This window comes from Neovison vison, chromosome 8 (genome assembly GCF_020171115.1).
Source record: "Neovison vison isolate M4711 chromosome 8, ASM_NN_V1, whole genome shotgun sequence".
Lineage (NCBI taxonomy): Eukaryota > Metazoa > Chordata > Mammalia > Carnivora > Mustelidae > Neogale > Neogale vison.
In genome coordinates, this window is record NC_058098.1 from 92,025,208 (window position 1) to 92,158,555 (window position 133,348).

The 133,348-nt window shown below is 50.6% G+C and overlaps 6 protein-coding genes across 8 annotated transcripts in view; 4 read left to right on the top strand and 2 right to left on the bottom strand.

Moving 5' to 3' along the window:
- CD207 (CD207 molecule) overlaps positions 1-384 on the bottom strand; it is a 25,379-nt gene extending 24,995 nt beyond the window's left edge. Inside the window, exon 1 of one of the 2 annotated variants that reach the window (XM_044262465.1) lies at positions 341-384. The gene's annotated coding sequence lies outside the window, so the exon portion shown is untranslated. Of the gene's footprint in view, positions 30-340 lie in introns of those variants that run through there. The other variant, XM_044262466.1, reaches the window with a different exon arrangement.
- A 20,821-nt stretch (positions 385-21,205) lies between these two features.
- VAX2 (ventral anterior homeobox 2) lies at positions 21,206-48,149 on the top strand. The gene is made up of 3 exons (XM_044262467.1): positions 21,206-21,443; positions 38,180-38,367; positions 47,706-48,149. Exons 1-3 carry the CDS (start codon positions 21,206-21,208, stop codon positions 48,147-48,149), a joined length of 870 nt encoding a protein of 289 aa, XP_044118402.1.
- A 2,002-nt stretch (positions 48,150-50,151) lies between these two features.
- On the top strand, positions 50,152-79,450 carry ATP6V1B1 (ATPase H+ transporting V1 subunit B1). Its single transcript, XM_044261332.1, has 14 exons — positions 50,152-50,393; positions 56,327-56,382; positions 70,582-70,680; positions 70,888-70,981; positions 71,549-71,626; positions 72,500-72,639; positions 73,042-73,143; positions 73,725-73,822; positions 75,239-75,362; positions 75,530-75,680; positions 75,923-76,005; positions 76,877-76,981; positions 77,176-77,305; positions 77,396-79,450. The coding sequence occupies exons 1-14, from the start codon at positions 50,276-50,278 to the stop codon at positions 77,557-77,559; spliced, it is 1,542 nt and encodes a 513-aa protein (XP_044117267.1). The 5' UTR covers positions 50,152-50,275; the 3' UTR covers positions 77,560-79,450.
- Positions 79,451-79,721: 271 nt separating this feature from the next.
- ANKRD53 (ankyrin repeat domain 53) lies at positions 79,722-86,471 on the top strand. Its single transcript, XM_044261333.1, is given in 6 exon segments — positions 79,722-79,848; positions 79,851-80,230; positions 80,450-80,649; positions 82,153-82,317; positions 82,759-82,879; positions 85,300-86,471. Coding segments are annotated over 6 exon segments (1,707 nt in total). The 3' UTR covers positions 86,014-86,471.
- Positions 86,472-88,620: 2,149 nt separating this feature from the next.
- On the bottom strand, positions 88,621-95,514 carry TEX261 (testis expressed 261). Of its 2 annotated transcripts, none has more exons than XM_044261335.1 (6): positions 95,330-95,514; positions 93,641-93,720; positions 92,361-92,514; positions 90,269-90,336; positions 89,436-89,538; positions 88,621-89,264 (listed from the first exon to the last, which is right to left on the bottom strand). In XM_044261335.1, exons 1-6 carry the CDS (start codon positions 95,346-95,348, stop codon positions 89,149-89,151), a joined length of 540 nt encoding a protein of 179 aa, XP_044117270.1. In that variant the 5' UTR covers positions 95,349-95,514; the 3' UTR covers positions 88,621-89,148. The 2 variants fall into 2 exon arrangements, with proteins under 2 accessions (XP_044117270.1, XP_044117269.1); XM_044261334.1 differs by lacking the exon at positions 95,330-95,514 and adding an exon at positions 94,647-94,785.
- Positions 95,515-118,353: 22,839 nt separating this feature from the next.
- On the top strand, positions 118,354-127,151 carry NAGK (N-acetylglucosamine kinase). Its single transcript, XM_044261336.1, has 10 exons — positions 118,354-118,447; positions 120,214-120,298; positions 120,459-120,557; positions 121,362-121,503; positions 122,265-122,375; positions 123,057-123,169; positions 124,526-124,613; positions 125,571-125,668; positions 126,149-126,227; positions 126,841-127,151. Exons 1-10 carry the CDS (start codon positions 118,419-118,421, stop codon positions 127,026-127,028), a joined length of 1,032 nt encoding a protein of 343 aa, XP_044117271.1. The 5' UTR covers positions 118,354-118,418; the 3' UTR covers positions 127,029-127,151.
- Positions 127,152-133,348: the final 6,197 nt, after the last annotated feature.

The following is a 133,348-nucleotide window of genomic DNA, read 5'->3' on the forward strand; positions in this document are numbered from 1 at the left end:
AGTCTGTGCTATTTGCTCCTGTATCTCTTTCCTCTACCAGACACTGAAAATGACGACACTGAAGGGAGAAGGATGGTGATGTCAGGCCACAGGGCGGCCTGGGGTGGGGGTTGTCATTGTTCACTACCACAAGGTGGGTGTTTTCATCATCCTGGTACCCTCAGAACTCAGGAAGGGCTTCAGAAACCAATACAGGATGCCCTTGGGCCCCGCAGCCACAGCTCTCTGGGCTCCGGGTGGTAAGGTCCCGCCCCCTTGCCACCCCCCTGCCGAGGTGCCGGGGTTTAGGGAGAGCGGACTCCAGCACTTAGCCCAGACAGATAAACCAGAGAAATGAGACCCGCTCCTGGCCTCTGTTCCAGGCGTTCCCGCCGACTTCACCGGGTTCAGCATCCGGCTCGGGGAGGCTGGGAGAACCAGGAGGGCCGGCGCCCTCGCCCAGCGCGCATGCGCAGGGTCGTCGGCGCGGGGCGAAACCCCCTCGTCTCTTAAGCTCGCAACCAGCAGGGGGCGACACGAGGACGCCTCCCTGCTTGTGGCCGGGAGCTAAAGATGTCGTGGCTGGAGGGTGGGCTGGCACCTCACTGGGGACGGCGAGGAAGAGAAGAGAAGCGCCCAGCTTCTCCGGGTAAAATTAGCGGAAGGATAGGACGTGGCAGTAAAGAGCATGTTTACTCTTTAAACGACCCCCGCCGTCCCCGCCACCCCGGACTGAGCGCTTACATGCTCCCCACCACCGTCAGCGTGGTGTGGCAAGGGGCTGAGGAAACAGGCTTCGGCCTGAGACTGAAAGACTTTCAGCCTCACCGTTTTCTCTGATTTTAGGCACCTTATCTGGCCTGAGCCCTGGCTTTCCTACCTATTAAGTGGGGGTAGTAGACCCCACTTCACTGGGTCATTATGGAGCTCGCAAGCACACAAGTAAGTGCGTAATAAATGTTAACCCTTATCAGCGCTTTTCTTCGTACAACATTGTTGCCTGTCTGTGCATCTCTGTCCTTCCCCAGGAGCCCCCCCACCCACCCACCACATGGCCTGACTCGGTGAGCTCCCCTGGGTACATAGTGTGGGTCAGTCAACTTGGTATTACCATGCACAGCACCAGCCCTGATTAAAAAACAAACAAACAAACAAACAAACAAAACCTGCTCAGGGAGCCAGGGAGAAGCCAAGGTGCTGAGTTGAGATGAGATCCCAAAGGGTCCACACGGGGTCCTACAGAGCCCCTGCTCAGATCTCAGTCCAAATCATTTGCTCAGATCCGCAGACTCCAGCCCCATGGAACCCAAGGGCTTTGCTGTGTCCTAGCAGCCTAACCTCTCTGCTGTGTGGAAGGATGGGCTGCTCCCTCCCTGAACCCCCCTGGTCCACCTAGCCCTCAGGGGGTGTTTAGTCCTCCCCAGAGTGCTTTGTCTGAGTCTCCACCCACCTCTGTGTCTCAGACTCTGCCCGACTCTTGTTTGTGCTTGTGTCTATCACTGAGTCTGTAGATCGGAAAAGAAGAGGAGGGAACACCACCTCTTTCTAGCTCCTGCCTGATGTTGGTATATATGATTAGCCCTACTCAACTCTCTCCCCAAAACACAGCTGGAATCTCAGCCCTTACCTCAACCTGCAGCCTGTGAAAATTCTACTCTTCTGTTCACTGCACAGCCCCACTTAGTCTCAGCCCAAAGGGACATGGAGTAGGATCTCCCTAGAGGGGCTGCAGAGCCCTGAGGGACTACTGGCAAGGAAAACATGTCCTATGCAGGAAGAGATGGCTGGCGAGAGAAGGGTCCTGGGGACCCTCCACTGGACAGTTTCCTTAGTGAGCCTAAGGCCAGGGAGCCCTGGGCACTCTCTTCTCCCTTGTGGCTCAAAGGCTGGTCCACCTCTAACCCACGCAGCACCCTTGTGAAAATTAGCTCAGGCTGGTTTTCAGTCCCCATTTGCCTTCTAGGCCAGGTGACCTTGTATAATGCCCAACCTACTCAAGCTATACATGGCAGAAAACTGCATCCTGCTAGTCCCCATGGAGTGTAGAAACTCAGACTGTGAATCAGGCAGATGTCCGCTTGTCCACCTCTACACTCCAGGACAGTGATGGGGGCAGTGACTGTTCCTATAAGAACATAACACTTCTGGGGCACCTGGGTGGCTCTGTGCGTTAAAACCTCTGCCTTCAGTTCAGGTCATGATCTGAGGGTCCTGGGATCAAGCCCCTCGTCAGGGCTCTCTGCTTATCAGGGAGCCTGTTTCCTTCCTCTCTCTGCCTGCCTCTCTGCCTACTTGTGATCTCTGTTTGTCAAATAAATAAATAAAATCTTTAAAAAAAGAAGAAGAAGAAAAAGAAGAACACTTCTTACTCCCATCAGGGGACCCACAGCTCCCTGTGCCTCCCTCCAAAGCCTCTGACTCTGAAACTGATGGAATCTATAGGGCAGTTTCTGGAAGCTTGTGGCCTCTTCCCCCACTGTTTGTCATGTCTTGGCCAGGATGGTCAACTACTCCTCTGTGCTCAGCTCTGCTCCCAGGCACAGTCCTCACTGCCTAACTAGACCTGCAATGCTTTTTCATATTTCTAAAACCAAGAGCCCCTCTCAGTGATGCCTTCTTTCTTCCCAAACCCTTGTCTCTGATTCCCTGGTCTTCATGATCTTTGATTTGGCAATGGTTTCTTAGATATAATGCCAAAAATATAAGCAACCAAAGACATAGATAACTGGACTTCATCAGAAGTAAATATTTTTGTACTTTGAAGAACACTCTCAGGAAAGTGACAAGACAATCCACAAATAGGAGATTTATTTGCAAATCATATATCTGATAAGAGACTTGTACCTAGAATATACAAACAATCCTTCCAACTCAATATATAATGACAAGTAACCCAATTAAAAATGGTCAAAGAATCTGAGTAGACATTTCTCAAAAGATATACAGATGGCCAACAGACACATAAAGACAGTCAACATCATTAATCATCAGAGAAATGCAAGTCAAAGCCATAATAAGATACCACATCACACCTACTAGGATGGCTGTGATCAAAAAGACAGGTAATAACATGTAACAACAAAAATGTAGGGGATGGGGCGCCTGGGTGGCTCAGTGGGTTAAGCCGCTGCCTTTGGCTCAGGTCATGATCTCAGGGTCCTGGGATCGAGTCCCACATGGGGCTCTCTGCTCAGCGGGGAGCCTGTTTCCCTCTCTCTCTCTCTCTGCCTGCCTCTCTACCTACCTGTGATCTCTCTCTCTCTCTCTCTGTCAAATAAATAAATAAATAATCTTTTTAAAAAAAATGTAGGGAAAACTGGAGCCCTCTCATGTTGCTGGTAGGAACGTAAAATGGTGCAGCCATTTTGGAAAACAGTGTGGCAGTTTCTCAGATAGTTAAACACAGAGTTAACTCTTCAACCCAGCAATTCCACTCCTAGGTATTTAGCCAAGAGAAAAGAAAACGTGATCACACAGGAACTTTTACGAGAACATTCACAACAGCATTATTAATAATAGTAAAACAGTGGAAACAACCCAAATGTCCATCGACTGATGAGTGGATAAAATGTGACAACCATATAGTGGAGCATTATTTGGCATTAGTAAGGAATAAAGGACGGTACACTACACGCTAAAAGGTGGATGAATCTTGAAAACATGATGAGAAATGCAAAAAGCTGGTCACAAAAGACCACACATTATACAATTCCACTTGTATGAAATGTCCAGGAGAGATAGGTAAAGCTACAGACACAGAAAGTAGATTAATAATTGCCCAGGGCTTGGGGTGCCTGGGTGGCTCAGTGGGTTAAGCCTCTGCCTTTGGCTCAGTTCATGATCTCAGGGTCCTAGGAATGAGCCCCACGTCAGGCTCTCTGCTCAGCAGGGAGCCTGCTTCCCCCTCTCTCTGCCAGCCTCTCTGTCTACTTGTGATCTCTGTCTGCCAAATAAATAAATAAATAAGATTTTTTAAATTTAGGGGTGCCTGGGTGGCTCGGTGGGTTAAGCCGCTGCCTTCGGCTCGGGTCATGATCTCGGGGTCCCAGCATCGAGTCCCGCATCGGGCTCTCTGCTCAGCAGGGATCCTGCTTCCTCCTCTCTCTCTGCCTCTCTGCCTTCTTGTGATCTCTGTCTGTCAAATAAATAAATAAATAAATAAAAGATTTCCTTTAAAAAAAAAAAAGATTTTTTAAATTTAAAAAATAATTATAATTGTCCAGGGCCTGGAAGCATGGGAGGATTGAGTAGAATAGCTAAAAGCTTCTCACTGTAATGATGAAAATGTTCTAAATTTGATTGTGGGCATGGTTGCACAACTCTGTGAGCATCCTAAAAACTGTTAAATTATATACTTTATGAGACTGACACGCTACCTACTGCACTAACGAGGCACCTAAATTATATACTTCAAATAGGTGAACTGTATGGTATGTGAATTATATCTCAATAAAGCTGTCACAAAACAAAACAAAACAAAAAACCAGAAGCCAGCTGAAGGGAATCCCATTGACTACATTTGGAATAATTTGCAAATTAAATAATGATAGTAACATGTTATAACCCATTGAATAAAATATGAGTTCATTGTACTTATTTTTATAAACAATGCTTAGAAAATTTGATGAGTAAAAGGATAGATATCTCTGTAGTCTCCGAGTTCCTCCCTGAAAAATATTTATTAATTACAAAGGAAAAAAATACTAACTAAAGTTAGTTAAAAAAATAAAAAGGAAAAAATACTAACTAAAGTTAGTTAGAGAAAGAAACTTGGCAGACACAACCTCACAGAAATGATCAAAATTAACATCACCCATAATCGGATAAATAAAAATCATGTCCCCTCTGATAGGATAGAGTAAGAGAATTCAGCACCAGTTCAGTGGTATTCCCACCAAAGATGCATAATCTAAATTGCATCACAAGAAAATATCAGACAAACCCATACTGACAGAAGTTACATATAATAACTGGCCATGGAAGTCAAGGAAAGACTGGGACTGTTAAAGATTGAAGATGAATAAGGAGACAATGACAATCGAATACAGCATGTAATCTTGGTTGGATCTTTTTGCTATAGAGAGATTGTCAGGAAAACTGGCAAACCTTAATGAGGTCTAACTTGTCCATGGCAATAATGTTGATTTTATTATTTTGATGATTCCATTATGATTATGAGGGACATGCAAAATAAAGCATATGCCAGCAATCGATGCTCAGATGGGGCCAGGGCAGGGTGAATTCTTTATACCTGACAACTTTTCCATAAGTTTCAGATTGCTTAAAATAAAACAAGAAACCATAATACATTTAAAAAAAATACCTGGCCCGTGTTCTTCAAAAAAATATCTGTTAAAAAAAGGCAAAGAAAAGTTGATGAACTGTTTTCAGCTAATGGAGACTAATAAGAACTCGAAAACTAAATGCAATGAGTGATACTGGATTAGATCCTGGATCAGAAAAAAATAATAAAGGACATTATTGGCACAAGTGGCAAATTTTGAATAAAATCTGAAGATTATATTATAGTATGTTAAATGTCCTGATTTTGATCATTGCCCTATGGCCACGTAGGTGAAAGACTTCCTTCTTTGGAAATATAAGGAGACATGGGGTTGCCACTTATTCTCCAATGTGTCAGTAACAATAATTTTCTAAATATATACGGAAAGAGAACAATAAAGCAAATGCAGCTAAGAAATGGGTTTATTGCAGTTCTCTGTACTAGTCTTGTAACTTTTCCATAAATCTAAAAGTATTTAAAACTAAAGTTTTTCAGAATAATATTTAAAAAACAAAATGAAATATAAAAGCCAACGCACATGAATGAAAAGCACACGCACAAAAAACAATGCATATTTTGTGAGAAAGTATAAAACAAAACATACATTCTAAACACACCTCAATGGTTCCTTATTGAATGGGAGAGTGGGGTGGAGAGGAAAGTGGGAGCTTGTGGCTAAAGAGAACAAATAAAAACAATTTAAACAATTTTTTAAAGACTGGAGTGGGGGTATTTAGAGGAACAAAAGTCAAATTTCTGACTTCAAACTCCTGAAGAATAAGGTGGGATGAGTGGAGGCAAAGATGAAGAGGAGAAACATCATACAAACACAGGCTGTTTGTGTTTCATCTTTATGTTTTGGCATTGTTTGAATTGTTTTGTGATATAAAATATATTCATGTATTATTTATGTAATTTTCAAAATAGAGGAAAAATGGAACATCCATATAATGTAATCTAGAGGAGCTATTGAAACTGAGATAGAGAGTGGGGTGTCCCTGTCACTCCGTTAAACATCTGCCTCCCACGGGGAAGGCATGATCCTGGGGTCTGGGTCCTGGGATAGAACCGCATGGGGATCCCCACTCCACAGGGAGTCAGCTTCTCCCTTTCTTTCCTTCTTCTCCCTCCTACCCCCCCTTGCTCGCGCGCGCTCTCTCTCTCTTTCTCTCTCTCTCTCAATAAAATATTTTTTTAAAACACTGAGAGAGAGCTACATCCACTGATATATAAGAATGTCATGGTCTACAGTTAAACTTTTTTTCCAATAGCGATTTGCTGAGTAGCAGGAATAATATAAGCGGTTGATGAAAAACACATAGTTTGCACATGCAACATTGTAACTATCAGCTATGTTACTTAAGGAGGGAGGATTAAGGAGAAGGGACTTATGTACATTTCAGCCTGGTTATTTTACAATGAGCTTGTGTTAGCATAATTTTTAACCACAAAATGCATGAATATATTCTCATTTTGGAACAAAATCAAGAAATATATGTATGGTTTTAAGATACATATCACTGTAGCTAAGGTAAGAAATTGTTTCTTAAAGGACAATTGGAATTTATTTTAAAGGGAATGTAAATTTTTAACAAAATACTACTTAAAACAATAATTATGTAATTTCGTCTCTGTTCCTATAGCGAACAGTTTAAACAGTGCATACGCCCAATGAGGAGGTCGTTGGTTTCCAACTCCGTTGAATGAAAGGTGAGAGTCTTACCTTGCCAGAGTTTCCCAACCACCCTCAAAGCTCCCGCAAAGTATAAGTCTCTTCAAAGTTTGCCCCTCCAAACCCAGAAAGCCCTCCAGCTACCCAGCCTGTGCACAGGAAGGTCCCCATGTCGCTCCCTTGGTTTCTACTTGACAACTCCTACCTGAGGCTGTCAGGACATCACCTCCACTGGAAAGTCTTCCTTTCTCCAGACAGGAGACGGAATCTCCAGTCCTTCTCTCCTCCAGCCTCACCATTCTACCCCACCAACCCCATACCCTCCCCATCTTCACCACCCTTCCGTTGTGACATCTTCCCTCCACCTAGAGGGTTCATCACTTGGCGCACTGACTCTGGCTTTGGGGACCTGTCTCAGCAGAGGCATAGGTTGTGGGGAAAATGCTTTAAAGCAGTTTGGCACTGTATTAACAAGAGCAATGCAAAGGTCCCTATCCTGTGGACCTAGTAAGGATCCTAATGAAATACTCCTCCCCAAAGGAGCAAACTACCTATTTGAAGATTTTGGTATGAGCATCATTTTAATGCTGAAAAACTGGAAATGCGGAACATTTAACAACGGAATGGTTAAAGTAAATTACCACGAACAGTGTATCTTTTTGCCATTGAAAAGTACAGACGAGGACAATAGCACATGTCAAATATTTAGTTGAGACCTCAACTAGAAAATGCAGAATATAAAACTGCGTGTTCACCATGATTAAAACGATGCAAATTAAGTGTGCAGTGAAAAGAAGAGTGGGTTGTTTTTTGTTTTTGTTTTTGTTTTCCTTCTTTCCCAAGAAAGAAGGTGATGAATTTAGTTTTGGGCAATGGGATTTTTTTTCCCTTCTCTCAAGTCTATTATTATTGTTATAACTGTGTGACTAGTGTGCAGAGGCTGGAAGGGGCGTTAAAAGGAGTCTCAACCTTGTTTACAAAAGGACTGCATTTCTTTTCTTTTTTCTTTCTTTCTTTTTTTTTTTTTTTTTAAGGACTGCATTTCTAATCGAGGGATTCCGGCACCTTGACCGGCCAATGGGGGCTGGGGGCCGGGAACAGAATTCCCAAGGTCTTTAGAACAAAACCAAGACCACCAAGTGCACCTGGAAGAATTGGTACGAAAAGGACGCCTTGCCCACTAGCCAGCCACTCCACACCTGCGACTCAGGTCAGGCTGAGCAGAGCCGACTGCCGGTTGGTTGAGTGCATGTATTTCTCCAGCGATCCGTCCCTTTAAACTACCTTCCCCATTAACAACCTGCCAGTTCCCACTAAGACCAGCCGGCCTGCGAACCAAACCGAAGAAATCGGAAGAAACTGCGGGAAAGGCCGATCAATCTCCGCTGAGACCGGGAGGCGCTTTGTCTGGATCGCAAGCAGCCTCCCGGCTTCCGGCTCCGCCCCTACCCACTCTCCCTCCCCCTCTCCCCGACTCAAGCTCCGCTCTGGGGCTCCCGCACCCTTGCTTTCACGGCTTCTGCCCCCTTCCCTCGGCCTCCTCCTTCCCACTCTCTTTCTCTTTCTGCCATCACCACCCACCCAACACACACACACACACACACTCACTCACTCACTCACACCTCTCCCGCGTCAGGACCTCCAACACGGTCTTCGCCACCACCATTCTCCCAAGGATTTGCAATTTTTGCCCCAGGGACTCTAAAGAAGGGGTCTCTGCGGAAAATCAGTAGGACTCAAACCCGAGGGGGCGGGCTTTCGTGGAGATCAGGACGCCGGCGGTAGCATCTCGGCCCCATCATTCCAGACAGCGCCGGCCGCGCCCTTGGGGAAGGGAAGGCAAAAGGCCCAGGCAGGTCTCTGGAGAAGGAATGACCGAGTGGGAGGACACTAGAGAGGGCGACCAGGGTGGGGCCGTCTCCACTTGGTGACTTTGAGCGCTATCCGTCGTCTATCCGAGCGTTTATTGGGGTTTGGGGATGATCTACCAAAGCCAGGATTTCCGAGGGGAGAGCCCACGTCGCATCCCCCGATATCCCCAAGTTTGTTCTCCATGAGTGTCAGGGGAAGGTGGGAGAGAACGAGCTCAAGGAATATATCAGTACATTCCTATTCTCCTTAAAAAAAAAAAAAAAAGTCAGGTCAGGGGCTCCAAAATGACACACATTCCCCCAAACACTCGCTTTTTTCAGGAGAAGAGCTGGCTCTCTCGGCGGTCCTTCCAGCTCTCCCTCCACGCACGTACAGGACACAGAAACGTGTAAAGGGTGGGTCGTGGTTATTTTTACACAAATGGTGTGACATTCCGCGATTGTCCCGCAGCGGAGGCTGCCGAAGCGTGCCACGGGAAGGGAGAGAGACGAGCTCTTGACAAAAAATTCCTTCGCACTGCTCGGTACTGTCTGTTGAACCATGTATGTTTGCCTAAGACGTATTTTACCTTGTCAGAAAGAAAAAAAATTATTAAAAATAAAGAAAAGGAAAGGGAATTAAAATCTAGAAGAAAAATAGGTAAACCCTGTTCCTCAGACACACATGCGCACAGGCGCGCCTCGGGAGCTCGGGCACATTTGCTCTTTATTCTTTGAAATTGCCTCGGACTCATCTCTGGGCTCTCTTCGCAGCCCCTCATTTCGTGTGGCCGAGGCCCAGAATCCGGAGGTGGTGTCCTAGTCCCGCGGCCGCAGGAACCCGTCCTCTAGAGCCTGCCAAGGCCATCCACGCGCTCGGAACTCAGGCTTCTGCGTGCATCCTCCCGAGATCGCAATCCCCCGCTGCTGTCCCCGAGCCCGGCCCGCGGATACCAAGGACCTTGACCTCGAGGGGACCTCGTCGCCTCGTTTAGCTCTCCCTGACCTGCTTTTGAACCCGCTAATCCTGTCCGAACTCTCGCCCCGCGGCGATCCCTCGCCGAGGCCCGGCGCGCTAATTCCCACTGACCCCGCGGCCCCGTCGCCTCTCTCCACTCCCCAGGCTTTGAAAGGGCGGCCAGGGCTTCAGCCCCCGAGGGCGGTGCGGCGCGCGGGTTAGGATGCCCGACCTCGCTCCAACCCACATACACGCCCTCGGACCAAAAAAGCAGTCTCAAACATTCTCTCTCTCTCTTTTTTTTCTTTCTCTTATTTCCCCTTAGTTTAATTCTCGTTTATTTAAGAAACCCATCAGATCCACAGAGATAAAGATTTTAGGTAACATACTGAACTGGCGAGGCTGTGGGGGAAGCGGACACTTTCGCACGAGGCTGGCAAGCAACCAGGGCGCAGAAAGGGTAAGCGGGAGTCGGACTATACCACCGAGCAAGGCGCGGGCGAAGGCGGGAAAGGGCAGGAGGGAGAACAGAGGGACAGTGTGACTTCGTTCCTGTTTTTAGGTGAGGGCGGGTACGTCTGAAATGGGGCAGAATATGGGGCTTCTGGGATGGGGCTGAGGATCTGAAGAGAACACTGCTTGTGATTTTATAATCCTTTGTGCTGGTTAGAGGGGTTTTTTTTTTTCTCAGATGAATGTTTTCTTTTAAAAAAAATTAAAGCTGTTTAAAAGTTAATTAAATTCATGCACAACATACACACTTAGGAACAAAAGCCACACACGCGCGAACACACCCAAGGCATGGGACTGCATGTTTGTTTGGGGTCTTTTGTTTGTATGATTGTTTTCCTTTGTTTCTTTAGCCAACTGAACGGAAGAAAATGCATTCCCCTTCTTGGATTTTCCTTTACTACAGACCCACTAAGGCTGCCCAAAAGCACCTCTTTCATGGGTTATTTTCAGAGGCTATTTTCTAGTCCTCAAAACAAACCTGTGCTTAGTCACCAGCTGGTCTGTGCGTCTCAGCAAACCATCAGTCTGGCCAAGTGACCCCTCAAGACCAACGATACAGGTCCCCTGCTATGACTCCATTTTGGGTTTCACTATCTAAGGGAAAGTTAGCTGCCCCAATAATGTAGGATCCCCAACTGTGGGGATTTAGGTCTGTTCGGTTCAAAAATGTCCTAGTACCTGACATTCTGTCCAGAAGTAGTAGTAGCTCAATAAATATTTGTTGGAGGAGGAATATTCCAAAGAGTGTGCAGTAGCTCCCAGTAGATATACATTCTTAGCAACATGGGGGGCGGGTAATAGGACACGCACCCTAAAGGGACTATCTGGAGGGGGCCTTGGCTAGCCATCAGGGTGTTCCCAACATTCCAACAAGGCCCAACAGTCATCCAACATAGGCTGCCAAGCAGCTCCTTGATCTTCCACATTTGAAGTTCTTTCCCAGGGTCAGGAGATGGGGAATTCCTCCAGGTTCACCCCATGCTCATGGCCAGCTAACTCCCTTTCTGCATGGCAGCAGATGCCAGGCCACCCAGTGAAAGGGCCTCAGATGCTCAAATCTGGACCTGTGTGACCCAGAGAGCAAGGAAGTTTCAGGTGGAGAGGTAAGGGGGTCCCTAGATCCAGCGTAACTGCTGAAGGGAGTACCAGGCATCATGTTTCTTCAGCTTCCCTTTCTCCAGCGTAGTCTGGAACCCACTTTGGGGGTGATGCTGATGGCAAAGGATCCCTTCTTGGGACTAAGGTTCAAGACTAGTGGGTTCCCTTGGGACTGGGGTGGTTGGTGACCCTGAATGTGCAATGTGGCAGCAAGCACAGCAAAGACAAAAAGGAACCCTGTCTACAGGGTAAGTCACTATAGGCCAGCTCCCAGAGGCACAAAGTAGGGGAGGAACAAATAAGCACCTGTCTTTGATGGGGCCATCAAAACAAAATACCTCTTTAAACTTATTCTAACAACATTTAAAAGATTGCTTAACTAGATTCATTTGAATTATAACACCCCACAGATTCAAAGGGTGTGAAAGGATATAAAAGCCACCATTGCTGGCCTCCAGGCTACTCCCCCAAAGGTAACCTAAGGAGCCATTCCTTCTCTCTCCTGGGCCAGGTGTGGTGGGAAAGGTGGGGGCCAGGACACATCTTGCGGGGATCTCCCTGCCTCCAGGCTTTGGGGCTCAGATCCTTCCGGGGTTCACATAGCCCTTCCTTCCTCACCTGAGCCATGGGCCTGGGTCTTGGGAAGGGCTGTAGGCTGGCTGGGGTTCTTCAACAGGGAAGGGGAAAACCTAGCTTGGCGGCAGAGGAAAGAGTGGCACTTTAAACACTGAATGCTCCGCAGTGTCCATGCCATTGGATGACTGAGAAACACGAGGCTGGATGAGAGCAGCAGATTTGCTTTATAGAGGCCTTGGCGGTGAGATGCGTTTCTCCAACAACCCCATCCTGACCACCTAAGCAGCTGGACTTGAGGGCCTGGAATCTGGGTTCCCAGCCCCAGGTCAGAGAACCTCCCTCTGCCCTTTGGGCATGGCTAAAATCTTCATTCTTCCATCCATCCAGGAGAAAGGGAAAGGGGGATAAACTCTTGCAACCTGTGAGCTCTGGCCCTAAGTCTTAAGTGATAAAAGCTTAAATTTTCTTCCTTCCAGCACCCCACTGAGTCCTAGGTACCAGGTCAAATGCTCTACGCAGATTAATTTACCCCTCATAACAACTCCAGGAGTTTGATTCTAACATCCCCATTTAATGGATGAGGACAGTGAGGCACAGAGAGCTTAAAAAACGTATTAGCAACTAGGTAGTGGTAGAGCCAGGATTCTAACCTAACCTAGTCAAGAGTCGAGGCTCTGGATCTTTTTTTCTTTCTTTCTTTCCTTTCTTTTTTTAATTTTTTTAAAAGATTTTACTTGACAGAGAGAGAGATCACAAGTAGGCAGAGCAGCAGGCAGAGAGAGAGGGGGAAGCAGGATCCCTGCCCAACAGAGAGCCTGATCATGACCTGAGCTGAAGGCAGAGGCTTAACCCACTGAGCCACCCAGGCGCCCCAAGGCTCTGAATCTTTACTACAGAGCTAGAATTCCTACAAGCCTTCCAGTCCACTCATCCCCTCCTTACTGGACAGGAATGGAAAGGAGGCTTCTGGAAAGTGACCCATTCGCTTGGGACATACAGCCAGTGCATGCCCCAACCCTGAGCTTCACCATGCTCCTCCCAGAAGACCTCCTACCTCTTCTGAGGTACCAGTGGAACACCTTGAGCCAGGGGTGTACCCATATCTCCAACAGATAGGTAAGGTAGAAACCATCCAAATGTCTATCAATAATTAATGGAAAAACAAATATGATAGAATCATACAATGGAATGTTATTCACCCATAAAAGGAATATAGTACTCATATATGCTATAACATGAATGACCCTTGAAACATTATGCTAAGTGGAAAAAGCCAGACACAAAGGTCAATTATTATATGATTCCATTTGTATGGAAAAATCCAGAATAGGCAAATCCATAGAAACAAAGTGGTTGCTTAGGGCTGGGGGTGGGGGCAGTGGTGGGAATTTGGAGTGTTAGCTAAAGGGTACAGGGTTCCTTTTAAGGTAATGAAAATGTCTGAAAATTTGCTGTGGTGACAGTTGCACTATACATCTGAATATTTACTACATATTTGAGTATGTCTGTGAAAATACTAAAAACTATTGAATTGTATAGTGTGTGCAAATTGGATGCTATATAAGTTATATTTCAATTAAGCCATTACCAAAACAACAAAAAACAAAGCAACACAGAGTAAAGGCAGCTACATTCAACCCATCTTCTGCTCTTTGAGAGCCTAGGTCTCACACTCTGGGTGAGCAGGCTTCTTTTGGTCTCTCCAGAGAAACTACAGCTCCCCTCCAAGCTGCCAAGGCACCATGTCACTCAATCTGAAAGTCCCCACTCCAGCAGCTGAGCTAGGAGCCACCAGCTTGTACCAGGGCCATCCAGTGACTGAGTGAGTTTGGGGGGGGCTGGCAGGGGGAAAGGGGGAGCCCAGTTCTCAGAGCAAAGTGAGAGACAAGGGAGGAGATTTTTGTCTTAGCAGTGCCCTGGGTTCCCACACCTGCAGTTGAAGCCACACAAAGTAGGTATGTAACCTCGGTCTATTTCCTTCTCTGCAGAGGGGAGCAACCAAGTCCCACTCTAAGGGGTGTTGTGACTCGTTCATGATAGTATTAGTGTTGCACAGTTTGGGGCACTTAGCCCTGTATCTGTCGCTAGAAGACAAATAATTTGTCAATTGATTTAGAGAAGGATCCAGATCAAATCAGAGTGTGGTAGGAGTGAGTGGCTTTTGTTTGTTAAGAAAGAAGGAAACATTTTTGGAAGATACTCTCAAGTCCCAAGCTTTTTCATTGATTTAAACTCTGCACCTGGCTGGGATGGTTTTTTCCTAAGAAAGATGAGCAAAAGTGAGTACTTCTGCCCCAGCAAGGGGAGGGCTGATGGAAAGTGGGGGAATTGGGAAGCCAAAGAGGGAAGGTGGAGAGAGGCGAGGGAGAAAAAGAGAAAAAGAGCTACGGAGGCTGAGGGGCTGGGTGGTCAAGACCATACCGGGAAAGGAGGAAGCCTGGAGAATTAGAAGGAGAAAGGAGGTGGAAGGAAGATGAAGTAGCAAATTATCAGAGAAGCGACAAGGAAGAAAATTCACAGAGCACTACCAGGGAAGAGGAATACGAAGCCAAGAAAGATCTGGGGAAAATCTGTCTAGAGGAAAGCAGAGACGATCAGCAAAGCAGGAGAATACCCGCCCCCCGCCAGGGGCCCCACTCCCGCTACCACCACCAAGCCCCTATTCTAGAACCTGGGATCACCCCTTCCTGTGCTAGTGGCTAACTCTACTTCCCGCCCTGCCCAGCCAGCTGCCTGCTCTCTCGCCCTTGGGTAGCCTCTCCTCTGGAGAGACCAAAGGAAGCCTCCTCGCCCAGAGTGAGACCTAGACTCTCAAAGAGCAGAAAATGGGTTGAATGTGGCTGCCTTTACTTTGTGTTGCTTTGTTTTTTTTGTTGTTTTGGTAATGGCTTAATTGAAATATAACTTATATAGCATCCAATTCACACACACTCACTAAGAGAATCTGGAGTCCGTGGGTGGGGGGTGCTTTTCAGATTGGGTTAGACACCTGCGTCTTGGGTCCAGCTGTATCCTGGCCAAGATGGTTCACCCTCTCTGATCTTCCTACCCCCAAACTGCCCTCACTCCAAACCTCTGCTGGCTTCCCTCCTCTCCCACCCACCCAAAGTCCTGTTTCTCATTCCCTGATTACCGCATACTAACCACTCAAGACATTTGCTTCTGGCTTTCATCCAGCAATGCATGCTTCCCCTACACTCAGCCCAGTGCAGGGGTTCCCAGCCAGGCTTCCCCTGGAAGCCTTTTAAATATCAGGAACCCACTGGGGATCTGATTTGAAGTCACTGGACCTGAACTGAAGCCATTTGGTGGGCAGCCTAGCACCAGTGATTTTTTTTTTTCTAAATTATCCAGGTGATTTAATAGGTGTCAAGTTGTGAAATCCATTGCCTCCTCCCTTAAGCCTTCCTGGCACTGGTCCAAGGCCAGAGTCAAGGCAGGAGTTGCCTACTGATAGCCACTGGGTGGTAGGTACCTGGAGAATCTTATCAGCCCTGGCCTGCCCACAACTGTCACTCCAATGTGGCCCTCTTTGCAAACTGGCCTAGACCCACAGCCTCCCCTGGGCAGCTCTCCCCACAGGCCTTGGGACTCACCAGATCAGGGAATGCACCAGCGGGTTGTACTAGAACCTGGCACCAGCAGATCTTGACCACCCTAGAACTCCCACTACCCAGGCTGGGATCCCTGCCTATGCACAAAGTGGGGGACAAAGCAACACAGGGGATTGTTGCCTTGAGAGGCAAAAACGTGGGGCAGTAGCAGGGCCTTGCCTACCTCACCCTGCACCAGCCCACCCCGGCTCAACTAACTTGGGTCCCCTGCTTTCCCTGCAGAAGTGACCTCTATCCTCCTGCTGGGTCCCTCTAGGGCCCAGAGGGTCTGCTCCCTGCGGAATCCTCAGAGGACAACAACCAACGTCAAGCACAGACAGGCCTCAGGCATCTTGTGTTGCCTAAATTGAGTCAGTGACTGAGCCCAGTGTCTGAGCCTGCAGGCAGCTAACTAGCTAGGAGGAGCCTACACCCTGGAATTTGAGGAGCCTCGCACCAGGGCAACTCTCCCACTGACCCAAGGAACAGCATATCTCACGGAGGGATCAGCCCTCCTTGGGTTGCAGCTCTGCTACTCTTCTCAGAAAGGAACACATTTTATTGTTTGTTGGTTTGTTTTTTGTTGTTGTTGTTGTTGTTGTTTTACAAAAATAGCAATGCTCATTGTAAAAAAACAAACCAAAAAAACCCCCAAACCTCCAACAGCACCCCATCTACTTCTAAAATGTCAATCCTTCCTACCAGAGAGTGGAACGTGGGGTCCCTCTCTAATGTGCCGGTACAGAGGTCTGGCTCCCAGGCGTGTGGGTGTGGGGTGCAGGCAGGGTCAGGGAAGGAAATGATGCACAGAGTTTTTCTGCCTCCTAGGACTTGTACTCCCCAGCTAATTCTTCAGGGAGTGTCCTTCCCCATTCACCAAACCCCTAGCTCACTTCAGCTGCTGCAGAATAATAGCTGGGGGCCAGAAGAATGCCATCCAGGATTCCCAAGGACCTTTGGGGGGGGGGCTCAAACCAGGAAGAAGAATGATGGGCAGGAGACCAAAACAAAAAGGGGGAAGAGGCAGGGCGGAGGAACCTAGCCTCCTGAGTCTCTAGGCCTCCAGGAAAAGACTAGGAGAAACACAGGCTGAGAAAAGGGAGCAAGGAGGTAGAGAGGCTGAGGAGGGGTGCAGGAAGGAAGCCAGATGGGGAAGGCACCCGAAGAGGCTGCAAGCTTTGCCCAGGCCACAGAAAGAGCAGGGCTGAGCTGGGCTCAGGGGTCCAGGCCTGGAGAGGGACATGATGGGCTTGCCAGAGCACCTAGGGACACAGAAGAAGGAAGAATAACCAGATACAGGATGGGGCCCCGACTTTCCAGGTTCTGAGCACAGAAGGGGATGCTGAAGGCTCCTGTGAGCTGCAGGCCCATAGTAAATGGAGGACCCAAGGGCTTGGCTTTGAGCTCCCCCAGGGAGCTCCTGGGGGAACCTGGACTCCAACCCCCACTCAACTATATGCACACCTTTGCTCCCCGAGAACCCAGGACAGGTGACATAGTCTGATCCTATGAGGCCTGCTGCCCAGCAGGGAGGGGGTAGGGAGACTCTTTACCCATACACGAGGTGGTGGGGGCAGGGAACTTAACTCTCAGAAGGACAGAGGCTCACTCAATAAACTGCTAGAAGGCCTGGTGAAGGTAGATGGGGAGGGCCTGGAGGATCCCGGGAGAAAGACTGGACCAAGCCCACTCCAGGAGAAAAATCAGCAAGAATTAGAGATGGCAGTTAAGCAAGGTGAGACTAGAGAGAGGACAGCCTCCTTCCCCAACTCAGGCCATTTTGGAGAAACCCTCTGGACCCCTAGCACTAAGATGCATCTGGAGAATGCTGGGTTGGTGGAGTCCTTTCCTGACTGGCTGTCCCCCACTCCTACAGCTGAGCGGAGGAACCTGGACCACCATGTGGCCAGGGAGCACCTGGTGGCAGAGCATCATGGGACTCTAGCCCAGAAAATAGCAGCTTCTTGTAACCAGACCTCCTCATCCTGCAAAGCAGGAGCCCACTATTTCTCTGGGACCAGCAGAGACCAGAACAGAGACTCATAGCAGGGATGGAACCTGGGCTGTAAGCTGTGGAGACTCTGTAGGACCCAGAAAGGGCCGGATCAACACCTGAGGTCTGTCAGCACTGGAGCCTAGAAGGGTCAGAGGCACAGGGAAAGCCAAGGCTATGTCCCTGTCCCTTCCCTCTCCCCCACACACATCCCTCCCAGGAAGGTGCCTGAATCGCTTTACAAAAAGGGAGGGGGTGTGTAGAGAGAGCATTTTCCATGTCCCTAGGATCTTGAGCAGGTTGAGATGACAGTGACCCTGCCAGTGTAGACTGGCAGTGAGAGCATAAAGCATAGGATGCATAGGCCTTTGGTCCCAGTGCCATGGGGTGAGGAATCCTGGATCTTGGTCAATTCATGCCAGGTGGGCTCAACACCAGGAGCTCTGTGTGTCCTGCTCTAGCAGGAGGATCTCCCAGAACCAAATGGCATCCCAACATGTGAGCGTGCACCCACACTCGGCAAGGCCAACCCTGCACACCCCTGCCACATGGCCGCACTGGGTACAAGGGCACCCAGCATTCCTTACCCAGCAAGCTCAGGAAATAGACCTGCAGGACAAGGTCTCCAGAGAGGAAAGGATGTGGGTGGAACACCAGTGGCCCCACGCAATCCGTCCCCTCCGTTGTTAGGCACTGGGCTGCCCAGGAGCCAGGATGGCCTGGCAGGCAACTTGGCTGGGCCAGAGCCCGGGCTCAGAGCCTATATCTAGCAACGCCTCCCCCCAACACATCCACACATGCAAGGGACACACTCTTCGCCTCAGCGCACAGAAGCCCTGAGTTCTTCACTGGCTCTGGCGCAGGCAAGATCTCCCCTACCAGGACCCCACCGCTAGGCCTGTAGAGCTGAAAGAGTCTGATGTCCCCGGGACGTCAAATCCTACCCCGCAAAGAGGGAATGGGAAGAAAAATAAATAAATAAAGTGCGGGAGAAAGAGGAAGAGCGGGACGTGCCCAGAGTGAACCCTGCAGAAGCAGGAAAGCCCTGCCCGAAGCTAAGGAAGGGGAGGTTGCCGCAACAGCCTGGGTCCTATCTCTCCCTAACAGCCTGGGTCCTGTCTCTCGGGTTTCTGCCTCTCCCTGCAGACTGGCCCCCATCCCCCCCCTCCCCCGGAGGATGCAGGCGCCCAGAGCCCATTCTGGACATCGGAAGAATTTCCCAGACAGAGACCTGGAGTTATTGGCACTGGGAGATGTTATTTGTAGAATGAAAATTTACAGGGTGAAAACAAAACCTGGTAGGGCTCAGCAGGTGCTGTTCCACTCTTCTTCGAACAGAAACTTGGGCTGCGCCTGTGGCAGGCAGAAGAGCGAGGGCTTGGGGGCCTGGGAAGGTTGGAGCCTAGTGTTTACTTTCTGTTTCTTACGTGAATAACAGAAACAAGTAAACTTGAGAGAGTCAGAGGAGAGAAAGACTGAAATGCAGAGCATCCTAAGCGAAGGCAACCAGTGACCTACTGGGCTGGGACGGAGGATGCCCTGGCCCATGTGGGGGTCACTGAGGAGTTCTGCGGGGCCCCTCCAGCGCCCACTGCATGGGTCCTTCCAACCGAGTTCGGACCTGCGAGGTCGCACTGCTCTGGTCCTCCTCTAACTATAAACTTGCCCTCCTCAGTGCCCCAGGGGCCACCAACTGTCAGCACCAGGCAGCGGGTCCAGCCTGCCCTCCCTCTGCACACACTGCCCAGCACCCCGACACCATCCCGAGGTCCCCTGCCCTACCTAAAGTACCTAATAGACAAGTTTCTTTCTTTACTAGGTTCCTTTCTGTTAGAACGGAGCGGCAGTCCTCCTCCCCTGCACCCTTTACCCTCCCCTCTTCCTACATCTCAAACCCTTCACCAAGGCACTGTTAGTCACCCAATTACATAACTGGGGTGTCCAGCCCACCTCGCTTTCTGCTGGAGGCGTTTGAAATTGGACAGACTCGGGCGCCTGGGTGGCTCAGTGGGTTAAGCCGCTGCCTTCGGCTCAGGTCATGATCTCAGGGTCCTGGGATCGAGTCCCGCGTCGGGCTCTCTGCTCAGCAGGGAGCTTGCTTCCTCCTCTCTCTCTCTCTGCCTGTCTCTCTGCCTACTTGTGATCTCTCTCTGTCAAATAAATAAATAAAATCTTTAAAAAAAAAAAAAGAAATTGGACAGACTCACACGCACACTGGACACACGCTAAGGCACCAACACACGCACATTCACAGAAAGGCTCACCGAATCATGAAGGCTGCACCAGGACACATTCAGCCCGGCCACAGCCACTTACCCCCAGCACATCCATGGGCCTTGCCCCCAAAGACACTCATTCAGATCCCCCGGGACAGACTGGGGTACCCTCGCTCACCGAGTCTGCCGGCGGGAAAAGGGAAGCAAAATCTGTAATTTACGGCGCTTTAGCGGAGTTCACCGACCCTCCCGCGCACACACACCTTGTACACGCGTCTTCGCTGAGGTCTCTCAATCTCTCTTCGAGCCCCTTTCTGAGTCAAACGAAGGGAACGAAGAGCCTGTCCTCTCCTGGTGCTGTCAAAGGAGAAGCCAGAGTCGGATGAGCCCGAGCCCCACCACTTTCCTCAGAAAGTGCTGGGGACCGTGACGCCTCGGAAGGCCCAGAGCTCTGCCCAAAGACTCCCAACCCCTTCGCTTCCCAGCGCAGCTGGCTCCTAGCCGCTGTCACCTCCGCGCTTCGCTTCTCTCAGCCCACGAAAGCGGGACCTGGGACTAGGGCTGGGGTAGGAGGCAGCTCCACGGAGGCCGGTGGGGTAGGGGTGGCACAAGGAAACGCCCACCTGCTAACCCAGTCTGAGGGTGCGGGCTGGGGAGCCGCAGGGGAACCTGGCGTTTGCTGCCTGCCAGTCTCGGCCTCACTCGACCCTCTGGGCTCCTGGCCCCGGCTGTCTGTCTGCACGCGTTTTCTCTCCCGCTGCGGGTGCGCGTCACTCCGTCAGCGCCCCCCCGGCCTCACTCAGGCTCACTGACCACATTCCAGGCCTTGCCCTCCCGGGAACGCCGGGACCCGCCTGAAGTCTGTCGGTGTTCTTGAGTGTGGGTGGAGGTATGACTCTGGGGCCGGGGGTGGGGTACTGAACCCCAGGCCCGAGTCCCTGCCCCCAGCCCCCGACCCCGCCAAGCGCCGGAGCATGGCCAACCTCCTTTCTGCTTGGTCTCTCTGGGGTCGCCTTCCTGGAGCACTGCGGTTATTGATCCCGCTGAAAGAGCCGGAACGCGGAGCCTGCTTCCCTTGGGATGAAGGGAGTGAGGAGGAGAGTAGGCAAGGGGTTGGGGAAGGGAGTTGATAAACTTTAGGGGAGGACGTAGGGCTAAGATAGCTCTCCAGGGCCTCCCCAGCCTCCCTCTACCAAGCTGAGTGTGGGGCTAGACTATGGGTGAAGGAGTGGGCCACCCTCTCCCTTCCTCCCCACTCCCGCGCAGCGCAGCTGCCACGGAATCCTCTGGGAGTCGGAGAACCCCGACTCCTGCCCAATCAGCAGGGATGGGTGGAGCAGCCGGGCAGGGGCGGGGCCGGAGGAGGAGTCGGGCGGGGGGCGCCAGGGGCGCGGGGGCGCGAGGGGCGGGGAGTCGCGGGCTTGGGTAGCGTAGGCTGGCCAGGCGGTGGCGAAGGCGGAGGTGGCGGCCGGCATGGGCGATGGGGGCACCGAGCGCGACCGCGGTCCCGCACGCCGGGAGTCTCACGGCGGCCGCGGCGGGGACCGAGGCGGAGCGGAGGACTCCGTTACTGATGCCGGCCGCCGCAGCTCCAGGGAAATTGCAGTGACCTCTGCTTCTAGCCCCGCGGGCTCTAGGGAGAGCGGCACGGACAGCGACGGCCACTCCGGGCTCGGCGAGGCAGACCACTGCCGCCGCATCCTGGTGCGAGGTAAGCGGACAGCTCGCGGTCCTGGCTCACCGGATCCCACTCCCCAACCCTCCGCTCTTCTGCTGCCTCCACCTCCCAATTCATGTACTCTACCAGTCATCACTCATTCATTCAGCTAGTATTATTCTGAGCGTCTATTGTGTGCTGAACGTTGAGCTGAGTGCAGGGGACAAAGCGGCGAACCGGACCAAAGAGATCCCCGTGTCACTGCCTTATATTTCTCAGCCTCTCCGGCCGGCCGCTCACCCTAGGCCCATCCCAGCCTCTGACGGTGGCGGGGGCACAGACGCGAGCGCGGGATGCCGAGAGCCGGTCCCCGCCCCGCGTCCCAAACGGCGGGTGCGGAGAAGAGCGTCACGGGCGCTCAGCGGGGTCAGGACAAGGAGGGACCAGCGTCCGGAACCCCGGGAGGAAAAGGCCGGCGCTCCGCTCAGAGGCCAGGCGCTTCCCCTCCGCCTGGCCAGCCTGGTTTCTCATTCCCAGCGACGCAGACCGCACTGGTTGCTCGCCGGAGAGGGCACCCGGGCACGAAGCGCGGGGTGCGCGGCGCTTGCCCGCCTGGGCTTCGCTCTTTCGGCTCCCACTTCCTCGCGGCGCCCGGGCCCAGCCGGCTCTCGCTGCGGCCTTCTCCCGGCCTGGCCTTTCACGGCTCTCGCTTTCTCCCTCGCCCTTCGCCCTCCTCTCTTCTTTCTTGGCCTTTTCTCTCTGCCGAGCGCTCCCCAGCCCTCTTTTCCTACAAGCGCTTCTAGACTGCGCCCGAGTACCCGGCTCCTCCTGGCCTCCTCGCTTCGAGGCCGAGACTTCCCAGACCCCTAAAACGAGCCTCACGGGAAGCTGCAGGCTCAGCTTTCGCCGGATCGGGGCCTTGCCCAGAGAGATGGGAGGAGAAAGGGAATTCCGGGGGTCTCGCGGTCAGCCTGCCCCTAGGCCTTGGCCAGAGCCTGAGGTCTGTTTCCCCCAGCATCTCAGAGCGCGGGCACCCGCAGACCGAGCGCCCAGAAGAGGCCACACGCCTGTAAAGGCTCCCCCCAAGGCCTCCTCCAACTCCCTAGCCCGGCTTCCTCCCGCTTCTCTTTTACTGCCTCTGCTTCCTGAGCGCCCTCTTGCAAGCCGCTAGGCTTTGCGAGGCCACCGGCCAGAGCTGATTTCCCTGGCCATCAGGTCCTGGGGAAGGGAAACCAGCTTGCCGCTGGCCCCAGGACACCCCAGCGCCAGGATCCCGAGTTTGTCTGATCTGACCTAGGCCACCCACACACAGACGGGGGCACCTTGGCCTGGTTTTGCACAGCTTCCCCAGAGCCGCTGGGTTTGAGTGGCTCTGGGAATGGGGGACAGAGCTAGTGTTGAGCATGGAGGCAGCCCAGTGTAAAGTCAACTGATAGACTGTCTTGTACACAGACTCAAAGACCCTGGTCTTCCGAAAACACTCCTGGTGTCAGGTGTGGTTCCCTAGAGATGGGGCACTAAGCACTGTTCTGAGGGAAGGCTTGGGCTGAGGCAGATGCAGGACTGGGTATGAGGGGCAATTCCATCAGGTGTGTGGACCTTTTGGGCACCTGGGATTAAATTGGATCCCTTCTCATAGACTGTAGGATGCCCTGAATACAAGATGTCAGCAGCCAGCTTGGAGTTCCATTGAGAAAATCTGCAGGGCTTCCGGAAATGAAGAAAGAAATCAGCCCTTTAAGCCCACACTCTGAGATTAAGACCCTCAAGTCCCTGGCTGCGACACTCACCACCTCATACACTATCTGTGGGTATTTGTGAGTTCCAGACCATCGTGAGTTCTATGCCACCTATCATCCCTTCCACTCTACTAACTCTGCATGTAGAACAAATAAATTCTGTGTACAGTGGCCAGTTTAATAATTCTCAGTTGTAAACTCACAGAAGGTAGGAGAGTGGTAGCGTGGAGGCTACCCACGCTAGGAGCAATCCACAGCGGGACAGAGATGAACGCCCCTCCAACACACACAGACTGTATGTGGAACAGCTTGTGTGCATTGTCAGGAGATAGGTTTTTATAAATGCATGTGTGCACATACAGCAATGCATTATATTGGCATAGTATAAAAAGAAAGAAAGGAAAGGTACATAAGGTCCTCATAAATCCCTCTGCCCTTTCTCATTTAATGAAAAAGAGGTTATATCAGGCCTGAGATACCTGGCGTGTCATTTAACTTTAATTACTCCTAGCCAGGGTCACCTGCGTCCCTCCTGGCCCCACCTGGGCTCAGGGTAGAGGCTCTAACAGATGAAAAGCCTGGCATCAGGATGAATGTTCCTCCGGTGTGCTTTAAGTAGCAAATGCATTTTGCCCTTGACCTCCCAGGACATAGCCTCCCAAAATACTTTTGGAGGAAATTATAAAAATGTAGAAGGGAGGTGTTTGCCATCACAGACCATTAGGTTGCTGATGGGGTGAGAGTTCTGGGAAGGAACCCCACTTCCTCTGGGTCTTAGCACTTCTTTCTGTTTCTTTTTGTCCTGATCTATTGAGGGGAGTTCCAAGGCACAGGGGGATAGAAGGTAAGTGTGTGTACTGGAGTTAAATGAAGTTGGGTTGGAATACCGGCCTTAGAGCCCTTTAAATTTAAGCCAGTTTCTTTGCTGCTCTGTGCCTAATTTTCCTCATTGTACATAGAAACCCAGAGCTGTCACCTTGAAAGTCAGTGCTAAATATCAGAGGTGAAGTCTATAAAATTGCAAACGCCCAGCAGGATCTCCAAAAATATTCTGTCGAACGAAAAGGGGTTGCTCTGAGGTAACCCACAAACCACTCAGGGAATGGACCTCCTTCCTCAGAAGCTTCCTCCAGCTCAGCTCAACCCCGCTATCGGGGACTTGGTGTCTTTTTGCCTTGGCAAAATGCTGTGCCTACGTTGGGAGGTGAACAGCAAAGGGGTTGAGAGCTGTGGAAAGGAGGATTAGTGCCACCTTGCAGACCACGAGGTGTGGCCTTCCCCCAATCAACTTCAAGAACCCTCACTCCACCAATTGCTCAAGTCCCCTGCTGCCTCAGCGAAATGCGGGTCAGGGAGCCAGGGAGGCCCACCTTGCTGCATCCCCACCTCAAAATGGAGGCCGCCTCAAGCTACACACGGACACAAACAAGGCCACAAAGATTACAGGCGAGTGTGCACAACAGGCATGCCCGCACACCCCCCACCCCGCGGCGTACACAGCCAGGCTCCTACGAGATGAGACAGCCCCGCAGGCCACCACACACCTCAGCGTGCACAGCCCCTTGTTGGTGAGGAGCATGGATGGGGGATCCTTTTGTTTTATACTGGAAACGGCGCGCCAGCCATGAGCTGGAGGCAGTCAGACAGACCGCCTCCCAGCCTCGGCTCTCACCGCACAGGGCAGACCAGATGCAATGGCCTTTTCGCTGGACCCGGGACACGGGCATTTGGAAGACGCGGACCAACTCTCACCCGAAACATCCAGCAACCTCACAATCTCTGTTCACACCCATACACTCAGATGTGCCTGAGTGATTCCCAGATTAATCCGGATGCAAATTCAACAACCCTTCTGGATAGAGCCGGCAGGGTCGCCTGCTAGCCACTTCTGTGAATAATGCTCAGGACCTCTACCTGCTCCCCTGAAGGGGTCCCTTAGGCCAATGGGTGCCAATCTGCCATTCTGGTTGCATCCTCTGTTCTCAGCTCAATGTAAGCACCTCGGCCCCGGTGAAACAGGATCACGCTGCCCCCCCTAGCACTCCCCTTCTGTGAGAAGTGGAGAACCCCCTTCCTCATTTCCACACACCTCTGGTGGCAGGAGGACAGGAAAAAATTAGGGACCCCATGACTGAGTGAACAGCTGACCCGCCCACCACCACCCACTCGCTGAAATGCTTTCACCTGGTGTCTAAGGACATAAGAAAACCCAGGAAGAACAGGGCCTTCAGCACCATCTAGCAATTCTCACTGTTGATGTGAGTGTGGGGAAGGGAGGCACTGAATTTAGTGGAGTCCATGCCCACCGCCCATCTGGGGGCAGTGCTGCTGTGTTCCAGAACGGGGAACCTCCAAACCCTTAAACGGGCTAGACAATGGCCTGCAACAGGCAGGGCCCTGGCTGCCAGACTCATCCGAAGACGCTGGGCAAGAGGCCAAGGCCTCTGGGGCTTGAGCTGAGAGCGGCCTGGGTGGGTGGGGGAACAGACTCCCCGCTCCTGCAGTCAAATCTGGGTTCAACCTCGCTTCGAATCTGCTCGCTTTCTGCTTGGATTTACAAAAGCCACTGGACGTACAGCGGCTCAGCCCTGACCTTGCAGGTCTCACCCTACAAGTCGGAGCAGCTCCACAAGGCACACCTGCCCACTTGCCCAGCGGGCATTTAAACAACCGAGAAGGTGGGGCAGATTATTTTATGTAAATGAGCACAGGATTGTGAGACCCAGCTCTTGGGCTGTTGGTGGACCTCAGGACCCTGGCCTCAATCAGAGTCTGTGAATACACGCGATTACCCAGGCCCAGGCCCCACGCAGCAGTTGAAAGGTTTGAATGGTTCATACAGGGACTGTATGGAATTTTGGAATTTGGGTTTTATATGTTATTTTTAGTTTGGGGGCGTGTGCGGTTGTATTAGGGTTTTTTTTTTTTTTTCTTTCCCTGGGATTGTTTTTGTTCTGTTTGTTATGTTTTTCCTTTTGCTTTGTTTTGGCAGAAGGACCCGCATTCTCCTCAAGGGTCTAGAGCAGGTGCTATCCTTTTGGTCTTTATTTTCCCCTTTACACACATGCCGCCTCCCCCAACACACACACACAGAAGCAGTCCGGGCAACCGAATGTGTCCTCTCATTGATGTGTTTTGCGTGCAGTTTGCATTTTTAGGGAACTCTGCCAGGCTCCTTGTGTTTCGTGCTGTTTTTGTTGTTCTGGGTGGTAGACTGAGTTCTAGTGCCCGTGGACCCACTGCCACATCGCCTGGGTGTGTACCACACCCACGTGCAAACACACATATATACACACCTGCAGGGTTAGAGCTTCTAGGTGCCCCCCTACCCTCGGCCTCCACTCCTTCACCCTGCAGAGCAAGGAGCCTGGGACAGTTGAGGGAGTACTTGCCCTGGAGGGGAGGGAGGGAACTGTGGGGGTGTGTGTGTCCTTGGGCTGGTATAGGTAGATGGTTAGCTCTGGTTGGGGACATTGGCCCATTGTGCACCATCTATAGGGAGAGGGAACCTTTATGGGTCCTGCTGGCTCTAGGCCATTTCCTCAATTACCCTGGACTGAACCTGGGGCTATAGTGGCCCTGAGCTCCCCCCCTATATCTCTTTGATTTGCAGGGGGGGGGCACAGGAAGCATATTAATTATACTTCTATTTCCTGTTTGCTTAATATAAAATAAAGATTGGCCTGGGGCGCCTGGGTAAGGCAGTTGGTTAAGCATCCCACTTTTGTTTTCTGCTCAGGTCCTCATCTTAAGGTCAGGAGACTGAGCCGTGTTTTGGGTTCCCGGCTCAGTGCAGTCTGCTGGAACTCTTGTCTCCCACTCCCTCTCCTCCTCCTCCCCGCCCCCTCTGCAGCGCTCTCTCTAAAAATAAATAAATCTTAAAAAAGAAAATAAAGATTGACCTCATTCCTTGTTAAGCCATCGGGGCTACACAGCGTGTATCCACCCCACACCACCAGTTCCCAACCCCAATTTGAGAAACTCTGATAGAGGACACCGAGACAGGGTGGGCCTGCCCCGGAATCCCTGAGAGCTGGGTGGTCTCCCCCACCCATCCAGGAGGGAGGTTGGAGGGCCTGAGGGTGTCAGGGTGGCCTCGAACAATGCGAAAAGGGAAAGACAGGACAGCGCCAGGACGGGATCTGGTCTACAAAGCAGTAGAGTGGACAGAGGTGAGAAAGCCAGGGCCTGGAGCGCAGGGGTGGGTGGGGATGGGACTGTGTCGGCTCTTAGGTGCTAGCTGCCCCCACCCCCCAAAGGCCTCTCGAAGGTTCTCCTGCGGTCTTGCCTTTCACTTGTTGATTCTTTTCACAAACATCAGTGCATACCTACTAAGTGTCAGACCCAGGTGCTAGCGCTCAGCTTCCCAAACACGAGACTGTCTCAGACACTGGGAAGTGCGGGGTTCCTGACCCGCCCACCCCAGAGTTGTCTGGGAAGCGAGACCTGAGCGAAATTCCAGGGAGGCAGGTGCTGGGATCCGGGGCCTGACCCTGCGCCAGGACCACGGAAGAGGTCACCGCGCCGTCCAAATCCACCATCTCCCCGGATGTGTTCTTAGCACACAATACACAGTATTTGTGTAGTGAATGTAGTGAATGAAAGGAGACAAAAAAGCAGTCAACGTCGCCTATTTCTTTAGGTATAAGACTGCAACGCCCCTGCCCAGGAGCAACATTCATTCTGAGACGACGTCCTCATTTATTTGACGTTACAATACCGTTTCTTTTATGAAACCATGATGGTGCCAGAGCCCAGAATAATTGTTAAAACATAAAATTACCAATGCCAAAAAAAAAAAATTACCAATGCCATATTGTTGAAATTTTGTGCAGCCCTCTACTTTGCGAACCACCGACATATAAAATATGGAAAACCTCGAATATGTTTCTTTGACTCATCGCTGGGTCTCCAGGGCCGGGGGGTGATGGGCCGCCTAGAGTCCGGTCCCGGCCGGAGCAGGGGGTCATGCGAGGCGCAGGGCGGTGAGGTCGGTAGCGAGTCTCCTGCTTCTCTGTGGCTGTTAGTGCGAGGCTCCGCGCGCAAAGCCAGCCGGGGGTGAGAAAGCAATAATACCTGGGTAAATCCGCGCCCCCCAACGCCCTCCGCGCTCAGTTCACAGGCCTCCAGCCAGCCGCTGGAGCTGCACATCTCTGGGTGACCAAAGCCGGCGTGTGCGGCGGGTTTCGCCCCTGCTGCGGCCCAGCGCGGCGGCACGTGGGCTGCGGGCAGCCCGGGCCGGGCTCCAGGGCCACACTCACTCGGAGAAGGACCGGCGGAGGATTGCATTTCAAAAAGCAATAGGGGCTCCGCGTAAACAAAACAAATCCTGGAGCGGCGGAAGGCTCCCCCAGATGGCCACAGTTCGCAGTTCCAGGTGCGTCCTTCCAGATTCTTCCACTCTGGCAAACAAACGTTGAAAAAGCGGAATCGTCTTACAGAAGCTGTTTGGCAACTTACCTTTTTAAACACATTTAATCCGCAGGGGTCATCTTTTCGGGTCAACCATTTCGCGCTGTCCCGTGACGGAACCAGAAGGATCGCTCGGGCTGCGGAAAGCCCGGCTTCTCCCAACCGCTGAAGGGGTGTTCCAGTTGTTTTTCCCCAACAGAAACACGGTGCAATAAACTCCCAGGGCGCGGGGCTTTGCGCCCTTGAGTATTTCCGTGAGATAAATTACTGGCAGTGGGACTGCGGCACCAAAAAAAAAAAAAAAAAGAAAAAAGTTTACGCACAGCACAATTTTAAAAAACGTGTTTTTGTTTCATTCCAAAAGAGTAACTAACTCCTATGACTCGGAACTTCAAAACGTGGTGGTGGTGTTTTACGGACGCCGGGAAGAATCTCTCCCATCCCCGCCCTCCGTCTTCCCGTTCCCACCCGGCTCTAAGGCAGCGATTTTTACTTTCTCATTTGTCCTTCCAAAACCATTTCATGCTTATGCAAGTCAGGGCCCCTATTTTATTTTTTCTTGCATTTATTTATTTATTTATTTTTTATACCCATATGGTGACATTTCCATATTTTCCAGCACCTTGCTATTTTTCACTTACCTATATATTTTGGGATGTGAGAAATTTCTCGTCAGTTTTTTCCCAGATGCATAATATTCCATTTATATGGACTGGGTGGGCCATAATGTATGTTGCATAACCCATGTCCTATTGGTGGGCATATAGCTTTGTTCTCATATGTTGCTATTATATACAATGCTGCAATAAATAAATTGGTTCTCAGTCATTTTTACGTGTGTAGATTTTTTTTTTTTAGATTTTTTCTTTATCTGACAGAGATCACAAGTAGGCAGAGAGGCAGGCAGAGAGAGAGGAGGAAGCAGGCTCCCTGCAGAGCAGAGAGCCCAATGTGGGGCTCGATCGCAGGACCCTGGGATCATGACCCGAGCTGAAGGCAGAGGCTTTAACCCACTGAGCCACTCAGGTGCCCCTGTGTTTGTAATTTGGAAGATAATGCCAAATTGCCTTCAGTCTATGGTATACCACCCCACTCCCCACCCACCCCCACCCAAGCTCCAGCTCCAGCAACAATGCCTGAAAGTGCTTGCATCTCTAAATCTTTTTTAAAAATAATTTTTAAAAAAGATTTTGTTCCTTTATTTGACAGAGAAACGGATCACAAGTAGGCAGAGAGGCGGCAGGCGGTGGGAGGGAAGGAGGGAGGAAGCAGTGCCCAATGGTAGGCTTGATCCCAGGACCCTGAGATCATGACCCGAGCTGAAGGCAGAGGCTTTAACCCACTGAGCCACCCAGGCGCCCCTGTATCACCAAATCTTGCCACCACAGTTTGTATTGTATATCTTTGATAGATACTAATTCTTTGCAATTTATACCCTCATATTGTCATCTTATTCTTTGTAGTTTACATCCTCATCTTTTCCCTCTGCCCATATTGGGCATTACGCATCTTTTTTACCTTTGTCAATGGTATAGGTGTTAAGTAGTGCCTCACTGGCATTCTAATTTTTATTTCATTTATTATTAGTGAAGCTACCTACCTTTTCATATTTACTGACCAGTATATTTCTTCTGGTGTTATCTATTAACTTGTTTCTTTTGAACATTTTTAATTTTCAAATATTCCTTTCTGTGCTGATGGGTAGAAACTCAGCATTAAGGATAGTAACTCATTGCTTTCAATATGTATTGCAGGTTTTTTTAAGTTTATAATTTCCTTCTGATGTCTTTTATTTTCTGAGGGATAAAATAACCTTCCAATGATAAAACCAACCATGCTGTTTTGCTAGATCATGTGTAAGTGGAAACTTCTTCGTTTTTCCCCAATAAATCATGTATACTCCCAGGATATCACCTCTCAAATTTTCTCTACTAATTGAAAAATAGAAAGATGTAAGTGATATATTACAAGAGTAGGAATTGTTTTTGCAAAATTTTTTCCATTTTATAAACATTTGTAGACACCTTGCTGTCTAGAACTGTCTTGTTCTTTGTAACAGCAGCATGATATTCCATTCTTCAGATATAATTAATTTAGCCAGTCCCCTATTGATGGATATTTAGGTTGGTTCTACTTTTCCACCACTACACACAATATGTCAGTGAACATCTTTGTGTCCTCATTTGGACAGATGATTTTTTTTTAAAGTCCCATTCATGAGACAATCTGAAAAATGTGGAAATGTGTAGGACTTTTTTATGTTAAGGAATGACAGGTAATGTTTTTGGTTGTGACAGTAGTACTGTAGTTTTTTTTGAAAGGAAGTCTTTCTTAGAGATACACAGAGAAATATTTCCGGATGAAATGATATGATGTCTGAGATTTGCTTAAAATTATGAGGACAGAGAAGAAACAGGATTGCTCCTGAATTTATAATCGTTGCAGTTGGGGAATAGGTACATCAGAGCTTTACTATTTTCTCCAATTTTGTGTATGTTTGAAATTTCTCATAATAAAATGTTTAAAATAATAAGCATTATTTCACATGTATCATATTAAAATTATGATAAGTATTTCCAAAATTCATACCAAAAATTTATACTCCCAGCAATTGTGTATAAATGTGCCATTTTCCTCATTCTTCCAACCCAGGTATACTGACTCTTAGAGTGAAGTTTTTTCAAGTGAAAAAAAAAAAGTATTTTTATTAGCATAAATTTTATTAGCATATTAGCATTAATTACTAGTGAGTTAAGCATGTATTCATATACTTAGTCCTCATTTTAATTTCCTCTTCTGTGAATTTTTTATTTATTTGCTTAGTTATTTCTGTTTTTATTATTTTCTTATAGTTGTGAATGCTATTTTTCTACTAAAGAAATAATACCTTTTCCTGTGACATGTGTTGCAAATACGCCCAAATCTTTTCCTTTTTAAAAAATTTGCTGTGAGGTTTTTTTTTTTTTTCTGAACTCAAATTTAAATTGTAATCATATCTAATGGTCCTTTCTCTTGGGTCATTTAGTTCTGTTAGAAATTTCTTGTTAAACTGAAGATAAAACTCAATTTTGTTACAATAATAGTCTTTGCAACAAACCAAACAAAAATGTATGCAAGGTAAGATTAGGGAAAATTTTTCCTCCCTGACCAGCTTCTGATCCTGAACAGCGAACAGAAGAGAGGTGTTTATCCTGCAGACTTGAGCCTATGTAGGAACAAGCATACACACCCAGACACACACACACACAGTGTAGTCTTACTTTTTGCTCTTTGTAAAAACAGGTTTGTACATACTTGCTGTTTTTGTAAAGTAGCATGTAAGGGGCATCCATCAAGACTGATATGTGGGGAGGTACCTCATTCTTGTTAACTTCTGCATAAAAGCCAAAGGCATGACTAATATTGTGATTTTGTTAACAATATTTCTACTGATAAACATTGAACCTTTTCCTTTATTTTTTCTCTTACAAACCATGCCCCAGTGAGTCTGTCTTTATCAAAGTGTATCAATATTTCTCTGGCATAGAAACCTCTATCAAATTTCTAGGACAATGGAATTATTGCAGTTTTTAATTTAGCTAGGTATTGTGAAATTGCCCTCTACAAATATTCTTATAAAAATGGAGCTTGAGGGACGCCTGGGTGGCTCAGTTGGTTAAGCAGCTGCCTTCGGCTCAGGTCATGATCGCAGCTTCTTGGGATCAAGTCCCACATCGGGCTCTTTGCTCGGCAGGGAGCCTGCTTCTCCCTCTGCCTCTGCCTGCCATTCTGTCTACCTGTGCTCGCTCTCTCTCTCCCTCTCTCTCTCTGACAAATAAATAAAATCTTTAAAAATAAATAAATAAAATAAAAATGGAGCTTGAAAGGGCCTATATTTCCCTCATTTTTGCCAGCACATTTTCCCCAGGCTGATAGATAAAATATGGCATCTGGAAAAAGAAAAAGCTGTATCTCATTTGCTGTTCTAACTTCCGTTTTCTCGGATTCCCTCTGAGGTTGAGTATTTTTTCGTAGTTATTAGGCACTTGCATTTCTTCTTCTCTGAATAAACCTTTCATAAAATTTGCTCAGTTTCTCACTGCTGAACTTTACTCCTCAGTCTCTAGAAGCTGTTTGTACCAGACATTAGGACTCTGCTATGCAGGTATTATGAATATTTTCTCCTAATCTGTTTTTTGTCTTTTAACAGTCTTGTCCTGCAAAAGCTTTAATTTCTGGGTACTCAAATCTGTCCTTTATTTTCCTTTTTAAAAAATTGTATTTTTCTTCAATTTTTAGAGCTTATTTTTATATGAAGATTTTCATCTATCTTGTGTTTATTTTTGCACACAGTGTGAGATGAATTATTTTATTCCAAATAATGAGCTAATTGTCCGAAAGCCAGGTCTTTTTTTTTTTTTTTTAAGATTTTGTTTATTTATTTGACAGAGAGAGAGATCACAAGTAGGCATAGAGGGAGAAGCAGGCTCCCCGCTGAGCAGAGAGTCCACATATGGGGCTCCATCCCAGGACCCTGAGACCATGACCCGAACCAAAGGCAGAGGCTTAACTCTCTGAGCCACCCAGGCACCCCAAAAGCCAGGTCTTTAATAATCTTATCTTTCCTCCCTCTAATCTGAAATGTCTTCTTTTTTTTTTTTTAAGATTTTATTTATTTATTAGACAGAAAGAGAGACAGTGAGAGAGGAAACACAAGCAGAGGGAGAGGGAGAAGCAGGTTTCCCGCTGAGCAGGGAACCCAGTGCTGGGCTCACCCAGGCCCTGGAATCATGACCTGAGCCGAAGGCAGGTATTTAACAACTAAGCCACCCAGGCACCCCTGAAATGTCTTCTTTATAAAAATCCTCATATATGCGTTGATTTGCTTCCAGATACTTGTGCCGGCATCATACCCTTTTAGTTGCTGTAGATTTGTAATATGTTCTACTGGCGGGGGTGGGAGATAAAGCAAGCATTTTCACCTCATTCTTTCACATTGTTTCCTCACTATTCTTCCATTTTTAATTTTCCCAATAAACTCAAAGATGAATTTTCCATAAGGAATTTTTATAATAATCACCTTGTAGATTAAAGCAGGAAGGACTTTGTCACATTTTAAAATCGGCACATTACCAGCTCATCATGCAAAGGAACTACCCGGGTGCCGGGGGGGTTGAAATCAGGAAGGGCTCTGTGGGCATCCACTGGGAGAGGGACCAGGAGTGGGTAATATTTGGTCCTAGAGGTCAGGGGCATTGGCTAGCCATTATTAGTCAGAGATGACCTCCTCCCCCAAGGCAGGATCACCCTCTCCCATCCCCCTAGGACTCACGCCTCTTTGAGGAGACCAGAAAGGCAGCAAGCCTCAGGGGTGCATTTTCATCCTAACAAGTCCCTACCCACAAGGAGGCCCTGGAATTAAAGCTGTCCCTCTTTCTGGGTGCTTCCCCCAAACTCCACCCAGAAAAGGAAAAATTCAGGGAAGGGGGCTGTGTCCAGGGGGCTAGGTTTTGCCTCTGAGACAACCCCAAATTTTAGAGTTTGAATAAAACACAAGTGTACTTCTCACTCTCATGATAAGTGCATCACAAGTAGGCTCGGGCTCGGTTTGGTACTCTGAGATCCAGGCTGATGACCGGCCATCTTGACTCCTATTTCCAGGACCATCCCAGTGAGAGGGAAGGGCCATGGCAGATTATGAACCAGTTTTTAAAGTGTCCACCTGAAGGTGACCTTTTCTTTTCTTTTTGGCTCAAGTCAGTCATATAGGTGTATCTAATTTCAAAGTGCAGCAAATTAGTGCAATCCTACCATGTGCTGGGGAGAGGTTGGAAACACTGGTAAACGGTATTCATAATTTATCCATTAACTTAACTTTGATGAGTAGGCTTCTCTGTTATAGCTAAAGTAGCAACCACACACACACACACACACACGCTATGGTTATTGGGTTTTGGTAATTTGGAGAGGGTCAGCAATATCCTCTTGTTTTATTGTCATCCCAGCATTTGTCGTTACATACATACTCATTTTTAAAGTTTATTGTATTTCTCTGTCCACAGTACAAGGTCTAAGGAAACAAGGACCTTGTTTCTTTTGCTCATTTCTGTATCTCCAGACCCTGGTATAATATTTGGTACATAGTAGGTGCTCATTAAATATGTATTGAATGGTTTGATATGAATATGTGTTTCGTTTACTTAAGTGGGATATTACTGCGTATGTTATTCTGTAACTTTGTTTCACTTAATGTCAGTTCACGTAAATACTTTGTCCTTCTTTTAAATTGCTGCACTCTATTTTGTAGTGTGAATTACCATCATTTGTTCAGTCATTTCCCTTGTGGGGAACCTTGAGGTTGCTTTTAGATTTTCAATATTTTGAACAAAGCTGTAGCAAACATACTTACACATACTTTGGAGCACTTGAATGTATGTTTTTCTGGATAAATACTTACTAAAATAAAATGCTAGGGCAAAAGTTACATGTGTCTTATGTAGCCTAAAAAGGTGGTGACAATTTACAGTCCTACCAACATTAGATGGGAGTGTGGCACCTCCTACAGTTCATCATTTATTTATTTATTTATTTATTTTTAAAGATTTTATTTATTTATTTGAGAGAGAGACAGTGAGAGAGAGCATGAGCAAGGAGAAGGTCAGAGGGAGAAGCAGACTCCCCGTGGAGCTGGGAGCCTGATGCGGGACTCGATCCTGGGACTCCGGGATCATGACCTGAGCCGAAGGCAGTTGTCCAACCAACTGAGCCACCCAGGTGTCCCTCATCATTGATTTATTAACCATTCATTAATGCCCTTCCAGTCCTACGGGAGACAAATGATTTTCCATCGTGTGAATTCTCAGCATCCTGATTTCTGTGAAGCTGTGCTCATTTTTTTTACATTTATTGGTCATTTGGCATCTTTTTCTCTAAATGGCCCAGATAAATTATTTGACCATTTTTCAATCTAGACTAGACAACTTGATTTTTTAAAAAATCATTTATTATTGCATTATAGATCATTTCTTTACCTTTTTAAAAAGGTTTTTCTTCAATTAAAAAAAATTTATCTTGGTAAAATTTGTGCTTTTGTCCTACAAAAGGCATTAGCTTTAATATAGTTGGCTATATTCTTTGTCTTTCCTTTACAGCTCTAGTTTTATATCTTTTTTTAAAGATTTTATTTATTTATCTATTTATTTATTTGACAGAGAGAGACACAGTGAGAGAGGAAACACAAGCAGGGGGAGCGGCAGAGAGGGAAAAGCAGGCTTCCTGCTGAGCAGGGAGCCCGATGCGGAGCTTGATCCCAGAGCTCTGGGATCATGACCAGAGCCCAAAGCAGAGCCATCCAGGTGCCCCTTCTCCCAAAAGTGACATTTTGCATATCTATAAAACATTATCAAGGGATGCCTGGGTGGCTCAGTTGATATCCCATGGACTAGCTGTACCCCTGTTTGCTTAACCACTTACCTGCTGAGGGACATTCAGTGGCATGTTTCCATGGGGGTGGTTATTATAAATGAAGCAGCTGTGAACATTCATGTATGGGTTTTGCCATGAGCCTAAGATTTTGTTTCTCTAGGATAAATGCCCAGGAGTGTGGTCACTGGGTTTTATGGTAATATATATTCAACCCTTTAAGAAAGTTCCAAGTCTTTTTCCAGCGTGGCTGTACCAGGTATGTTCCCACTGGCAGTGCCTGAGAGATTGAGTTTCTCTGCATCCTCCGAGCCTTGAAACCCTCAGTATTTTTTATTTTAGCTATTCTAAGTTATATCTCTTGTGATTTTAACTTGCCTTTCCCTACTGGCTTGCGATGTTGGGTATCTTTTCCTATGCTTGTTTTTATGGCCTGTTTTGATATCTGACAGGCAAGTTGCCTATAGGATTCCTGCCTTCCCTGACCCTGAGAGGAAGAGCTGACCTTGTCTGTTCCCTGAGGCAGGAATGCTTGTCTCGGCTCTTCTACAAGGAGGAAAGGACGGGGGACATGTGTGATTTGACCCCAGTGGTCAGGAACACAGGCTCAGGTGGTCTCCAGAGGCTCACTGAGGAGATGTGAAGCTGCCAGCATCACATATGACAGCTGCCACCCTTCCTCCAGTCTACACACCCCTAAACAGTTTTAATAAAATCAAGGCCTTTGGAGATGGAGTTACTTGGGTGACATGACGATGTTCTGAGACAGGTCTCGTAGTTGGAAATAACAGGACTTGAACAAAGGGGACCCAGTCAACGGGGTCACAAATACTACCTCCCCACCTTTTCAGAATGTAGCAAGTACCAGTCTCCTAGATCATATGGTGGAGGATCCGGGGGGAGTGGGTCAGATTTACCCTCTAGGGCAGAGATTCTAGAAGCAGAATCCAGAGTGGTGAGGCTCACAGGAGTCCCTTGCCAGACAGCACATCCCAAACTCAGGTCCTTTCCTGTACCCCTGACCAAAGTTGTTTTTTTCTTTTTCTGTACCCATGACCAGAGTTCTCGTCATTATAACCTATCCACTGAATCATTACGCATTACCAAAAGATGGTCTTCATAAGGTAAAGTGAGGGTATTTATACAGCTGATGGAATAGTGTCGGTGCAGCCTCAGCTAAGTTACTTAAAATGTGTTCCTCCACTTCCCTATCTGTAAAATGGGACTAATAAATAGTTCAGCTCCACTGAGACATTGGGAGGGTTTGGGTGCGTAGAACAGTGCCTGGCCCAGAGCACACACGGCAGAGGTGTCTGTTTTTATTACGCCTAAAACATGAGAAGCCCTGCCATATGCTTCTAGAGGGAGAACACAGATCATCTCTGCCCCTATAATTAAAGCTGAGGTATAGATAGGCAAGCCCCCCTTCCAATTCACATTTTACTTTTGCCGCACATTTAGTTGTTGTTTCTCAGTTCTTTGAGTGGGAATATCTAGTGAACGTAGGCTGCAGGGATTTCAGCCACTCTTGAGGAGGCTTCAAAATATTGGAGACCCTGTGCACAGATGGCATTGGTTTAGGACCCAGGAGGGTGGTCCTGTTGCTCAGAACTAGGTACAAGGGGAGTGGTAGAAATCTTGTCCCTGGAAGGCACTGCAGCAGCTTGATGTGGTGGCGGTGGTCCTTGGGCTCTTTCCTGGGGATCCCAGCTCCCTAGGCTGCCCCCCACCCCACGCTGGCTAGCTTCCTCATGGATCCCAGGAGGGTCTGTGGACTGAGTGTTTCCCCTATGCATGCACATGCCAGCACAAGGCTCAGGACCTGGCCCTAGATGCCTCCTCCAGTAAGCCTTACCTGAGTGATCAGGTCCGGTTCTAACACATCCCTTCCTCTGCACTTGAGGACTTGGTATATCTCTGTCCATTTGTCCTTCTCCTCTGCCGAGGGAACAAAATCCTGGCTGAGTCAGAGTGAATCCTTTCTGCCCAGACTATGGTAGAGGACTTGAAATTTGTAATGAGGCCCATTCACATATATTTGCCCAATAGATACAACATATTACATTGGATGATGAAGGAAGCTCAGCTCAGAGAGGGTAAGCCACTTGTCAGACACCACATTGCAGACCCAGGCGGAAGAGCTCCCCATTAGATCACACTGCCTCTTGTGAAGATGATTGTTGGTGGTCTAACTCCTTACCTAGTGAACTAACCGGCCTCTTTTCACGGCCCCTGCAGATGCCAAGGGGACCATCCGGGAGATCGTCCTGCCTAGGGGCCTGGACCTGGACCGGCCCAAGCGGACTCGCACGTCCTTCACGGCCGAGCAGCTCTACCGCCTGGAAATGGAGTTCCAGCGTTGCCAGTATGTGGTGGGCCGGGAGCGCACTGAGCTGGCCCGCCAGCTGAACCTCTCCGAGACTCAGGTAAGCCGGCAGGGCCAGGCTGCTCCACCCCCAGCCTGCAGGCTGGGGACTTTGTGGGGTGTGAGGCCTTGCGGGCTGCTACTGGGAGACCCAGCTTGGGAGGACTTCAGACATGTATCAGGGAAAAGCTGAGAGTTGGAGGTAAACCAGAGCAGTAAATACAGTGGGAACAAGAGAGCACTGGCGCCAGTAGGCCCACAGGGGCCTTCTGAATGCATCTGCCACTTTGGGGTGGGATATGAGAAAGAGCCAGAGAAATAGGAAGGAGGGGGTCCAGGATGCAGGGAGTGAATCAGGGGGTGTTGGTGCCGGAGGGACCTTGCAGGAAAGGATGGGGAGGGGTTGGCTTTCCAGGAGCAAAGATTCCAGGAAGAGAAGAAACATCAAAGAACTGAGTTGGGGACTTATTTCCCCATTCTGGGCCTTCCCCCCCGCCCCCCCTCCATACATACCCTCCATACACACCCTTTATCCCACTGTGCCTCGGAATTTCTTGCTGGAGAGAAGGAGTCTGAACACCCCCTTCACCCAGGAAGGGCTTAGCATTTTAACAATAATAAGCTTGACCCGAAGGAGAACCTTTTGTAAAGTCAGCATGCATTCTCTGTGATTGGAGGCCTTTCAAGCTGTAACAGATGCATGATAACAATAATGGTAATAATACCACTGAGGACCTGCTGTGCCCAGGAGCTGCTCTGTGGGCTCTGTGCAGAGTAATTCACCAAGGCCTCCCAGCAACCCAGTGCAGTTAAGTCAGGGGTGGCTGCTGTCCTGTAAGCCTGGGCCATCTCCACCTGGACCTGTTTTCTTGCAGCTGCCAGTCACAGAGCCCCGAACCACCCGGCAGATGGCCCCGGGCAACAAGGACCCTTACCCCAGCTAATGCTCAGTACAGAGGCTGGCAAGCCAGGCTCTGCCAGACAGAGGGCTGCAGTGGCTGCGCCAGGCCAGAGCTCCTGGAGCGAAATGAAGCAGAGAGTCACCATTCCGTACCTGCCCCTCCCTATCCTAACTGTCCTCTGCCTGGCCTCTCTTTGCCCACACACTATACCTGGAAACTCTGCTCCTTCTCTGTCCTCATTCTTCCCCTGCTCTGCGCCCGAGACACCATAGTGTACCCGCCTTTGATGAGGGCAAACCTCTCCTCTTCCAGGAAGACTTCCATAAGACCTCCACCTGAGAGACCCTTCCATATGGCGTGTAGCGCGCGTGTGTGTGTGTGTGTGTGTGTGTGTGTGTGTTGGGCACTAGCTAGCATATACTTCCAGGGGACAAGAATGTGTTTGAAAGCCACATCTCCTTTTCAGGTCTCTTTGGGGAGCTCAGCACACAGCTGGGCAAACAGAGACCCCCACCCCCACCCCAGGGAATCCTCAACTTACTGACTCTTGCTTACTCCCCTCCTTTCTCTTTCCCCAGCCCCAGGTCTTGTAGGTCCTATAGGGCACAGCTGACCTTTACCTTTACCGGGTCCTCTGTACCAGGCTCTAAGTACTCGAGGTGGCCTAACTCCTGTTGTCCTCACCACGACCTTGTGGGGGGGGGAGGTATTTCTTTAGACTGTACTTCTGACGCCCAGTGTGTGGTATTTCCCAACACCAAGAGCAACCAGTTCTCCCATTGTGTCCCACCAAATGGTTGTCAAACTAGTCAATTCAGTTCTGACGCAGACTCCTGCAGTGAGCACAGACGCCGCCACGTAAGACTCAGTCCCACAGGACAGTTTCCCATCTGGTGCCAGGTGCAAGTCCCCCCTGGGCCACCTGTACTTTTGACTGGCCAGCTGGAAAATTGGGGGTTCCCACATCTCCCTCCTCGGGTTTGACGCTGTGTTGGAATGGCTGGCAGAACTCAGGAAAACACTTCACTTTCATGTACAGGCTTATTATAAAGGATAGAACTCAGAAATAGTCCAGTTTGGGGCAGGGGAGAGAGACAGCCAAAAGAGATCCATAGAGCAAGCTATTGGGGTGGGGGTGTTCGAGGAGCTTCTGTACAGTTTCTGGGTGTGCCAGACCCCAAGACTCCCACATGCTTATCAACCCAGAAGCTCTCTGAATCCTTACTATTCAAGAGTCTTTATAACCCAGCCCCCTCCCCTTCCTGGAGACTCCAAACCTTTAATCATGGGGGGTGGTGTCTTTCTGGGACCAGTGCTGCCACCTGAAACTCTGCAGGGCCCACCCTGAGTCACCTTGTTAGCATAATCTCAGATGTGGCTTAAAGGGATCCGTTATCAATGACAAAAGACATTCCTCAAGGAATTCCAAGGGGAATTGGAATTTTAGGGGCTCCCTATCTAGAACCAGGGACAAAGGTCAAATATGTACACTTTTTAATACCAGAAGAGGCCTTTATTATTTCTGCTTTAAAGGGAGGGGAACTGAGGCACAAAGAAATTAAATAACATGTTCAAAGTTTAAGGCAGGCATATTTGGGGAACGTGGTTGGCTCAGTCAGTGGAGAATGCGACTCTTGATCTCAGGGTCATAAATTCAAGGCCCACACTGGATAGAGAGATTACTTAAAAATAAAATATTTTAGGGGCACTTGGGTGGGTCATTTGGTTAGCATCAGCTCTTGATCTCACCTCAGGTCTTGATCTCAGGGTCATGAGTTCAAGCCCAGTGTGGAGCCTATTTAAGAAAAAAATCTTGAAGAAAAATAAAAATCAAGTAGGCACATACATTCATTAGTTCAACTAATCTTTACAAAAAGATGGCTTTATGGGTAGTACTATCCCCATTTCAGGAAACTCAGAGAGGTTAGTAACTTGCTCTAGGTTATATAGCTAAAATTCAGTGGAATTCTCCATATATTCACCCATACCTCTGTTCAAAAATATTACTGAATACTTACTACATACAGGTACTGTTCTCTGCACTGGAAACATAGCCCAGAGCAAAACAGACCAGGCACCTAGCCTCATAGCAGCTTCCATTCTGCAGAGAAAGACAGATAGCATTTATTTATTTGTTTGTTTGTTTATTAAAAGATTTTATTTATTTATTTGACAGACAGAGATCACAAGTAGGCAGAGAGGCAGGCAGAGAGAGAGGGAGAAGCAGGCTCCCTGCTGAGCAGAGAGCCTGATGCGGGGCTTGATCCCAGGACCCTGGGATCATGACCTAAGCCATAGACAGAGACTTTAACCCACTGAGCCACCCAGACGCCCTGACAGATAGCATTTAAAGAGTGATGAGTGCTATGAGGCAGATAAAACATGATAAAATAGAGACTAGAAATCTTTCCTTGGGGTCATCAGGGAAAGCTTCTTTGAGGAGATGGGCTGAGGTGTGAATGACAGAAAGGAAACGGGCAGAGGAAGAGCGAGAAGAAGAGGAGTCAAGACTCAGAGTAAACTGGCAAGACCTGGAACTAGCATAGAATGTTCTGGAAGTGTCAGAAGGCCAGTGTGGCTGGAGTTGGAGGGTAATAGGGAAGATAGGTAGGGCAGAGCAGATAGTGTTTAGGGGCCACAGTGAGGTGTTGAAGAGAGGACTGGCATTTTACAGAGATCACTCTGACATCTGGAGAATGTGGATGAGAGGGCAAGGTGGGGACACTGCCCTGTTGTGTCAAGCTCCCGGTGATGGTGAAGGAGAGAAGTGAACTGATCTGAGACGTACTCTGATTTGGAGATAGAGCCTGTTAGGACTTGCTCATCATGAATTATGTGCACTGGGCAAGGGAGAGAGAAGTGATTGGGACTGGAACAGATGTATGTGGAAAAATGGTCACATATGCCACATCCCACATGGACAAGTTGAGAAAGCCAGGGAGGAGCAGGACAGTGGGAGAAGAATCTAGAGTTTTGTTTTGGATCAGTTCAGTCTGAGATCCAAGTGGAAATGTCAGGAAGATCTGTCTGAGTTTTCTCACAGGGTTGATGTTTCTCTGATTTACCTAATGGTCTTGGTCTGGGTTATTCTGGGGGAAAGGATAAGAGATTCCTTCAAGTGTGTTCAAATGATTGATGGACTTCTAAGGGATGAAACAGGAGGAACAGTCTTGTGGAAATCCAAAAACAGGAACCATGGTGTAGCAGGCCTAGTAGAGAGTGGAAGCTGAAGGTCATTTTGGACCTGAGGGCTTCAATGCCAAGTACAGCCCTGCCCTCTGGAGCTCCCAACTATGCCCCCAACTGCTCTCCGAGCGACTGCCTCTGTCCACTTCTCTTCCTCCTGCCAACCAGCATCTTTGCCCTCTTCCTGGGTATCAGGAGGGTCCTAATTCAGGCAGAGAGAGAGCATGGGCTTACTCAGGGCCCGTTCTCATTCCCTATCTCCTCCTTGACCTCTATATGCCAGGTAGGTTGTCTGCACTTTTAATGAGAGCCCCCTTATAGGACCTGGTGGGCAGAACAGCGAAGCCTTCTCTCCCCACCGCCTGCAGAGTTCTGCAGGCTGGGGCATTCTTCAGATGTATGGACAGTGAACCAGGCAGGACACAAGTGACCTCTGGCCCTGGCCTTGCCGAGATCCTGAAGGCTGGAGAGCAGGTGGGGGTCTCAGAAAGAGCTATTTCTTGGAACCATCAGAATCACCTCCCCCAAGCTCCCCAAAGCGACATGTGCTCTTCCCCACATCAGAGAACTAGGATGGTCCCACTTAGCCCAGTTCTTGCTATGTTTAGAAACCCCCGATACACTTCGTCCCCATGCTTCATTTCAAGGAGAACATATGGTGCTTGGTTAAACCAGTGTTTCTCAAAGTGTGGTCTGCAGACCACCTTTGTGGAGAACCCCTGTGGTTCTCATTAAAATGCAGATTTCTGGCTCAGATTCCATGCTCAGCCCACAGGTTCCAAGTTAGAATTTCTAGGGAAGACCTAACAACCTCTGTATTTTTCAAATGATGTGGTACCACACTGCTGGAAAGACTTCAGCATCTGCCAGACACTTGACTGAATCCACTAGTATTAGCTCATTGAGTTATCACCCCAAGCCTATGAGGAAGCATTATTACAAGCCCATTTTAAAGATAAGGAAACTGAGGACCAGAGAGTTTAAGTAACTTGCCCCCATGCCATTCTCACTAATCAAGGAGAGGCCGGAGTTGAGTCCAGGTCTGTCTGACCCCAAGATCTTCACTGTCTTGTTTGCTACTTCTACCAAAATATCTACTGTCTTGTAACTCTTACCAACCTGCCCATTTTCCCTGCTACTGGTGTCTGAGAGGTAAGTGGGTGAGTTTTAGGTATTCCTGTTTCCTCAGCACCTGGCAATGCCGACATGGGCTGGATGCTTGCTGTTTATGTGTTGTATGAATGAAGGACTAGAGGCAGAGCCGGAAACAAGAAAAGAAGACGTGGCTCTGGAGAAAAGGAAGGTGGGAGGCTGGCTCCAGGACCCCCGTCACTCGGCTGACCTGGGGGACTTTTTCAAAGCCAGGGCCCCAGACAGGTTGGAGGCTGAAGACAAAGGGCCACATCCCAATACTGACTTGGTCATCCCTTAGCTTGGATAAGAGCAGCTCTGGCTCCTCGACAGTTACCTCAGCCCCATACCCATCACCTCGGCCCCAGATGACTTCATCTGGAACCGCAGAGTAGGGGGTACTTTCCAGGTTACAAAAACCAGGGCTGTTGCAGATACACAAGTACTGTTAATAGGTTTGGGCCCACAGTCACAGGAAGCAGCCTCTTCTTTTTTTTTTTTTAAAGATGTATTTATTTATTTATTTGACAAACGGAGATCACAATGAGGCAGAGAGGCAGGCAGAAAAAGAGAGGGGGGAGCAGGCTCCCCCCTGAGCAGAGAGCTGATGTGGGGCTCAATCCTAGGACCCTGAGATCATGACCTGAGCCAAAGGCAGAGCTTTAGCCCACTGAGCCAGCCAGGCACCCCAGGAGGCAGCCTCTTAAAGATCAATGCCATTTCCAAATCCACAGTGAGGCTTGGGGTTTAAGGCCAACCATGAGCCCAGAAAGGGGGACAGATGATCTTCCAGAAGACACCTCCCTAGTCCTGGCAGCTGGCTAGAAACCACACCCCTAGGGACGCCTGGGTGGCTCAGTTGGTTAAGCGGCTGCCTTCGGCTCAGGTCATGATCCCAACGTCCTGGAATCGAGTCCCACATCAGGCTCCTTGCTTGGCAGGGAACCTGCTTCTCCCTCTGCCTCTGCCTACCACCGTCTGCCTGAGCTCGCTCACTCTCTAACAAATAAATAAAATCTTTAAAAAAAAAAAAAAAGAAACCACGCCCCTCCCCTCGTGTGCGACTCACCGACTTACTGACTCGCCCTGTGGTCCCTTGCAGGTAAGAGGGCCCCAAGCATTCATTGAGTTCCAGGGGAACCAGGAGAGGGAGGAGGCAGGATGGCAGCCTGAAGGGAGACACAGCAGGGCACCAAGAAAGCAAGGGGAGGCCAGCATCAGGAAGTATGCTTCTGCACAGGATCCAGGCCCATCCAGTATGCCATCGAATTGGGCCTTCAAGGACCTGTACCCAGATTTAACCCTGAGAGAGGGTGGCCCTGGTGGTGGGATTGAAAGCTTCCTTAAGGAAAGTGGGGGACGAGCCCAGAGGCTATGAGCCTGTCTCTTACTTGTTTGCTGAGCCTTACAAATTGGCCCTTTAGGGACCGTGGGACTAATGATAGGAAGTAGACGGGCCTGGTGCCTCGTCCCCACCTTTGCAACTCCAGCGTCTTCTACCCCAGTTCACACACCAGAATCACATCCAGAAAGTTTTTAAAAATATGGATGCCTAGGCCTCACCCTGTAGAGATTCTGAGCTGGGATGAGGCAGGGGCATCCGGCTTTGCTAGAAAATGACTCCAGGTAATCTCAGGGATTGACAGCCCCTGATGTGGCTCATAAGGGCCCAAGAAATGGGCATGCCAGACCCCAGCCCCTGCCCCCCTTTCCCTCTTCCCCAGGAGACTTCCCAGACCTGGGGCCAACCCACATGTCCCTCTCCCTGCTCCCCTCCCAACCCACCCAAGCTTTGTCATTCCTCATGGATCACATTCTTGTTACTGCCACTCCCTTTGCTGCCAGGAGCGGGTCAGTGCCACCCTCCCCCTGGAACCTCAGCTTCCCCAGGACAGGAATCCTGACTTCTAGGTCTGTCCTCTCCCCCTAGTTCAGAACCAAGAGCTCACATTCCGGGTAGGCCAGGCACCATGCGGAGCCGTCTACATGGACTTTCTTATCTGATCCCTGCAACAGCCCAGGTATTTTTGTCCCCATTTTTGAGATGAGAAACTGAGCTGGGGCATTCTTGGGGTGGTACCTCGGTCCTACAAGAGCTACTTCCCCAAGGGTCTGGAGGGACCCTTTCCTGAAGTTCCACGGAGCAACAAACTTATGAAGGTTTTCTTTCCAGTGGCTTCCTTCAGTCAAACTTAGTCGAATGCCCTTGACCTTCCCTTACTGCTATCTCCTTTACATGTCACCTCTTCAGAGAGGCCGTGTTTGCCACCCACTAAGTAATGAGCTAGTCCCCTCCCCTCCCTCTCCCCCTCCATCCTGCAGCCTTTTCCCAAACCAGTGTCTCTCCAAGTGCGGTTCTCAGGGCTGGTGTCCCCCGCAAACTCTTCCCTGTCCAGGACGAGTTAGGGGCACAATGGGAGAGTAAGTGTAATTCGTTTTAATTGTATTTGACAAAAACATTGGTCCACAACAGACTGGAAACTTTAAGGCAGTTCCTCAGCACGAATTATTTGAGGGACACTGCCCAAAGCCCTTCACGCCCCCTGACAGTCACGCTGTTCTCATTTGCCCTTCTTCGTCTCCGGCTCTCCCTCAGTGCTGTCCCCTCCACACCAAGGATTTGCTCTGCTTTCATCCCTGCTCATTCCCTGCCCCCCACGTGGAGGGCAGCGCCCAGCAGGTAGTAGGCACTCAGTACATAGCCACTGAATGAATGATTTAGTGAATGAATGAAGGAAGGAGGGAAGCCATCAATCTCGAGTACATCCCATAACCTTCTGGTTATTTCTATCATTGAAACTCAGTCCAGTCCAATTTAAAACACCAGACTCCTGTCTATTTCCGATCTCTTCTTCCTCCCCTTCCTGACTCAGAACAGGTCTGACTCACCATTGGGGGCGCTAGAGAGGTGGTTGCTCCTAGGAAGTGGGGGTCTCCAGGCATCGCCCTAGGGGGCCTCCACTGGGCCCTCATCCTCACCCAGCCAGCCCTCCCACTCCTGCCTCCTCTTTCTTGCCTCTGGGCTCCTTCCCCAGAGCCACAGGAGGGGCTGGCCTCCCTTACACCCTCGCAAAGCTGGAGTCCACCAGCAAGGCCACCCCATCCTTTTTCTCTTGTGCCCTCCCCCTGTGCCCCCCCACCTTGTCCTGCGGGCACACACTGCCCCAGCCAGCTGCCAGCCTCTGAAACTTCCAGGCCAGAAGCAAGCACAGCCTCTGCACTCCTGGGCCACAAATCTGGGCGCAGCCGTGCTGGGTTGACAAGTGTTCCGGCTGGGGAAGGGGCGTCAGACTCTCCTCTTAGGCCCTTCCAGTCCCTACAGATGATTCTTCCAGAGCCTGCTCCTCGCCCTCCGTGAGGGGCACACCCTCTCCTTCTCACAGTGGGGAGGAAATCCCAGCACCATGAGGGCTGACCACTGAGCTTCGCTCCCAGCCTCCAGTTTCTTCTACAGATTAGAACGGGGCTTGGAGCACCAGGACCTGGGTGGTGGGAGAGGCTGTTCCTGCCTCCTCTCCTAGACCTGGAGAAAGGGGCTCTCTCTGCCCTTTTTTTGGTGGCTGCACTTAGATGTGGAGGACTTGGCACCTCTTCATCCCCAGGTTTGAGTGTGTGGCCCTTGGAAGCCCCCTTGGCAGTCTTGTGTATGCTGTCACACCTGGTGTCGCATTAGGAAGCCTGGCGGCCTTTATAGGGCATGAGGGGGGAGGTGGCTGCCGAAAGGTTCACACAGATGGGGACAGAAAGCTCCCTTCAGAGGCAGTGTGGGGGTCGAGACCAGGAGCAGTGGGATGGTTCTCACACTTGGCAGCTGATCCCTGCCTGGGACCCCGTGCGTCCCCGGGCCCCTTCTCGGGCCATGCCCCTCCCTATAAGGTGAGTGCTCTGCGAGCCCACAGATGCTGCCTACTGGGAATCTGTGTCCACCTTCTAGATCACGCCCCATGTCCATGATCTGGAGGGTGGGTCCCTTACTGGTTCACCCCGAGCAGGCTGGTGTGGGAAGACCTTAGTGACATTCTGAATGCTCTTCTCTCCCCTTTCGCTCCACCCTTGCCCCCCACTCCCCACTCCCTTGCCCTCCATGTCCTCCCTCTCCTTCTCTCCTCCCACCTACCCCCTCTTTGCTTCACCTGTCCCCTCTCCCTTTCTGGCACCCCTCCCCACCCTCTTCCCCAAGGTGAAGGTCTGGTTCCAGAACCGCCGAACCAAGCAGAAGAAAGACCAGAGCAGAGACCTGGAGAAGCGGGCATCCTCCTCGGCTTCCGAGGCCTTTGCCACCTCCAACATCCTGCGGCTGCTGGAGCAGGGCCGGCTGCTCTCCGTGCCCAGGGCCCCAAGCCTCCTGGCGCTGACCCCTGGCCCACTGGGCCCACCTGCCGGCCACAGGGCCACCTCGCTGGGTGACCCCAGGAACTCCTCCCCGTGCCTCAACCCATTGACCTCGGCCTCGGCTTCGGCGTCCCCGCCACGGCCACCCCCTCCACCAGCACTCTGCTTTTCCACGGCTCCTCTCCTGGACCTGCCCGCCTGCTATGAACTCAGCTCCTCAGCCTTTGAGCCGTACAGCCGGCTGGAAAGGAGAGGGGGCAGCCCTGGAGGTGGCAAGAAAGCCAGTGTTTAAGCCTCCACCACCCTGTGACACTGAGTCCCCAAGCACGGCACCGTCCCTGCCTGCCCTGCCCCGTGCGCTGCCCGGAGCCCGGGTCCCAGAGCGCGGGGGCAGCACGCATCCGGCCCCGCCAGCCCCCCAGCTCAGAGACTGTCCACCGGAACGCCTTGGTCCCGCAGCTTGTGTGTGTGAGTGCAGTGTGCGTGTGTGTGCCTCTCACGGAAATAAAAGGAAAACAATGACAAGAAGGGAAACGGAGCCCCCACAGCACCACCGCTGCCCTCAATCCCTTCTTTCCTTCTCACTGGGAAGAAGAATGGGCTGAGCCTGGGGAACTCTAGTGGGGGGGGGGAGTGGAAGCTAGACCCATGTTCACAGTTAAGGGGAGGATCAGGTATCACACATGTGGGATGACAGGCACCTCAGGCCTACTCCCAGTTAGAGCTCCCACCTGGGCATTGCAAAGCCCGAGGTGACAACACTGATGCATTGGTTGGTTAAACATTGCTCTTTGTAAGCTCCTCCTTGAAGCAGAAATACCGAAGAGGTGGAAATGTTAAGTCCCCAAGAGGGGTAAACAGTGAAAGGCGGGATCAGGATCCAGAGTGTTAGACAGGGTAAAACCAGGCAAGATCCCACGTGCCCCAGAGTGCACGACCCCCACGGTCACCACCCCCACGGTCACCACGGTCTTTTTGTTCAAGTAAGATGCTTGTGTTTAACTTTTTGTTTGGCAGTGGCTGTGGATTTATAGCAGGTTGCAAAGAAATCTTTGTACCCTTCGCCCTGTGTCCCCCAGTAGTTGCATTTTCCATAAGTGAAGTTTGCTGTTGGGAGCAGGAAATGGATGTGGGTACTGTGTGGGCGTGGTTCCCTGTCATTGTATCCCCTAGGTGAGATGTGTGGAACTACCACACTGCAGTCCGGGTGCAGGACTTTGCCAATGACCACAAAGGTCCCTTCTGCAAAGTACACACATACCCCCGTTGAAAGAATGGAAATACTGAGAGAAGGACCAGGGACCCGAAGTGGGTCCTCAGGCCAGAGGTTGGAGGTGAGATTTTAACCTTTGGGGAAGAAAAGCCAAGCATGGTCCGCCCCAGTCTGCTCTGGGGAAGACATATTTTGGTCTCGGATTGGCTGGCCTGAGTCACCCGGACAGGGGTCCCCAGACAACCGAACTTCCTCCCTTCCCTCTGTGTTGGCGGTATAGTTTGCCGGCTGGACATCCTGAGTCTGGAATGAAACATGGGAGTGACCAGGGCAAACCTTCGGTTCAGTGGGTTGAGCCACTACCTCATGCCCACCTTGACTTGTCCAGCAGACCTGTGACCCCATGACTCTTTAAGCCACTAGATACCAGGAGGATTCCTCCATTTGTACGTTCTGCTCTGAGCTGAAAAATGTCAGGATAGGTCTGTGGCATGACACTGGGCAGGTGAAATATAAAAAGGTGAGACAGTCCTAGGAATGAATGGAGGGAGACTTGCCCCGGCTCCCAGAAAGCTCTCAGTATTATGAGACAGAAAGACTTAAAGAGACCCAAGTCTGATGGAGGAGACACAAACTCAGCTCTCTGGAGGCTCAGAGTCTAGGGGCAGTGATAAGAGACAATTCTCCAAAAGGGCATGACAAAGGAAAGACACCAGATGAGTGGTGAACGCAGGGAAGGCTTCCTGTAGGAGGTGGCCCTGAAGCTGGCACAAGAATGGGGAGACAGTGAGGAAGAGACGTGGGGAGAGAGCAGCCTGCCAGAAAGTGCATGTGGTGTGGAGCCCAGGAGGAGATGTGGTCTGGAGCAAGGGGAAGAGCTGAGTTCACACTGGCCACAGACTGGGGGCAAACGAACACCCAGATTCAGAGGTTAGAGGGCCAGCCATACCCCTGCACTGCTACCCTCCTGGCAGCTGCTGCTGGCCATTGGCTTAGGTCCCCTCCCAGATCCGGAAGAGCTTCTGGACCAGAGGCCGGTTTCCCTGTTTACAGTCAACTCCGGGAGGAGGGGACTGGTGAGGGGAGGGGTGGCCTCTGGGGCGGTCTGAGCCGCCCTCTCCAGCTCCTCCAGCTCCAGCTGGGCCTCAAGTGTTGCATTCGCCACAGCAGGCTTCTGTCCTCAGCTCCCAACCTGCCGCCTCGCCATGGCCATGAAGGTAGACAGTAGGCCCGGGGGAGTCCCCGGCAGTGGCTGTGACCTGGGCACAGCCCGAGAACACATGCAAGCGGTCACCAGAAACTACATCACCCACCCCCGTGTCAGTGAGTACAATCCCCTCAGGGGGGGTGCGGGTGGGCGCTGCTGGGTGGTTCTGCTTCTTAGGCTCAGGGAAAGAGAAGGATCTGAGGCGGAGGAAGATCTAGGGGGCTCTCGGTCCAACAGAGTGACACCATGGGCTGCCCCGGACAAGGGGCCATCTCTGCAGCTGGGGGATGGGGTCCCCAGCCCAGGCTACTCAACAGGAGAAGGCAGGAACCTTGTAGGAACCTCTCAGTCATCTCCCTTACCCTGTACTGAGACCCCAAGTCCAGAGAGAGCTCCCTACTGCCCCAAGAGTGTGTATTTGTGATACATGCTTCGTGTGAATCGGTGTGTGTTGGGGGGGGGGTTGTGCGTGTGCACCAGGACATTCAGCACAAGGAAATGTACCATCAGGTGTTCTCAGGGAATGTGTGTGGCAGGGCAGGCTGTGTGTGCTTTCTTGCGGTGGGGACATACGTGCCACTGCGTGTTGTGTCTGCAGGTACATGTCATGCGTGCATTTTGGGGAAGGTGTCTGTGTGTCTAACCCAGGGCAAGGCGCGTGCCTGGGTATGTGTGTGCTCCCACCTTCACTTAGGTAGGGATGGGCATAAATATGTGTGTGACCACTTGCAGATGGGTGTGATCAGAGTGAGGAAATGTGGGACAGTGTGTGTGCACGCTTGTGGGTTCAGCGCGAACGTGTGGGTCCGCGCACGCGTGTGCGTGCTCATGGGGAGAATGTGGGTACGTGGGCAGGTGATGTCGAATGTCTGTGTAGGGACAGCCCAGTGTATGCCCTTGCAGGACTCAGAGGGGGCCACCCCTAGGTGTGTCCAGATATCTGGGGGACAGAAACCAGTAAGGCTCTGAGGACCAATGGGGGTACCGGCTGCATCTCTCCTTGCCAAGGTCATTCTCCAATTCTCAGGTTCTCAGACAGCCCAGCTCACTGGCATAAACCGGCCTGGTCAGGACGGCCACGGAGAGCCGGAGGCTCCCGCCAGGGCCAGGGCATGTGAACAGAGAAGCTGACCCTGCACAGCCTCCCGCCCTCTGTCTGCTGTTACCCAGGCCGCAGGGGGAGGAGCCGACCGATGGGGCAGCCTAGAGAGCCAGGTCTGAGTTGAATGGGGCTGGCAGCCACCCAGAACAGACCAAGTGCAGTGTGGTTAGGCCCCATGCAGAGGAACACAGCAGGGGGTGTGCAGGCACCTCCAAGGGCCTGAGGCAGGCATTGAGGGGTGGAGCACATTCCTGCGGAGGAGAAAATGAGCCGGGCCAGATTTAGCAAGGAGGCCCTGCAGGCCGGGCCCTGTGGAGGCACCCGGGAAGCGCAGGAAGCGCTGAGGCCTAGATCCCCCCTGGGGCAAAGCAGGGGTCATGAAGGCCTGGAAATACCCCAGCCGGCCCCCCCACTTGGGTCCTGAGCCCAGGCCTGGTGGAGATCTGAGCTTCTCCCTCAAATACCCTTCCTTGCAGGGTGCCTTCCCAGGGACCCTGACAGGTGCCACCTCACCCCAGAGCCCCCTCCAGCCGGTTCCCTCAGGCTCGCACCTTATTTAGAGTCAACAAGGCCTGGTACAGAGAAACACCCAGGAGATGTGACCCAGGCTGGGACCCAGGGGTGGCAGCACCCTCGGTGTCTGTTTGTGTGTACCTTCACGGGGCCCCCACCCAGGTGAATGTGTCACAACCAACAGCTGACCTGGAGACAAGGTTCTGCTGAGGGGGAGCCCCTCCACCCTCCACCCCACCAGCTCTTCTCCCCACCAGCATTAAAGTTGTTCCTGCACTGTTCCTGAGGTGACAAAGGCTGCACTCCAGTGTCCTCATAGGGGGCAGCCCCTGCCTCACCGACAGCCTCCCCAACCCAGGATCAGATCTGATTCCTGAGTGTGCTTCTGTGACCACAGCTTTCTCCAATTCCCATCCCCCTTCTCCTCTGGGGCCTGAGGGGTTTCCTGCCTGAAGGTTGTGGAGGGGGCTTGGAGGAGGAGGGTGTGTGGGGGGGAGAGGGCTTGTGTAGAACTATAGCTGTGCGCTCAGGTCGCTGAGGCAGGTCTCCTGTGTCTCTCTGCCCATCTCCCCCAGCCTGGCCTCTGACCCCCGAGGACTCTGGATTTCTGGGCAGTAAGAACTTCATGTAAAGATAGAAGGAGCCTAGGAGGAAAGGTGGGGGAACAGAAGGACAGGGATGGAGCAACTGGCTTCCAGCCTCAGGGCTTCCTCAGCCATGGGTTGGGTGAGTCCAAGAGAAGGCTTCCTGGAGGAGGAGAAGGACCAACAGGCCCGAGGCCTTAAGGGTGATTCCACTGCAGTGGCTGAGGAAATGAGCCAGAAAGGTGGGGGCAGGGTAGACTTGAATGGGAAGGGAATCCCAACAATATGTGCCCTGGTTCAGAAGGGACCATTTGCCTCCCTGAGAGTTAGAGCTCTTTCCCCAAGGGGAGGAGGTGGCATGGATTTTTTTCCTGTTGCATGGGACAGAAGATGCTAGGCAGGGCCTGGGGGAGTGGGGGGAAGCAGGGGGGCAGGATGCCGCAGGAGCAAAGCTTGGACCCACAGGCTGTCAGCCCAGCTGGAGGGGTAGAGCCGGGTCAGATCACCCAGAGGCTGGAGTGCCAAACCTCCAGCTTTGCCGCCTGACTCAGTTTCCTCAACGGAAAGGCCAGAGAGGTCACACTGAAAGTTCCACCCGGCTGGTCCTGGACTGATTCTAAGAAGCCTGGGCTTCCAGCCCCTTGCCCTCCCTCTGCTAATCCCTCAGGAGGGGATCAGGGAGGAGGTGCGGGACCTGCTGCCCTGGGCTTGCCCCCACCCCAGCCTCACGCCTGGGCGACTGGCTCAGCCCTCTCCCAGGACGCTGCAGGTGTGGCTGGGCTGGCCCTAATTAGTGGGCTGCACGGAGCCCCGCTGAGCCTTTGACCGGGAAGGCCGGGAAGGCTGAGGGGAGATGGGGGCAAGGAGGGGCTCCAAGCCTGTGGCCCTAAGTGCTACCCGAAGTGTCAGCTAGGACAATGGAGAAGGGGAGGGGAAGAGCCGAGGGAGGGAGTTTCTGCAGTCTCAGGAAGCTTATTGAGGGAGTGCCCCTCAGAGGTCTTCCGGGCCAGCCCTCTGCCTCTACCCACCCCCCTGCACTTTACCAAGGTTGAGAAGTAGGTGCCAAGGCTGGGGGCAGTGCCACAGGAGAAATTAGCCAACCTCTGGGCTTCTGTGGTCCACAATCAGCTGGGAGTGGGGACACACAAAAAACCCAGCTTCTATCAAGGACACCTTTGGCCCAGCCCCCACCTTGGCTGTGTCCAGACTAGACAGCCTCTAAGGAAAGATAGGTCCAGTCTGACCTGGGAGGCAACAGAGCTCTGGTCTGAGGGCAGAGACATGACCCATCTCATTAAGGACCACAGGCTGGAGAGAAGAGGACGCCCTCTATCCAGGGTGTCCCCTGAGGGCTGTGGGACTTCAGTGGGAAGCAGAGCCAGGGGGCTGTAGAACTAAGTCAGGGGCTGGATGTTGTGGGATATGAAAAGCCACGAACAGCCAGAGTGGCTTTTCTGCAGCCAAAGGGCCCAGCCTGTGGAGGGTGGACTCACCTAGCAAGCATTTAGAAACCCCGAGAGAGCGCAAGACCAGTGCCTCTGGAAACCCAGAAAGCTGGTTTATGGCCGAGGCTGGTGGGATGAGCTGGGGGCTTACAGACAACACACGGGGCACCCAACCCAAGGGCCCTCGGAGCTGCTTGCTCCCAGCTGCTCACCACTGCTCCCCCCACCTCAGGTGCCCTCCCCGAGGTAGCTCTGTGGGGATTTCCACCAGACTGGTTTCCCAGAAAGAAGCTGTGAAATGGAAGGGAGGAAGTTGAAAGACTAGACTCAGAGGCAGAATTGGAACGAGTTCCCTAGGGCTTTGTGGACCTTGAGCCCCTCCCCACCCCAGCCCACCCACTCTGCAAGTTGCTTCAGCCATCTCAGCCCTTTGGGCCCATCTGGTATTTTCGCTATAGGGCCAGCGGGAGGCCAGCTCTTCCCAGGGCTTTCTAAAATCAGGCTCTGGTCTGCTCTGCCTGGTCCCTTGGGGTGGCCTAGAGAGAAGCCTCACAGGATAATGCAGGGGGAGGGAGGAAGGTGGGCGAAGGAAGTCAGCAATGGAGCCAGAAGTTGGGCTGTGAGGGTCACCCAGCAGTGCAGGGACTGAGGCCGAGGCAGTGGGTCTTGAGATAGGAGATTCCAGGGGCACCTGGGTGGCTCTGTCCGTTAAAAGCATCTGCCTTGGGCTCCAAGCATGATCCCACAGTCCTGGTATTGAGTCACGACTTGGGCTTCCTGCCTCTAGGGGAGTCTGCTTCTCTCTCTCCTTCTACTTCTCCCCCTGCTCATGTGCTCTGCTGCTTGCTCAGTCTCTCTCAAATAAATAAGATCTTTTTTAAAAAGTAAGATGGGAGATACCAGAGCTTGCTTGATGGGAGGGCCAACAGAGGAGGAGGCATTGGCCATTTCCCCTAGACAGCAGTCATCCTGGAGCCTGGACCCTGGGGCCAGGAAAGGTGGGTCTAAGAGGGAAGGTTGGATCCTTTCTCCCCTTTTCCAGAGGAAGCTGAAGGAGTTCCTGCCACTCCAGGGCCAAACCCAAAAGAAAGGGTCTTCTCGTGCCCTCCTGTTCTTGAGTTTTCCTAGCAGTCTCTAAGCTCAGAAGAGCCTTGGCCAGCTGGTCTCCCTAGCCCAAGTCCCAGTGTGACCACTGAGCCCCAGACTGGGGAGGGCTTGAGCTGGGGGCATTGAGTTTCTCTTGGTGTGGGGTGACTTGGTGACTTGGCACCGGGCTTGCACGGAAGCATGAGGGCAAGTGGCTGGGAGCCAGTGTGGTCTGATGGGAAGCACAGACTGGGATCCCAGCCCTGGCACGAGCATGCTGGGTGACCCTGGAATAGGTTTTTCACCTCCATTCTCCTCCCCTTTTGAGAAGAGGACTAGAACAGGGTTCTTCCAAACTGTGAGTGCTCCCGTGAACTTACAGACACTCTGACCATCCTGCCTCGCCAGGGTCCCTCATCTCAGCTGTCCCACTGGTGCTTCACAGGGAAGAGATGTATATCCCAGGGTCATGGGTGAGGGAGAACCCCAGGGGTTCCCAGCTAGCCTCCAGCAGAAGCGAGATAGGCTTCCTGTCTGGCTGTCCATGGCTCTCCTATTGGGGTCCCCAACACTGGAGTTAGAGGCTCCCTGTAAGCTGAGCTCATGTCCCCATTTTTGGTTTTCTCCAGCCACTAGAACTGGGATGTTCCTCTTCTTCCTCTTTCCTTGTCATTCTTTCCCCTCCCCCACAGGCACCCACGGAGCCCAGGTTGTCCAGGACCCTCCCTGGCAAGGCCTCATGACAAGGCAGGGACCCTGGGTGATTTTTCTCATCAGTGCCTGCACCAGCCCCCACCACCCCCACGCAGGCGCACAGGTGCACGGGCGTACAGGTGCACGTGCGCGCAGGCGCGCAGGCACAGTGCTCAGTCAGTGTCGAGTGATCCCAGAGGGCCACAGAGGGCAATTCATTCGTCCTCTCTAGCTGCGGGCCAGAAGCTTTTGGAAAATGCTGTGGGTCAGAGATGAGGGGGTGGGTAGGATGGGGGCTGAGGCTGGAGGGGAAGCAGCCTCAAGATAAGAAAGACTTCTGGATGGCTGAGGGGGAGGAGAGGACTCTGAGGGGCCTCTGCCCTTGCCCTGGCCCTCCCCCAGCCTCCTGCAGGTGTCCAAGCCAGCGGGGGGCCCTGCGGGCAGGGGCATGACCCTTACAGCAATGGTGGCTGGCCCTGTCACAGCTAATGACCCTGACAGCCCAGACTGGGAAGGAGGTGGGGGTGGTGCGCACAGGGAGGGAAAGCAGAGGATGCCTCTGTGTGTGTGTGTGTGTGTGTGTGTCTGGGTGTGAGACCCTCACCCACCTCCACCCCTCCCCCCAGCCTACAGGACTGTGTGCAGCGTCAATGGGCCCCTGGTGGTGCTGGACCAGGTCAAGGTAAGACTTCTACTTCTTCCCAGGCCTCAAGGCCAAATCCTATGGGCCCCCTTGTCCCTTCTAATTCCCTGTCACTCGTCCCCACATTCTTCCTCCCCAGCTCTCTCCCCAGCCACCCTGGTTTCCCTTCCTGCATTTTCAGTGCACCCCCATTCCCACTCTGGGCCTTCAGGGGCCCACACCTACCGCCAAGGAGCTAGGCTGTCGTGCCTCTTCCTTTGGCAGTGTGATGGTTGTGTTGACCTTACTTCCATCAGCTGCATCCTTTCAAAGGAACAGAAGGCAGAGAGGCAATGCCAGCTAACTCTTTTCCAGAGCTCAAGGTTTTCAGAGGCTTTTGGAATATCTCAGCCTGGGAACCAGCTGTGCTGTGGGTGGGACATAAAGTGGGTCTCCCGGAAGGAAATGGGATGTTGGCTCCTTTGTGTCCCCCGGGGAATGGCAAGACCCTGGCAGAGACTGACAGCGTTTTGAATCTGGGGTTGGGGATTCTTTTTTTTTTTTTTTTTAAGATTTTATTTATTTATTTATTTAATTTATTTATTAAGATTTTATTTATTTATTTTAAGATTTTATTTATTTACGACAGAGGGAGATAGTGAGAGAGGAAACACAAGCTAGGGGGAAGCAGGAGCGGGAGAAGCAGGCTCCCTGCCAAGCAGGGAGCCCGATATGGGGCTTGATCCCAGGACCCTGGGAGCATGACCTGAGCCAAAGGCAGACACTTAACTAACTGAGTCACCCAGGTGCCCGGGGGTTGGGGATTCTTAAGCCATCAAGGGCCCTGTCAAGGTATGAGATCACTCTGCTGTCCCCTTTCCACCAAACAGTTCCACCTCCCAGGCTCCCACTGCGTGTCACCCACCCCAGACTGGGAAACTGGTGCCACCCTGGAGTCATCCTTTCCTGGACCCCAGTCCCTCATTGCCAATGATCTGCGAGCAGTCTCCCACCCCAGTGCTCCCTGATTTGGCCATGGCCTCTGGGCCCCCAGCGTGGGGCCCTCCTGTCCCCCATGTTTCCCCCTGCAGCCTGAACCCCTTCATTTCCCTGCTTCAGACTCCTCTAGAACTCCCAGTGCCTTCACCTTACAGGCCCTACTTTCTGTCAGGGCTCCTGCACACCGCTCCGCTCTCATGCCACATCCCCTCCTCTCTGCATGGAGCTGCCATTTGATGTCTCCAGGCCTTTGCTCATATCTTCCCTCTGCCTCTCCAGCTACCTTTCCCCCATACCTTCCTCTGACTCACCCCTAGCACTGGCTGAGAGGTCACTTCTAGATGTCTCGCCCAGGTCCCCAGGCAATGAGCCTGTCCCTTCCCTCCCTCTTCGTACTGTCCCCTGGGCAGTTCTGTCAAGCCATTTGAGCACCACCTGGCCACATGTCCCCTCACTGCCTCCACAGTGTCCCTCCCATTGCACATTACTCCTAAGTCCCTGGAGCCCCACCCTGCACCCAGTCCATTGCGGGTGCTCAGTTTGCTCAAAGGAAGGGTGAGTACATGAATGAGAGGCATGAACGAGTAAGTGTTAGACCCTCTCATTCCCGGAAACCGGATTCCGAGTTCATACAGACCTCTCTGTTTTTTGGTTTTTGGTTTTTGGTTTTCAGACCTTCCCGTTTGACCCACTAACCTTGGGGAGGCTGTGGGAGGGGGTGTGATGGAGTGCTTATGTGTGTGCATGTGACGGTGGGGTGCCCCCCCCACAGTCTGACTCAGACTCTCTAGCCCACCCTTCCTACTAGCTACCTGTCAATTCAAGATCAGCAGCATCAGTACTACCTGAGGACTTGTTAGAAATACAGATTCTAGGGGCACCTGGGTGGCTCAGTGGGTTAAAGCCTCTGCCTTTGGCTCAGGTCATGATTCCAGGGTCCTGGGATCCAGCCCCGTATCAGGCTCTCTGCTCAGCAGGGAGCCTGCTTCTCCCTCTCTCTCTGCCTGCCTCTCTGCCTACTTGTAATCTCTGTCTGCCAAATAAATAAATAAATAATATTAAAAAAGAAAGAAAGAAATATGGATTCTCAGGCTCCTACCCCAGACTGACAGGATCAGAAACTCTGAGGTGGGGGGTGGGATGCAGAAATCAGTCTCTAAAAGTCCTTCAGGGTGATGTGATGCTCCCTGAAGTTTCAGAAGCATCTGTTTCGGCTTGTGAATGGTGGTTTCCTCATCTAGTAAATGGTCAGAGAGTTGTTGTGAGGATCAAATCAGATAAATGTTATTTTTATTATTCCTCCTTGAGAACGGTAGCCCTAGCTCTGCCTGGGAGGCAGAAATGCTGATCCGCCTGATTAGGCAGTTGGTGCCATCTGCTGCCCCCTCGCATGGTACGGAGAGTCAGTACCTGCACAGCCATCCGCTCTCCCGACCGTTAAATGGGGCTAGACTAGGAAACGAGATAGATCCCCAGACCTGTGACTCTGTGACTGTTACATGCATCTGTAACTCTTAGAACAGAGTAAGTGGGTGATGGAGACACCCAGAGGACCCTGGACTTGCAGAGGGAAGAAAAAGAAGCAGTTGTATATAGTCTCATAAGTTCAGGAGATGGAGAAGACAGCTTTATGTACCCCTTTGGGTTCTGCACCCCCTTCCCCCTTCCCATTTGCTTGGGCAAAATGCCACAATTCCTCCTCTGTAGCGCCACCTGCTGCCCAAATCGAGCCACACCTTCGATGACACTTAGGCTTCCATCTTTCTCAAAAGGAAAAATGCTTGTTGGGGGAAGAATTTTGTTCTCAGCCCAGGGAATAAGGGCCTTGAAATTGTACCCAAACCTTTGAAGTCGTGTATCCATGTGCCTGTGCATTTTACTAGAGTTAGCTTCCACAGTTTTCATCTGATTTTTGGAGGTCTGAGTGGAAACTAAAAAATCCTAAAGGCTAAACCCCTGAGTGTAGACTTTAAAAAGCGCCTCCCTCCCCAGATTACTAAACATCCACACTCCCAGCCCTGATCTCAAACACTCACACACAGGTTGTGCAAGCCTTAAAGAGGAGCCAGGTTAGCGGACAGCCACCTGCCTGGGTTTCATTAGAGATATTTTACTAGAGCAGTGGTTTTTGAACTTGACCATGCATGAGAATCCCTTGGAATGATTCTTTGGGTCCCAACCCAAAGTTCTGATTCAGCAGTCTGAGGTTAAGGCCCAAGAATCTGCATTTCTGACAAGTTCCCAGGTACTGCTGCTGCTGCTGCTTGGCTGGGGACCACTTTAGACGATTCAGTGCTCTAGAAATCTTCCAACTGCCGTGTTTTGATGCAGACCAATCTTTACTGAGATTTGAAGAAAGCCTCATCTTATCCACCAGACTTGGTTACACATGTCTGTGGCTACTTCCCAACTTGTAAAGGAAAAAGCTTTCAGAAGTATGTGTATCAACTCTGAAGACAGTTTCCAAAGAGGGCTTTTCCCAAACTGCCCTGGGCATCGTCAGAAGGAAAGGATTCAAGGCCAGGGCTTTCTCAAACAAGTCTTGCCAGGTTTGCTAAGAACTTCCCATTTCGAGGAGTGCAGGAGTATGGGCAGCAGCTCCTCTCTGCCTGAGCCCTGGATGGCTGAGAAGTCAGCAGAATCCCCAGCAGAGGATGAAGGTGGCCTTAAACCATCCCCTCCTCCCCCAGTCTTCCTAGGGACCCAGAGTGGGAGTTGAGAGAATCAGGCTCTGAAATGGGGCTCCTTTGGGTATAAGGTCATCATCATACCCTGGAATCCTCCCCCTGCCCTCCCCTGTTCTAACGGGCTGTGACCACCCCTGCCCACCACAAATAACTCAGGCAGACACACACAGTGGAGCCTGATATTCTCTTCCTAGAGGATTCCAGACCACACCCTCCATGACGGGGTGTGATGGTCCTGACCATTCTTCCCGGTGTCTGACTGCAGTCTTTCTGCTCTCTACAGTTCGTTTCCTCTTATTTCATGGATGTCATCTCTCAGGGACACACAGGACACCGCCCCTCTCTGTTCTCCTTTCCTCCACCCTCCCTCACTCTCATAAACCCACATGAACAGGGATGACTTTTTATCACTTGGCTGTCTGGTTATTTATCGGGCTCGTGGCCTCTTTTCTTTTGGGCCCGCCTTGGCCCGCCCTCTGCCGGGCAGTTTTCCTCCAGAGGTTAACATCCCAGCAGGCAAGGAGCCGGGTGGCTGCCTCGGACGGAGACTGACTCACAGAACAGCCTTGGAAAACCAGGACGTGAGTTAACGTCTGTCCCGGGGCGTCCCAGCCCTGGCTCTTGGGCGCCCTCTTGTGGTTGACAAGCCAAAGACCGCTGGATCGGAGCTGCCCGCCGACCTCCGCGCCTTCCTCCCGGGTCGAGCCCTGCTCTCCCAGCAGCCCCACTCCGAGGGGTGGGTGGTTTGGGGGAGAACGAGGTCGCTTTCCTGGCGTCCGCGTCGCAGGACGAGGAGGGGCCCGAGCCGGAGCTTCCTCCAGTGATCCTCAAAACAGCAAACGCTCCTCCCAGGCCTGCAGGGGTGCCCCTCCTCCTCACACCCCTTTGGGAAATTGAGGCACCCACCCCACCCAACCCTTAAGGTCCCTATGTTAGGTCGAGCGGGGGATTTAATATAGTTAGGATGGTGATGACCAGTCGCACAGTACTTGAACATCCCCAATTACTTTTTAATTACAAAAAATATATAAATAAATAAACCAAAAATAAAAAACATGCTGCTTGTAAGCGGTGAGAGAAAAGACAAGTTAACCGTCACTGTCCTCTTTTATCCCCAGCTTCTTGAGACAACCAAGGTGAAGAGTCTGCTGATAAGAGGCAAATAGCGTGCATGTTGGCGCTTTGCGTTGGTGTCCGTCTCTTAAAAACATGTCAGGGATCCCCCCCCCGGTGTCAGTAGCGTCCTTCCTGAGAGCAGCCCGGAGCCTGGACGTTCTGTGATGCACTCAGTGGTTTCATCATTAGCAGACGTTCGGTGTGTTTCCAGGCTTTGCTATTACAGATGGTACAGCTAAACACATCCCTTTCGTACTGGTGCCTTTATTGCTGTATGGTAGATCCCCCAAAATGAAATTGCTGCTTCAAAACGTATGTTGATTTAAAAAATAGATTTTAGGGGCACCTGCGTGGCTCAGCCCTTAGGCGTCTGCCTTCATCTCAGGTCATGATCTCAGGGTCCTGGGATCAAGCCACACAATAGGCTCTCTGCTCCGCAGCAGGGAGCCTGCCTCTCCCCCTCCCACTCCCCTTGCTTGTGTTCCCTCTCTCCCTGTGTCTCTCTCTGTCAAATTAATAAATAAGATTTTTAAAAAATAGATTTTTAAATAGATACTGAAGATTTGGGGATCACCTTGCCAGCTCAGCAGGATTGTGGGGATTCACATTCCTGTCTTCCCTGTGTTAGAGGACCCACTTTCCAGCATCTGTGCCAGCCCCCAACATGTTCTGTCTTGGAATTTTGCCTGTCCAATCAATGAGAATAATAATGTCTTTTTCTAAAAATTTATATATGAGAGTCTTTTTATCTGTTTGGATTTCACTTTCTCCTCTATGACATCTTCCTGCATATTGAGGTTTGCCTTTTGAGTTATGGAAGCTCCTTGTTTATTGTTTGCATTTTTTAAATTAAGATTTTATTTATTTATTTGAGAGGGAGAGCGCGCGCGCAAGAGACAGCATGAGCAGGGAGAGAGAGAGAGAGCCCCGATGTGGGGCTCGATCCCAGGACTCTGGGACCATGACTGAGGTGGAAGGCAGATGCTTAACTGCTTAACCCACTGAGCCACCCAGGAGTCCCTACGGTCAAGCATCTTTATTTTTACATTTATGGCTTCCAGATTTCTTACCTTACTCAAAGACATCTCTCTTGCCCAGCTTTTCTAGAAAAGCTAAGAAAAGGGAAGAAGAAAGGCTCTTCTAGTATTTTGTTCATCTTAGCTTTATATGTAAAAGTTTTACATATTCCTGGAACATACGTGTGTTTATGATGTGGGTATCTTCTAAGCAGATACCGGTTCTGTTGGTACCATTTACTCAGTAAATTCCATTTTTCCCTGTGAAGTAATGTGCCCCGTTTGTTCTACAACAGTCTTCTAAAACCTGGGATCTGTTTCTGGACTCGGATCTGCCCCACTGATCTGTCCGTCTACCCCACCCCGACACTTAACCCTGTGACTTCCGTAGCTTCAGAGCACGTTTTTTTTTTTTTTTTTAAAAGATTTTATTTATTTATTTGTCAGAGAGAAATCACAAGTAGGCAGAGAGGCAGGCAGAGAGAGAGAGAGAGGAGGAAGCAGGCTCCCTGCCGAGCAGAGAGCCCGATGCGGGACTCGATCCCAGGACCCTGAGATCACGACCTGAGCCGAAGGCAGCGGCTTAACCCACTGAGCCACCCAGGCTTCCCTTGTTTTTTTTTTTAATAGCTAATACAGTACTATAATTCATACAAATAAAAGTTAACACATGTTGATCTAAATCCGATCTCTGAATTATCCCAGATAATTTCTTTCATTTTTTTCTTTTTTAAAACTTTTTGTTTATTTTTAAAATTTCTTTTTAGTGTTCCAGAATTCACTGTTTATGCACCATACCCAGTGCTCCATGCAATACGTGCCCTCCATAATACCCACCACCAGGCTCACGCAACCTCCCACCCCCCCAACCCCAGAGCACGTTTTCACGTCTGCTAAGGCAAGTCCTCCACTATGGTCTTTTCCGCAACTATTTTTGGATATTGTCAGACACTTAAATGAATTTTTTAAATGATTTTATTAAATTCTAGAAGAAACAAGAATCCATTGGGAATGCATATAATTTACATACTTTTGAAAAAGATTGATTTTTTTTTAATTTTTTTTTTTAATTTTATTTATTTGAGAGAGAGAGACAGTGAGAGAGAGAATGAGCGAGGAGGTCAGAGAGCGAAGCAGACTCCCCATGGAGCTGGGAGCCCGATGTGGGACTCGATCCCGGGACTCCAGGATCACGCCCTGAGCCGGAGGCAGTCGTTTAACCAACTGCGCCACCCAGGCGTCCCAAAGATTGATATTTTTATGACAGTAAGTCATTCTGTCTTGGACAACAGTATTGTCTCCATTTGTTCAGGGCTTGTTTGATGTCCTTCACCAAGATTTTACTATTCTCTTGTACCTCTCTTGCCAAATTTATTTCCAGATATTGTATGGGTTTGGACCCTATTGTGGATGGAACATTTTTCTCCAGTTCCTTATCCGTTTATGGCTGGAATAGGAAAAAAGGATTCTTTTTTTTTTTAAACTAAAGTATATTGACACACAATGGTAAAAAAGATTGATTTTTATGTATTTATCTTGTATACAGCTTCCAACGTCTCTCATTAATTCTGGGGGTTTTATTTTTTAACTAGAGAGCCTCTTGGGTTTTTCTGGATATACAATATCATCCGAAATGAAGGGAATTCTGCCTCTTTTCCATTGGGACGCTTTAATTTTACTTGTGATTTTGAAACAATTTCAAATTTATAAAAAGTCGCAAAAATAAAAATATTACCAGGAACGTCTGTATACACAGTTGTTAACATTTTACCCCATTTGTTCTGTCTTTTGCTCTACGTGTGTGTGTGTGTGTGTGCGAGCACACACGCACATAATTTTTGCCTAGATCTTTTAAGGGTAAGTTATCCCCCAAAACTCCAGTGTTTATTAAAGAATAAGGATTAAAGAATAAGGATGTTTTCTTGCATAACAACAGTGGTTACCAACTTCTGAACTTTACACAGATGCATTTATCTGATCAACCATCTATTCCAGTTTACCAGCTGCTCTAAGGAAATCTTTTATAGCATTTTCTGACCTCCAGCAGAGGATCCAGCCTGAGGTCAGGTTTTGCCTTTAGTGGTCACATCTCTGCAGCCTTCTTTAACCTAGAACATTCCCACAGCCTTTCTCTGACTTTTCTGAAGAATACAGTCTCCTCTCTCACTATCTTTTTTTTTTAATGAAGCATTCTCCACTTATGTTTATTATAGTATACTTTTAATTTCTCTTTTTTGGGTTTTCTTGTATAAACCATAATTTCCAAAACAATATTAAGTAACAACAGCAATATGGGCATCTCTGGGTGTTACTGATTTTATTAGAAATAAAAGTGGGGGGCGCCTGGGTGGCTCAATGGGTTAAGCCTCTGCCTTCTGCTCAGGTCGTGATCTCAGGGTCCTGGGATCAAGTCCCACATCCGGACTTCTTGCTCGGGCGGGGAGTCTCCTTCTTCCTCTGCCTGCTGCTTCCCCTGCTTGTATTCTCTCTCGGACAAATAAATAAACAAGATTAAAAACAAAAAAAACTGCCAAATTTTATCAAAAGACTTTTGGGTTTCTATTTACATAATTCTGTAGGATTTCTTTTTAAATTTGTGTTTACAAAAAAACCTCCCTATTATTATGAACTATATATTGTCAAATGTTGACAAATTCCCAAGATTGATTTATCTGGGTTTACATTCTTTTGATGAGCCCTGTTTGATCGTACCTCATTGTTTATTTAATATACTGTTTGATTTGACTGGCTAATAGTTTATAATTTCTGCATCTATAAGAGAAACCGATCTACTTTTTTGGGGGGGGTCCTATCTTTACTACATTTGAGGTTTGGGAAATTTTCTATTTTATAGTTTCATTGCCTTCTAGTGTTTCTTTCCGTTCATTATATTATTATATTATTATTTATTTATTTGACAGAGATCACAAGTAGACAGAGAGGCAGGCAGGGGAACGGGGGGAAGCAGGCTCCCCGCCAAGCAGAGAGCCCGATTTGGGGCTTGATCCCAGGACCCTGGGATCATGACCTGAGCCAAAGGCAGAGGCTTTAACCCCCTGAGCCATCCAGGCATCTCTGTTCATTATATGATATTGGCTGGTTCTTCCAATGTAATACTGAATAGAATGATGATAGCAGTCATTGTTTTGCTCCTAATTTTCTAAAAAGAAATTACCTATTTATTTATTTTGAAGGATCTGAATTTTTAAAAATTATTATCCCAGCAGATATTACACTAGAGAAAATTATTGGAAAAATACAAATAGAGTCATTAAAAACACAAGCTGATTATTCCTCTTTGAGAGAGAAGAGCAGAGCAAACAAGAGAGAACACAAGTGGGGCAAGGAGGGGTGGAGGGAGAGGGAGACTGCCCATTGAACAGGGAGCCAATGCGGAACTCAGTCTCAGGACCCAGAGATCATGGCCTGAGCAGAAGGCAGATCCTTAATCGACTGAGCCCCCCAGACGCCCCTGTTTTGCTCCTAATTTTATTTTCTTTTCAGACTTTATTTATTTGAGATAGAGAGAGAGAGAGCAGGAGGAGAGGTCAGCAGGAGAAGCAGACTCCCTGCTGAGCAGGGAACCTGATCCCAGGTCTCCAGGATCATGACCCTAGCTGAAGACAGTCGCCTAACCAACTGAGTCACCCAGGCACCCCTGCTCCTAATTTTAAAGGGACTGTCTTATATGTTACGTCAGAGTATGTTATCAGCAGCTTTTTTTTTTTTTTTGAGGATGCTTTTTGGAGTTAAGGAATTTTCCTTTTATTCTCCATTTTCAAAGAATAGTTTTGTTCTTTAATCGTGGATATCATGATTATTTAATCTTCAAAGTTGTTTTTTTTTTAAAGATTTTATTTATTTATGTGACAGACAGAGATTACAAGCAGGCAGAGAAACAGGCAGAGAGAGGGGAGGAAGCAGGCTCCCCGCTGAGCAGAGAGCCCGATGCGGAGCTCGATCCCAGGACTCTGAGATCATGACCTGAGCCGAAGGCAGCGGCTTAACCCACTGAGCCACCCAGGCGCCCCAAAGTTTTTGTTTTTAATTGGATAGTTTTTTTAAACTTTTTCTGGAATGTTAAGATGATCACAGCGTTTTTTTTTTTTTTTAATCCTGCAAATCATTAATAAGGTAAATTAATTACATTATCAGATTTCTAATATTAGACTAACCTTGAATTGTCAGAATAATTCCAACTTGGTCTTTTTAACTTGTGTGTGTGTGTGTGTGTGTCTTTATTTTTTGTTTTTTTAATCTTTCTTTTATTATTTGGTTTGTAATTTGACCTTTTTTTTTTTTTTACTTTGCTGGATTTGGTTTGTTAGTATTTTTCATAGGACTTTTGTATATATATTCATAAGCGAGATTGCCTAAAATTTCCTCTTCATTATCTTATTTTGTATTGGGGTTATCCTTACCTCATAAAATTAGGTAAAAGACCATCCCTTTTCCATTAGTCTTTTGAAGAGCTCAAGTAAGTTTCAAACTATTTGTGCTTTGTCAGAACTTACTTGTGAAACTACCTGGGACTCGTGTTTCCTTTGTGAAAGATTTTACACTATTTATGTAATATCTTAAAGACTGTAGGACTATTCCAGCTTTCTGTTTGGTTTCTAGTTGGTTTTGGTTTGAGTTTTATTCTTCTAAGACTTTGTTCCTTTCATCTAAGTTCTGAGCTATATGGCATACGGTTCTTCGCAATTCCTTTTTATTCCTTTTGAATATTATTAGTGTAGCTGGTTTGACATTTTTACTCCAACAATTATTTATGTCTTTGCTCTTTCTTCATCAGTTTATTTTATCAGTCCATTTTACTAGGCTTTCAACGAACCAATTTGGTTCTTAATCTGCCTTGTTGTATATTTGCTCTCCGTGTTAATAATTTCTGACCTTTTATTATTTCTTCTAGTATATATATATATACATTAAAAAATTTTTTTTTAGTTCCCATTAGTTAACATAGTGTTGTGTTACAACATAGTGATTCACACTTCCGTACATCACAGGCGCTCATCACAGGTGCCCTCCTTAATCCCCATCACCTCTTTTCCCCACCCCCCATCCTACTTTCTTGGGGATTTTAATGCTGTTCTTTTTTTCTCACTTTTCATGTTGCATACTCTTAAACTTCCTCAGTTTTTTTCTTTTCTAACATAAGCGTTTAAAGCTTAAATGTGCGGTGCCTGGGTGGCTCAGTGGGTTAAGCCGCTGCCTTTGGCTCAGGTCATGATCTCAGGGTGCTGGGATCGAGTCCTGCATCGGGCTCTCTGCTCAGCAGGGAGCCTGCTTCCCTCTCTCTCTCTGCCTGCCTCTCCATCTACTTGTGATTTCTCTCTGTCAAATAAATACATAAAATCTTTAAAAAAAAATAAAGCTTAAATGTGGGGCACCTGGAGCAGCTGGTTAAGCACCTGACTTTCAGTTTCAGCCCAGGTCATGACCTCAGGGCCCTAATCTCAGGATCTTGAGCTCAAGCCTCATATCCGGCTCTGTGCTCAATGTGAAGGCTGCTTGACATTCTCTCTCTCTCTCCCTTAGCCCCTCCCCCTGGCTTTCTATCTAAAATAAGTAAAGAAATCTTTTTTAAAAGATGAAGTTTAGGGGCGCCTGGGTGGCTCAGTGGGTTAAGCCACTGCCTTCAGCTCAGGTCATGATCCTGGAGTCCTGGGATCGAGTCCTGCATCGGGCTCCCAGCTTCGCAGAGAGTCTGCTTCTCCGTCTTATGGGAGAGAGAACCTTTCTCATGCTCTCTCTCGCAAGTAAATAAATAAAATCTTAAAAAAATAAAGTTTAGATGCATCACATATATATGGATATACAGTTTTTCATTATTGCTTAGTGCTTAATATTTTCTAATTCTGTGTTCTTCTTCATTAGGTTTTGAGATTTCCAAATCTATGAAGTTTGTCTAACCATCTTTTTTTTTTTTTTTTAAAGATTTTATTTATTTATTTGACAGAGAGAAATCACAAGTAGATGGAGAGGCAGGCAGAGAGAGAGAGGAGGAAGCAGGCTTCCTGCTGAGCAGAGAGCCCAATGTGGGACTCGATCCCAGGACCCTGAGATCATGACCTGAGCCGAAGGCAGCGGCTTAACCCACTGAGCCACCCAGGCGCCCCTCTAACCATCTTTTTGTTTTTGATTTCTAACTTGTTTTGATTATGGTCAGAAAACATAGTACAGCCCAATTTATTCTAGAGGTTGTGGCACAAAGGGATATCCTTTTTCATTCTTTTCCATTTCATCTAGCTTGTCAGTTCTGATTCCCTCTGCTGTCCAAGAAGTAATTTAGTGGAGTACTTTAACCTTTCAGAATATGAGAAGCATTACGTTTGTTTTTACTAGATTCTGATTCTAACTTACTCCCCAAAGTAACTCAATCACCAAGCAAGCAAGGTGAGGGAACCTCCCTCCAGGACCTCCCCTGGAAGAAGGTACAGGCAGGGCTTAGGTCTCTGGGGCTGGCAAGAGATGAAGTCGGTGTCAGTGGGGAGGGTCTGCTCTCCCAGCCCAGCTCTCCTGCCTCAGCTTGTAGCCTCTTCAGGAAGTAGGGAAAGATCGGGACCCTGGCTTCTGGAGCATGCACAGACTGCACGGGATGTGAGATTCCCTTGGCGCAGACCTCCACCTGCCCAACCTGCTCAACCTGCTCCCTGTGGTTCTGGAAGGACAGCCTTATTGTTTTTTTAAAATTATAAGTCATATAAACTCCTTTTTTTTTTTAAGATTTTATTTATTTATTTGACAGAGAGAGACACAATGAGAGAGGGAACACAAACAGGGGGAGTGGGAGAGGGAGGAGCAGGCTTCCCACTGAGCAGGGAGCCTGATGCAGGGCTTGATCCCAGGACGCTGGGATCATGACCTGAGCTGAAGGCAGACGCCCAATGACTGAACCACCCAGGCGCCCCTAAACTTCCTTCTTTTAAAGCACACAATTCAGTGGTTTTTAGGACATACACAGAGCTGTACAACTATCACCACTATCTGATTCCAGAACATTTTCATCAGCTCCAGAAGATTCTCTGTACCTGTTGTCACCCCCAGTCATCCTTCCAGCCCCCCGCAGCCCCTAATCTTTCTGTCTTTGTGGATCAGATTATTTCAGACACTTCGTATTCAATGGAATCATATAACTCGTGACCTGTTGTTTCTGGCATCTTTCGCCTACTTCGCGTGTTTCCAAGGTTCATCCGTGTTTTCAAAGGATCAGTATTGCGTTTGTTTTTAAGGCTGATAATACTCTGTGGTACAAATACGCCATCTTCTGTTTCTCCATTCACCGTCTGTGGACATTTGGGTTGTTTCCACCTTGGGGCTACTATGAACAAGGCTGCTACTTGTATGTGAACATTCGTATACAGTCATACACAAATTTTTGTGTGGTCAGGTTTTCATTTCTCTTGGGCCAGTGGACTTGCTGGGTCATATGTATCTCTCTGTTTAGCCCTTTGAGGAAGCGCCAGAGTGTTTTCCAAAGAGGCTGCACCATCTCGAGGGGTCCGATTTCTCCACACCCTCAACCACACTGTAGTCCTTCGGACTTCAGCCACATTCACAAGTGGGACCTGGCATCTCGTCGTGGTTTTGATCTGTGTTTCTTCAATGGCGAGGGATGAGCATCTTAGGGGCTTCTTGGTCATTTGTGTATCTTCTTTGGAGAAATGTCCACTTAGATCCTTTGCTCGTTTTAAAGTTCTGGTATTTGTATTTTTATTGTTGAGCTGTAAGAGCTCTTTATAGATTCCTGATACTAGCCTGGTTCTTTTCAAATGGATAAGAAGAGATAGCTATAGTTGCTCATAGCCAAAAGAGAAGTGATTGCCTGACTCTTTTTATTCCTGAAAACTGTGAGGACGACATGTGAATCAGCCTCAGCCCGGTGGCTAGGAAAAGACGGCCACTGGTACGAGGGGACACCTGACAACCCAGGACACACTGTGCCAGTGTGTCTGCCATCAGTCCATAGGGGCAGAGACAACAGTGCTGTCCATGGGACCTAAACAGCCGTAGTAGTGATCACATTTTATTGAGTTGTTACAGGTCCCGGGCACCAGCTAATGACTTCACGTAGCTCACTTTCTCCCCACTTTCTTCAGGAAGCCCTCTGAAGTATTATTATTACCCCCATTTGAAAGATGAAGAAAGTAATGCTCAGAGACGTGAAGTAACTTCACAAGGTCACACAGCTTCTAAGCCTCAGAGCTTCAGTTCTAACCCTGGTCTTTAACTCTGAAGTCAGTGCTCTACCCATCCAGGTGTACTGCCTTCCAAACAGAACCCGAATGTCCCACCTCCAGCCCTTCAAGTTCACCTAATAGTGCCTGGTCACAAAAGGGGAGACAGAAGCTTGAGACTGGGTCAAGGAGGGATGGGGGGAGACAGGGACTTCACCTCTGGTCTCACCGCTGCTCTGGGCTGCTCTCCCCTCCTGCCAGTTCGCACAGTACGCTGAGATCGTCAACTTCACCCTCCCCGATGGCACTCAGAGAAGCGGGCAGGTGCTTGAGGTGTCTGGGACCAAGGCAATTGTTCAGGTAAGTGGTGTCAGGGCGATGTTGCCCGGCTGAATAAATGAACAGACCCGCAAAGTGTCGGACTATCTTAATAGGCTCCAAAGGCAGGGAAGTCCTATTTTCCAAAGAGCGTCTTGCCCAGAGCTGGGCACAGAGGGAGCCTAGAATGGAAGGCCCCATTCTCCCCAGCAAGACCCTTATTAGAGTAACTAACCTTTTGTCCCATAGGTGTTTGAAGGAACCTCTGGCATCGATGCCCAGAAGACCACCTGTGAATTCACAGGGGACATCCTACGGACTCCTGTGTCAGAAGACATGCTGGGTGAGGATGGGGGCAGGGGAGATGGGGGGGGTGCTCCTCTGTCCTCCCAGCCCAGCTTCCCTGACCGCACACTTAGCACACTTTTTTGTCCCTTCCTCTTTGTCTGCCTCCCTGTGAGTTCTTTGAGGTCAGAGGTGTGTCTTTTCTCTCTGATCCCCCAACTCTAGCTCAGGACCAGTCATACAGATGTTCGTGAATGAGGAAGGCAGGTTCAGTCAACTAGGGGCACAGTAGGTAGACGTCTATTTGGGTTAGGCTGAAACAGAGCCCCCCCCCCCAGTTTTCTCCCAGGATCTGCCATACCTGGCCCTCTCCTCTTTCTAGCTCTAAAACCCTCCATTAGAGTAATTTCCTGGACTAGCACCTCACCTGTAAAGATTTCCGGGAGAGGAGGGAAGATCCCCAAGGAAACAGTCACTGTAGCCAGCTCTCTGTGGGTAACTGAGGGCTGATGGGAGAGGGACATGAGGGGCCGGTGGGAGGCAGTGGTGGTGTGGAGGGTGAGCAGCAGTGAGGGAGACCCAGGGCTGGCTCTGAGCATCCCCCAACTCCCTTCCCCACCCTCAGGTCGCGTCTTCAATGGCTCCGGCAAGCCCATTGACAAGGGGCCAGTGGTCATGGCAGAGGACTTCCTGGATATCAATGGTGAGTCACCAGAGAGAGGCTCTGGACAGCTTTCGGGACCCAGTCCCCAGTCACCTTCCTCACTCCCAGCCATCGCCTCTGCCACCTTGCCCTTGGAAGTTCTGCCCCAGACACAGGCCAGAGGCGATGGGCCAGCGCTCACCCGCAAGCTGGTCAGACCGCCAGGCAGATCAGGTGTGCAGTGAGAATTGCAGAGGCCTCTCTGTCCCCAAATCTGCCACAGAGCCTGAAATAGTGCCCTTTGTGTCCCATTCCTTTCAGTGCAAAGTTCCATGGGTGCCCCAAGACCCTCACCCTCCCACCTTCCAGTGCCCTGTCACCGCCCCTCAGAGGCCCCTGGGCTGGCTTGCAGAAGGAGACACAGCCCCGAGGCCATCCCGAGTCCTCCACTCCTGTCCGTTCTGAGGATGAGGTGGAGGCCCCACAGTGGTCCGCGGCTGGCCCCCAACCACTCAGCAAATCAGAGGCAGAGCCCAGAACACACATCTCCTCAGGGAGGAGCTCTCCAGGCCACCCTCCATTCCTTCGAAGGCACACATGACCCCTGCTTAGCCTTGAGGGCCTTGGCCTGAGTGCCCCCCTGCCTGCTGCTTCTAATAGGCCAGGTGGCACTGTCCAAGGGGGCAGTGGGCCGTGGCTATTGAGATACAAACTAATTCAAGTGCAATACACTTGCATTTCAAAACCGCCTTTCACATGCTCACTAGTCAGGTGTGACCAGGGCTACTGGACCTGGCAGTGTAGTTAGAACACATACTCATTATCACAGAAAATCCTGTTCAGTAGTGCTGCTCTGGAGTCTGGGGCGGGGTTGGGGGCTGGCAGGGATGGACTTGAACCCTCAAGCGTGGGTCCATGATTGCCTTCTCCCAGGCCAGCCCATCAACCCCCATGACCGCATCTACCCCGAGGAGATGATTCAGACGGGCATCTCTCCCATTGATGTCATGAACAGCATTGCCCGTGGTCAGAAGATCCCCATCTTCTCAGCAGCTGGGCTCCCCCACAATGAGGTGAGACCTGCAGGGTCCTGCAGATGTGACCAAGAGGAAGACACAGGGTAGAGGCCAGGGCTGGTGGCCAGTGAGGAGGGTCTCCTGAGGCAAACGGGCAGAGACCAGCCATGCGGGGGTCATCACCGTCCAGACTGGTAGCTGTCCTCTGGCAGCTGATGGACTCAGGGCTGCAGAAGACCTCCTCAGGGGCCCCAAGGGGGTCTTCAAGCCTCCACCATCAGGAAGGCTATAGGACCTGGGGAAACCCTTTCATCTTTCTGGCCTTGGATCCCTCTCATCAGAGGCCTTCGCAGGAGGAAGGACTGGAAATTGCTCCAGCTGTCACCCTCCGTGGTGGTCAGTGGGCTAGGCTCCGGGCTTTGGCTCTGACACCCTTCCTTCCAATCCACCCCACCCCAGATTGCTGCCCAGATCTGCCGCCAGGCTGGGCTGGTGAAGAAGTCCAAGGCTGTGCTGGATTATCATGACGACAACTTTGCCATTGTCTTTGCGGCCATGGGGGTAAGAGAAGCAGGGCAGATTGGCAAGTTCTGGAAGCTGTGAGCAGGCAGTCTTGTCTTTTCAGACCCTGGCTCTGCCTGATATGATAAAGGAGGCATAATGCTTCTCCCTGAGAAGCTACTGGTGTCCAGGCCTATCTGGTGGGAGAAGCAAGAACATGACTGAAGGGGGTGGTTCACTGACGAGGACAGTGTGTCCGTCAGTGCATTCCAGAGGACGTGGCAGCTATCAGATGAGCCCAGGGTGGCCGAGAGAAGGAAGAAGCCAGGGAATTTGGGAAGACCGCTTCAGGGAGGGGATACCATGGGGCCCTCAGAGGGCCCAAGGAGGGGTTTAGCAGGGAAGCAGCTGTCTGAGTGAGGGGTTGGGATGGCACTGAGCAGAGCTCAACCTGAAGAAATCCGAACTTCTCTTTGGGGACCTGGGGAGAGCAAACCCAGCCCCTGCCTTTTCAAGTTCTAGGTCATCCCAAGGACTGTTAGTCAATAGGCTTTACTGAGAAGAGATAGGAGGGGCCAGGGCCCCTGCCCTTAGGCTGCAGAGACAACCCCCAACTCCAACCATCCCTGCTGTGTGTCCAGGTGAACATGGAGACAGCCAGGTTCTTCAAGTCTGACTTCGAGCAGAACGGCTCCATGGGGAACGTCTGCCTCTTCCTGAACTTGGCCAACGACCCCACGTGAGCCATCCCCTGGTACCCAGACTGCCCGCAGGCAGTGGGCCCTGTCCCCTCTCAACACCCACAGTACCAGAGCTCAGGCGTATCCCAGAACCACAGCCATGGGCCAGAGCTGGGAAAACAACCCCTTGTTGTGCAGATGGGGAAATTGAGGCTCGGGAAGGGGTAGGGCTAGCCCATGGACAGACAGAGGGAACCACCTCACAGCCCCGCCTGCCACCTGCAGCCCATCTGTTCTTCCCATAATCTGCGTCCAGCCACTGTCCCCAGTCAGGCCTCCTTATCCTTGAGTCACTTCCACAAAGTCATCACTAAGGAGAGATTTCCTTAAACCACGTACTGACAAAAACTGCTGTTGTCTTTTAAAAATTGTCTTACTTGAGTAGAGTTGACATATAATATTACATTAATTTCAGGTGTACGACATAGCGGTCCAGTTTCTCTGTGGCTTAATGCTGTGCTTGCCACGGGTGTACCTATGTCAGTCCCCATACAGCACTATGACAATAGCATTGGCCCTGTTCCCTCCGCGGTGCCCTTCTCTGGAACTGGACGCCTGTGACTCCTGCTCCCCTTCACCCGTTCTGCCCATCTCCCCACCCCTTCTCTCTGGCAACCATCAGTTTATTCTCTGTATGTATAGGTCTGATTCTGCTTTTTGTTGGTTTAGTCATTTGGAAAACTGCTACTTTTAAAGTTTAGGAAATGTGAGTTTAAATCTGTGGGTCAGGTGAACGAATAAAAAAATTTTGATAAAACCATCCCGAGTACTGATGGTGCTCCAAAAACGATTCTGGAGGCCAGGAGGACATCGCCAGAGAAAAGACCCATGGAACAGAGCTTGAGGACGGAGAGAGCCTGGAGGCAGAGGGTGGGAGTCAGGAGAGCTGAAGGGGGCTGCCAGGTGGGCAGGGCAAGCCTATGGAATGTGCACATCAGGCATGCTCTAGAGTAGGGAGAGGAACGTTATGGAAAGAATCCACAGAGTTCCCCAGCTGAGCCAGTGCGGGGGTGGGGGGTAGGAGGAGGAGGCTGGGGAAGACAGAGCGACAGCAAGAGCCCTTCCCCTGCCTCGTTCTAAGAGGCCAGAGCCCCCTCACCTTCAGGCCCACAGGGACAGGGTGCTGTCACTCTCCATCAGCCCCCTGACCCTGCCTGACCCACTCCAACCCAGCTCCCTGCCTGTTCCAGGCTCCCTACCCTTTCCTCCCTTGGACAGCAGGAGGGAGGAGCATTGGACGTGATGAACTGCCTGCCCCAGGAACCACAGCCCCGACACAGGGCTTGGGAGCGGGGGCTCATCCCACCAGCTCCCCTGCTGCTGTGCACAGCTGAGTGTCCACTCAGCACTTGGGGATAAATGGAGCACAGGCCTAGGCCTCTGGGCTCTCTGAATATGGGGTGTCCCTCCTCCAGGATCGAGCGGATCATCACCCCACGCCTGGCACTGACCACTGCTGAGTTCCTTGCCTACCAGTGTGAGAAGCACGTGCTGGTCATCCTGACTGACATGAGTTCCTATGCAGAGGCCTTGCGGGAGGTGAAGCAGCCTAGGAAGAGTGTCAGGGTCATGCCTGCCTCTCCCTGGTCCCTCTACCCCAAAACTCACCTATCCAAGCCTGCTGCCACTCACTCTGTTTCTCAGTCGCTGAACCTCCCACTCAGCCTCTTGCTCCCTCTCTTAACCCAGTGACACTGACGTTGCAGGTCTCAGCTGCCAGAGAGGAGGTGCCGGGGCGCCGAGGCTTCCCGGGGTACATGTATACTGACCTGGCCACCATCTATGAGCGGGCCGGCCGCGTGGAGGGCCGGGGAGGGTCCATCACTCAGATCCCCATCCTCACCATGCCCAACGATGGTGAGTCTCTTGGCTGCCCACTGCCCTCTGCAGCCCCCTGCCCTCCCTTCTCACTGGGATGCTTAAAGGGCCCGTGGTTTTCTGCACAGATGTGCAGTAGCTCTGTTTCTCCATCAAGGGATTCTCTGTCTTCTTGCCTCCACATACCCCATCACTCCCATGAGAGGAACAAAGCCCAGGTGTCCCTGAGCTGGTGGAGATGTGCACCCCGTCTACACTGACACCGCTGCATTTCCTTGCAGATATCACCCACCCAATCCCAGACCTGACAGGCTTCATCACGGAGGGACAGATCTACGTGGACAGACAGCTTCATAACAGACAAGTATTGTCCCCTCCCTATGACTTATTGCTCTGCTCACACCCCCGGAGACACTGATGGACAGATGTCACAGCACTTACAGAGCTTCAGTTCTCTGTCAATTAGGAGGGGGTGGGCAAGGCTACCTCCAAAGAGGAGAAGAGGAGACCACCCAGGAAGACTGTGTGGTCACAGATACAAGACAGGTCTGGCTAGAATCCAGACCACCTGCCTGTGGGAACCTTGAGAAAATTATCTCATCCTTCTGATACTAGGTTTCCTCATCTATAAAAGAGAAATAATAGTACTGATCACTCAATGGAGTGCATTGCGGAGGATACAATCAGTTGGCATATAGAAAGCCTCCAGGGGATAGTAGATACTCAATAAATACCAATTCTCTTTGCTTTCCAGTGATTTGCTCAGTGAACAAAACAGTGGGTAACTGACACTGTGCTCTAGTCCCGCTCACAGGCGGACCCTGTGAATAATGTGCCAGCAGGTTACAAAATGTGCCTGTTCCATCTGAGGTTAAAGGCAACCCCTGTGACTTTTCCCTCTTTGCTTAGTAGGTTCCTTCTTTACAGCTATTAACTATTAAGCTTCAACCTGGTTTTTGTCCAAATAATAAAAGGTTTTAAAATAGTGACTTCCATTACCTAATGTCACATCCTGTCCCCCCTCCACCCTCCTGTCTAGCAGCACACCTTAGACACCTGCATGCCCAAGCTCTAGAACTGTGGGCGACAGAGGAGGGTGGCGTGACTGACCCCCTGTCTGTGGGAGGAGTGAGCAGCAGTCTCTTGAGCGCCCCAGGGGGAGGAGAGACAAGTAGGGGTAGAAAGGAAAGGAAACTCTGGACCCTGCCTTCTGCCACTCCCTTCTGCTTCCCCAGATCTACCCCCCCATCAATGTGCTTCCTTCCCTGTCGCGGCTGATGAAGTCTGCCATCGGGGAGGGCATGACAAGAAAGGACCATGGAGATGTCTCCAACCAATTGGTAAGCATGAGAAAGCCCAGGGACTGGAGGGTAAGCTAGTTTCAGAAGCCAGAGGTTTGAGCCCTTCCTAGACCACGAGCTGTTCTCCAGCAAAATCCCTCCCCTTTTGGAGTCCCCACTCAGCCAAACTGGGGGCCAATGGGCTCCCGTGATACGCCTGCGGTGACGGCTGGACCGTTCTCCCCTTCACCCAGTATGCTTGCTATGCCATCGGGAAAGACGTGCAAGCCATGAAGGCAGTGGTGGGGGAGGAGGCGCTCACTTCGGAGGACCTGCTCTATCTGGAATTCCTGCAGAAGTTCGAGAAGAACTTCATCAACCAGGGTGAGGCGCGCTCGGGGCGTGCAGGCAGTAACCCCCTTACCCGGCCACATACACGCGCGAGCACGCCTAACCCTCCTGCTCCGACCCTAGGCCCCTACGAGAACCGCTCCGTGTTCGAGTCCTTGGATCTGGGCTGGAAGCTGTTGCGCATCTTCCCGAAGGAGATGCTGAAGCGCATCCCGCAGAGCGTGCTCGAGGAGTTCTACTCCCGGGAGGGGGCGCCGCAAGACCCCGCTTCTGACACAGCGCTCTAGCCCCGCCCACAGGCGGACCCCGGCGCTCCGTCCCGCGAGCCCCTGCTCTATGCCAGTTCTACACCCGTCTCGGTGTCTTCCAAGGTCCACCACACCTGAACCAACCGCTTGAGTGCCCACTGTCAGCCCCCCGACGGCTCGGGGCGGGAGGCGGGCTCCCACGCTTCATCCCTCCCCCTGCATTCCCTGCTCTGGGAAAGAACAAAAGATTGTTATGCCTGTGTTAAGCTTGGGATAATCACCTGGAGAACTTTACAGAATACCAAGGCCCAGCCTCTAAACCAGATCAGTTGATCTGAATCTAGAGGCAGAAGTCCTCTGCATTGGTATTCCGCACCCCCACCCCAACCCCGGCCCCAGGTACAGCTGGAGTTGCAACCAGTAGTATAGACACTGCAAGATAACCCAGGTGTAGATAATGAGGGCGAACTTGAAGAGGTCCTGAGGCACGCTCCAACCCTGACATATAGTTTTGTTGTCATTCTTAGGACCCTAATACCTCAGAAGCAACAGTCCACAGAATCCCCCAACTGCCAGGAAATCCTCAAGCTTTGTCCCTGCAAAGCATTATCACTTTATCTTAATTTGAAGCCAGGTGTTAAGGCCCCCCTTGGGGCAGATGCCCAGTAGAATTTGCTAGTTTTTAAAATGCTCAGAAGGGCTGCTGACTCCTTCAGACTGCTGGGGTTGGGAGGTGAGTGGGTTGCCAGAGGAGGTTTTCCCTGGAATGAGGGAGAGCTGCTTTGGGTGAAGAATCTGCATTTTTGTCCCTCCCTGAGTCGCTGTGGTCTTGGGAGACCCTCCCCCCTCCTTAGATTTCTCTGGGGGAAATACCAGGAATGATGGGGCCCAGAGGGGAGTAGGTAGTTAGAAGTGGGTGATATGATCAGGGATACCTAGAGTTGACCCCTGGGGCCTCAGTAAACCTCTGATAAGCTTGGGGTCATTCCCCCTGAGAAGACCCAACACTGAATCAAGCCACGTGATTGCTTGACTACCAATATACCATAAAAACTTAAAAGGCAAACTGAGGAAAACACTGACAACAAATACTACCATGTTAATAAGTTTTACAAATCCAATAAGAAACAATTTAAGACCCTCACAGAACAATGCTAAGAAACAGATAATTCCCAGAAGAGAAAAACACTGATATTTAATTGTTTAACTTTTTGGTAAGTCATCAAGGAGTCAAATTAGAACATTTCCACTACCAAATTATTAGCAAATGTTTATTTAAAATCACAGTATTCAGCACTGGTGATGAGGTTTTCAAGTAGTTCCTCTTTTAATAATAGAAAATTCTAGATGGCTGGCCTGGTCTCCCTGCTCCCCTGGCTTCCCTCCCTGTGAAGTAGGTAGTAGTAGTCGCATTTTGTTGATGCAGAATCTGAGACACAGAGGTCAAGTAACTCACCTGAAGTCCCATGGCCCATGTGCAGGGCACCTGCTTCACTGCAGGGAAAAGTGTAAATGAGCATAAAACTTTGCCCGTGGGCAGTTTGGAAACACTAACAATTAAAAATGTTCATTCCCTTTCACCTAGTAATTCCACTTCCAGGAAATCCATCCTAAGAAAACAATCAAGATGAATCCTTTTTTCCTGCTGCACGTGTGAAATGATAGCACGGCCATTGTGACGCTGGGCTGCGGCGGCGTCATAATGTCATTTAGTATATGGCATGACAGTGGATGCTAGTTCTTAATAATGAACGCTAAACGAAAAGTACAAACAAAAGGTCTGTACGATATGTATGTACACATTGTCACAGACCGTGATTTCTGTGGGTGGTGGGACTGTGATTTTTAATTTCCTCATCGTCCTTTTTCTCTGTTTTGACAATCAGCACTTATTAATTTAGAATTAGAAACAACCCCCAAGTGTCTTCCAGTTTGTGTGTGTGGTCGATGCTCTTTCCACGACGAGTGGGCCTGGGCTCCCCCGGGGAGCGGGGCGGGTGAGCGGCGGCAGGATCTCCCGGAGGCGCAGGGCGGGCCCCTGGAGACGCGGGCAGTTGGTGTCTGGGCACGGGCAGCCTCTGGGTCCGCGGAGGAGCCCGCCTGGCCGCAGCATGCGTTCGAGCCTCGGCGGGTGGGCGGCGCGGGCCCGCGGGCAGGGCGCCCCGAGGGTGGGGGAGCAGTCCCCGCGCCCAAGTGTCGCCATGCTGCCGGGGGAGAAAGTCTACAGGGTCAGCTGGAGTGGCCCGGAGTCCCAGTCGCCCAGGTGGGCCGGGGCTGAGGGGGCCGGGCTGCGGGGACTCTTTGGAGGGGCAGGGTCCCGAGCGGGCGGAGCCCTCGGGCGGCGCGAGGAGCCGGGCAAACGCGGCGGGGGTCCGGGTTCGCCTCCCGAGGGGTGCTCGACGATGGTGACTTCCTCCTTGCGCGGCCGACCAGCGAACCCCGGTCCGGTCTCGGTGCTCAGGGACAGAAGTGCCTCGGTGCTCAGGGACAGCCCTCACCCTCAAGCACGCCCTTCCGCAGGGCCGCTGGCCCAGGCCCAGACTCCCTTTTCTCGCTCACCAGCCCTCTCCCAACCCACACTAATCCTGACGAGGGGAACCAGAGTGCAGCTGGGAAATACTACGAGCTGTTCGCTGCCTCACTGGGCAACTTGGAATGGTTGCGCTTCTGTCTGAGTCGGGGCCGTGACAAAATTCCGGCAGATGACAAGGTAAGGCCTTGGAGCTTGGGGGCAAGAAATGAAGTCCTCTGTACCACAGAAAGTTCCTCACATAGTGGTTCCCTGGCAAAGAGCTGCCTGTGGAACACCCACAGATGCCCTTTTCTGTGCAGTCACCTTCTGCCGGCAGAAATTGCTCTGTAGGTTAGGTTGTGACCCTGGGGCCTCAGTCCTGCTCAGCCTCCTCCTACCCTCCTCCTGCTCCCACAGGGCTTCACCGCCATCCACTTTGCAGCCCAGAGTGGCAAGCTCACATGCCTGCAGGCCTTAGTAGAGGAGTACAAGTTTCCCGTTGACCTGCTCACCAAGAATGGCCAGACACCGCTGCACCTGGTCATCAAGGGGGACAACAAGAGCATGACCCTTCCCTGCATTCACTATCTACTTGAGCAAGGGGCGGCCCTCAACACGTGAGTCCAGCCTGTGTCCAGAAAGTGTCCTGGAGCCTGGGCAGATAGGAATCCCCTCTTCCCCCACCAGGTCGGCAGATCCATGCAGGCCAGGCTTCGAGGTGACAAGGATCTGGTCCCCCATAAAGCAGTCAGCGAGCCCTCACGGTGTGATAAGGAGATCAGGCTCTAGGAGGGGAAAGACCCAGTTCACATCTCAGCTTTGCCATCTGCTAGCAAACAGCAAGACCTGCGGGAGGTCACTTGGCCCTTAGCCTCAGTGCTCTGGCTCCCAAGCCTGTCAGCTTAGGGGAATCCCACGTGGAGCTGCAGAAAGAGCAGTGCCTGTGTGTCAATCAAAGGCCAACATTGGTGCGGGGTGCCGTCTGGGCTTTGGAAGGCCTAAAACCGAGGGGTTTCTAATTGGCAGCATAGTTTGGGAACTATTTTCTGAGCGTCCTCAACTGCAGTGTGGGAGGATGACATGAGACTGTTGTGGCTAACAGAGGAAATGCACGAAAGTGCCCGAATGGCCTACGGGAGACTGCGCTCACTCACATTTACAGAGCGCTGTGTGCTCAGTACCATGCCCAAGTTGAATATAGCAGTGAAGACAGGCAAATGGCCCCAGCCTTCATGCAGCTGGGGTACTAGTGCAGCAGCACAGTGAGGTAGCACACTAATAAATGAACAAAGCCACAGTGTAAGTAGTTACAAAGGAAATAAACAGGGTGATGAGCTGATGAGTGCGAGGGGTAGGGTAGAGAATCTATTTTGGAAAGGGAAGTCACATCTAAGGAAATAACATTTAAATTTTTTTTTTAAAGATTTTATTCACTTATTTGACAGAGACCACAAGTAGGCAGAGAGGCAGGCAGAGAGAGATGGGGGGAGAAGCAGCTCCCCACTGAGAGAGAGCAGAGAGCCCAATGTAGGACTCGATCCCAGGACCCTGAGATCATGACCTGAGCCAAAGACAGAGGCTTAGCCCACTGAGCCACCGAGGCACCCAGGAAATAATATTTAAATAGCAACCTGAAAACTGAGAGCAAGCCAGCAGTGCGAAGAGCCAGGGAAAAGTGTCCCAGCTAGAGGGAACATCATGTACAAAGATCACATGATGGGAAAGAATGGGGCAAGGTCAGAAGATGAGGGTGAGGAGGAGGCAGGGCCTAGGTCATGCAGGCCTTGTGTGCCATGGCCAGATGGGGGAGGGGGCAGGAGGGCTGGCTGACTTAAGAGCCAGTGAGGTAAGTAGCCTCTGAGCTCCAGCCAACCCAGCTCCCCTTCCAGGCGATCTTAACTCTTTTTATATCTATATAATCAAGCTCCCACCTATCATTTAGTCCAAACCCTCCTTCTATGGTTGAAGAAATTGAAGCTCAGGGAAGAAGGGACATGTCAGAGTCACCCAGTAGGCTAGTGGCAGACAGGCCCAGAAGCTGGCCTGCCCACCTCTCTAATGGGCAGATGGCCTTTGTCCTTCCTTTCTGCCCTCTTCCTGGCCGGTGGGGCCGTCTACAGGCAGACATGCAGTGGCTGCACACCCCTCCACCTGGCAGCCTGCAAGGGCCTGCTGAGCTGTGTGAAGGTGCTGGTGCAGAATGGTGCCAATGTCCATGCCCGGGACGCCCTGGGCTGCAAGCCCATCGACTACTGCAAAATATGGAACCACCGCGACTGTGCCCGGTGAGGGTGTGGGAAGCACCCTTGGCCTGCTGCCCCTTCCCTCCTTCCCTCCTTCCCAGCCCTTTCCCTGGGGCCCTCACCTAAGGCTGAGCCTTTACCAGGCGGGGCTGGGCTGGGAGCTAAGTCTGCAGCAGAGACCACTGCCCAGGTTATTATTCCCAGGGCTGTCCACAGGGCCTCACCCCTTTGGGTTTAGCACTGCCCTGCCTTGCCCAGAGGCCTTGGGTCCTCTGCAGGGGGTGGTGATCACACTGTCAGACACCTTCCTCTCTCACCTAGAAGGAGAGAAGTTAGTCAGACGGGCCTTGGGCGTGGGGAAGGCTCCTCTGGTGGCTCCTCTCACCCTCATCCAGGCCCTGAGCACTGGCCCGTGTTCCCAGCCTGGGGTGAATCTCAGTCCCTGGGGGATAACATACACTGCCCTCCCAACCTTGGCATCAGGTATTTGAAGGATGCCATGTGGAAACGGGACAAGAAGGACTTTGCTCGTGAGATGGGGAAACTGAAGAGGCTCAAGGACCAGCTGGCCTTCATGGAACAGGACTACCTGATTGAGTATCAGGTAAGGGGGGAAGGTGGGCAGGGGCGCCGGGCAGCCACTGCCACCCAAGCAGGCGAGCACAGGAGGCCTGACTCAGGTGCCGTTAGAAGAGTGGCTGATAGCAGTCCCATCCAGGAAAAGCCTCCCTCTCCTCATCCTCTGAAATTCCACCCTCAAAAGCCACTCCTCTAGGTCAAAAGTCTTATTTTGTGTTAGAGAGCAAATACAGCTTAAATTAGCAAGAACTACAGCACCCCTCCTAGTGCATTGCCTCCTGGATTAGAGGGAAATCTCTAGCGAGATGCATGCCCTGCCTACACTGGGATTCACACTGGTTAAAAAGATCCTCCCTGAGGCGCCTGAGAGGCTCAAACGTCTGCCTTTGGTGCAGGTCATGATTCCAGAGTCCCAGGATCGAGCCCCGCATTGGGCTCAATGCTCAGTGGAAAGTTTGCTTCTCCCTCTGCCCCTCACCCTGCTTGTGCTCTCTCTAATAAATAAATAAATACATAATCTAAAAAATAAAAAATAAAAACGATCCATCCTTTAGGGCATGTGGCTCACTCAGTGGGTGGAGCATGTGACTCCTGATCTAGGGGTTCAGAGTTCAAGCCCCAAGTTGGGTATAGTGATTACTTAAAATAGTCTTTAAAAAAAAAAATCCATCCCTTCCAACAGACACTGAGCACCTCCTCTTGGCTAGGCACCTGCTGGACCCTGAGGCTACAAGGACAAATGAGATGTGGTCCCTTCACTTAAGGAGCTTAGGGTCTAGAATGGGAGGTGGGTTATATTCCCACAGAGGAGGAAGGGTCCAGGAGGATGCCAGAGAGATTAATGCTTAGGAGGATCTTTAAGGGTGGGCAGCAGTTGGCCATATGAAGGGAAGGGCTGACGAGGCAGAAGGAAAAGACAGCCCTGTGGAGAGGCACAGAGGTAGAGAGCGTGGTATATGCTGAGAAGTACAAAGTCAATACAGCTAGGGGAACGGCTGTGAGCTGGAGATTGACAAGCTAGAAATTTGGAAGGGGCTCAGATCTATGACAGCCCTTAGCTGGCGAAGAATGGGGGAGTAGCTAAAGGATTTCAAGGAGGTATAATGACATAGGATGCAAGAGCCAGAAAACCCAGAGAGAAGATGCTGGGAATCCTAATTGTATCCAGAAGTGGGGAGGGCTTCGGGGCTGGCAAAATCCAGTACTCAGCTTGGTTCCAGATGCATGTCTGTCCAGTTTTCTCAGCCCTGCCCTCTTTTGTCAGTGTTGCCCCGTCCTCATAGCCCCATGGGTCCAGAGGAGGCAAAGCTCATCTGTTCCCATGGCTCTTAACTTTCCCAGAAACCCCTTACAGATCTCCCCTATCTCTTTGTGGCCTCAGTTGGATCCTGTGTCTATTCTGTTCCAACTCCTGGAGCTAAAGGAAAGCCATGTACTGACTGACCTGGGTCTGGGGCAAGGCTGATGCAATTATGATGATTGGCTTAGTCTAATCAGAGCCTACCTCCAGAGCTGCTGCGTCAATCCCCATACCACCTGGTGGCTTAGCGATAGTCTGGGGGGTGAGATACTCAAACAAGGGCGTGGACAAGGGGCTGTTCTCTGACCAGCTGAAAGTTCACTTCTAGTGGAGGCAAAAAGAAAGAGGTAGACAGAGCCATGAGCATCTGGCCCAAAGAGACAGCCAACTATATCCCCCAATATACAAGGTCCACCACTTCCAGAAGCCTATCCAGACTGACTCCCCCCAGTTTCAGGCCTTCCAAAGCTTTCTGCTTTCTTCCAGGGTCGAGGATGTGCCTTTCCTCCCCCATCAAACCAGAGACTCTCTCAGGGCAGGCCATATGTCCACTATCAGACGGGGGACTTTGGAGGTGGAGGCTTGTCTCCCCCATGAGACTTGAGCTTTTCCATAGGGCAGGGACTGGAAACCTCACTTAGGGCAGAGGCCCTGTCAAACTGGCAGTCCCCTGGATGGGAGAGCTTCTACTTGCCCCATCAGCCCAAGGGCTCCCTTCGGGCAATAGTTGGGGCGCCTGGGTGGCTCAGTGGATTAAGGCCTCTGCCTTCGGCTCAGGTCATGATCTTGGGGTCCTGGGATTGAGCCCCGCGTCGGGCTCTCTGCTTGGCGGGGAGCCTGCTTCCCCCCTCCTCTCTCTCTGCCTGCCTCTCTGCCTACTTGTGATCTCTATCTGTCAAATAAATAAATAAATAAAATCTTAAAAAAAAAAAAAAATTCTCTCCCTGTCAGAACAAGGGCAGAACAAAGGCCCATGAGGCAGGAAGTCTCTCTCCTCAGACTTAGGCCTCCTGGGGTGTGGCTGTTTCTGGCCAGTGACACCTGAGGTTTCCAAGGGCTACAGCCACAAGAGCCCCTTCTATGGGAGCAGGGAGGAGGGGCAGCCCTCCATGACCGTCTCTGTCTCGTACCCTCTGATGTTGCAGAAAGAGCACCAAATTCTGAGAGAAGCCGATTGGAAGAAGTGGCTCCATCGCAAGCAGCTGCTCCGAGGCCAGTCCCAGACTCGCAACACCAAGCAAGCACCTTATGCCCCCCAGCCGGCGATCACTGTCGCCAGGACCCCCAAGCGCCAGGGGCGCCAGAAGAGCTTCTACCCCTCCCCGGAGGCACGCCTGTGGCAGACCTCAGTGCCCAAGCTGCAACCTTCGGGGATACCCACCCCCACCTACATGCAGCCCATGGTCAGACGGCCCAAGTCATGGAATGTTAGCAACAACCCTGCCAGATCGCCCACCACCCAGATTGGCTACCCACAGGGCATCCGCCTGGGTGTACATCCGGACCCCAGCCCGGAGCATGACTTCCGCAGCTTCCTCGAGGTGAGGTCTGACCGGTACAGTGGTGTACAACTGCGCACGGTGGCCGGCAGCCGGGTAGCACCTGTGCCCCAGTTGCCTTTCGAGGTGGTAGTCCAAGAGCTGCATCCTTCAGTGCGGCCACACAGGTTGAAAGTGCCCCAGGGCTTCTGCCCGGTCAGCATGAGCACTGTGCCCCAGAAGCGGCACTTTAGTGACGACAACTTTTGGACCGATACTCTGGCCATGAACCTGCGTGAGACCTTTGATGAAGCCTTCCTGGCCGCTGTGCGAGCCCATCAAGGGCTCCCCACTCTGCCCTCCCTCAAGAGCCTCCCATAAACTTATTTTGGTAGAGTCTCAACCTGAGGCAGCCCAGTGAGGGCTGAGGTGTGGTGATTCATGATGGGTTCGGAAGGGAGAGGAGTACCCACAGGCTTCCCACTTCCTGCTCCCAAGCTTAAAGATCAGAGCCCCTTCTCTTTCAACAAAAGCCTAGATCCCAGGTCTCCCTTCTCCACGAAGAAATTTCTTGGATTCCCCAGGAGGATGAAGCTAGGGCAGAGGGCTCAGAGTGGGCATCAATCTCTATCCTGGGCACTTGCGTCGTAAAAGTGACACTTTGGTGTCCCCACTATCTCTCCTCCCCACCAGGAGCAAGGCTTTGAGGATGGGGGAACCACTGGAAAAGTCTGCCTCTTGTTCAGATGAAGTCCTTCAAGGTTTCTGTAGTTCAGGGAGGCATAAGCAGCATACGTTCATTGGGGGAAGGAAGGGAGGACCTGTGGCTTCAGTTTCGGCTATACAAGCACTTGTACTTCTTCAAGGAAGCTGTGCTGGGTCCCCTGTTATGCCCTGGACGCATCACTACAAATCGTTCATTAAACAAACATTTATTGAGTGCTTTCTATGTACCGGGCACCAAGCCGGGCACTGTTGATACAAAAACTGAAGGGCAATCCCTGCCCTCAAGGAGCTTACAGTCTAGTGGGGAGATAGACCAGTAAGCAGGCAAGTAAGCCTAGAGTGATCCGTGTGGTGTCCTGAGGGGAGAGGGGACAAAGCTTAGAGTAAGGGAGATCTAAGTTGAGAACTGACTGAGAAGGTACCCAGGTGAGCAGAAAGGGGAATAAAAGTGGCATCTCTGAATACAGGAGGTGGGGACACAGGGCGCAAGGTGGCAAGTGATGAGGCCAGAGAGGTGAGTAGGAACCAGACATCACAAGTCTCACAAGCCATGCTAAGGGGTCTGGACTTTAACCTGAGGGCAATAGGGAGCCATGGAAGGTTGTAGGCCAGGAAGTGAGTTGATCATTTTAGATAACTCTGGCTGTGGGACAGAAAAGGAGGCTGTCACAATAATCAGGGTGTAAGCTGATGACCGTGGGTGCAGCTCGAGTCAAGAGATGTTGGGAAGGTAAACTTAACAGTTTTTAGAGATCAGATGGCAGAAGGAGGGGCAGAAAGAGAAAGCAGGACTAGAAAGCAGGTTTCTGGTCTGGCTCCTGAGCAGTCTTGGGGCTATGGCAGGTACCCAAAAGAGGCAGGTTTTCAGAGGACAGGAACAAGTGCCCTCTGGGCCATGAGAGTTGTCTGTGCACCCAAAGGCAGCAGAACAATGGTTCCGAAGATCAGGAGGGATGCTGGGGCCGGAGGTCAACTCGAAGTTCCTCGGCAAAGAGTCCTTGAAGCCATCAGCATGGATGGGCTCCTCCAGGGAGCCCAAAACAGAACCCTGAGAAACCCCATGGTGCATGGGGCAAATGGAGAAGCCTGCACAGGAAACTGAAAGGAAGAGCAGAGGTAGGAGGAAGACCAGCCACAGGAGTGCCAGGGAAGTGCAGTTCAAGAAGCCGGGGGTGACAGGCCCTGTCAGGTGCTGCAGCGATCCAGTATAAGGTATGAAAGGGTCTGCTGGGTTTAGCACGAGAAGGCCACTGGCAACCCCTGGGAGAGAAGCCCTACTGTTGGGGTGAGGAACAAAGGACACGGAAAGGGAGAGCAGAGCCGGCTGCTGACCCAGCAGTGAGGATGATACTGGCCTCCTGTGTCCTCTACCTTGTCTTCCCTTGTCTGCATAAGCTAAAAAGGTCTGGCCATCTCAATCCCGCCAGGAAAAAACCAAAATGTGCTACTCCTCTCAGGAATGGGAAATGCTGAAGTCAAGGGAATGAAGGGCTGTGGTGGGACTTGGGGCAGGATACAAAGAATTTCAAGCACAGGGGCTTCCCTGGCTTTAAGGTCCTGCATATGCACTGTCCATCTCTGCACCTGCCCGTCCTGCTCTGACATACAGGACGCAGCTGGGAACGGCTCTCGTGGGGGCTTCACTCCCGTATGTACTGCTGAGTACTTGCAAGGCACTGTAGTTGGAGTGCAAAGTCAGCAAATGCTGGTCCGTGCCAGGATCTGGCCCACCTTCTTAGGAGACTGAGGTCAGCTCCCTGGGAGCCAAGAGCACGCAGAAGAGGGCCAGTCTCTGTGTGCTCTTAGAGTGACAAACCGTTTCTCCCCTCAGTCCCATTTCTTAAAAATTAGGCTGTAACCCAGGCTGCCTGGAAGCCAATTTCTATTTTCTTTCTCCTTGGGCCTAAGATAGAATTCAGCCAGAAACCACTCCTTTTCCCCAGGGGAAGGCTTACAAATAGGATATTGCAGATGTTCTGAAAGTCCAACCCAGTCCCAAACTGTCCTTCCTCTGCCCCCAGTGTCACAGCCATGGAGCCTTGGGGAAAGAAGAGATGGAAGAAAAGGGAGGGGCACAAGAAAGGCTGCCTCGGCCAATTCCCCTGACCCCGCTCAGCTCCTCATCTCTGCCCGTTTCTCACAAAGGGCAGTGAGAGCAGTCCCTCTGGGAGGGCAAGACCCAAACCCAGGAAAGGAGCCTCTGGAGCAGAAAAACCAGTCCAGTCCAGGGCAGAAGGTCAACAGGAAGAAAGGGAGATGAACTTTCAGGATATTAAGGCAAACAGTGCCACCTAGAATCTTTATTCAAATGGGAACCAGCACTTGGGACAGAAATCACAGTTCAACAGCAAAAACTATTTCTCTCAGAAGTGCCAAGCCACGGCCCCTCCCCACGGCCATGTGCCCAGAGAACTTATTCCTGTCTGGTCTCCAGCTTCATAGCTCCTGCCCTGCCTGCCCCAGCTGAGCCAGGACCTCCTGACACCACGGAAGCGGGCAGGAGGGTCACAGAGAGCTCAGCTTCTGCCTAACCAGATGGACTGTGGCCTCCTGGCTAAGCAGGCTCTGCCATCCTCCCCGGTGCCCTCTGAGGTCACAGCCTCTAGCAGCGTCAGATCTGAGCCAAGCTGAGCCCTTCAAGGAAGGTGGGGATGAGGGCTTCAGGGAGAGTCATGGGGACAAGGGCCAGGGCCAGGGGACGGTGCCTTCCAGGCTCACAGCCCCCGTCTAGTGCAGAGGCCCAGGCCCCGACTCTCCTGATCTTGTCCCCGCATCCCCTCCCCAAGGGGTTCAGTATATCTTCTGACGACTGGGTAGAATGGCCTCTTTGATGAAGGAGAAGACAACCAGGATCCCTAAGCGTTTGCCCCGCTTGCCTTTGGTGAAGTAATTGGAGACCACGTCATCTGTGGAGACATAGGCAGGGAGATGAGTGTGTGTGCCACCGTCTACATGGGAGCATGGCTGTCCCCACCTGGTGCCCGAGTGTTTCCATCACAGGGCTGGGCTCGGGCTCCCCACATGACCCAGGCCTTCTTAGGTCAACCCACTGTGACCCATGACAAACCCCTTCTCACCTCCTGGCTGCACGGTGGAAGGCAGGACGTTTTCCCCAGCCGACAGGGACACAAAGAACGCAAACGGGATTATCCACAGACAGAAAGTGAAATAGGCCAGGACCTAGCAACAAGAGACACTGAGAAGACGGTGCCCTGGAGGTGCCAAGGGTTGGTGACACATGGTCATCATGCATCTTGCAGAGGCCGTCAAGAATGCACAGAAGGCCCCGCACCTATCTCTGAAGGAGGCCAGGAAGCAGAGAGAGGGCAACCCCAGATGTGGAGATAATCAGTGGGGAACCGTGCAGGCCGAGGATGACCGAGTAGGACCACAATCCCCAAACCCTGTCAGAAAGACAAACGACTCTTCCGAACTAAAGGAAGCAGATGGAGGGCAAAACCATGACTGACCCATATTCCACCCAAAAGTGATCTTGTTCTTCCCAGGGGACCAAACCAGAGCAGGAGCATGTGGGGAACCCCTGAGAGGAAAAAAGCCTAGCAGGCTGCTGGGAGGAGCTGGGCTGCAGGGCTGCAAACTGCCCAGCCCCGTGAGGTCTGGGTCAGACAAGGCCAACCCAACACCCCGTCCCAACCTCATGGTGTTAGGCTGTGATCCTAGGAGAACCAAAAAACTCCCTGGGGGAGAGCAGTGTCCTCCCCGCCTCAGCCAAAGACATCCCTGCCCCTCAGCCACACCACTTTCTAAACTCATCAATACTGTTTTTTTAAAATGTGTTATCCCCGAGTAGACTAATTCAAATCTCAGCTAAGTTCACGAAGCAAATCACGCAAGTCCCCTTTACTTCCTCTGTCCCTGCTGGTAGTTTGACGTACCAAACACTTCTTACCTCTGAGAAAGGGTAATATTCTTCTGCAAAAAACTGAAACGCTAGGTAATGATTCACCACCACTAGCCCTGTTGAGGGAATGAAGAGTCAGTCAGTTTGGGGGGAAGACTATAGAAGAAGCTGGACTTCTAACCTTCAAAAGGCCCCTGGGAGTTGGGAGCCCAAGTCTTAGTTCTGGTCTTACACCCAACTTAGAGTATGGCTATAAGCCAAGTATACTACCCTCCGAAACACAGTTTTCCCTCTTTAAAAATAGGGGGGTTAGCTCCTACTTTCCCACTGCAGAAGGGTTAGAAGGCAGATAAGAAAGCTCTCTGAATGGCATAAGAATGAGACTGGTTACAGAATCCAAAGCACTGTGACAATTAACCTGCTTTGGGTGTGAGTCCTGAAGAGTACCCTCCCCTGCGCAGTGGGTGCAGGAAGTCATGTGTGGGCAGATAACGTACTGCCAAGAGGTTCCACTCTGAACTGGGCAGACCTCAAATAAGGAGGCTTTCACTCCTCAGGAATACAAGGGCACAGTTTGCTAGATGCTCTGGGGTGCAATTTTAGGGTTCCTCCAAATTCTCGGGGAGAGGGTCCTTCCTCATTCTGCCCCAGGGTAGGGCTCACTGGTCTAAACTGGTATGTAAAGGACGCAGCCACATTTATGGAAGAGAGAGACAACTTGCAGATCCTGGGGATGCGCTGCTCAGAGAAAGGCATCCTGGCCTGTTCTCATGGTAAGGTGAAGGGCAGGCACCAAAACAAAGCACCCACTTAAACTGACCACCAGAGCCAAATGCCACGTCTTCTTTCTCTTTCCTCCTCTCTTGCCTTTCCCCTTCTAAGGCAGAGCTTGGCCGTGCCTAGCCGCACGCTAAGACTGGGGAAACTGGAAGACTGATGGTGCCTAATGCCCACAGATCTTCAGCAAAACTCTCAGACATCTAAAGGGCAGGTTGGGGGAATAACAAAGGGAGGCCAGAAGGGTTTGCTCCTGTAGTAGCAGGGACAGGGAGGGTTCTACCCTCTGGGAAGATGCAGAAGAGGCCTGGTCTCCAGGGAAGGACTCCCCTCACCAACCATCACCAAACACATCCTCTGGTGGACTCCCCAAGGCACTCAGGGTAAGAGGCTAGTCCTAGCTTTAACCCGGTGCACTTCTTGGGAATCTTCTCTTTCCACATTCTCCCACAGAAATAGTCAAGTAGCTCTAGGAAACTCCCAATTACATGTACATCCTTCCCAAAGGCTAGATGACCAGTAATGATTAATGGGAGAAAAGATAATCCTGATAACCAAACACTTCCCAGAATCTTTTCTGGGGATATCTATAACCATCTACTGTGTGTCAGCTGAGTCCATCATCTCTGAATAGATCAAGAACCCAAGGCCAGAGAGGAAAAATGACTCCCAGGATCAGAAAGTAGTGCCAGGTTAAAGGCAGAAAGGTCAGGGTCCTCTAAACATGTTTGTCTACCCCAACACCGGTACCTGCAGGGGAGCCCACAGCCCCATGAAGCCTGTGTTAATCAAGACTTTGGGCCAGGGCACCTGGGTGGCTCAGTGGGTTAAAGCCTCTGACTTCGATTCAGCTCATGATCCCAGGGTTCTGGGATCGAGCCCCACATCGGGCTCTCTGCTCAGCGGGGAGCCTGCTTCCTCCTCTCTCTCTCTGCCTGCCTCTCTGCCTACTTGTGATCTCTGTCTGCCAAATAAATAAATAAAATCTTTAAAAAAAAAAGACTTTGGGCCAGACGATTAGGCGGGGAGCTACCTGCCTGCCAGGGTAGGGCTTAGGGCTTTTCCTGGCCAAGTGGTTTCTTAGGGCCCATAACTACATATCGAACCTTCTCAAATTCACCTCCTTGGGAAAGCCCTCCCTAAATATCCTACTCCTCCATGCGATCCCCCCAAATATTAGTCACTAGAGCCAAGTAGACTCTAGACTCCTCAAGTGTGAGAAGACCACGTTCCCAATCAGCCTGGCCTCTTGGAGGAGCTGGGTTGAGTGGTTTGCCCCTTTTCTCTATATCCCCAGAGAGCCCTGGACTGAGCTGGCCAAGTTCAACCACGTCAACTGCCTCCCCAACCCTGCCCCTCTCACCGCATGAAAGGATGAAGTTAGGCGAGGTCAGCATGATGAAGGGGAAGGTCTGGAGGAGGCCAAAGTAGACGAGGTTGGTGAAGAGGCCCACGCCAATCATGAAGGTGGGGAAGCGCTCAAACACGTAGAGGCCAATCAGCACAGCTGTGGAGAACTGAAACAACCAGAGGGACACAGTGCAGGGAGCCTCTTCTAGGCAGCCTTCTTGGTCTTACTAACCACACCTGCCCGCTCTGGGCAACACTAGGTTCATGCTTCAATCTCTTCTTGTTTCACAAGTCCTCCCCATCTTGTCTCTCAGCGCCCAAAGGGCAGCATCTTTAATGGCATTCTCAAAAATTTTTACAGCAAAATGTAAACATTTTACCGATCAAATTTCAATTCTAGTCTCTTCTATTTTTTGAAAATGCCGATCATGACCTACTGAACTGATGACACAACCCAATAATGAGACCCATGACTTGAAAAACACTTCTGAAGGATTTACGATCGTCAGCACTTAACAAATGGCAGTTGGTAGAATGAAGATTTAATTCCTGTACCAAAACCCACAGGCCAGGCCTCTGAACCCAGAGCTGACTGCTAATGGTCTTGTCTCCACTACTAACTCTCTACCCCGAGCCATGTCCTGAGTGGCTGCTGATACCAGATGACTTGAGAGGCACTGGACTTCTCCCATCCAAATGGTCCTAATCCCCACACCTTCCTGAAGCTGGAAGGAATCTATCCGCCAGCAGGCACTCCTGTAACTTTGACATCAATGGCAAGGATCGTGTCTTCAGGAACAGAAGCCTTCTCTGAGACCGCGGGAGGGCAGGGCCTAGGCCAGGGAAGGCGTCTCTCCCTTAGGATAAGTTACTTGATCCAATCAGAACGAGGGCAATGAGTACAGTACTCTAACTCATGTACTCAAAACCGTCCTTAGGTTCATTCTTCGTTCTAAATGCTGCAGAGGGAGCAAGGGGCTATAGAGTCAATGGGAAGCAACCAAGTAAAGGCCAAGCCATGGTCCTGTCAACAGAGTGTGCACTCAGCTGTCACCCTAAGGATCTGAGAACAGGGTCTGCAGTGAAGCACTGCCACTTGCAGAAGGGGGGCGAGGAAACACCTGGACCCGGAGAGCAGACTCAGGAGACAAGGGGCAGGTGAAGGAGGTAGGGATGGCGCCCTCAGGAAAACAGCAGGGACAAAGGTCTCATCATCCCTGCCAAACTCTCCCCACTTCCTCCTTTGAGGCAGGCCAAAAGAGGGGATAATCCTGGGAGACAACTGCCACTTACCCAGATCATGTATTTTATGATCCTGCTGGTGGCCACTGTATATTCTTCTATCAGTTCTGCCAGGTAATAAAGTCCAGCCGCTGGGGGGGTAGGGAAGAGGAGCAAGCAGGGAGAACATTAGCCAGGGTCACTTCCACCATCCCGGTCTGCCTCTGTCTGCAGCTGGGATCCCATCAACCCCTCATGAACTCCCTAAGGAACAAACCAAACAGCCCATGTGGGGTCCTCCCAAATTGAAGAAGCAAAACTTTGTCAGGGCAACTGAAAAAAAGATTTCGTAAAACTGAATGGAAAAACCTGTATCTGATGCCTCAGCACAATGCTAACCTCTGGTCCACGAAGGGGGAATTTCATTCACTCATTCACTAAATATCTGTTAGGCACCTAGTATGGATCAAGTGCTGGGCCAGTCCAGGCAAGGTCCCTTCCCTGACCCAGCGTGGGTAGGTAGGGGTAGGGAGAGCAATCAGCCGATCCCGGTGTGACAGGTGCTACATCAGACAAAGTACAGGGCACAACCAAACCCCATAAGGAGAGCTTCCCGGAGGAGGTGAGATCTCGGCTGGGACCAAGAGTAAAAACTCGCCAGAAGGGAAAAGCGTGTCAAAGTCCAACAGAGTAGGCAGTAGGAAGGGCCACAAGCCAAAGGGTGGGGATAAGCGTCGGGGAAAAGTTCAGCGCGATAGGGCCACGAAGGTGGGCACGGCAGCGGTTGGGGATGCGCGAGCTCCGGCAAGGGGCACTGGAGTCAGCCACTCCCAGGCAGTGCCGGGGCGGGTTCAGTGACACCGGGAGGGACCCACGGTCCCACTGGGCTGGTGGGGTCAGCAAGAGGGGGCAGGATCCGGCGGGACAGGAAGGGGAGGGATGCGAAGGCTGGAGCATGGGACAGGAGTCTCCCGGGTTGCTCCGGCGCCCCCTGATGCGACCGCCCTCGTGATGCGACCCCCGGCCAGCACAGATGCCGGGACAGGAACCCGCGCGGACCCGGGTCGCGCACTCTCACCGACGGCCAGCGTGATGAAAGCCACCTGGATGAAGAGCGAAAGCCAGCTCAGCACGTACATGAACCACATGGCGCCCCCGCCCCGCCCGCCCCCGAGCGCCGGGACGGGCCTGCGCGCTTCGGCTCCGGCGACACGGAGCCGCCGCCACCGTAGCCGCGTCCCCGCCCCGCGGACGGCTAGAGGGCTGTGCGACGCCGCCGAGAGGAGCCCGGCCGGAGCGCCTTCCCCGGCCGAATCCGGACTAGCGCCGCCAGCCGGCGCGGAAGACCAGCCGGCCGCGGCCGCGAACACCACCCTGCAGGCGGAGCCGCGGCCACCAGCAGCTGCACCCAGGGCTGGGCCCGCGACGCAGCCGGGGGAGGCAGGACGGTGCCCGGGGGCGGGGGTGCGGCGCCTCCCGGAGGGACAGCCTTCGGGTCACTCCCGCGGCGCTCCCGCGCTGGCGTTGGGGGGGGTGGTCCGGGGCGCGAGAGGGCGCCTGGCCGCACCCCAGCCGCCGCCGGCCGGAAGCCTGCAGGCAGGTCGCCCGCGGAGCTTGTCTTGCTGCCGCGGCTGAGCCGAACGACTTGGTCGCGTGCCTAACACGGGCCAGGCCCTGTGCTAAAGGCCGCGCTGTATTTTCGGGAAGGAAGTTGATTTTAAGTCATTTCAGGATGGGGAAGCTGGGGCCAAGGAAGGTTACCTTGCCTCAAGTCATACATCTAGGAAGCGGCACGGGCGGGAGTTGGGCGCCTTTAATTTGTCATCCTCAGGCGTAAACTCTCCCTTTAGGCTGAGTTCCTTTAGGGTAACTTCTGCATCTTTGTGTCGCCGGCACATCGCCAGTAGCGGGCACGCAGCGCGCCCACTGGGCCCTGAATTCATTTACTAGACCTTGGAAGAGTTACTGAGGGGGCGGAAGGACAGGGGAGCCCTTGCTAAGAAGCTCCCCATCTAGTGGCCACGACAGGCATGCAAAATAAAGTGTTGGGGACTGAGCTAAGCTATTCATCTCAGGATGATCTTTACATGCATAAAAATGAACACACATTCCTCAAAGATTAAACATAGAACTACCAAATAGCGCATCGATTCCACTCCTTGGTATATACCCCCAAAGAATTGAAAGTAGGGACTCCAAAGAGTTAAGTCTACACCAATGCTCAAAGCAGTTTTTTTTTTTTTAAAGATTTTATTTATTTATTTGACAGACAGAGATCACAAGGAGGCAGAGAGACAGGCAGAGAGAGAGGCAGAGAGACAGGAGGAAGCAGGCTCCCCGCTGAGCAGAGAGCCCGACGCGGGGCTCGATCCCAGGACCCTGGGATCATGACCTGAGCCGAAGGCAGAGGCTTCAACCCACTGAGCCACCCAGGTGCCCCGCTCATAGCAGTTTTATTCATAAAGGTGGAAACATCCCAAAAGTTCAGCAGCAGGTGAATGGATAAACAAAAGGCGTTTTAGATATACGATGCGATACTATTTAACTTCAAAAAGACATGAGATTCTGCACTTGATCTTAGCCAAAAGGCCAAGAAGTGATAAAAGACATGAGATTCTGATGCATGTTACATCATGAATAAACTTTTAAGACATGCTAAGTGAAACAAGCCAGACCCAAAAGGGCAAATATTGTATGATTTCACTTATCTGAGGTATCTAGAGTACTCAAAATCATAAACAGAAAATATCCAGTAGAGGAGGGGAACGGAGAGTAATGGGGAGTTATTGTTTCATGAGTACAGAGTTCCAGTTGGGGAACATGAAAAAGTTCTGGAGATGGATAGTGGTGATTGTTGCCCAACATTGTGAATATGCTTGATGCCACTGAACTGTACACTTAAAATGGATAAAATGGTCAATTTTGTGTTACATATATTTACCACAATAAAAAATACATAAAGTTACAACAAAGAAATTATACTGAAATGCAGGTATCAAAATACTTTTTAGAAAGCCAGATATCTGATACAGTAATGTTTCTTTATTAATGCATACCATAACCAGATCTAATGGAAAATCTAATAACTACCTGTTAATGACATAGTAAGAAATATATATGTTTGGCCTCTGCTTGACACAGACCTCCTGAAGCCTTTGTAATTTCCCAAGTAGTAGAGGTGATAAGAGTGTGTTATACAGAGCTCCCAAATCCCTTGGGATTTCCAGGGTGAGAGGAGCATCTTTGGTCTAAGGAGGAGACTCTGGGTGGGCTCCTGGATGGATCAGGATGGGGGCTGGCCACCAGAAAGACCAAGTCCTGATTAGAAACTTGGAACTTTCAGTCCCATCCCCCATCCTCCACTGAGGTGAGAAGGCTGGAGATTGAGTTAATAATCAGTCATAACTGTGTGATGAAGTCTCCATAAAAATCTCTAAACTATGGGGTTCAAAGGTTGGTGAATGCATCCATAAGCTTGGGTGGTGGCCCACCCCAACTCCACAAGGACAGAAGCTCCTGGGCTTGTAAGCCTTCCAGACCTCACCCTATGTGTACCTTGATCTCACTGTTTATCTGTACCTTTATAGTATCCTTCATAGTAAACTGGTAAATGTAAGTAAATATTTCCAAGTTTTGTCAGCCAATTATAGCTGAGGTATTATTTCCAAGTTTTGTCTAGCCAATGATCTAGCCTGAGGAGGGTGGTTGGGAATCCCCCACGTTGTAGCCAGGCTGGACCCGTAGGTGCTCTGGTGACCCGTGACCATAGCTGGCATCTGAAGTGAGGGTGCTCTTGTGGGACCGAACCCTTAAACTTGGAGAGTCTGACACTAACTCCAGGTAGTTAGGATCAGAACTGAATAAAATCACAGGACACCAAGTTGGCATACAGAGAGTTGGAAAATCGGTTGACGTTGGGGGAAAGCATACACATTCTACGTCAGAAGGGTTGTAAGTAGAGAAACAATTTCCTTTACTACCACAATGACGAGGTATGAATGACAATTCAAAATGATATCTTAAAATACAGTCAATCATGTGGGAGAGTTGCAGATACTGCTAACAAGTACTCGGAGTTTGTTGTCTCTATTCACAACGGAGGGAAAGGCTCAATTTCAATTAGAGGTTAGTGCAAATAAAGACAGAAAGCATTTTTCCTTCCAGTTTTCCAGGGTTCTGGAGTTTCTCTCTCTGACTTCTATGTCTGCTGACTTCTTTTTTTTTTTTTTAGATTTTTTTTTAAGATTTTATTTATTTGTCAGAGTGAGAGAGGGAGAGAGAGCGAGCACAGGCAGACAGAATGGCAGGCAGAGACAGAGGGAGATGCAGGCTCCCTGCCGAGCAAGGAGCCCGATGTGGGACTCGATCCCAGGACGCTGGGATCATGACCTGAGCCGAAGGCAGCTGCCCAACCAGCTGAGCCACCCAGGCGTCCCTGTCTGCTGACTTCTAAGGGGTCCCAAACCCCTGCTTAAGAATTCCTGATGAAGGGGTGCCTGGATGGCTTAGTGGGTTAAAGCTTCTGTGTGACCCTGGGATCGAGCCCCACATCAGGCTCTCTGCTCAGTGGGGAGCCTGTTTCCTCCTCCTCCTCTCTCTCTCTCTCTCTCTCTCTCTGCTTGCCTCTCCACCTGCTTATGATCTCTCTATTTCTGTAAAATAAATAAATAAAATCTTAAAAAAAAAAAAAGAATTCCTGAGGAATATGTATAAGGAGCAGTGGGAGTTTCAAGAACTGTGGCCTTATCTGTAAGCCTCTTCTTTGCAGCACTGGGAGACACCGGAACCAACCTGGAAGTTCACTAATAGGAAACTGGATAAGTGCCTTTTGAAACATCATAGAGCAGAGCTGTAAAAACAAATGAGAACAGAATAAGTCATGGGGATAAAAAGTACGGTTCAGTGAACATAGTCAATGATATTGTTAAAGCGTTGTGTGGTGACCAATGGGAGTGACACTGCGGTGAGCACAGCATAACATACAGACTTACTGAATCACTGTGTTGTATACCTGAAACTGATGTAATAGTATGTGTCAACCATACTCTAATTTTAAAAGAATCAAAACAAACACACAAAACTGAAGATGCTCTTTATGTACCCATATAAGAAGATCCCCCTTTTGACAAAAGTAAAAGGCTGGGAAGAAAGAACTAGATATTCTTTATAGAGGTATTTCTTTATATAGAATATCTGTGGAAGGATACATTCTAAAATGGTGACATTGCTTGCTTCCTAGGGGTGTGTGTGTTCAAGGGTAAGGGAGAGCCTTTCCACTATATGTCTTTTTATATTCTTTACATATATTACATAGTTCAATGTGTTAACACATTAGCCATTCATAAGTTAAGTTTAAAATTAAAATGTTCCTGGTATGCTGGATCTGCTGGGAAGACTCAAATTTCTTGTTATTACCCCATCCCCTTGTGAGAAAACCCACTGTGTAGTGACTTACAGGTAAGTTAGCTAACCTCGAGTCATGTGGCCTGGCCACCCGGGAGTCTGAATTTGTCCTCCCTGGGAGGGAGGAGAATCTAAAAGTATTCCCCCACTCTTCCCAGAACTGTAGAGAAGAGAAACTGGGCCAGAAAAGTTATGCGCATTGAGATGAGTAGATGCAGGATAGTTTCGGTAGGGGCTGGGTGCTTTCACTTCCCCACAGTCTTGGGACTATAAGTGGCCTTGGGAACCAAGGCTGAGCACTGGCGTTTCCTCCCACAGCCGGCAGGAGAAGCCGTGGTTTCCTGAGAGCCGTGAGAAGCCAGCCAGGAGGCACCGGCTCCCATCTGCTCCCTTTGACCCAACAGGGCTGGACAGAGCCCAGGGAGGCTCTCTGGAACCCATGCTTAGGCAAGGGGAGAGCAAACCCAGCCTCCCTGGAAGGAGGGTTGGGAGGGAGCAGGAGGGCTCCCCATCCTCAATTCAAGGGACTCGAGGGTGAAATGATTTGTAGATTCAGAAGTTTGTTGACCTACATATCGACAGCAAGTGTACACATTTAACCTAATGTTACACATAATCCTTTAATTTTCCTATTCACACACTCATGTGTTACCATTCGAGGCTGGCGTGTGTGAGGACCAATTGCTCTACATCTCATAAGGATGTTCTAGGGGAAACTAGCTCTTTCGCCATCGTATGGATCTCCTCCTCAAAACCATAACTGCTAGCATTTGTAGTGTTCTTTGTGCCAGACACTGTTCTAAGTGATTTGTATGTATAAACCCATTTAGTGCTCATATCTAGCCCAGGACATGTGTTATTACGACGTGTCCATTTCACAGAGAAGAAATTGAGGCACAGAGAGCTGAACACCTTGTCTACAGACACACAGCTAGTAGTTGGAAGAGTCAGGGTTTGAGTCTGGGCATTCTGGCTCCAGAGCCAGGATGGTTTTTTCTGCTCTCTTAAAAGTCACCTGCCTTTGTTGTGAGAGTGATTCTGCCTGTCTTGTCCTCACCTGCCATTTGGCCAGTGGCCTTGATCCTGCTCCATCTCCCCAAAGGCTACCTGATCCTCTGGCTCTTCCTCTTTTCCCTCTGCCTTTATCCTTAGAGGAGCTGATAAGTATACCTCGGATTCTGGTCTCTTCTGATCCCTTCCTGCATCTTCACTAACTCTCCTGAGCCCAAGGCCAGGGACAGGAATTCAGTTGTTTCTGTGGTCCCAGTGGCCCACAGAGCTGCAGGCTGCACATCCCTAGGGGTTGGGAAAGGTAGAGGGCTGTGGAATGAAAAGGTGGGGTACTCCAGAAGTGTGCAGTTCAAGTTCTGGGGCCCCGCTGTGTTGGCTGCCGCCCTCCAGTGGCGGCCAGAGGAGCTACAGAGGCCCAGAGACAGGGTTGGTGGGATTGAGGGAGTTTTGAGAGACCACGGGAGCCTCACCGTCATTGTTAGAGTGTGGGCCAGGAGGGCAGGGGGAAGAGCGCACAGACACACAGACACACAGACACACAGACACACACACACACACACATACACACACACACCCCAAACTGGTGGAGACAAAGCCCACGTCGGCATCTGTGCCTCTGCTGCCGCTGCCTGTCCTGGCTGCCAACAGGGATGGTTGTGAGAGGCACAGAGAACTTAGAGACAGTCAGGCCTGTAGACCAGGCCCTCTTCCCTCATCATCCTTTCCTCCCCCCTGTGGAGCTCTTGCCTCTTACCCTGCCAGCGCCCCAGCCGCAGTGGAAGAACAGCTATCCCTCACCCCACTCTACCCTGACACACATGATGTCACCAGGTGACACCCCTCTCTGAAGTGCTCACATCCTAGGGGGAACTTCCCCTATGATGGTCCGTGTAATCAGCAGCTTTATTGCTGGCGCCTCACCTCTCTGGTCTTGGTTTTGCTGCAGCTTAGCAAGAGCGAAATTTGGTAAAAGACAACCACAAACAACGAAAAGCAACGACCACTGGGTTATGACCCCATTATCTATTTGTTCCTGCAGTCCAGGCCTCTTGACCCCATTTCTCTGTTCCGCCTCTGCCTCCCCCACACCAAACAGCTGCCCTGGTGTTCCTGGCACCCCTGTCACATGCCTGGGGCCCCAACTCAAGTGGCTGAGTTAAAGAGCTTTCTAATGACATGTCCTCAAAGGGCTCTATTAATTGCCTCACATTTAGCTACTAGGCCTGTGAGGACCACGTGGGGTGCGGGGGTGAGGGTGAGAGACTGGGGAATAACAGGAAAGAACAAGGTGGGGGAGGGGAGCCATCTGGGACTTTGCACACATCACACGAGGCCCTTGCTGATCTCTCTCTCTCACACACACACACACACACACATACACAAACACACACACAGCAGAGCCCCTGAGTGGGGGTTGTGGGGAAGCAGCAGGCTAATGGAAGTCCAGTCAAGACTGGGAGCTCCTCTCCAAGGAGAAGAGGCAGTCCATCAGCCAGAACAGCAGAGAGCCATTCGTGTTTTCTTAGCATAACACAGATCATTGGGTTCATGGCTGGAATGTCTCTTGTCTTTATTCAAGCAGCTCTGAGTGGTCTCCCATGACAGGAATTGCTAATTAGAAGGAAAGAGACTGCTCTCTCTGACAAGCTAGCTCCCCTCCTCAGGGGGAGAAAAAAGAGGATGAGATTAATTTATCACAGGACAAAGATATTTCAGGACTAGGAGGTGACTTAGTTCCACCATCCACTTCACAAATCAGACCAAATATTAGCCTATGTTTGAACACCTTAGCAACACACTAGCCCTGATGCATCTACTAGATTTTTCCTTCTACTGAGCAGGTTGGTCCCACTGCCTCCCCTGGGGCTACACAGAAAAAGTCTCTGTATCTAAGACAATATTGTTATTAGTGGCTAATGCTTGTTGAACATGACTTTGTGCCAGGCCCTGAGCTATGTCCTTTACACACACTCTCTGTGGAACCATCACAAAAATTTTATAAACTAGGTTATTATTTTTAGACCCATTTTACAGGGAAGGAATCTGAGGCACAGAGAAGTGAATAAATTGATCACGTTCACACTGCTGGTCAGCCCCGGGCTAGGTGACCAACCACGCTGGTATACCCAGGACCTGGGATTCTCAGGGCTGACCGGGAAAGTCCTATGCCAACTGAAATGAGTTGGTAATCCCAGTCTCTATTCTGCCCAGCACTAACTCCCTACCTGCTTAACAAGGCAGAATGCCGTGCCTGGCTAACCAGTACCAGGGGGGCACTCGAGCTATGTGGAGGATACAGCCAACATCATCGCAATGCCAGCCACCAGGACGGGAAATCTCAATACTGCCCGCTGCCCACTGCATCTTGGGGTTGGAATCACCAAGAAAAACACAACACGGTCAAGCGCCCAATGGCACAATGCCTTACTCCCATACAGGAGAGACAGAAGATCAGCTCAGCAGCAGGCATCAGTCCTTCACGGACAGTGGGGGGCCCCCAGCAATGGGTGCAACCCTCAGGGCTTGTATCTCCGCAGAGATACAGTTTGTATCTCCAAACTGTCTGTTAGCAGTCTCAGGAGTGGGCAGGAGCAAGAGGAGAAGGTGAGATGTGCATCGATTCCAACAACACGTAAGGGGAGTGGCCCTCCAGGGAGCCCTCCTTGCCTCCTGGCTCGCACAGATACCAGAGAGAGAGAGAGATTGAGAGATGAGAGGTTCCCTCTCTTTCTGTGGTTTCTTGCCTCAGATGCAGACTCCAGTCTTGCCCATTTCACCCTGCCCCACCTCTCCAACTGGCAAACTCCTATTCATTCTTCAAGACCCAGCTTAAACATTTCCTGAGACGTCTGTAAGAATGTGCTCATTCCTACAACCCCAGCACCCAGTGCGGACCTAGCTCGAAGAGGGGCTTATCGTGGGCAAAAACCACCCCACCAGCAGCCATATTTCTGCTAGGCAATACTGTACCCATTGGAGAGGCAGAGCCTTGATCCAAACCAGCCAAACTGATTCTTGTAACCCAAGCTAGCCAAACACGTTCTCTTTCCCAGAACTGGAAAGGTGCCTGAGAGATAAAGAAGAGCACAGGAGACCCTGGGATCACCAGATTCCTGAGTACTCATCCCCACCTCCTCCTCCCAGCTAGAACAGCCCTGCTCAGCCTGCCCTTCTTCCTCTCCTCTTTCTCTCTTCTTTCTTCCTCTCCCCCTACTCAGGAGGGACAGCCCTCTGGAGCCTTCCCTGCCAACCCCCACATAAGACACCCTGAGTGATGGCTCTGCAATCCTGAAGAATCCTGCTATCTTAGCCCCTGCCTTGCACACACCCTCCTACCTGCCCTCTTACTTCACTCACAGGGCTCTTTTTGCCCCTTCTCTCTGCCTCCCTCATCAGTTCCTACCAGGCTTTCAAGACCCAGGTAGCACTCCTCCTCCAGGAAGCCTTCCTGAGTGCTCTAGCCCATTTGAACCCCTTTTTCCTCTGACCTCCGGTTTGTACTGAGTCCACAGTCCTCATCAGATTCATCTACTGCCTTCTTGTGACTTCTGGGCTTCTTAGTGAACTTCCAGGTTTTGACGTCTTGCCTGCCCAGCTAGTCTGTGAGATCCATGCCCACCTACAACCTGGCCCAACCCTGGGCCAGGTACATAGAGATGCTCAGGAATGCACTGGTTGCTGCTGGAGCCCCTTTCCCTGCCCTCTGCACCTCAGATTTTCAGGGAGGGTCCCACCCTTGGGAGAGAAAGCAGCCTCCCTCTCCCACAGAGACACAACTCCGGCATGGCCTGTGGAAAGGACACACTGGGGAGGGCGACAAGATTACCTCTTAATTTCCTCCCAAATCTGAAATCTCAGAGCCCAACACACCCGATAAACAGCCACCGTAACCAGCCAGCCTGTCTCATCTCGCCCTCAGCCACCACAGCCCTTGCTCATGGATCGTAGAGGTGATGAGAGCCTGAAGCCACAGCCGGAGGTCGGCAAGAGGCCAGCATCCACGTGGGACTGGTCTTGGGGCCACTTGGGGCCACTGCTCCAGCTAACAGGGGGAGGGGCAGGGTAGCTGGCAACATGTAGACACAGCTAACGGCAAATCCTTGCCTGTCGACAGCAGCAGAATCACATCTCCCAAGACCCGCAAGTCTCCCTGTCGTCCCGTCGACAGCCCTGATGAGAGCAGAGCGGGCAGCTTTTCCCCAGAGCCTTGGGGCCAGGCCAGGCTAGGGAGCAGGGTGGTGCAGACCTCAGAGGCTGACAGGTGACAAACCTTAAGTCACCTCAGCCGCTCATGCCCAGAGAGGCACATATACAGAGAGACTCCCACACAGCCAGCAGACACAGGGGCCTCAGAGGGTCCCATAGACAGAGGCAGACGGGACCCACTACCAGACACCCGAACAATCTGGAAGGCACCGGTCTGACCTAGGTGTCAAGTACACTCGGGTACAAGTAGACCCACAGACGCGGGTTCTCACGCCTCATGTAGGTGTCATCCTGAGACACCCACGCCAACCTTCCATGGTGGAAGGAAGCCTTTGGTTGGTTTGTCAGGGCAATAATGGCGTTTCCCACCGATCCACCTCCCTTTTCTTTCAGTCACTTGCCCTCTCCTGGAGGCTACCTGAGGGATGTCCAGCTCAGCTTACCCTCCTGAGCCAGTGAGACTCTCTGTCCCACAGCTGTGGGGTTAAGGAAAGAGAAGGTGAAGTCTGGAGTTGGCTTTTGGCTTCTTTGCTGGAGGCTGGAGCCCACCTTGTCTGTGGAGAGGGGTTGAGCAAGGCAGCAAGGGCTGGGGAGGCCTCCAGCTTCCTCTGTTCCCAGTCCTGGTTGCTACACCAGGCCAGGCGTCTTAAGGGAAAGTCTAAGGTGATGCTCTCAGCCGTCCCATCACACCACCTACCAGCAGGCCTTATGCGGCAGGACAATCCAAAGGCAGCCTTGCCTCTGGCCACTAGGATTTGGCTTCGAGGCCAGTTTCAGGCTCTAGGTTCAGGGTTGAGTTTGGCTGGAAGAGTCCTGCTCTCTCTCCCTGGACAGTGGCCTCTCCTGTGGCTGGTACTATGCGGACATGATTAGATTGGTAGAGCTGAGAGTGTCCTCTGGGGATGGACAGGACTTGTACAAGCAGAGAGGCTGGACCCTGGGATGGGATTTGGGGGAGGGTCAGAACTGCTCCCCAGAGCTGAGGAAGGCAAGCAGATTTTCACTGAGGGTTGTCCCCTGACTGGACCATCAGATATCTCCCCAGCTGCGGCCTGCCCCTCCTCCTCCTGGCCACACCACACACACCTGCAGCATGGTAGAATGCCACCTCCTCTCTCTCTGGCCCCGCTCCCTGCCCTCTGTCTACAGCCCTCCTCCTCCTGATATTCAACAGGCTGCCTCCTTATCATTTAGGTCAAGATCACCTCCTCCAAGGGGCCCTCCCCGATGGTGTTGGAAGATAGCTCCCCAATCCCATTTCCTGTTGTACCTTTCCTCGGGCACTCAATCCATGTCCATATAAATGTTTGTTTGTTTCTTTTCCCTCTCTGCCACTCGAATGGAGACCCCACTAGGGCAGACACTTGGGCCGTTTAGTCCCAGAGTTCCAAGTGCACACACCAAGGAGGCAGAAAGTAAATACACAAAGTATGCCAGAGGGACGGAAACATGCCAAATGGGCATGAGCAGGCACACGTGTGCAAAGGGACACACGAGTCATCCATCTCGAAGGCGCACGCGGGCACCTGCCCCACGCACATGGCCATAGCTACAGGCAGAGGCCGGCATGCGCACATGTCTCACTTGGCCCTACCCCCCAGATCCCAGGGGGAGATGTTATCACCCCTATCCAGCCAGCCTCCGGCAGGACTCCACTCAGCCCTCCTGGTGCTAACTCAGCCTGACACGCCAGCAGCACGTGGGGCTTTCCGTGGAAGCTGTGGCAAGCGCACCACCATTGTGGGGGCCGCTAATTGGCTCTGTGTTGGGCCTTGGGTCACCGCTCGGTCAGCCATGGCTGATACCTTCTTCCCACTTGTCTCAGGAAAGGCGCTGCTGTCCCCTCTGCTTAGGCCTCAGCTGGCCACTGAACCGCACATGCCTGGCCACGTGGGACTGGCTGGGCCAGCGGGCCCCTCCGACCGTGGCCCCCGCCTCACTCACTCCTGATGGGGAGCAGAGAGAACTGGCAAACAGGATTGGCCTGGGATGGACATTTGCCCAATGGGTGTGGTGTGGAAGCAAGAGTGTGAGCACGACCCAAGCCCAGATAGCTGAGTTCCAGTGCCTGAAATGCCGCCATCCGAAACTGGGTCCTCCAGGTCAATCCTTGCTCTCCCGCAGGGTTTCTGTTAGAGCGTACATCCCCTCATGGGGGTGGGGGCAGTCCTGAAAGGTGGGGAGAGGAAACACTACTAACTCGAATGTTCCAATCGATCCTTACGTTTATCCATCAAGGCTCCAAGCTTGAAACTGTTAGGCTCTCTACACCCCATTTCCAGGAATTTTCAGTGGATTATTTTTAGAGTGGAAGTGTCTGCCCTGGCTCCATGCCACCATACCCCATCTCTGTGATATTAGGGTTCAGGGGAAGGTGAAGTGGTCTTTCTTCAGCTGTGTCTGGGATCCTTGGTGGGTGCTCGTTTTTCTGACTTTCCTCCCGGTGGGGTTTGAGGGTAGAGATCAGGGCAGTGCCTGGGCCTTGAGAAAGCTCCAGACCCGGCTTCCTCTATGAGATGTCCACCTTGCTCCCACTCTTCATTCTTCCAGAGCCTAGCTTATATCCTTCAACAGGTTTGCCAGAGCCCAGGCTTCCTTCCAGTTTGGGACTAGAATAGCTCCCACTCTCTGCCTTCCTCAGAAGCTCGACTCCTCCAGGAAGGCTTCTCTAGGACTGTTCCGGCCTGGTTTTGCGACGGGTAGCTACATTCTTGCCCCATCGGCCCCACTCAGGGAGCTCAAGGAACATTTGGGCTGTACCATGCCTCTCCTGCTTTTCTTCCCCCAGAGCCCCCGGCTTGGGGGTTCATGACTACATAAACCCAATCTGTCCAAAAACTCCAGGGGCCTCCTTTGACATAGTCCATTACTCAGGGAGAGGCAGTATGTTAGGGAAGGCCCACAAGAGGCTGTGGGCAACACCGCTGAGGCCAGCTCTGACCCCTGCTCTGGGTCTGGAGAGCAGAAACCTACTTTTGCCCTTCCTGCTTAGGAAGAAAAGGCTTAGGGCAGACCAAGGTCTTACTGACCCAGAATCTGGGAGAGAATTCTGGACTGCCCCAGGGCAGGAGGCGTGGTGGTGTGCTAGCGCTGTCCTCCCACCCCGCGAGGCTCGGTGAGGGAGAGACCCGAGGCTGCCAGTGGTTCCAGCCCAGAGGGAAACAAAGCCCAAACCTGAGGCCTTATGGTGAAGGCCCTGGAAGAACTGGAAAGTCCAGTGTTTATTCACTTTTTTAAAAAAGATTATATTTATTTATTTGATAGACAAGAGAGCACAAGCAGGCAGAGCAGCAGGCAGAGAGAGAGAGGGGGAAGCAGGCTCCTGGCTCAGGAGAGAGCCCGGTGCGGGGCTTGTTCCCAGGACGCCGGGATCATGACCTGAGCCAAAGAGGCTTTAACCCACTGAGCCACCCAAGTGCCCCAAGTCCAGCGTTTAAAAGCCAGTGGATTGGGGTGCCTGGCTGGCTCAGTACATACAGCATGTGACTCTTGATCTCAGGGTAGTGAGTTCAAGCCTCATGCTGGGTGTAGAGATTACTTAAAAAAAAATAAAATCTAAAAAAAAAAAGAAGAAGAAGAAGAAGAAAACCAGTGGATTATTTTTTTTTTTTGAAGATTTTGTTTATTTATTTGAGAGAGAGAACACAAGCAGGGGGTATGGCGGAGGAATAGAGAGAGGCAGGTTCCCCACTGAGCAGGGAGCCCGATGCCAGGCTCCATCCCAGGACCCTGGGATCATGACCCGAGCTGAAGGCAGATGCTTAACCGACTGAGCCACCCAGGCACCCGCAAAGCCAGGGGATTATTAAAGAAAAAAAGGGGGGAAATTTTGAATTGAACAAGAATGGAAATTACACTTCCAGCTGGGTTATCCTTGAAGTCTACCCATGGGATTATTGAAATGATATAGGCCTTCCCAGGACCGTGAAGTAGGTGATCCTATAGACCAATGTTCTTTTTCTAGAGTTCTCCAAATTGGAATTGGGAGAAAATTGGTGTGTTGGGTGAGAGAGTGTGCAGGCAGGGAAAGAGAAAACTCCCTCTGGGCAAATAACCTTGTTTCTTGAGCCATTAAACAAGATGAAACAGGGTTCTTTCCCTTGGGGCTTTTGGGAGCATTAATGTCCTGTTGGGCAGCAGAACTCTGTGACCTAGCAGGTGGATGGATGGTAGAGGACTCAGTGTTCCCAAGGCTCACCGGGTCCCTCTGTTCTAGAATTACCAGTTAACATCTCTTGGGGAAACAGCATTTGGGAAACCCCGCTGAATTGTTCTGCGGGTAATACCTCAATCTGTTATTTGCTGTCACATGCCAATCCTGCTTTCCTAAATTATGAGAAGACAGTTGTAAAGAACTGAAAACTGAACATTTCTCCTCCTAAAAACACTTGCGTCATATAATCTGTCATGGGTCATTGGGGTGACCCCCCCCCAGACTTGCTCTAGGGCTCCTCTCCAGAAGGGATTTTTTTTTTTTTTAAAGGGTGACCAACCCAAACCATGTTTACAATTTAAAGTCCCGCATCCCAGGAACTCCCTCAGTCCTGAGCAAACCAGACGGTTTCCTTGCAAGTATATCAACACGGGGGATTGGCTCCAAGGAGCTTAAGCAGCTCTCCAAGCCCTGCGGGGCGCCTTTTGTAAGGGGACTGTTTCAACTGATTAGGCTAGTGGCCAGCCCTCCTTTTCCTCCTGCCTAGCCTCCCACCCTGCGGGTCACACTGCCCAGGTCTCCTGGGCCAGTGAAGGGGAGAAAAGTTGCCTGGCCTGCCTCACAAAACACTCTGAGCGATGGCTCTGGAACCCTAAAGAATCCTGCTCATCCTAGCCCCTGCCTTGTATATGCCCCTCTTCACTCACAGGGCTCCTCCTGCCCCTTCTCTCCGCCTCTCTCATTAGTTCCTACCAGGCTTTCAAGACCCAGGAAGCACTCCTCCTCCAGGAAGCCTACCTGAGTGCTCTAGTCTGTTCAAACCCCTTTCTCCTCTGATCTGTTTATACTGAGTCCACGGTCCTTATCAGATTCATCTCCTGGGGCCAGGTACATGGAGATGCTCAGAAGTGGTGCACTGTTGCTGCTGGAGCCCCTTTCCCTCCCCTCTGCACCTCAGATTTTCAGGGAGGGTCCCACCCTTGGAAGAGAGAACAACCTCCTTCTCCCACAGAGACACAACTCTGGCCTGGCCTGTGGAAAGGATATGCTGGGGAGGGGGTGGCAAACCCTCAGGATTCTGGGAGGTGGGAGCTTGGGCTGCAAAGGGAGTCTTTGGGGCATCTTGTAGGGAGGGGCAGAGCCAGTCTGGACAGCTGCCTGCCCTGGAGCAAGTTTCCCAGCCTCTGTTTTCCTCACTCTTCTCCCTCTACTTGACTCTAGGGACTGTCCCTTCTCTTGTGTGGCCTCTTCCTGGAGGCCGGGACCCAGTCCAAGTCTTGAGCTGCTTGCCATTCGCCCAAACACAGACACTCAGTGCCTGCTAAGGGGGTCCTAGCCAGGCTCCCCTCCAGGAAACAAAGCCCCAGAGGTATCTGTCCTGAACTCCCACCTCCTTCTAGAAGTCCTGTTGGCAGAGGCCTGTCTGATCCTGGACCGCCCTCGCACTTGTCTCATCCTTGTGTAGCAGCTGGTGCTGGAACAGTGGTGTCTTGCCCTGAAAGGGGGCCCTGCCCAGCCTCGACTGGCAGCTGTCTGCTCCAGCCTCTGTCCACCAGAAGTCTGAGCAGAAATGGGGGCTCTAATCGAGAAAGGCCCTAGTCCGGCAGAAGTCTCTTTACCTCCTCTCCCTCCTGAGGTCCTAATCCCCTCAGGCTCAGGAGGTTGGGCTCTTATCCGCCCCTTTCCCAGCAGATAGTCACCCCCAGCCTGGAGAGGGATACTCAGCCACAAGAGCTCGAGGGTGGGGGGCCAAAAACATGGAGTTTCTCCTGATTTTCCAGGTCCTTTTGTGAGGCTCAAGGGTTCACAGATAAGGAGTAACAACTTTAGAAACTTTATGGCCATTATATAGATGTTTGTATGTGTGAAATATTTCACCAGAAAGAAATGCACTACATCCACAGGTGGAATGCTGCTCAGCCATGGGAAGAAGCTCTCCAGACGTACCACCACCGGGATGAACTTCCGGGGAACTGTGCTAGGTGCAAAAAGCTCCCATGTAGATCACATTCTCGAAATGACAGGATTTGGGAAATGAAGAACACATCAGTGGTTGGCAGGGGGCAGACCAGCCCTGAGGTGGGATACTCCCAGAACAGGCCTCTGGAAGAGGTCCCTCCACTGTAAAGGGGGTGGTGTGGGCAAAGGGCCTTCTTTGCCTCCCTGCTTCCATTATTGCCAGCACCTTCCTCTCAGCTGCCAAGAGGGAAAAAACTGCTCTTGCCGGGCTGCTCTCCGTGGCTCCTCACATACTAAGCCTTGACCAACCTGCATAGCCCATCCTAACACTGGACGCTTTGCCCTTCTCTCCTGGGACCCAGAATGTCCGTAGCTCAGAAAGTTCTGTGTCCAGGGCTCCAGCTAGGTGCCGAAGAAGAGATCCTGATAAGGGAATGGGACAGGCGGGGGGAGCAGAAGCTGGTGAGACTTGGCCCCCCAGATCCACTAGAGGAAGGTCAGCCACCCAGCCCACCGTCTGCACACACTTATTTCTGGGTTTCCGGCGATACCTCAGCGACAGGGCAGGGAAAAGTTGATTCAGGGTCAGATGATGGCATTTGGAATTCTAGGATTTCTTTGAGAATCAGTGGCCTAACCCATCACGACCAAAAGTACCACTTTCTGACGGTGCATGGGAGAAGAATGAGGCACAAACAAGTCAGCTGCGAGAAAAGGGAGCAGGGGACAAGAGTAGAAAAGATTTGCCCCGGAACAACTCCTCAGTCCCGTTTTTATATAGACAGTAATCAACAGAAGAGCTGAAGAAGGCTACACTTTAATTATATAGCTTGTAGATAAACAAGAAGGAAGGCAAAATAAGTCTGGTCAAGCAGTAGAAAGTTTATAGTTGAGCAAGCACATTTAAAGGACTGATCTAATTAGCCACAGGTACTGCGGGGGAGGGGAGACAACGGAAAAATGAAGCCCGGGGTGGGGGTGGGGGGCTCCGCCTTGAGCGGGCCGGGCGTTCCCAGCTGCTCCGCTTCAAGGCCCTATATCGTCCTCCGCTGCCCAGGGGCCTGTTGTCAGTATGTGTTTTTCTTGAGGCTATGTCTAAACATGCTTGGTAACTAGTAGAATTTCTCATGGGTTATATTTTAAGTAATACATTGTTCTGAGGGACAGTTACACAAAAGCATGTACCAAGTGCCCCTAATCCACCGGGAACTGAGGCAGCCTGGTGGAGTGGAAAGGCATTAGAGTCAGAAAGAACTAAGTTCAAACCCTGGGTTGACCCTCTATGAGGCCCTTGACCTGGGGGCATTCTGGTCTCTATAAGACAGGCTTGCCCTTTATCTTAGTTAGGCAACAGGATGCTCCTTCCCTTCCCCTCACCCTTTAATCCTGGAGGCAGCAGCCTGGAGGGAGAGTCCAGGAGCCCAGAAGGAAGGAAACACACACTCCTCTGAACCTGACAAGTGAAAAGGTTCTAAAAACCACGAGAGATGGAGACTGGTTGGAGGCCCAGGCAGGTGAACTGGGCATCTCGGCAGCTGCTGTGGCCACGTCTCCTGGGGCTGTCTGCTGTGTGACCCTGGCCCTCAGATGCAAATGGGGGAGCCACGAGGAGGAGGAGGAGGCAGCTGAGTGTTAGGTCTAGACTGAAACCTGAATGACTGAGCTCCCCTGTATATGGTTCGATTAGGAGTGGAGGATTGAGATAGAAATTCAGCTCGGTGGTAACATAGTTGCAGGTTCGCACCCCTGAGTTTGTGATCTGTAAAAACGTGGACCCACGACACAGGTGCACACTTTCATATATGTACTTGTACACTGATACACCCAGGACACAGACGTCTCACTCAAATAGAGCATATGTGCCCAGTGTGTGCTGGTAAACGTTTAACAGCCAGCTTTCTGGAAGCCTGAACACCTGATTTAGAGCGGTTACTGCTTCCTGTGTTGTAAATATTCCCACCGTGACAATTTTGAGCTGCAATATACTATCTAATGGAAGTGAGAAAGATGTGCCCAGCTAGTTCTTTGTGAGCTAGTGTGAGCCTGTTCCAGCATAACTCTGCCAACCTGATTTTCTGGGGTTGCTGCACTGGCCTAAACCCACACCTTCTCATGCAGGGGCAGGAGACTAGAAGATCATACCATTTATATTTATAGTCACCCGTCTATACCTGTTTCTGCACTCTTCCCCCCACACCCCTCCTCGCATCTTCTGTCTTATTCCTGGTCGTTCTGTAGGTCTGGAAGAACCCTTCTCTTGCATTCTAGCTGCCAGCCCGGGAGTTCCATCTCCACCTCTAGTAAGGCAGCTCCTTACCCCTCTCCTTTCATTGGTGGAAAGTCAGCTCCAGCTTGGTCTCTGCCTTCGTTCCAGATCAATAGATGGAAAGGTCAGTATGACACCCCCCCCCAACAATTGGATCCCTTCTCTCAACTTCTGCTCCGCCCTGTCCTTCATCCCTTCCTTGTTCATTTCACTCTTGCCTGGGGCCATGGTCCCAGCCTTCTGAATATCTCCCTGCTCCAGGCTCTTCCCTTCTACTGTCCTGCTATAAGGAACCTGCCAGATTAAGGATCCTGGGCACAGGGCTGAGGTCGCCCTTGTGCTGACAACTTCCCAATTCAGGACAGATTAGGGCTGGATCCCTGTGAGGCCCCTTGACCCCTTCTCCAATTCTTGCTCCCTCAGGCCAGTTTCCCTACTGTTTTCTCCAAATGTTTTTTCCCTCCCTAATCTGTTCAGCAGATTGTCTCGGCTACAGAATCTTATTGTTCCCCTCTTTAATTTACAGTGGGGCATTTACTATCTCTTAGGACTGTGATACAGTGCTTTATGGTTTATAAGCACTCTCAAAACTGTTTACAGACCTCCTCTCCTATGCCCTAGGACTGAGGGTTAGCCCTGGAAATACAGTGAGTGAAAACAGATGTGGTTGTGCTTTCGTGAACCAAGTCAACACAACCTGTAGAGGACCTTGGGTCCCAAAGATCTCTGACCCAAATCAAGTGGATTTGGGAGGGAAGATATTTTCTTGCTATTCCTTTTGCCTGCCCCACCCCCAACCCCATTGGAAATCTGGCCTCCCTGGAGCCATGGGGACAAGGAACAAGACTGTGGCTTGAAGAAGAGGACTCTACCAACCACATGAGCATAATAGGGGCAGTTGTGGGGATGTTGCAAGCCCAGTAAAAAGGGCCATTAAACTGTACAAAGCTAAATAGAGGTTAACACTTGTATGTATTGCAACATCTTTATTTCCTTCCTGTAACTAGCACACCCACTGTGAGGAACATGCATCTGTGTGAGCCTAGGCTAATGGCTTTGATTTCACAGCCTCAGCATCCTCGCTTGTAATAGGTGGTTAAAATTCGCTGGTATTTTCATGGGGCTGTTAAAATAATCAAACAAGGAGCACCTGGGTAGTTTAGTTGGTTGTGTGCCCAACTCCTGGTCTTGGCTCAGGTCATGATCTCAGGATTGTGAGATCGAGCCCCACCTGGGGATCTGTTCTTGGCAAGGAGTCGGCTCTGGATTCTCTCTCCCTCTGCCCCTCTCCTCTCAAAAATAAATAAAATCTTTAAGAAAATAATGAAATGAGATAAAAGTGCACGAAAGAGTTTTATAGAATTATGATGGACAACGCTGTTAAAGTTTCAGAAATAACAGGGTTAAAACCAATGAATCACTGAAGTAGTAATTAATACAAGTTTACTGCACACATCCCCCCAAAAGACAGTTTGCAAACCAGGGGCACTCAAGCCAAAATGTGGAATGAGGCTCAGAGATACATTGTTATAAAACAGCTTATTTAGTGAGAAGACAGTGACTGTTTATTCTTTACTGCGATTGGTTATTGTCTATTGTGTCTGAATGGGATATATCTCAATCGGATGGTGGGGGAGGATCCCATGGAAGCTGGTGGCGGGGAAGTGAGGCAGAACAAAGGAGGTAGTAGTTTATTGAATACACTGCAAGGGAGGGGCCCTAGTACAGCGTGGGGGGGGTCAGTAGTGAGGCAGTGAGTGGGGGCTGTTTTTAAAGGTGGAAGGTGAGTTGTGGGGACATACAGAATCCTCCCTTCTTTGGTAACTATGCCTGGTTTTAAGTAGCTCATCGGTCAATGGTCAGCCGATTGGCCTGCCTGTATTCAGCCAAATGGTCGCTGCAGGGCCCTTCCAGTGGAGGCCGAGAAAAATCAAGGCCATCCCACCTCAGGTTTAGCCTTAGCATAAATACAGACATCTCAGACCCCTGTGCCCAAGGCCTGACCCTTCTCCTACTTTACTTTAGTTCCAGGAAGCCCCACTCTACTTTAAGTAAGGCCCACCCTACTTTGGTTCCAGAGACCCCCCACCTTGCCTTAGTAACAGGAACCCATAAATACCCCTGCCTTAACTAAGCTCAGGGTCCAAGTCCCTACTCCGCTGCGTCAGGTATATTTGGGCCCAAGCTTAAGTTTGTCAAATAAACCCTCGTGTGATTGCATTGGTGCCTGGCTCCTTGGTGGTCTCTGGGACGTGAAAACTTGGGCATGACACTTCCTACATTCCATCGCTCAAACCTGTTTGCCTAAAAGCAGTCTGTATAGTGGTAACATTAAAATTTTCTTCAATGATAAGGAATTGGCCAAGGGTTACCTCTTAGGAACCTTGGGAAAAAATTCAAGCTGTGCTAATGATTTCCAGAGGCCTAAGCAACATATGACCTAGGTCAAGTTAGTCTTGTAAGAGTAGCTAAATTAAGCCTTGTGTGTGACTAGCCTGGGTTTCTCCACTCAAAGGGTTTTCAAGGCTGATCACTGTTAGCTTCTTTTGCAATTCTGTATTTTTACAATCTCAAGCACACTAGCCACATTTCAAGTGTTCAGCAGTCCCATGTGAGCCACTGTGCTGGCGCAGCACATAGTAATTAGTAATATAAGTAAAATCAGTTAAAATCTGTGTAGTACTTTAAGGTTTCCAAAATCCTTCTGATATTTAACTCTTGTGTTAGTCTGGGTAGGTGAATGTATATCATCTCCATTTTGTGGATGAAAAGCAACAGCAACTGTGTATATTTCACTCAAGGTCCTCAGCTAGTAAAGTTAGTAAAGGGGTGAACTCAATCCTTGTCTTTGAATCTGGGCACTTTCTTTTTTGCTTCCTTTTTTCTTTTTTCTTTCTTTTGCTTCCTTTTCTAAACAAGCAATACAAAGGGAAACTACAGTACATACAGGTCCCAGGGCTTACTGTGCTAGTGTGCAAAGAGGCACAGTCCTTTCTAAATCCACCTACCATGTCCTCTAAAAATCCTGCCCAATTTAAGCTCACCAGAATCTAGGAGTTCCATTATTCTAAAAACATGTGTGTTGGATTAAGCACCTTCTAGCTCTGATGTTTTGCAGATGTAAATGACACAGGTGGACATAAAAAAAAATACTGTCTCTCTCTTTGGTATTTTCTATGAGTAGTGATTTACTTTTCAACTACCCTTGAGCGTTACACTGTAGTGTTTCAGCGTCCCAAATAAGTATCTCGTGTGGTAAAGACTCCTCTCTTCCAGTCTAAGAGAGCACATATACGCCAAAGTTTCACACCAAAACATAACCAGACCCAACTGGCTATCAGGGAAAGAAAGCTACTAGTGCAGGGTTTCTCTCAAAGAAGACAGAAGCTACTTCCAGGGTTGGGGAGCAGACAGAGCAGAGACCAGGCCAGTTTGAGAACTGCCCTGAAAGGACTGGCCGAGAAGGCTGAAGTTCCTTAAGAGATGCCAAGGACAGCTGACCTCCCTCCTGGCCTGACAAGTCCCCACCCTTGGCCCAGAACAGCCTGGAGCAGACCACAGAGGCTTGCAGGAGCCCCAGCCCAGCTTCTGAACCTGGCTAGCACACTTCTCGCTCCCTTTCCCAATCACGTGGAAGGAAGACTGGGATGACGGCTGGAGGGCAAAAAAAAGTTTCTCTTCTTTATCCCTGCAAATACCCAGCACAAATAATTGAACTAAGCAGGTGCTAAGAGCTGACGGCTACTTCAGTGAGTTGCAAGGGCAGCCTCCAGAGCTCTTCTCCTTTCAAGGTTCAATTCTAGTAGACTAAATTTTTTTTTAAAGATTTTATTTATTTATTTGACAGATCACAAACAGGCAGAGAGGCAGGCAGAGAGAGGGGGAAGCAGGCTCCCCGCTGAGCAGAGAGCCCGACACAGGGCTTGATCCCAAGACCCCGGGGATCATGACCAGAGTGGAAGGCAGAGGCTTTAACCCACTGAGTCACCCAGGCGCCCCTAGTAGCCTAATTTTTTTAAAAAAAATATTTTATTTATTTGACAGAGAGAACAAGAGAGAGCATAAGCAGGAGGAGCGGGAGGCAGAGGAGAGTGAGAAGCAGGCTCCCCATTCCAAAGGAGCCCTGTGCAGTGCTCTATCCCAAGACACTGGGATCATGACCCCAGTGAAAGGCAGAAGGCAGACATTAAACCGACTGAGCTACCCAGGAGCCTTTCACAGCTGAATTTTTAAAAATAATTTTTAATAAACATATAATGTGTTTTTATCCCCAGGGGTACAGGTCTGTGAATCGCCAGGTTTACACATTTCACAGCACTCATCATAGCACATACCCTCTCCAATGTCCATATCCCCACCACCCTCTCCTGTTCCCCCTCCCCCAGCAACCCTCAGTCTGTTTTTTGAGATTGAGTCTTTTATGGTTTGTCTCCCTCCCAATCCCATCTTCTTTCATTTTTTCTTTTCCTACCCCCCAACCCCCCCACATTGCATCTCCACTTCCTCATATCAGGGAGATCATATGATAGTTGTCTTTCTCTGATTGACTTATTTCACTAAGCACAATACCTTCTAGTTCCATCCACGTCGCCGCAAATGGCAAGATTTCATTTCTTTTGATGGCTGCATAGTATTCCATTGTGTATATATACCACATCTTCTTTATCCATTCATCTGTTGATGGACATCTAGGTTCTTTCCATAATTTGGCTATTGTGGACATTGCTGCTATAAACATTCGGGTTCATGTGCCCCTTTGGAGCACCACGTTTGTATCTTTAGGATATATACCCAGTAGTACAATCACTGGGTCATAGGGTAGTTCTATTTTGTTTTTTGAGGAACCTCCACACTGTTTTCCAGAGTGGTTGCACCAGCTTGCATTCCTACCAACAGTGTAGGAGGGTTCCCCTCTCACCGCGTCCTCGCCAGCATCTGTCATTTCTTGACTTGTTAATTTTAGCCATTCTGACTGGTGTGAGGTGGTATCTCATTGCGGTTTTGATTTGTATTCCCCTGATGCGGAGTGATGTGGAGCACTTTTTCATGTGTCTGTTGGCCATCTGGATGTCTTCTTTGTAGAAATGTCTGTTCATGTCCTCTGCCCACTTCTTGATTAGATTATTTGTTCTTTGGGTGTTAAGTTTGCTAGGCTCTTTATAGATTTTGGATACTAGCCCTTTATCTGATATGTCGTTTGCAAATATCTTCTCCCATTCTGTCAGTTGTCTTTTGGTTTTGTTGACTGTTTCCTTTGCTGTGCAAAAGCTGTTGATCTTGATGAAATCCCAATAGTTCATTTTTGCCCTTGCTTCTATTGTCTTTGGCGATGTTCCTAAGAAGATGTTGCTGCGCTTGAGGTCAAAGAGGTTGCTGCCTCACAGCCCAATTTTTAAGGCAGCTCCTCCCTCACCCCTTACGCAGACTGCCCCACTGCTCAAGGACGCACTGATCACCCCGGTCCATAGGGCTCTTGAGCAGTGCCAACGCAGAAGGCGGAGCTGACGGCAACTTCCGGGCGCTGGTGGGGCGGGGCTTGAGCAAGGCAGGGGCATGTCCAGTGGGTGGGAGCCCGACACCCGCTTCTGGTTCTTGCGCTTGGAATCCCGCATCCATCTCCGGAGGCAGGGTACAAGAGGTGCGGAAGCGGCAAGCAGGAGTGTAGAGGAGCCGCTGGGGACAGCGCTCGCCCCGTCTGGGAGTGTCGCCCCGCCCCGCGCACACGCCGTACCCAGTCAACCGCACTGCCCGGCCCCCGCACGTGATGGGGGGCGGCGCCCAGCAAGCCGGCAGGGCGTGGGGAGGGGAGAGGAACACAGTGCGGCAACTTGGGCGGCGGCAGCAGCTAGGGCATGGCGGCTCTCTACGGCGGCGTGGAGGGGTGAGTGCGGCTTGGCGGAGAGAGTCCGGGAGGGGCGGCTGAGAAGCGGCCGGAGGGCGAAAGGCGGGAAGCCCGGGGCCAGGTTGGCATGCTGGTGACCTCCCACCTTAGAGTCCGGCCACTTTGGGCTTCTGACTTGCGGGGCCTTGTGGTGGAGGGGTGTGTGCACGCGCGGCAGTGCCCGAGGACTTGCGGGATCCTCTGGGAGTGCACGGCCACACGCGAGGCGCGCGCGGGGGGTCTTTTATGTTTCACGGCGGAACCACACCCCTTTCTCCCACGAACGACCCACTTCACCCCCCCCCCCCCCGCCAGATCTCGAAGCTCCGGATCGCTGTGAGAGTTGAGCTTGAACAGGTGTCAGGTGTGAAGTTGCTGGGGGTGGGGGGGAGTGGGAGTGTGGTGGAAGCGGGGGACAAAGACCCTTGCCAGAGGGGATCTGGTAGCTACAACAGGCAGCCAACCGAAGTGCTAGCCTGTCCTGATGTCTGGAACACCCCGTTCTTGTCAGCATTCCTGATGAACCCTCTGTCATTCTTACATTTTTCCTTCTTAGAAACTTGCTTACTGGACTTTTTGTAATACGGCTTCTTCCTAGGACTATGGGCAAGGCTTTTGCCCAATCTGGGCTTCATTTACCCCATGTGTATAGTGAGAAGAGGGATGAATGACAAGTCCCCTGCCAGTGAAAGCATTCTGTGAATCTGGGTGTGAAATCTGGGCAGATAGAGAGTGGCTCTTGTCACAGCCTGGACACTTACTTTTGAATCCGAGATTAGGATTACTTGTATGCTGTGCAGACTCCCAGACCCCCATGTCTTTTTATTTATTTATTTTTAATGTAAATTGTTAAGATTGATCTCCCCCATCCTGCATCTGTTGCACTTTTAAAAAAAATCAGTATAGGAGCTTGGGCTCATCGCTGTTATATTCATGTGTAAGAATATGACCTGTTTCTCTAGATTGTCAAGAGATTCTTTTGGACTTTGAATCTGCTGCCTTGTTCATTAACTACCCCTTGAAACTTCTTGTCACCTTTGAGGTTGATCAGCAGGTCTTTAGTGTCCTTTTCTGATATTCCCAAGAGTTCTGATCAATAAAGAAACATACATCACACCACCACAGACCTCCTTCCAAACTACCATTTCCCCCAGTAATAAGCATTTCACCATTTGGTTGCTTAAGTAGGTATAAACTCTCTTCTGACCTCTCGTCAGTGTTTCTCCTGAGGGTGTCTTGAAGAACTTGGCCGCTGTAGCTGGATCTTGAAAGGCGGCCTTTAGCTATTATGAAAGAAGCAGAGACATGCGCCGCTCCCTTTAGTCACATTTCCTGAGTGTTGGCCTGTGCCAAGCAGGAAAATGGATGAAGGATCTGGAGCTTGGCACAGTGGAGTTTGTAGTCTCGTGAGAGGCAGACAGAAAAACAACTATAGGCTCTTATCAGAATCTTTACAATTTATAGGGACACTGATGTGGCCTGATGAATGGAGCTGTGGCGGTAGGTCACACGTCAGAGGTTTCAAGGACTAGGTGATAGAGAAGTAGGGTCTTACAGGATAAGTAGGACATCCCTGAGGGAAGCTGTGCAGAAGCAACATTTCAGTCCAGGAGCATATCAAACCAGACCACAGAAGTGGGCTTGGGAATGGGAATTGGGTTTGGCAAAGTTGTCACCTGGGCTCTGCCTGGGACTAGGACCCCTGGAGCTTAGCTGTCCCTGCAGGTTTGTCTGAGCAAGACTGAGTGCCCCTTTGTGTTCTCTAGGGGAGGCTCACGGTCCAAGGTCCTTTTACTCTCAGAGGACGGGCAGATCGTGGCAGAAGCAGATGGACTCAGCACAAATCACTGGGTAAAGACCACACTGAGGGACTGGTGGGTTTCTTTGTGGTTGTGGTTTTATTCTCTGTAACTCCCATCAAGATGGTGGCTGGGGCCGAGTATAACAGCCTGTAGGGGCAACGTGGGTCATATAAGACTTTGTAACTCCTCCTTCCCTTGATTGGGGCCAGCTAATCGGGATAGACAAGTGTGTGGAGAGGATCAACGAGATGGTGAACAGGGCCAAACTGGAAGCAGGGCTGGATCCTCTGGTCCCTCTACGAAGCCTGGTGAGTCTGGGGTCGATCCTGGGAATGAAGGCACAGAAATACAGCGATTTTGCCTAGGTGAGTCTGAGGACTGCAGGATGAAAGGCTTTGAGGGCTTAGTCTCTGGTCTAGAAATACATGTCCTCACTCATTCTTATGGCTTCAGTTGTCACCTACAAGCCATAAGGATGGGAAGAGCCCAGGGCTTTGGAGAACCACAGAGACCCTGGTTTGAATACCAGTTTTGTCACTCAACATCTGTGAGACCCTTAGCAGGCTACTTACCTCCACCAAGCGTCGGTCTCATTTGGGAAATGCAGGTAACGGTAGCTACCTCAGTGGTCAGCTAAGAATAATGGCATGGTACATCCCAAAGTGCTTAGCCTAGAGCTGTAAGCACTCCTTAAATGTCCACTGGAGTCTCAGCTCAGATGTTTCTCTCCAGTTGCTGGGGCTCCGACTGCCCCCTGGCGGTAGCCTCGATGACAGTTCTGCAGGCACAGCTAAGCCCCTTGTAGTCCACACCAAGCCCACCTCCTCTGCTTGCTCTCTTGCCTGACTTTTCCCTTAAGGGCACTACTAACCCTCCCACCCCCAGAACTTGGCAGTGTTGAGTCCCCTCTCTGCGTTCATTCCCAGACCAGGTTCTTCTTGCCGCCAGCAGCACCTGGTGGGTCATCGTGTGGGGCGGCAGGAGGACTGGAGCTGGCTAAGCAGGGTGTGCCCAGATGTACAGAGTTGGGGTAGACACCAGGAAGGGAGGGGTTGGAGAAGGGAGCTGGGTCTGGTCACTTTGCTCACTCGCTCCCATCCCACACGGCCTAGGGCTTGTCCCTGAGCGGTGGGGTGCAGGAGGACGCATTGAGGGTCCTGACAGAGGAGCTGAAGAACCGATTTCCCCACCTGAGCGACAGCTACTTAATTACCACAGACGCCGCGGGCTCCATCGCCACAGCGACGGAGGCTGGTGAGGAGGAGCACGGGGTGAGGTTGAGAACTGGTTTTCTGGGGAAAGCCCCTTGGGTGGAGCTGACGGAACTTGTCCAGCAGTACCTGGAAGGTGGCCTCCAGCACACCCCATGCTCTTCTCCCTGCTCTTTTTATTGGCTTAAGTCCCCCTGCCAGAGCACCAACTGGACAGAAGGTCGGGGGGCAGAACTGTATCTGTCAGCCTGGAGACTCTGCTCCAGAGGAGGGAGCCCCTGGGGTGGTGCGGGGGTGAGGCTGGCTGGGAGAGCAGTTAAGGGCCAAGAAGAAAACTGGGCGGAGCTCTGTGCTAGTGTAAAAGGCCTGGTATCCTGAGCTTGGCATTTGAAGCTCTGCTCCTGTTTTATGAGCAGTACCATCTTAGAGAAGTTATGGAACTCTTGGGTTTCAATGCCCTCCTCTATGAAATGGAGGTAACTGTATTCACAAATGAGATTTAGGATGTTGAATGAGTATCACTGTGTGAACAGGGTCTAGCGTGATCGTTGGCTCTTAATAGATAGCGTGGTAAGTCAGGTAGTCACTTAGCTTGGCAAGGAGGCTGGCTTATGTTCCTCTTCGTCTCCCACTCTTTGAGACTCAGGCCGTCCACTTTTGGGTGGGAAACTAGCTGGGCTTACTTTTCTGTACAAGACTGGGTGGTGATCCCGGGGCTGGTTTCTGCCCTCTTTCCTCGGTCAGAAGCTGTGTGCTCCGTGCAGGGCCTTGGCCACACTGAGCCTCCCTATGCCCTTTCCCCAGGTGGGATCGTGCTCATCTCTGGGACAGGTTCCAACTGCAGGCTCATCAACCCCGATGGCTCGGAGAGTGGCTGTGGTGGCTGGGGCCACATGATGGGGGACGAGGGCTCAGGTGAGTCCATGCCAGCCGGGCCTGGCTCTGGGGCCCTGGACCCTTCCGTTCCTGCAGCTCTCTGTCTTCCTCTCCCCTGACCTTGGCCACCAACCCCTTGTGGCTCTCCAGGGATAGCTCCTGAAAAGATCCTCTGAGTCCAGGGTAATGACTGAGAGAACACAGAGATGCAGATGGCAGACTCGTGGCCGACCTTGGTCTGCAGCAGTGATCCGTATCCAGGTTCAGATTCAAGCCTCGGTATAATAGTTGTTGTCCACCTGTGTTGACTTTTGGAATCCTTAGGAAGGAACTGACACTATGAAGGTTAAGGCCACAGGTGCCAGGACATGCTGGACCAGTCTGCTAATAGGAAAGGGCTATAGAAACTCCTCCTGCATGACCTCTTTGTAGGTAGCAGGTATACCTAGGGGCCTCTGGGGCCAGCTCATGGCAGTGACTGCAGTGGTCTTTGTGACAGCGGACTCTCCTTGTCTTTGTTTTTGGGTAGGAGCTGGTGTGACTTGGCCTTACCTATTGTTTTCCCCCTTGCTTCCCTTTTGTGGATTGGTCATACAGTTGAAATCGGGGCACCTAATTTGCTGTAATACCCAAGCTGGTCACTAAACTGTCTAGGTCTGAGTTTCCTGATCTGTGGACTCAGGGAGATCGTCCCATCTTAGCCCTCTCTGCCCTCCACAGCCTACTGGATTGCACACCAAGCAGTGAAAATAGTGTTTGACTCTATCGACAACTTGGAGGTGGCTCCTCATGACATTGGCTTCATGAAATACATCATGTTTGACTATTTCCAGGTACCTTCCCCTGCCTCTGGTGAACATGTGCCCCTGGGATGGGGCAGTGGCATACTGAGCAGGAGTGAATGTAGGAGAAGAACTGGGTGAGCTGAAGGGAAGTTGGGGTGAATTGTGGGTCAGAGCTGGAGGTTGGAGAAGTTCTAGGTGAGGACAGGATTCATGATAACGTGGGTGGTGTGTACCAAGGGGAGAATGTCAGGCACGCGGAATGGGCAGGCTGGGGCCAAGTGGTTAGCTAGAATTCATGCTTGGGCAGCTAGGCCCTGCTGGGAGGTGAAGGTAGATGCCGTTTCAGGCTGGAGCGAGAAGTGCTGGGTGAGATCAGGAGGCAGGGTACTCAGACTGAACTGCTTCTGGCCCATATGGGTCAGGGAGGAGAGCCCGTTAAAGAGGGAGGGTTCTTGGGGGAGGTGTAGCCTCCTACCCAGGGCTTTCCTCAGTCTGGGCCATGCTTATTTGTAGTGGAGTAGGAAAAAGCTATTTTTAGCTGAACCCAAAGTAAAAGGGAAGAGGAGAAGGAAGGTAAGTCTACCCAATAGACCTCTGTGCGTGGCAGCTGCTTATGTGTGCTGGGGATGGGCTCAAGGAAGGAGATTAGAGATGCTGGAAGGCAGATCTGTATAGGGAGGGAGGAGGAAGACAAATCCCTTTCGATAGTAGCTGCTGTGGGAGATGCAGTTAAGCTACCCCAACCCAACAGATTGGTTCTAAACCCAGTTGGTGGGTCTGCCACGCCATCTATTACCCTTAGGCGTTCTCACAAAGTCATTACAAGAATTAAATGAGATTGTGTGCAGAATATGCTTACTGTATTGCTGTAAGTGCTCACATTGAGAGCCCCCCCTTCTTCCTCTTAGTGTGTGCTCTGGGGAAGTGCCCCTCCCTTAGGACCTGCAGAGGCCATTTGTTAGAGTGAGAGAAGGACTTTCTCTGTCAGAGAAGTTTGGGAGAAACAAGCAGATTTCTCGGTGCAGGACTTCACAGGGCCTTTAATTTGCGAATGCACCCTGTGACTTGGAGAGTTGCAACATGCAGTAGTCCTTAGATTCCTCTCGCCAAAGAAATCTTTTCAGGAGCACCTCTAAGAACTACAGAACACACTTTCGTGCTCACAGATCTGTGCCCTGTGCTGTATGTATCCAGGCTCATCTGTAAGGAGTGATGGGATTCATGTGGGGAAAACAAAGAACCTACCTCAAATGAGAAGTCTCAAATCTTTGTACTCTCTAGAGCTTAAAAAAACAAACATTATTCCAGCTTCTCAGAGACATCAGGAAGATCAAGTTGGGTGGGCAGACTGCGCATTTTTCTTTGCTTCTGATGACTCTCTGTGCCCCTTTCTCTGTCTCTCAGGTGTCAGACCGGCTAGGAATCCTCACGCACCTGTATAGGGACTTTGATAAATGCCGATTTGCTGGGTTTTGCCAGAAGATTGCAGAAGGTACTGGAGGGGGGTGGTACAGGGTTTTATTTGGTTTTGTTCCCCAAAGTTTTCCCTCATTATAGGATGGAATGGGGTTCATATGGAACTAGTAGCTAATTTCCCTTTGACCAAGTGACTTCAGTTCTCTGCCCTCATGCAGCTTGGTACTAGGATGCCTTGGCTGGAGCCAGAAGGACATGCGGGGTGCACTGATAATTGTTTTATATTATCTCTGTTTTTCTTGACGGCTCTCATGGCTTGGGGAGGCCGTGTGTCTGTTTCCGAGAAATGTATGAAGCAGTTGTCCTTTGGGAAAATCTGTAATTAAAACAAACAAAAACTAATGATATCTGAAGAACTAGGAGATAATAGAGAGGTTTGGCATGGTGGGTTGGCGTGGGGGGCGGCGCTAATGTTCAGGAAAAGCTAAACCGTAGGGCTTGCTTGTCTCCACAGTGCTGTTTCTCCACTATAAGGTTCATACTCCCCTCACTTGGATTCCTGCAGTGTCACGGCATTGTAGGCCTCTCTTAGGCCTACATTGCAGGCCTCTCTTGCTGTACTGAGGCCCTTTTGGAGCAGAGCTGGGTGGGGGGCAGACCGCAGACTGTTGGATGGTGGGTGGGGCAGGAGCACGCCAGCCCGCTGCTCAAGTAGGGTCCCCAGAGGTGAGACACCTTCGGGGAGACTTGGTAAGCTGGAGTACAGACCAGATGCTACTGTGCTCCTCTAGTGGGGGCTGCCCTTCTGCGCCTGGAGTGACCCACCTCAGGACAGGACACCCCTGCTCGGGTGGAAGTACCTGGTTGGGGCAGGGCAGTAAGGATGGAGGACAGTTTTTGGAGGCTTGTGTCCCTACATGCCATGAGGTGGACATCCATTCCTAATTTAGAGCTTTGCTAGCTCTAGGTGCTCCTCCTGTTTCTCCCCTGCAACAGGTACTCACCAGCTCCCTTCCCCCCCATCCCGCCCCAGGTGCTCGGGAGGGGGACGCCCTCTCCCAGTTTATCTTCAGGAAGGCTGGGGAGATGCTGGGCAGACACGTGGTGGCAGTGTTGCCTGAGATCGACCCGGTAAGTCGATGGGAAATGAAATCTGGATGTTGCTGGGCCAGATCTGGCTCTTTCCCATTAGCGATGAGACTGTCCCATCAAACTCTGTAAAGAGGGGCATGATTTTAAATGGACTTAGGGTGTGAGAAGAACTCTGTATAGTCTCTAACACGTAAGAGTTCTCGGGTCTGATGCCTCCCCCCTGTGGCTGGCCCGAAGCCTGTGTTTATATCTAGTCCACTGCTTTAACACGGTGCATGTTTCCATCCATTTCCCTCCCTTCTCTTTCCTGCCTCTGTATTGTTGCTTCACCTTTTTTCCTTTCCATTCTCTCTCTTGGCTATTTGAGTCTTCCTGTTTTCCTCCCTTTTCAACCCTTTTCTTCAGTCCACCTGGCTAGAGGGAGAGTATCTGGGAGCGGGTGGGCTGGTCTTAAGAGACCATCTGCTTCAGCGCTGGAGAGGTGTGGTCACCCCAGTGTCCATTTCTGCTCTTCGCCAGGTCTTGTTCCAGGGGGAGATGGGCCTTCCCATCCTGTGTGTGGGCTCTGTGTGGAAGAGCTGGGAGCTGCTGAAGAAAGGTGAGCCTGGGGTGGGAGATAGACGGGTCGAGGGTGGGGTTACTTGGGAAAGCTGCTTGTCCCAGGGGGAAGACTTGAGACCTGGCTCCTGAGGCCTGCACAGGCCACAGCCTTCCGCCCACAGTCTGCCAGGGAGCCCTTTTACGGTGTCTCACCCAGCTTCCCTGAACTCTTAAAAGATGTTTTTTTTTTAAAGGATTTATTAAATACACACCACTTCTTAAAAATTAAAGACAGAACTCCCTTGAGATCAGAGCTTCTGGCCAGCATGTGGTGACCTCTGTAGTCAACACAGTTGCAGCCAGAAGGGAGAAGAGGGGCCTTCTTCACCCTTGCAGCGTTGGTTCATGTAGCTCCCTTGCTTCCTTGGAGTTCCCAGCACTGGGTACCTGCTGGCTGCAGGTTCTAGTATCCGAAGGCCATTACCAGGTTCCTGTCCCCTGGTGCTCTGCCTGTTAGGGACTTGGTGCGTGGGCCTCTTGGGGACCTGCACAGGAATGCCTCAGGGCCTGGGCTTCTCCCGTCCCTCCGTGTCACTGTCCCGCCTTCTCCTGGTCTCGACCAGGAGAGCTGGTCTACTCTCACCTCCACCCTCTACCCTCCCTCCCTTCAGGTTTCCTTCTGGCGCTGACGCAGGGCCGAGCGACCCAGGCCCAGAACTTCTCTGGCTTCACCCTACTGAAGCTGCGACATTCCTCTGCCCTGGGTGGGGCCAGCCTTGGGGCCAGGCACATCGGACATCGCCTCCCCATGGACTATGCTGCCAACGCTGTTGCCTTCTACTTCCACACCTTCTCCTAGGGGGCTGGCCCTGGCTCCACCCCGCCTAGCCCTGTGGACATTGGGTGCTGGAAAGGAGGCTTTTTTTAAAACAAACAAACAAACAAACACATATAAAAGAAAATAAATGCACTTTATCCACTCCCCAGTTAGATTGTGTTGTCAAGCACACTTGCTGTGTATATCCTGAGTGCATCTACCAGAGGCCATCCCAGAGAGCTCAGGAACAGTTCTAGGTCAGAACTTACAGCCCGGTGCCCTGCTGTTTGGTGCTTGGTTTGCCATCTGCTCACCATACAGTTGGGCAGAGAATTCATGGGTGCCATCCCTCCCCACTGCCCCCCAACCTTAGCATACCTCTACGCCGCGCTGCTGCTAGTTAACTGTGACCTCAGTTTCTCCTGTCCAGGTGAGTAATGATTCCTGCCCAGCCGTTTTTCCTGGAACCGAGTGTTCTCTGTGGAGAGCATCACTGGGAGTAACTTTAGACACTTTATACCCTCTCCTGATGGTCCCAATAGGATTTAGGAGAGGGGACCATTGGTCTGGGAGAATTCCCTCACTGGTTTTGGTGCTCATAGGTAAGTGGTACATGTTGCAGTTTTTCCCCTATGAAAGCATTCTTGAGAGATTGGGAAGATGACTGAGATCTAAGAAGGCCAATTAGACACAACTAGGTGGCCTGTTTATTCCTCGTGACTTCCAGCCTGGCTCTGGTTATAATACGACATCCTGCATTTGTTGTGTGACACGAATGATGAACATTGGTGAAGAGCAAACGTGACTCCTGTCCTCTGGATACTGTTACTGGTTTAATGAGTCAAGACAAGCCCAAAGCTTTCTCTTGTGCAGCACATGGTGCTTGGTGAACTGAAGACACAATCTTGACCTGCAACAGCTGCGTCTCTGGGTGTTCAGAGCGTAAGGTATTTGAAGGCATGGAACATGTGCACCAGTCAGTCTAGATCTTTTCAACTAAAATCTTTGTCTTCCTCCTCCATCAGGTGTCTGATTCAGTAGGTCAAGAAGAGGTGGAAATATTCATTTCTACCAAACATCTTGGGTGAGTTGGGCTGTAGAGGTCCAGGATCTGCACTGGAGGGAGCTCTACCCTAGAGCTTTTGGGTGCTGATTAAGCCCTTGAAGAGGTCTTGGATGCTTCTTTCTCAAGTCAAGTGACACTTCTTTCACAGTGTAGAACAGAGCGGCAGTGGCTCTCCTGTTGGCCCTAGCCCAACCCAACAAGCCGGGATTTTTGACAATAAGAACTCAAGCCAAGTCCCTTCTGAGGAAACAGCCAGCCATCTTCACATCTCCTGTGGTCCAAACTACTAGGGGCCAGCTCTCAGCAAGTCCCATACATCTTCTGGTAAAAAGCTTGCAGTGAGGAGAAAGACACAGAGGAGAGGCCTTTGTTATATCTCACAGTCCTAACAATACTTATTAATGTGCAGGGAACTTTGAAGATGTTTTAAGATTTATTTACTTTAGAGAATGCTTGAGCAGGAGGGGCGGGGGTGGGGGGAGAGAGAAAATCTCAGACTTCATGCTTAGTGCAGAGTCTGATGTGGGGCTCAATCTCATGACCCTGAGATCACAACCTGAGCCATAAAAGGAGTTGGGCACCTAATCAACTGCACCACCAGGCGCCCCTGGAGAAGTTTTTTTACATGATCCTGGGACCAGGAACAAGCCGTATTTTGGATTTAGAACCTAAAATCTCATTGGTGGAGAGTTTATACATAGAATATAAACAAAGAGTTAATATTCTTCAAGAATATGGCCATCTCTTTTCCTTACCATTGTCGAGGCTCTACTATCCCAGTGGGAGAGCTGAACAAGGAGCATATTTTGATTTTTTTAGTCCTGGTACATAAGTATTAAATACATATGAGTTGGAAAAAAAAAAAAAAGCAGTGGGGTGCCAGGGTGGCTCATTTGGTGAGAGCCCAACTTGTGATTTCTGTTTGGGTCACGATCTCAGGATTATGGGATTGAGTCCCGCATCCGGGCTCTGTGCTCAGTGGGGGTCTGCTTGGGATTCTCTCTCTCCCTTTTCCTTTGCCGTTTCCCCAACTTGAGCACGCACTGTCTCTTTTTCATAAATAAATCATTTTATAAAATAATATAAAAGTGTACAAGATCCAATGTGTTCTAGTTCCTTTAGCCAGAGATGTGATGAAATGGCTTACTTTCCAGTTAGTAAGGCTCTGTTACCAGAGGTGGTGCAGAAAGTCATTTTTGATGAGTTTCTTCCCCTTTCACTTACACTTTCTGGATAAAAGGAGCAATTAATGGAATTCCATCCTATCAAGGCATCAGAGATGAGCCTGTAACAGCCTTGTGACAGGCAAGAGCTTAGAACAAGAACTGGACTCAAATGAAGCCCACGCTGCTTTAGTAATCCACCTGGTGAGTTCATGACCAGGACAGCCTCCTCATCTGTCACATCCATTCAGCAAACACAGAATGTCATACGGCTGTGAAGGGTGCTCTGAGGATTAAAAATGAGTACCTTATTCCAACTGAGAAGTTGGCATAAATTTATGGAACTGCCTATTTACAATATCTGCTTTTCTGTAATGTATTCTACTTCAAGTAAGGTTAATGAAATGTTTTAAGTGAATGAGTAAGACACACATCTTCAGGGATGTGCATAGTCAAGGCCTCGTGTATGCATAACTAGAGTATCTCAGAAAGCGCTCCACAGGCAAGTCTGCTCAGCTCTTTCCCCCCCCTGGTTTTAGGAAGGCAGTGAAGAAATAATAGCACTCAAATCAAAATGCACGGGCCATGGTCTGGTCCCATGATCTTTCTGCCACGTGATAAAGCCCCTCCGAGAATCCCTGGGAAGTTCAAGTTAGGTGTAAACCGAATAAATATGAATTACCAAACATCCCCCCAAACAATGGATGATGCCCGCTTGTTAACCCAGTATCCCGGGTACCTAGGACAGTGTTTGGTAGTTAGAAGGCTCTCAACCTTGTGCAGTAGTTGAAAGGCAGATTCAGAACCTTTCCTTGTTTTTCAGATAGGAGTCAGTTTTCCCCTGAAGCCGGAAGATAACAGCTATCCAATTTCCTTCCAAGTCCAAGGATTTCCTGTTACGACCTTTATTCAAAGCTATACAACACATGACTATGCGCATTACTGCCACTATGTATTAAGCACCTTCCTTGTGCCGGGCAGATTCTGAAATTAAATTCAGTCTAATTTACACAGCAGTCCTAGGAGGGAGTAGCCGTGTCTTTATAGATAACCTGAGGTGCAGGCTGAAGGCACTAAGAAAGTGCTGGAGGTGGGATTCACTCAGGCCTGCAGCTTCCAAACCAATGCTTTTACCACTTTGTAACACTATTTAGAATGGAAAATGATGGCAGCTAAACCCATGATCCATCTTGAGACAGAAATCTCTCATGAGGGGTGCCTGGGTGACCCAGTCTGTTGGTTTCAGCTCAGGTCATGATCTCCGGGTTATGAGACCAAGGCCCGCATCAGGCTATGTGCTCAGCAGGGAGTCTGCTTGAGCTTCTCGCTCCCTCTCCCTCTGACCCCTCCAGCCCCTTCTCAAATAAATCTTTAAAAAAAAAAAAACTCTCACAAAAACACATCACACACACACAATCACCCAACCATAAGAAAAACAGTAGCACTGCCGGCAAGTAAATGCATTTTATTCTCATTTTATTGAGACTTTTTTCCACAGCTGCCATTTGGTTTATATAGCAAAATTTTTAAAAAGTAACTTTTCCCCCATTTTTGCTATTTTTATGAAAATCATTTTCTTCGATTGTAAAGCCCTGCCCCTCTCCCAAAGACATTAATAACTACCACATCATGTGTATTTAGAGGAGAAAAAAGGAACAAAAACAGCTGTTAAACACTTGTGAAACAGGGATCAAAGTCGAAAGTCAAGACGTAGGCCCACTGTAGGCACGAAGCCGCTGCGGGCCACGGAGCAAGCCACACACAGGCCCTCGGGGCTTCTCGTCCCACAGACTCTACTCCCTTTCTCCCCTTGACCTTCTCTGCTGGCCATCGTCCTTCTCTCCAAATCCATCCAACAAAGGCAGCACAATCTTTAATACGTGTTCAGCTTTGTAATGGAGACAATACTGTATCCAGAAGTTCAGTGATTCCCCTCCATCCAGTTCTGGAGGGTAAAATAGCCAACAGGGTACGGAAGGCTTCACTTTTGTGTCCACTCAAAACAGACTCATTAAATTACCAGATGCTTCAAAAGTCCTGTTGTGTAGACAGCACAAGAATTCCTTATAAAAAAGAAGTTGCAAAATGATAAAAATTTCTGCAGCAGTTTCGGCTCCTCGCACAGAGCCTCTGATGACACAGCTGGTTCTGAGGAGTCGTTCCTGGGACACTCGCAGCAGCTTGCCCAGGAGTCCCCTGTTCTGAGGGTTCTATTTAGACCACAGGGGGCCGAAGTCCAAGTTTACAAGATTCCCTGCTGACAAAATGTAGCCTGTCTATCAGTGGAATACTACTGAGTGCTCTAAAAGAAAAAACTACCAACACAAGTTACAGCTCAGGGATGAAACTCAGAAATATGCTAAGGGAAAAAGCCAGCCAAAAGAGACCACAGTTTGTGGGATTCTACTGATATGATGCCCAGAAAAGGGAAATTTGTAGACAGAAAGATAAGTGGTTGCCCAGAGCTGGGAGCAGGGATTATCATGTAAATGAACACGAAGGATCTCATGGTGTGGGATGGAAAATGTCTAAAACTGAGTATGGTTATGGCCTTACCACTCAGGAAGCTTACTAAAATAACTAAAATGTACAGTTGAAATGGGTGAATTTTATATGTAAAATATGCCTCAATAAAGTTGTTAAAAAAATCCTGCTTCCCAAACCACACATCAAGCATTGAACATTTCTGAAGGCTCAATCAATAGGGCGGGATTATCACTTAGCATCAAGTTACATGGTGAAAACACTGTACTATTTTCTAGTAAATAACTTAGAGTTTCCCGATGCCCACAGGACCGGGTCAATCTCACCACTCATTTCCCAAATGAATGCATTATCCCAGGGGAGAGGGGCTGGGGACACAGAGTCTTCCCCAACAGGTGGCCATGTCCAATTCTTGGTCGAATTTGTGAGGTGTCTGCTCTTTCCCATACCTAAATGTTGCCTAAACCAAGAACCATTATTAACCTGTGATACTGGGACCCTTACTGAAGATCAACTCTCCTCTCCAATCACAGCAGGGTCGATTACTGGGCACCAGAGGTTTCTATGTGGGGTCTGCAACAGCACTAACACAAGAGGATTCAGTCAACGGTTTCCTTCAGCTCCTTCGTACAACTTTCCTCTCTGATATCTAGAATTGCCAGAGTATTGTAATGACCTCCTTACTCCCTAGCTTCCCCAAAATCAAGACAAAACTGACGGTAGGACAATACACAATTAAAAAAAATCCTCCTTAGTATTTCCCTAAAAACATTTTTTAAGCCATCATTAGTGTTATAACCTTAATTAAAGAGACTCCAGCTGTTTTGACTTTGAAAACTGAAGTCCTGCCTCTCCCTTAACAATCTGTCTTGGTTTGACCACATGTGATCTGCGGTTCAAAGACCTGGAAAAGCTGAAAAGGCCTTTCCTTGACTTTTTTTTTTTCTCTTGAAGAGCAAGAGATAAAATAATTTTCATCTTGCAGTTTTAGAGTCCAACAATCACAAAACTCCGAAACCAGTCACTGAGAAACTCTACCCTGGCTGGGCCCAGCCAGAACTGGCACTTAGAGAGAACACACACGCTATTGCTATACACATCGTCAAACTTCCAGTTTGCCAACAGAACAATTTTAAACAGAGTGGTGGCTCAAATTCAACATCAAAATAACTATTTATAAATACCTGTCTCACACTTAAAGGGTCAAGGTGCCCAGAGGGCATGCACCCAGATTGGTTCCTACGAGGAAAGGTCGGAGACAGGGGCCCCCAGTCTTTCCCCAGCGAAGGTCCAACAAGACCTCCCCACTTTTTCTAATGAGGAGCTTGCAAACTCTCTAGCTAAGCCTATGATCTGGGTAACAACTGTGCTCCCGCCTCACAACACACAAAGGATGGAGAAAACAGCTGGGCTACGGGAGAGAAACTGTCTGCAGCGCAAGCCGACAGCGCTGCTAGCTGCTTCCTGCTCCTGGAGCCAGCAGACTCTCGGGTCTGAATGGGACTGGAAAGTCCAGCCCTCAGGTTCTGCTGCTCATCTGGCAGGAAGCTCTCTTACTCTGGACCAAATCAGCCTGGTGAAACCCCAGACTGATATCCAAAATGGAACCCCAAAGCAGACGGAAAAGCCCTTTGCACTGCACCCGACAT

What these genes read in the sequence shown, in the direction of transcription:
- VAX2 (XM_044262467.1), top strand. Translation starts at nt 21,206, where the DNA reads ATGGGCGATGGGGGCACCGAGCGCGACCGCGGTCCCGCACGCCGGGAG. An exon ending in CCGCCGCATCCTGGTGCGAG is followed by an intron (nt 21,444 to 38,179) that starts GTAAGCGGACAG and finishes CGGCCCCTGCAG; the next exon opens with ATGCCAAGGGGACCATCCGG. An exon ending in TGAACCTCTCCGAGACTCAG is followed by an intron (nt 38,368 to 47,705) that starts GTAAGCCGGCAG and finishes CTCTTCCCCAAG; the next exon opens with GTGAAGGTCTGGTTCCAGAA.
- ATP6V1B1 (XM_044261332.1), top strand. Translation starts at nt 50,276, where the DNA reads ATGGCCATGAAGGTAGACAGTAGGCCCGGGGGAGTCCCCGGCAGTGGC. An exon ending in TGGTGCTGGACCAGGTCAAG is followed by an intron (nt 56,383 to 70,581) that starts GTAAGACTTCTA and finishes CCCTCCTGCCAG; the next exon opens with TTCGCACAGTACGCTGAGAT. An exon ending in CCTCACCATGCCCAACGATG is followed by an intron (nt 75,681 to 75,922) that starts GTGAGTCTCTTG and finishes ATTTCCTTGCAG; the next exon opens with ATATCACCCACCCAATCCCA.
- TEX261 (XM_044261334.1), bottom strand. Translation starts at nt 94,716, where the DNA reads ATGTGGTTCATGTACGTGCTGAGCTGGCTTTCGCTCTTCATCCAGGTG. An exon ending in TCATAAAATACATGATCTGG is followed by an intron (nt 92,515 to 93,640) that starts GTAAGTGGCAGT and finishes TGGTTGTTTCAG; the next exon opens with TTCTCCACAGCTGTGCTGAT. An exon ending in AATATTACCCTTTCTCAGAG is followed by an intron (nt 89,539 to 90,268) that starts GTAAGAAGTGTT and finishes TCTTGTTGCTAG; the next exon opens with GTCCTGGCCTATTTCACTTT.
- NAGK (XM_044261336.1), top strand. Translation starts at nt 118,419, where the DNA reads ATGGCGGCTCTCTACGGCGGCGTGGAGGG. An exon ending in TGTTGCCTGAGATCGACCCG is followed by an intron (nt 125,669 to 126,148) that starts GTAAGTCGATGG and finishes GCTCTTCGCCAG; the next exon opens with GTCTTGTTCCAGGGGGAGAT. An exon ending in CTGGGAGCTGCTGAAGAAAG is followed by an intron (nt 126,228 to 126,840) that starts GTGAGCCTGGGG and finishes CCCTCCCTTCAG; the next exon opens with GTTTCCTTCTGGCGCTGACG.